The following is a 127,501-nucleotide window of genomic DNA, read 5'->3' as shown; positions in this document are numbered from 1 at the left end:
ATCTCTTCATGGGTTTTTAATGCACCACAACATAGAATGGGAAAAAAAAAACACCAGGACAGGCGAGAAGTGGTTTCAGCGGGACAGCATCTCTGGCCCAATTTGAGACACTCTTGCACTGTACTCCCTCTTTTAATGCACTTTAGACATTACACATAACACACACACACACACACACACACACACACACACACAAAAAGGGAAAAATAGGAAAAGATAGGGACTGATGAGATGTGGGGGAAGGTTATCTTATATTATATTATCTTATATTATATTATTTTATTATATCATATTATATTTTATACAGGATTGACAATGGCAATTATTGTTACATAGGAGGAAGGATGGAAATAAAAATCTACCAACACAATATGGGCAGTATGGTGGGAGTGGGATGGTGATGGTAATGACAATGGTAATAAATAATAAATGGTTACTTTGTGTACACACGCATACACATACCCACGCTCACACCCGCTCACATACACACTTCGACCAAACACTTAAATCACTCTTGCCACTGCTGGAATCATGGATTTACAAGATTGCCCACTACTGCACTATGTTGGTTTGTTTGAATGTATGTCTGACTGTTAAATAAAAAAATAAAAATAAAAAAAGAACACAAGGCTATAAAGATTCTTTTGTGAAGCTCTAATTAAATTGTGTGCACAATAAGTATAAGGAACATGTTATAACCGACTCACTTATGTTTTTGACGGTCTCGCTTGTTGACGGGGAGTAACAGGGAACACCACTGGCCATGAACGCTTCAGTGATCAGTCACAAATCACCACACCTTATAAACTTGTCATGCCATCACCTACATTATTCTTATCAGTCTGTTCATTTTAAGATTAAAGGACACATCGCAGACAGCTCTGCAAGAAGAAGTGCAGCATTTTGGTGTGCATGGTTATGAATTCGAACAGCGAGAAAGGGTAGGTAACCTATGTACCTAGCCCAAAAGCAAAAATGTAAGATAAAATAGACTGCAATCTTTAACAAGATTTTGTTTGTTTGTTTGTTTGTTCGTTATATTTGCTCTCTCTCATTAAATGTTTGCATTTAAGACTTCTTAATCTTGTGCTGGATTAAAACTAAGATATACTGTAGTATTTCTCTGTCTGGTTCAGCGCATTTAATTTATATGTAGGCTAATGTATAATTTTAAAGATTTTCAAGACATTAAATTAGTAAGCAACAGCAAATTTGCAAAACAAACAAACTGAATCTTGTTATTTTGCCATTAAGTGAAACAAAAAATGCTAAATAAGAACTTCAGTCATTTTGAATTTCATATGTATTGAGCAAATTTAGTCCTCATTTTTGGTCAGGTTTTTTTTTTTTCTTGCTCCGTGTCAATATATTTTCATATTAATCTAGTAAAAATGGAAGTCATTTAAAATCTTCCAGATTCATAAATGATGCAGTTTTTAAGATCACTATAGCCTACTGGTAGATGGGGTGGGTCGGCTACAGAAGACAAGGACATCAGTTTACAGTTTATGCATTAATTTATTGAATAATAATGATGATGATGATGATGATGATGATGATTTCCATTACACCAGAGTAGATGTTAAAACTTCACGCTGATTTGTACTCGGCTTTCGCCAAGTCAAGCACAAACAAAGACGTAGCTTTACAGTAAACTATTCTTCTCCTTATTTTGATTCATATATTTATTTATTGCTATTAAATTTTTCCGGTGACAAATTAATGTTTTTTTTTGGTCCAAATATAACTTATATCACAAAATAGTCGCCAAATATGGAAACTTGAGACCTTTCTGACCATTTGTGTTTTGTCAAGATTAGAAAAGGTTTTGATTATAGAGTAGCCTAGTTAAAAATAAAGTAAAGTAAGAAACTAGAATGGGTGGTAAACTAATACTTGAAGATTTAGTAGAAGTAAATTTGAAAAATAAAGAAAATAAGAAGTAATTTAAAGAGGGCTTACGGTTATTCCACATGGTATTTACCCATTGTAACAATAATGTTCAAAGTGAATGACAACTATTTTGAAAGACCATGCATAAACCAAACCCTGAAACAAATTTTGTGATGGAATATTAGTGTTGATATAAACATTTAACTAACTGAAAAGATCCTGCCAGTATTTCAATTTTACTGGACAAGAATAAATTAAATGATCAGTGGTTTCAGGCTCTACTAAACAAAAACACACTGATCTACTTCAAAACGAGTCTTTTATGCAAAACCTCAGCGGTAGGATACACATTATTAATAATCCTTAGCTGAATATCCTTCATTTTAGGTAGAATTGGGCATTTAAGGTATTTACAGAATTATTTAAAGTTTCATTTTTAAATTGCTTTAATTTGATGGTTTATTGAAAATAACTTGCATTTAATACATTCCCTGTTACTTTATTTCTATATTTTTTTAATGATCTTTATTAATGATCAATTTATCATTTCTAAATGAAGAATTGCATTTTTTGAACCAGTTATTTAAGAGTTTTCAGTGGTTCGTAAGATTACTTGCGTGTAAGTAAATGATTAATAAACTATTTAAATGTACATTCATACATCTTATTATTCAGGCATATAGTGATGGTTACTTAGTGTGTTAATAAATGCTTTATTAACATGCATTAATGCTGTAATTAAGGGTTAATTCGGGTAGTTGTAAAGCATTTAGTAGTGGTCAGTTGACTATGTTCGTGAGCTCATCTAAAGTGAGGACTAGTCATGCCTTGTAAAGCATTTATAAAGGCTGTTAAATATTTCTATGTTCTGTATCACTGCGTTGTGTTTGTTACGTTTTAAGCCCCGTTCACACCGCCAGCGATTTTGTCGCTGTGTGTCGCTCGGCTCTGTACTGTGATGTCGCTTGTGGCCGTTCGTAGTGCTGTCGCTCTGATGTTATTGGTAGACTGCACGTCTGGCCATATCTATACAAAAGACCATCACAAGTGATATATAATTTTAATTTGACTGGGAATAAATGACTAAAAAGAAACCATTGGGAGAGTGTTTTTATATTTCCACAGCAGTGTTCAGTGGATTAAATCATTTACTAGCTCAACGATCGATCAATGAACACATTAAACTCACTCATACAGTCACAGATTATAAAAACTTCATTCAAATTTGACAAATAATCAATTTTCGGTAACACTTTAGAATACTGTATCTTACTTACTGCATAACTAATAAGGAATTAATGAAGAACTAATAGGTAATTCTTTATTAACACTTAAGTCACTACTGTTAACTACTAAGGAAGTTGTGTTAACTAATCAGTATGTAATATAATTTTATGATTGTGTTAAGTATCAGTTAGTTAATCAATAGCTAATGAATTCTGTCATCCCTCCTGAAGAACTACCATTAATTATCTATTAATTAAGGTTCAAGAAAAATAACTATGAAGTAACTACTAATTAACAGTCAGTCATACACAGTAGTCAGTTTGTCATTCTTCAGCACTAATAAGAAAGATAAGAGCAGACATTTACCTATAGGCTATGATCTGCAAATAAGCAAAAACATATCATGTATATTACACCTTATTATTATTATAAGGTTGTAGTAAGTTTACAGTAAGGTTTACAGTAAGTTTGATTTGAGTCAGAAGTATGTGGTAATTCTTTATTAATTAGGGCCCGAGCACTAACAGTGCGAGGGACGGTTTTTGGACGATTTACACACTCAGTACTTTAACGAACTCCTCCTAGGGATTTAGTCGGATCGACTTCAAATTTCTGCTGTGCCTTCTAAAGGCATTGACGATGTAAAGTTGTGCTATCTGCACGTTTTCGTCGATGGGCGTGTCCGTGGCGTCGAAGATTCGCCATGAAACAGGAAGTTGTAGTAACTTGGCTGTAAATGCCCAGATCTGCACCAAATTGTACACATTTGACAAGAGTCCCGCCCTGAACAAATCTACATGCCGACATTCACCCTAAGTCATAGCGCCACCTGCTGACAACAGGAAATGACCTTTAACGAAGCAGCGAACCAAATTCACAGCCGCACCGGCTGAGCTGCAGAATATGCAACGCGGCCGCCTCACACCCCAACGAGCTACAGGTGCGAGGGCCCGCCCATCGCTGCTTGCAGCTTTAATTACTAATGGGTTCCCTGTATTGTCACTTTAGAATACTGTTTCAGGTTCTAAGTAATTCCTGAAGGACTATCTAATAATTATTTATTAATTACTAATAAGTTCCTTATATTTTTCCTTTAGAAGACTGTTTCAGGTTATAAGTAGCCTAATTCCTAGATAATTGTTTGATAATTATTTATTAATTACTAATGGGTTCCCTGTTTTGTCACTTTAGAATACTGTTCCAGCTTCTAAGTAATTCCTGCAGAATTATTTGATACTGATTTATTAATTACTAATAAGTTCCCTATATTTTCAGTTTCCCTCAGTCGTTGCCTCAAATACATGAATTTACTCAGTGTCATTCTATGCTGAGGAAAACAGACACACACAGTGCTGTATATAAAATATACAAATAATCTGAGGTTAGTTTTGTATGACTGTTCAGTAGTTACTTCTTAGTTATTTTTCTTTGAACCGTAATTAGTAGATAATTGGTAGTAGTTCTTCAGGAGGTGAGAGAATTCATTAGTTATTGATTAACTAACTGATACTTAACACAATCATAAAATTATATTACATACTAATTAGTTAACACATCTTCCTTAGTAGTTAACAGTAGTGAAGAAGTAGTTAATGAAGAATTACCTATTAGTTCGTCAATAATTCCTTATTAATTCTGCAGTAAGTAAGATACAGTATTCTAAAGTGTTCCCCAATTTTCTTGTCCCTAATAGTCAACGTAATGCAGCAGTGCAAACGTGCATCATAAAATTACAACACTCAAACTATAACGTTAAATGTATGAATTAAACTCACTTAGACTGTCAACAGTTTCTTTTCAATGCATCATTTTATTATCCATGTATGTGGTTACAGCCAAATCATATAAAACAGTGAAATCGTCCTCAAACTCTTTCTTTCTGTCTTGCCTGCCCTGCACTCGGTGACGTGAGCTCCACTGAAAGTCTTCTTTCCTATTCGTTGTCGCTCTCGAAAATCGCTTCTCATTAGCATAAAGTTGAAAATCCTCAACTTTTGTCGCTTGTCTCTTGCTGCTTGACACGCCCACATTCTGTCTCCAACGGTCACTGTCGCTCGTGTCGCCGGATGTCGCCAGTGTTCCATTGAAATGAATGGGATCTTGTCGCTTTGTCGCTGCGTGTCGCTGGCGGTGTGAACGGGGCTTTACTGTTTAGAAGATTGACGAGTCTTTATAAATGCTTTACAAAGCATGAATAGTCCTCAATTTAGATTAGCTCACAAAAATAGTTAACTAACCACTACTAAATGCTTTATAACTACCTGTATTTACTACATTTACTTACACTTTCTAAGTGATCTTATGAATGACTAACAACAGGGGCGCAACTACCCAGTTTCAGAGGGGTATGCAGCAAAAAAACCAACAAGCAACAACAAACTAATGGGCCGCCGATGTATGAGTTTTGTGGGCCGTTAAGACAAATAAATAAAAAAGGATGAGATGTATCGGCTGAAAAAGCACGTCGGCCCAGCGGGAATCTCCCGGTAGTCCCGATGGCAACTGAGATACATGCCTGGATGTCACATTTTAAATCCTACCTGTTGGCTTTCAGCAATGCATGCAGTTATTTAGCTGCTGTCACATCAATTGACATGCCATCTCCTTTTCTCTCTTTCTTTTTCTATTTTTAGCCCCACAGCATTTTGTTTTATCCATCTTTATCCAATGAGTCCAACAACTCATTACTCGTACCTGCTCGCTCAGCGCTCACGGCGCCCCCGCCCGCTCGCGATATTACCCGTCCCCCTTCTCCATGAGGGCGCCTACTCTAGTCTGGCTGTTAGTCCTCTAAAATTTTATATAACATTGAAGGAATGCAGAAATGCAGCTACATGTAGAAATACAATATAGCATATATATTTTGAAAAAAATTTTTTAACATCGCTTTGCCCCCCCCCCCCCATTGTGCTGCGCCGCATTTAGCACATACCCACTTTTTGCGCCACTAACTAACAACTCTTAAACAACTGGTTTGTAAATAATGCTATACTTCATTTAGAAATTATTTGGGGTGTGACGATACCTTCATGTCGCGATTCGATACATATCATGATGATGTTGAACTCACGATACGATAATATTGCAATACTCCAAGACATATGGTAAAAGTTTAACAAAAAATGTACTGTTGATTAAATGCTAAATTTGATATTACATTGTGGGTTTAAATGAATAGGCTTGGACTTGGTGCTTGTAACAATGGTGACACCAAAATAACAACTCATGATTCTGAAGCTGAAAATTCAGAATTATTTTAGATGACTGCCGTTTGAGAAATATTTTGACGCAAAAAAAAAAAAAAAAAAAAAAAACGAAACACCTTTTATCATTATTATTATAATTATTAATAATTATTATTTGTGAATTTCCCCACCACTTTTTGCCAGGGTCGATATTGTCCCCAGCACTTTTAAACATCTCGCGGCACGGATGTACCAATACAAATAAATAAAACATATCCGTATAACTAGTCTAGCAGAGCATTCATTTGTTAAATAAGAGGAGAAATAGCACGCTGAAATGTGTTGTTGTTTTTTTAAATCAAGTGATCAACGTACTCGTTGACTCAGTGGTGCTGATAAAGTGTTCTCTTGTGACTCGCGCTGCCACAAGGAACATCTTCACACGGACACGAGCTTGATCAGTTGCGGAGAAATCTCTATTCGTACCAGTGAAACCACAAAGTAAAATGCATTCAAACATTTTGTCATGTCCCTGCTTGACAACAACTTATAAACATAATCGGTTTTAATGAGAGGAAAAAAATAACTATGCGAGTGTGGATTAGAACTCAGAATCTCTTACACGTTAATCTAATGTTCTACCACTAGACCAGTGTTTCCCAACCCTGTTCCTGGCAGCACACCAACACTGCGTGTTTTCTTTGTCTCCCTTATCAAACACACCCGATTCAACTCATCAGCTCATTAACCCACCTGATTATGAGCTGATGGGTTGAATCAGGTGTGTTTGATAAGGGAGACAAAGAATACACGCAGTGTTGGTGTGCCGTCAGGAACAGGGTTGGGAAACACTGATCTAGACCATTGCACATACAGGGGAAATTTGGAAGGGGGGGGGGGGGATGCAAGGTCTGGAGGTGCATTTTTGTTGAACTTGAGACGCAAGCGCAACAGTTGCGCGAAAATCATTGGAACAGTGATGTATAAGAACAGTAGCAGAGGCTAATGGAAAAACTCGTTCTTTGTGAACAGCCCTTAATGCCAAAGAATGCTTTAATCAAGACATCTATATTTAGTTTTTTCACATGCATAAAATGAGTTAAATGAGTGTCAAATCAATTTCGAGTTATGTCACTCACTCCATGCGAGATCGAATTTTGCCTTATGATAGGCAGCCTATATTAATTTCAATACAACTATATTAATTTCTATACAACTATATTCAACAACATATAGAAATTAAATAATCGTTAGAGTTGTTTTATAAAGGTAGAAGCTGTTCTTAAAAAAAATGCCCGAAAAACAAAAAGTTATTTAAAGTCACGTCATCTTTTTTTTTCTTTGCATGATTGTGTTTATGGGGTGCAATATAACATGTATTCGTGGTTTTTCGTTTTTAAAAAGTCTTATTTTTTTTGGCTGGACGGTCTCTGGCGCTGGCCGGACGGGGCTGGACTGAACCAGCGAAGAGGAGAGCTCGGGCTCGGCTAACCCACCCTTGAGCCTCAACCCCAATCTCTTGATGTGAGCAAGGACGACATCTCGATGTCGAACCGCCTGCTGTTCTAATTGAGCTAGAATCAACCAGTTGTCTATATAATTCAGAATACGGATGCCCTGCAGCCTGAGCGGAGCTATAGCTACATCCATACACTTCGCGAATGTGCGGGGTGACAGTGCTAGGCCGAACGGAAGAACCCGATATTGGTATGCTTCGCCCCCGAAAGCAAACCTCAGGAACTTCCTGTGTTGAGGGAGGATAGATACATGGAAGTAAGCGTCCTTTAGACCTATCGCGACAAACCAGTCCTCGGATCTGATTTGTGACACGATCTGCTTTAGAGTGAGCATCTTGAACTTGAGCTTCCCTACAGTGTGATTTCAGAGACGCAGATCTAAAATAGGACGCAGCCCTCCATCTTTTTTCGGAACGATGAAGTACCGGCTGTAATACCCTAACTCCCTGCTGGGTGGAGGAACCCATTCTATAGCCCCTTTTTGTAGCAGCGTTTTTACCTCCTGTTCTAAAACCAGAGCCTGCTGGGGGCCCACCACCGTGGGCAGAACCCCTCTGAACCGAGGTGGACGCGTTCTGAACTGAATAGCATGCCCGTTCTTTATAATATTCAGGACCCACTGAGAAACATTGGGAAGCATTTCCCATTCCGCCAGGAACTCTACTAAGGGAACCAGCCTCTCGAGGCTGGCCTCTGGATGAACATCCCGAGTGACAGACACAGCACCCTGTAACATATTGGCAGGAAACAGCTGGTCTGAGCACTCCCCAACCCCCCTCGGAGGGGGCGAGCGTCCCTCGGGAAATCACTCGCCGAGTCTCTCTACACCCTGTATAGGCAGGGTTAGTAGAACAGACCCCTGAGAGTATCGAGAAAGACAGGGCACCATGTTCTTGTGCGGTGAACTCAAGTCTTTCCCGATGGGGACCACCCTCAGAGTCCTGACGTTCAGCCTGTCAGGATTTTTTCGACGCGGCCTTCTTGGCGACAATGACTGTCCTCAGATCAGTCCTGCCCCGAGACGGCCGCGCCGGAGAGCGCCTCGCCTCGTCCCTCCAGTTTCTCTGTGGGGGGGCACGAGACGCGACACTCTGCATCTGCTGCGTTCTCTTGTGAGACAAACTCGATCGCTGGGGCTGCGATCTATCAGCAGCCGCGGAGACACGCACTTTCAGCGGGATATATTTATGAAAGGCAGGTGCCTGCTTTTTCTCCTCTTGGAATTTCTCCGTGACTGAGTGTAACGCATCACCAAAGAGTCCCGCCGGCGAAAGAGGAGCGTTTAAAAAGAGAGCCTCATCTTTCTCTTTCATTGATGTTTGGCTTAACCATAAATGCCTCTCTGTAGCCACCAAAGCTGCCATAGACCGGCCGATTAATTTTGCGGTCTCCTTAGTAGCGCGGATGGCGAGATCCACGGTCTGCCTAAGCTCGCTGACAGTATCTGCAGAAATCCCCCCCCTTGCACACATCTTTCAGCATATCAGCCTGATAAGCCTGCAGAATGGCCATAGTATGCAAGCACGTAGCCGTCTGCTAAGGTTAAAGTAAGCTTTCCCCACCAGCGCAGAAGTGTTTTTCAGTGGTTTGGATGGAAGCGCCGGTGCTTTAAGTGAAGACGCCGAAGCCGGAAAGAGATAGCTCGCGAGCGTCTCCTCCACCTTCGGCCTCGTCACGTATCCAGCAGACTTTGCACCACGGATATTACCATATGCATTAGATTGATATGTGTGAATTCTGCTGGAAACCGGTCTAACCCAGGTCCTCGATACCTCAGTATGAAGATCTGGGAAGAACGGCAAGCACCGGCGAGAGGGTTGAGGTCGTGCAGACATAAATCTATCGTCTAATTTGCTTTTGACTTTAGACTCCTGTCTATCAGCTGGCCACTCGATACTGAGCTTTTCAACCTCACAAGACAAAACATCCATCAACCCTTGTTCCTTTACAGTACAGTGTGACAAACTGGTATTCGTAGTGCCCGCTGCTGGTAGAGAACGCAGTTTTCCATTCGTCCCCTTCTCGAATGCGTATGAGGTTGTAGGCGGAGCGTAGATTGAGCTTAGTGTAAACTTTAGCAGTTCTTAGTTGTTCCAAGGCTGCAGGAACCAGAGGCAGTGGATATCTGAATTTGACTGTTATATCATTTAGACCCCGATAATCAATGCAGGGACGGGGACCCCCATCCTTCTTTTCCACAAAGAAGAATCCCGCTGCCGCTGGTGAAGTGGATGGTCGAATGAAACCCTTAGACAGTTCTTCTTCAATGTATGATCTCATTGCGTTAGCCTCAGTTTCGGATAGTCGAAAGATTCTACCTCTAGGTGGTGTGGTGTCAGGTAATAGTTTAATGGCACAGTCACTAGGTCGATGTGGTGGAAGTTGTGAGGCTTTAGTTTTGCTGAACACTTCCATCAAGTCAACATACTCAGGGGGTACATATGGTGCTGTGTTGAGCTCTTGAGTAATGAAAGTAGTCTTTACTGGGATCAAGGGGGTTGGCTTCAGGCATTTGGAATAGCAGGTGGGATCCCAACGTATGATCTGTTTCTCACGCCAGGAAATTTGTGGATTGTGGTCCTGCAGCCAGGGTAAACCAAGGATGATTGGGTTATGTGGAGAGTAAATGACGAAGAGGTGTGTTGTTTCAGTATGTAGTGCTCCAACTTGTAGACACAGATCAGTGGTGGTATACTGAACATGGCCAGTCCCCAGGGGGCGCCCATCTAGTGCGGCCACTGCCAAAGGAGATTCACAACGGGTTAGGGGTATCTTATACTGTCGTACTAGGCCTTCATCAATAAAATTGCCTGCTGCCCCAGAGTCTAGTAAAGCCTGAGTGGTGATCGTTTCAGACTGACAGGTTAATGTTATTGGTAATTCCATACATCTATTGGTTGATATGGCGGAAATCAGCAAACTCACCCTGCGGTTGTGTGTCTGAGAGGGTCGAGACGGGCAATCAGCTCTCAGATGTCCTGCTTGGCCACAGTATAAGCAAAGGTGGTTTCTGAGGCGGCGTTCACGTTCCTCTGTGGAAAGATGGGTTCGCCCGACTTGCATGGGTTCAGTGGGGTCACTAGGTTGACTCATTTGGCTGGAAGAACATGTAGGTCGGTAAGATCTCCGAGACTGAATAAGGTTGTCAATGCGAATAGCCAAGTCAATGAATTGATCTAGGGTTTTGTCTTCATCACGACATGCAAGTTCTGACTGCAAGTCAGAATTTAATCCCTGGCAGAACAGCAGTTTTAATGTATCGTCTACCCACACAGTTTGGGCAGCGAGAGTGCGAAACGTCAGAGCAAATTCAGCTGCAGTATCTCTTCCCTGACGAAGTGCAAGAAGTTGTTCCCCAGCATTCCTTCCTCCTTCAGCATGTTCAAACACTTCTCGTAAACGTTGAATAAAGTTACTGTAAGTGGTGTGCTGGAATCCTTGGTTGTCCCAGACGGCTGTTGCCCAATCCAATGCTTTTCCCGTGAGCAACGAGCACACCAACGAAATCTTACTGTTATCCGTTGAGCATAACGACGGTTGTTGAGCCAGGAAGATGGAACACTGCATAAGGAAGCCTTTACATTTGTTTGGGGAACCATCAAATTTCTCTGGAAAAGCTAAACGTGGATTAGCAGATAGTGGGCTGTGAGGCATTTCAGTCGGTACCGGATCTGGGTGAGGCGCTGGGGCAGTGGGCGGAGACACAGGCTGATGGAGACTCTGTACTGCTTTCATCAACTCCTCTGTCATGATGGTGAGTCGACTTAGTTGTTGATGGTGAGCTGCCAGTTGATTCGCTTGGGCAGAAAGCTCGCTGGTAAGATGCCTGAAAACTGCTGGATCTGTAGGTGGCGAAGTTTTTTGTAACGAAGACGCAGGCTGAGTAGAATCCATGTGCAGTTTATTCAAATTTAGCAAGCTCAGTGTTCAAAACAGTCATGGGTCGGAATACCAGGGCAGACAACAGTATCAGAGACAGGGCATAAATCGTAGTCTTACTCATTTTTCTCACTCATTTTTGTTTTTAAATATATATGTAGCAAATGCAACATTTAATAATATACATAAAATGTATTTAAGGGGGCCGAAGGCCAATTTAGCTCAAAGGGAAATGATTCATTGAGTTGCAATGAATCTATGGAACCGAATCACTGAACCGAGCAAATGACTCGCTTAGAATTCATTTGAACGGGCCGTAATTATAACCAAATCTATAGTGAAACACTATGTCTTAGCAAGGTAACTTTAGATCGAACAGTACAAGACATTAAATGTGCAAACACGACACAAGAAAATGTATCTTTTCAAATATATGGAAGGCTTTATTAGCTATTCTAAACACAACTATAAGGTCTAAACATAATCACGCACACACACACACATTCATACAGTCGCGAAAGGGAAAGAGTGAGAGAAAGTTTCAACTTTCTATATGCACGTAAGACATGACTGAAAGGACCACCAAGCATTAATTTGAACCTTCATTTCTTAGAGAGGTTATTCAATTAACATTAGCACCAGTTCAGTTAGAGCCTGGAGTACTTGCGCTTTGTAGTGGCTGAGGGAATTTCCTTTGTCTGCGTTGCGTCGAAGGGGAGTTTCCCGGCCGGGTCCGTTGCTAGGTTGGTTGTCTTTGAAGTGCAGGAATGGAAGTTTCGCCGCTGGTCACGTGTGATTAGCAAGCGAATGAGAGTCTTTTCCAATTCGAAACGTGTTGCAAACTTAACTTTGAAACGAGACTTTTACGAAAAAGGAAATAAAGGAAAGAAATGAAAGTAAGACGAGTCGGATGGCTTGACTGAGCTGAATTGTAACCCTGATCTTGATGGGTTATTCGTCTGCTGGTCGAATTTGGTCTAGTCGATGTAGAAGCATGTGGACATGTTCTTTGTTTCAGAGATAAGCACGAACAGAACACTCTCTTGCTGGTTTTAGAGAGAGGCACGGACTTAACAGTTACAAACACGAACAAAAATCTAACAGGCACGGAACATTGAACGGAACAACATCTCCAAAAAAAAAAATCTCCAAAATCTAAACATGAGGTCCTTTGTTCGGATCTTTAACTTAAACTCTAGTCCAACCTCCAAGAAACTTCAGGCCAATGGGTAATGGCATGATCTCAGGAGGTGGATCTACTTCTTGATTATCATAATTTATGCATGGTCTGTGAGCTGGTCTCCAGCACTTAGCAGGGAACAAAAGAACACAGTTTAAGATTATAAATTATAATCATACAACAAAGCATTTTAGACAGATTTCAGTCAAGCCATCTTTTGAATTAGGAGAATACGGTTCGTTTAAGCGTAAACGAGGCATTCACACTTCTAATGGTTGTATAACAATTACGAGAGTTAATAGTTAACAAAAATTACACGATTATTATGTGATCTAAGCATAATAACACATGAAGTGTAGGAACAACAAGAATTATGATTGGTTGTAGGTCCAAGATTTGTTCTGTGGTGAGTTTATATGATTTTATGCGTGAGATCTCAGAGAGATCTCAACAGTGAGGTCGCTGAGAGTTCAACTCGTAGGGGACGAGGAGAGGTGTTCCGTTGAACATCTCTGTCAGGGAATCAAAGGGGTCTTTGTTGTGAGCTTCTCGTTCCACCATTTTGGAGCCGATTTGTCTTAGTAAAACATTACCATATTGACATGTTCGTCCTGTTTAGTGCCCATCTCTTGGGCCTGTGGGGCAATAAAATTCTTCTCTGAGTGGGGGAAGATTATCCCCTAAAGCAAACCAAATGTTGCAATAAACTACATTACAGATGATCTTGTAATAAAATAAAAAAAATGACAAAACTATTTCTTTTTGTTGATTTTCAGTTTTTTCAATAATAGCCATTATAAAAGGTACAAAAAGATATACAGTAAAGCTTAAATAACATCAAGAAACAATTCAGTCAGTCAAAATTTAGCGCTCAAAGATATGAAACTTCACGTAGCCTTCTGCCAAAACTATTGGCCAGGGAACGAATTATAGATTCACGAGACCAAAGATCACCTGTTAGGTCTGTACAAGACGAACTATATCTCCTGTTTAACCACTATAAAGACGTTCGAGTCAGCGGCAAACATCAGAACAACTAGCCGAGGAAAGGCTGTTCCAGCCGGGGGACACGAGCGCGAGCGTCCGGTGATCGCTTGGAATGGATCTCAGTTAAATTATCATAAATCTATAAATAAACCACAGATTTGAGCTTTAAAAAACACTTTCTCGCACGAAAAACTCTTAAAACTACATTTCGTGACACAATAACAGTAGTATTATATTTCAACTGTATGCTTCTAATGTCCTTGTAGCATGCGCGAGTGACGATACTCTGTCCACCAATCAGCGTTCTGCAGTGAGTCTAGCGCCACCTTTTAGTACCCTTTCACTGCGCTAGGAACCCTAATGGAAGGGTACCCAAAAAGTGGTACGGTACGGTTCAGCTTTTTGGTACCATTCACAACTTTTAACAATGGAAATGCAAATAATTGCGTACCAAACCGAACTGTACCGTACCGTACCACTCAGTGGAAACAAGCCATTAGTCTCTCTCAGGTGAGAATCACCTAATTAAACATGATGAGGGCTGGCCTGTTCACACCCATTCGCATATTGCCTTGGCAAACAAATATGTTTTTCACAATATAACCTAATTTACAGTTTTATGTGAAAGATTAGGCATGATTTTCAGATCATTGTGAAGAAAAAACCCTAGGCAACAACATCCATTAGTCAAAAGTCTTGTGGATACAGATTTCAAATGTGTTTTGTGGCCTTATTTCAGAAACTTTCATTTTTAGTTTTTTCAATAACCATGCATAAACATTATTCTCAAAAATACAAACATGTACATACATGTTGCTCACATATTATGGTATCCCTGTAAATATAGTGTAATTTCACCTGTGCCATTAATATGTTTATAAGCAACTGTCAGGGCATGTCAGAACATCTCAAGGATCCAAAATACACCTTGGTCCCCAGAGGGTTAATGTCTTCTTTATCTTAATCTGATTTAATCTAAGGCTGTGACTGGAAGTCAGTTGTAGTTCTTTTGTTTCTGTTTCCTTCAGTGATTCTGCTTGTTCACAGCAGATGTTTATCATTAATAATCAATCATCATCCAATTAGTCACTTAATGATCTCATTAACTTTAACACTCTGTAGAGTGGGAAAATATGTACTCTGAGCAGTGTTGATTTAACCCTGGGGATTTTGCTGTGTTGAAACAAAACCTAATTATATTTGTTTTACTTTTAGGTATGATGGCAGAAGGAAATCTGTCCTTACCATATGTAAGTAAATCTATGTTAAATAATTCAGTGAATTTAACATTAAATTTAAGGAAAATACAACCCTAACCCTAACTTAATAATACTATAATAGAAAAGGGAATATAAAAATAAGTGATATTTAAAAGAACCAAAATTCAATTGATTATAAAAAAAGAAATAAAGAACAATTAAATATGTATTTTCACAGTATATTTGTGGTGGACGTTTTACGGATGTACGACAACACTGGCGACAAACACCCCTCAAATATATTCAAATCTTGCGTCAACGTTGACAACTGATGCAGCAACTACAATTATTTATGATACCAATACAACTGTTGGTGCAACAACAACAACAACAACAACAACAACAACAACAACAACAACAAATTTGGCATCCACAGGTAACCCTCCAACCTCCTCAACTGTAGCAGAAACATTGACAACTGATGTTGGAACAACAACTATGTCTGACACAACAACAACAACTGTTGGTGAAACAACAACAACTTTGGCATCCACAAGTACCCTTCCAACATCCTCAACTGTAGCACTGACATCATCAACTGATGCAGCAACTACAACTCTATCAGACACAACAACAACTGTTGGTGAAACAAAATCAACAACTTTGGCATCCACCAGTAACCCTCGAACATCCTCAACTGTAGTACCAAAGTCAACAACTGATGCTGAAACAACAACTATTTCTGACACAACAACAAGTGTTGGTGAAACAACATCAACAACTTTGGCATCCACAAGTAACCCCCCAACATCCACAACTGTAGCACCAATGTCGAAAACTAATGTTGGAAGAACAACTATGTCTGACACAACAACAATTGTTGGTGAAACAACATCAACAAATTTGGCATCCACAAGCAACCCTCCAACATCCACAACTGTAGCACCAATGTCGAAAACTAATGTTGGAAAAACAACTATGTCTGACACAACAACAATTGTTGGTGAAACAACATCAAAAACTTTGGCATCCACAAGTAACCCCCCAACATCCACAACTGTAGCACCAATGTCGAAAACTAATGTTGGAAGAACAACTATGTCTGACACAACAACAATTGTTGGTGAAACAACATCAACAAATTTGGCATCCACAAGCAACCCTCCAACATCCACAACTGTAGCACCAATGTCGAAAACTAATGTTGGAAGAACAACTATGTCTGACACAACAACAATTGTTGGTGAAACAACATCAACAAATTTGGCATCCACAAGCAACCCTCCAACATCCACAACTGTAGCACCAATGTCGAAAACTAATGTTGGAAGAACAACTATGTCTGACACAACAACAATTGTTGGTGAAACAACATCAACAAATTTGGCATCCACAAGCAACCCTCCAACATCCACAACTGTAGCACCAATGTCGAAAACTAATGTTGGAAGAACAACTATGTCTGACACAACAACAATTGTTGGTGAAACAACATCAACAACTTTGGCATCCACAAGTAACTCTCCAACATCCACAACTGTAGCACCAATGTCGAAAACTAATGTTGGAAGAACAACTATGTCTGACACAACAACAATTGTTGGTGAAACAACATCAAAAACTTTGGCATCCACAAGTAACTCTCCAACATCCACAACTGTAGCACCAATGTCGAAAACTAATGTTGGAAGAACAACTATGTCTGACACAACAACAATTGTTGGTGAAACAACATCAACAAATTTGGCATCCACAAGCAACCCTCCAACATCCACAACTGTAGCACCAATGTCGAAAACTAATGTTGGAAGAACAACTATGTCTGACACAACAACAATTGTTGGTGAAACAACATCAACAAATTTGGCATCCACAAGCAACCCTCCAACATCCACAACTGTAGCACCAATGTCGAAAACTAATGTTGGAACAACAACTATGTCTGACACAACAACAATTGTTGGTGAAACAACATCAACAACTTTGGCATCCACAAGTAACTCTCCAACATCCACAACTGTAGCACCAATGTCGAAAACTAATGTTGGAAGAACAACTATGTCTGACACAACAACAATTGTTGGTGAAACAACATCAACAACTTTGGCATCCACAAGTAACTCTCCAACATCCACAACTGTAGCACCAATGTCGAAAACTAATGTTGGAACAACAACTATGTCTGACACAACAACAATTGTTGGTGAAACAACATCAACAAATTTGGCATCCACAAGCAACCCTCCAACATCCACAACTGTAGCACCAATGTCGAAAACTAATGTTGGAACAACAACTATGTCTGACACAACAACAATTGTTGGTGAAACAACATCAACAAATTTGGCATCCACAAGCAACCCTCCAACATCCACAACTGTAGCACCAATGTCGAAAACTAATGTTGGAAGAACAACTATGTCTGACACAACAACAATTGTTGGTGAAACAACATCAACAACTTTGGCATCCACAAGTAACTCTCCAACATCCACAACTGTAGCACCAATGTCGAAAACTAATGTTGGAAGAACAACTATGTCTGACACAACAACAATTGTTGGTGAAACAACATCAAAAACTTTGGCATCCACAAGTAACTCTCCAACATCCACAACTGTAGCACCAATGTCGAAAACTAATGTTGGAAGAACAACTATGTCTGACACAACAACAATTGTTGGTGAAACAACATCAACAAATTTGGCATCCACAAGCAACCCTCCAACATCCACAACTGTAGCACCAATGTCGAAAACTAATGTTGGAAGAACAACTATGTCTGACACAACAACAATTGTTGGTGAAACAACATCAACAAATTTGGCATCCACAAGCAACCCTCCAACATCCACAACTGTAGCACCAATGTCGAAAACTAATGTTGGAACAACAACTGTGTCTGACACAACAACAATTGTTGGTGAAACAACATCAACAACTTTGGCATCCACAAGTAACTCTCCAACATCCACAACTGTAGCACCAATGTCGAAAACTAATGTTGGAAGAACAACTATGTCTGACACAACAACAATTGTTGGTGAAACAACATCAACAACTTTGGCATCCACAAGTAACTCTCCAACATCCACAACTGTAGCACCAATGTCGAAAACTAATGTTGGAACAACAACTATGTCTGACACAACAACAATTGTTGGTGAAACAACATCAACAAATTTGGCATCCACAAGCAACCCTCCAACATCCACAACTGTAGCACCAATGTCGAAAACTAATGTTGGAAGAACAACTATGTCTGACACAACAACAATTGTTGGTGAAACAACATCAACAACTTTGGCATCCACAAGTAACTCTCCAACATCCACAACTGTAGCACCAATGTCGAAAACTAATGTTGGAAGAACAACTATGTCTGACACAACAACAATTGTTGGTGAAACAACATCAACAAATTTGGCATCCACAAGCAACCCTCCAACATCCACAACTGTAGCACCAATGTCGAAAACTAATGTTGGAAGAACAACTATGTCTGACACAACAACAATTGTTGGTGAAACAACATCAACAACTTTGGCATCCACAAGTAACTCTCCAACATCCACAACTGTAGCACCAATGTCGAAAACTAATGTTGGAAGAACAACTATGTCTGACACAACAACAATTGTTGGTGAAACAACATCAACAAATTTGGCATCCACAAGCAACCCTCCAACATCCACAACTGTAGCACCAATGTCGAAAACTAATGTTGGAAGAACAACTATGTCTGACACAACAACAATTGTTGGTGAAACAACATCAAAAACTTTGGCATCCACAAGTAACTCTCCAACATCCACAACTGTAGCACCAATGTCGAAAACTAATGTTGGAAGAACAACTATGTCTGACACAACAACAATTGTTGGTGAAACAACATCAACAAATTTGGCATCCACAAGCAACCCTCCAACATCCACAACTGTAGCACCAATGTCGAAAACTAATGTTGGAAGAACAACTATGTCTGACACAACAACAATTGTTGGTGAAACAACATCAACAAATTTGGCATCCACAAGCAACCCTCCAACATCCACAACTGTAGCACCAATGTCGAAAACTAATGTTGGAACAACAACTGTGTCTGACACAACAACAATTGTTGGTGAAACAACATCAACAACTTTGGCATCCACAAGTAACTCTCCAACATCCACAACTGTAGCACCAATGTCGAAAACTAATGTTGGAAGAACAACTATGTCTGACACAACAACAATTGTTGGTGAAACAACATCAACAACTTTGGCATCCACAAGTAACTCTCCAACATCCACAACTGTAGCACCAATGTCGAAAACTAATGTTGGAACAACAACTATGTCTGACACAACAACAATTGTTGGTGAAACAACATCAACAAATTTGGCATCCACAAGCAACCCTCCAACATCCACAACTGTAGCACCAATGTCGAAAACTAATGTTGGAACAACAACTATGTCTGACACAACAACAATTGTTGGTGAAACAACGTCAAAAACTTTGGCATCCACAAGTAACCCTCCAACATCCACAACTGTAGCACCAATGTCGAAAACTAATGTTGGAAGAACAACTATGTCTGACACAACAACAATTGTTGGTGAAACAACATCAACAACTTTGGCATCCACAAGCAACCCTCCAGCATCCACAACTGTAGCACCAATGTCGAAAACTAATGTTGGAAGAACAACAATGTCTGACACAACATCAACAACTTTGGCATCCACAAGCAACCCTCCAACATCCACAACTGTAGCACCAATGTCGAAAACTAATGTTGCAAGAACAACAATGTCTGACACAACAACAACAACTTTGGCATCCACAAGCAACCCTCCAACATCCACAACTGTAGCACCAATGTCGAAAACTAATGTTGGAAGAACAACTATGTCTGACACAACAACAATTGTTGGTGAAACAACATCAACAACTTTGGCATCCACAAGCAACCCTCCAACATCCACAACTGTAGCACCAATGTCGAAAACTAATGTTGGAACAACAACTATGTCTGACTCAACAACAATTGTTGGTGAAACAACGTCAAAAACTTTGGCATCCACAAGTAACCCTCCAACATCCACAACTGTAGCACCAATGTCGAAAACTAATGTTGGAAGAACAACTATGTCTGACACAACAACAATTGTTGGTGAAACAACATCAACAACTTTGGCATCCACAAGCAACCCTCCAACATCCACAACTGTAGCACCAATGTCGAAAACTAATGTTGGAAGAACAACAATGTCTGACACAACAACAACAACTTTGGCATCCACAAGCAACCCTCCAACATTCACAACTGTAGCACCAATGTCGAAAACTAATGTTGGAAGAACAACAATGTCTGACACAACAACAACAACTTTGGCATCCACAAGCAACCCTCCAACATCCACAACTGTAGCACCAATGTCGAAAACTAATGTTGGAAGAACAACAATGTCTGACACAACAACAACAACTTTGGCATCCACAAGCAACCCTCCAACATTCACAACTGTAGCACCAATGTCGAAAACTAATGTTGGAAGAACAACTATGTCTGACACAACAACAAATGTTGGTGAAACAATATCAACAACTTTGGCATCCACAAGCAACCCTCCAACATCCACAACTGTAGCACCAATGTCGAAAACTAATGTTGGAAGAACAACTATGTCTGACACAACAACAATTGTTGGTGAAACAACATCAACAACTTTGGCATCCACAAGCAACCCTCCAACATCCACAACTGTAGCACCAATGTCGAAAACTAATGTTGGAACAACAACTATGTCTGACACAACAACAATTGTTGGTGAAACAACGTCAAAAACTTTGGCATCCACAAGTAACCCTCCAACATCCACAACTGTAGCACCAATGTCGAAAACTACTGTTGGAAGAACAACTATGTCTGACACAACAACAATTGTTGGTGAAACAACATCAACAACTTTGGCATCCACAAGCAACCCTCCAACATCCACAACTGTAGCACCAATGTCGAAAACTAATGTTGGAAGAACAACTATGTCTGACACAACAACAATTGTTGGTGAAACAACATCAACAACTTTGGCATCCACAAGCAACCCTCCAACATCCACAACTGTAGCACCAATGTCGAAAACTAATGTTGGAACAACAACTATGTCTGACTCAACAACAATTGTTGGTGAAACAACGTCAAAAACTTTGGCATCCACAAGTAACCCTCCAACATCCACAACTGTAGCACCAATGTCGAAAACTAATGTTGGAAGAACAACAATGTCTGACACAACAACAACAACTTTGGCATCCACAAGCAACCCTCCAACATCCACAACTGTAGCACCAATGTCGAAAACTAATGTTGGAAGAACAACAATGTCTGACACAACAACAACAACTTTGGCATCCACAAGCAACCCTCCAACATCCACAACTGTAGCACCAATGTCGAAAACTAATGTTGGAAGAACAACAATGTCTGACACAACAACAATTGTTGGTGAAACAACATCAACAACTTTGGCATCCACAAGCAACCCTCCAACATCCACAACTGTAGCACCAATGTCGAAAACTAATGTTGGAACAACAACTATGTCTGACACAACAACAATTGTTGGTGAAACAACATCAACAACTTTGGCATCCACAAGCAACCCTCCAACATCCACAACTGTAGCACCAATGTCGAAAACTAATGTTGGAAGAACAACTATGTCTGACACAACAACAATTGTTGGTGAAACAACATCAACAAATTTGGCATCCACAAGCAACCCTCCAACATCCACAACTGTAGCACCAATGTCGAAAACTAATGTTGGAACAACAACTATGTCTGACACAACAACAATTGTTGGTGAAACAACATTAACAACTTTGGCATCCACAAGCAACCCTCCAACATCCACAACTGTAGCACCAATGTCGAAAACTAATGTTGGAAGAACAACAATGTCTGACACAACAACAACAACTTTGGCATCCACAAGCAACCCTCCAACATCCACAACTGTAGCACCAATGTCGAAAACTAATGTTGGAAGAACAACAATGTCTGACACAACAACAACAACTTTGGCATCCACAAGCAACCCTCCAACATCCACAACTGTAGCACCAATGTCGAAAACTAATGTTGGAAGAACAACTATGTCTGACACAACAACAATTGTTGGTGAAACAACATCAACAACTTTGGCATCCACAAGCAACCCTCCAACATCCACAACTGTAGCACCAATGTCGAAAACTAATGTTGGAAGAACAACAATGTCTGACACAACAACAATTGTTGGTGAAACAACATCAACAACTTTGGCATCCACAAGCAACCCTCCAACATCCACAACTGTAGCACCAATGTCGAAAACTAATGTTGGAACAACAACTATGTCTGACACAACAACAATTGTTGGTGAAACAACATCAACAAATTTGGCATCCACAAGCAACCCTCCAACATCCACAACTGTAGCACCAATGTCGAAAACTAATGTTGGAACAACAACTATGTCTGACACAACAACAATTGTTGGTGAAACAACATCAACAACTTTGGCATCCACAAGCAACCCTCCAACATCCACAACTGTAGCACCAATGTCGAAAACTAATGTTGGAAGAACAACTATGTCTGACACAACAACAATTGTTGGTGAAACAACATCAACAAATTTGGCATCCACAAGCAACCCTCCAACATCCACAACTGTAGCACCAATGTCGACAACTGATGCTGGAACAACAACTATGTCTGACACAACAACAATTGTTGGTGAAACAACATTAACAACTTTGGCATCCACAAGCAACCCTCCAACATCCACAACTGTAGCACCAATGTCGAAAACTAATGTTGGAAGAACAACTATGTCTGACACAACAACAATTGTTGGTGAAACAACTTTAACAACTTTGGCATCCACAAGTAACCCTCCAACATCCACAACTGTAGCACCAATGTCGAAAACTAATGTTGGAAGAACAACTATGTCTGACACAACAACAATTGTTGGTGAAACAACATTAACAACTTTGGCATCCACAAGCAACCCTCCAACATCCACAACTGTAGCACCAATGTCGAAAACTAATGTTGGAAGAACAACTATGTCTGACACAACAACAATTGTTGGTGAAACAACATTAACAACTTTGGCATCCACAAGCAACCCTCCAACATCCACAACTGTAGCACCAATGTCGAAAACTAATGTTGGAACAACAACTATGTCTGACACAACAACAATTGTTGGTGAAACAACATCAACAACTTTGGCATCCACAAGCAACCCTCCAACATCCACAACTGTAGCACCAATGTCGAAAACTAATGTTGGAAGAACAACTATGTCTGACACAACAACAATTGTTGGTGAAACAACATCAACAAATTTGGCATCCACAAGCAACCCTCCAACATCCACAACTGTAGCACCAATGTCGACAACTGATGCTGGAACAACAACTATGTCTGACACAACAACAATTGTTGGTGAAACAACATTAACAACTTTGGCATCCACAAGCAACCCTCCAACATCCACAACTGTAGCACCAATGTCGAAAACTAATGTTGGAAGAACAACTATGTCTGACACAACAACAATTGTTGGTGAAACAACATTAACAACTTTGGCATCCACAAGTAACCCTCCAACATCCACAACTGTAGCACCAATGTCGAAAACTAATGTTGGAACAACAACTATGTCTGACACAACAACAATTGTTGGTGAAACAACATCAACAAATTTGGCATCCACAAGCAACCCTCCAACATCCACAACTGTAGCACCAATGTCAAAAACTAATGTTGGAAGAACAACTATGTCTGACACAACAACAAATGTTGGTGAAACAATATCAACAACTTTGGCATCCACAAGCAACCCTCCAACATCCACAACTGTAGCACCAATGTCGAAAACTAATGTTGGAAGAACAACTATGTCTGACACAACAACAATTGTTGGTGAAACAACATCAACAAATTTGGCATCCACAAGCAACCCTCCAACATCCACAACTGTAGCACCAATGTCGAAAACTAATGTTGGAAGAACAACTATGTCTGACACAACAACAATTGTTGGTGAAACAACATCAACAAATTTGGCATCCACAAGCAACCCTCCAACATCCACAACTGTAGCACCAATGTCGAAAACTAATGTTGGAAGAACAACTATGTCTGACACAACAACAATTGTTGGTGAAACAACATCAACAAATTTGGCATCCACAAGCAACCCTCCAACATCCACAACTGTAGCACCAATGTCGAAAACTAATGTTGGAACAACAACTATGTCTGACACAACAACAATTGTTGGTGAAACAACATCAACAACTTTGGCATCCACAAGCAACCCTCCAACATCCACAACTGTAGCACCAATGTCGAAAACTAATGTTGGAAGAACAACAATGTCTGACACAACAACAACAACTTTGGCATCCACAAGCAACCCTCCAACATCCACAACTGTAGCACCAATGTCGAAAACTAATGTTGGAAGAACAACAATGTCTGACACAACAACAACAACTTTGGCATCCACAAGCAACCCTCCAACATCCACAACTGTAGCACCAATGTCGAAAACTAATGTTGGAAGAACAACAATGTCTGACACAACAACAACAACTTTGGCATCCACAAGCAACCCTCCAACATCCACAACTGTAGCACCAATGTCGAAAACTAATGTTGGAAGAACAACTATGTCTGACACAACAACAATTGTTGGTGAAACAACATCAACAACTTTGGCATCCACAAGCAACCCTCCAACATCCACAACTGTAGCACCAATGTCGAAAACTAATGTTGGAAGAACAACTATGTCTGACACAACAACAATTGTTGGTGAAACAACATCAACAAATTTGGCATCCACAAGCAACCCTCCAACATCCACAACTGTAGCACCAATGTCGAAAACTAATGTTGGAACAACAACTATGTCTGACACAACAACAATTGTTGGTGAAACAACATTAACAACTTTGGCATCCACAAGCAACCCTCCAACATCCACAACTGTAGCACCAATGTCGAAAACTAATGTTGGAAGAACAACTATGTCTGACACAACAACAATTGTTGGTGAAACAACATTAACAACTTTGGCATCCACAAGTAACCCTCCAACATCCACAACTGTAGCACCAATGTCGAAAACTAATGTTGGAAGAACAACAATGTCTGACACAACAACAACAACTTTGGCATCCACAAGCAACCCTCCAACATCCACAACTGTAGCACCAATGTCGAAAACTAATGTTGGAAGAACAACAATGTCTGACACAACAACAACAACTTTGGCATCCACAAGCAACCCTCCAACATCCACAACTGTAGCACCAATGTCGAAAACTAATGTTGGAAGAACAACTATGTCTGACACAACAACAATTGTTGGTGAAACAACATCAACAACTTTGGCATCCACAAGCAACCCTCCAACATCCACAACTGTAGCACCAATGTCGAAAACTAATGTTGGAACAACAACTATGTCTGACACAACAACAATTGTTGGTGAAACAACATCAACAACTTTGGCATCCACAAGCAACCCTCCAACATCCACAACTGTAGCACCAATGTCGAAAACTAATGTTGGAAGAACAACTATGTCTGACACAACAACAATTGTTGGTGAAACAACATCAACAAATTTGGCATCCACAAGCAACCCTCCAACATCCACAACTGTAGCACCAATGTCGAAAACTAATGTTGGAACAACAACTATGTCTGACACAACAACAATTGTTGGTGAAACAACATTAACAACTTTGGCATCCACAAGCAACCCTCCAACATCCACAACTGTAGAACCAATGTCGAAAACTAATGTTGGAAGAACAACTATGTCTGACACAACAACAATTGTTGGTGAAACAACATTAACAACTTTGGCATCCACAAGCAACCCTCCAACATCCACAACTGTAGCACCAATGTCGAAAACTAATGTTGGAAGAACAACTATGTCTGACACAACAACAATTGTTGGTGAAACAACATTAACAACTTTGGCATCCACAAGTAACCCTCCAACATCCACAACTGTAGCACCAATGTCGAAAACTAATGTTGGAAGAACAACAATGTCTGACACAACAACAACAACTTTGGCATCCACAAGCAACCCTCCAACATCCACAACTGTAGCACCAATGTCGAAAACTAATGTTGGAAGAACAACAATGTCTGACACAACAACAACAACTTTGGCATCCACAAGCAACCCTCCAACATCCACAACTGTAGCACCAATGTCGAAAACTAATGTTGGAAGAACAACAATGTCTGACACAACAACAACAACTTTGGCATCCACAAGCAACCCTCCAACATCCACAACTGTAGCACCAATGTCGAAAACTAATGTTGGAAGAACAACAATGTCTGACACAACAACAACAACTTTGGCATCCACAAGCAACCCTCCAACATCCACAACTGTAGCACCAATGTCGAAAACTAATGTTGGAAGAACAACTATGTCTGACACAACAACAATTGTTGGTGAAACAACATCAACAACTTTGGCATCCACAAGCAACCCTCCAACATCCACAACTGTAGCACCAATGTCGAAAACTAATGTTGGAACAACAACTATGTCTGACACAACAACAATTGTTGGTGAAACAACATCAACAACTTTGGCATCCACAAGCAACCCTCCAACATCCACAACTGTAGCACCAATGTCGAAAACTAATGTTGGAAGAACAACTATGTCTGACACAACAACAATTGTTGGTGAAACAACATCAACAAATTTGGCATCCACAAGCAACCCTCCAACATCCACAACTGTAGCACCAATGTCGAAAACTAATGTTGGAACAACAACTATGTCTGACACAACAACAATTGTTGGTGAAACAACATCAACAACTTTGGCATCCACAAGCAACCCTCCAACATCCACAACTGTAGCACCAATGTCGAAAACTAATGTTGGAAGAACAACTATGTCTGACACAACAACAATTGTTGGTGAAACAACATCAACAAATTTGGCATCCACAAGCAACCCTCCAACATCCACAACTGTAGCACCAATGTCGAAAACTAATGTTGGAACAACAACTATGTCTGACACAACAACAATTGTTGGTGAAACAACATTAACAACTTTGGCATCCACAAGTAACCCTCCAACATCCACAACTGTAGCACCAATGTCGAAAACTAATGTTGGAAGAACAACTATGTCTGACACAACAACAATTGTTGGTGAAACAACATTAACAACTTTGGCATCCACAAGTAACCCTCCAACATCCACAACTGTAGCACCAATGTCGAAAACTAATGTTGGAAGAACAACAATGTCTGACACAACAACAACAACTTTGGCATCCACAAGCAACCCTCCAACATCCACAACTGTAGCACCAATGTCGAAAACTAATGTTGGAAGAACAACAATGTCTGACACAACAACAACAACTTTGGCATCCACAAGCAACCCTCCAACATCCACAACTGTAGCACCAATGTCGAAAACTAATGTTGGAAGAACAACAATGTCTGACACAACAACAACAACTTTGGCATCCACAAGCAACCCTCCAACATCCACAACTGTAGCACCAATGTCGAAAACTAATGTTGGAAGAACAACAATGTCTGACACAACAACAACAACTTTGGCATCCACAAGCAACCCTCCAACATCCACAACTGTAGCACCAATGTCGAAAACTAATGTTGGAAGAACAACTATGTCTGACACAACAACAATTGTTGGTGAAACAACATCAACAACTTTGGCATCCACAAGCAACCCTCCAACATCCACAACTGTAGCACCAATGTCGAAAACTGATGTTGGAAGAACAACTATGTCTGACACAACAACAATTGTTGGTGAAACAACATCAACAACTTTGGCATCCACAAGCAACCCTCCAACATCCACAACTGTAGCACCAATGTCGAAAACTAATGTTGGAACAACAACTATGTCTGACACAACAACAATTGTTGGTGAAACAACATTAACAACTTTGGCATCCACAAGCAACCCTCCAACATCCACAACTGTAGCACCAATGTCGAAAACTAATGTTGGAAGAACAACAATGTCTGACACATCTACAACAACTTTGGCATCCACAAGCAACCCTCCAACATCCACAACTGTAGCACCAATGTCGAAAACTAATGTTGGAATAACAACTATGTCTGACACAACAACAATTGTTGGTGAAACAACATCAACAACTTTGGCATCCACAAGCAACCCTCCAACATCCACAACTGTAGCACCAATGTCGAAAACTAATGTTGGAACAACAACTATGTCTGACACAACAACAATTGTTGGTGAAACAACATCAACAACTTTGGCATCCACAAGCAACCCTCCAACATCCACAACTGTAGCACCAATGTCGAAAACTAATGTTGGAACAACAACTATGTCTGACACAACAACAATTGTTGGTGAAACAACATTAACAACTTTGGCATCCACAAGCAACCCTCCAACATCCTCAACTGTAGCACCAATGTCGAAAACTAATGTTGGAACAACAACTATGTCTGACACAACAACAATTGTTGGTGAAACAACATCAACAACTTTGGCATCCACAAGCAACCCTCCAACATCCACAACTGTAGCACCAATGTCGAAAACTAATGTTGGAAGAACAACAATGTCTGACACATCTACAACAACTTTGGCATCCACAAGCAACCCTCCAACATCCACAACTGTAGCACCAATGTCGAAAACTAATGTTGGAATAACAACTATGTCTGACACAACAACAATTGTTGGTGAAACAACATCAACAACTTTGGCATCCACAAGCAACCCTCCAACATCCACAACTGTAGCACCAATGTCGAAAACTAATGTTGGAACAACAACTATGTCTGACACAACAACAATTGTTGGTGAAACAACATCAACAACTTTGGCATCCACAAGCAACCCTCCAACATCCACAACTGTAGCACCAATGTCGAAAACTAATGTTGGAACAACAACTATGTCTGACACAACAACAATTGTTGGTGAAACAACATTAACAACTTTGGCATCCACAAGCAACCCTCCAACATCCTCAACTGTAGCACCAATGTCGAAAACTAATGTTGGAAGAACAACTATGTCTGACACAACAACAATTGTTGGTGAAACAACATTAACAACTTTGGCATCCACAAGCAACCCTCCAACATCCACAACTGTAGCACCAATGTCGAAAACTAATGTTGGAAGAACAACAATGTCTGACACAACAACAATTGTTGGTGAAACAACATTAACAACTTTGGCATCCACAAGCAACCCTCCAACATCCACAACTGTAGCACCAATGTCGAAAACTAATGTTGGAAGAACAACTATGTCTGACACAACAACAATTGTTGGTGAAACAACATTAACAACTTTGGCATCCACAAGCAACCCTCCAACATCCACAACTGTAGCACCAATGTCGAAAACTAATGTTGGAAGAACAACTATGTCTGACACAACAACAATTGTTGGTGAAACAACATCAACAACTTTGGCATCCACAAGCAACCCTCCAACATCCACAACTGTAGCACCAATGTCGAAAACTAATGTTGGAACAACAACTATGTCTGACACAACAACAATTGTTGGTGAAACAACGTCAAAAACTTTGGCATCCACAAGTAACCCTCCAACATCCACAACTGTAGCACCAATGTCGAAAACTACTGTTGGAAGAACAACTATGTCTGACACAACAACAATTGTTGGTGAAACAACATCAACAACTTTGGCATCCACAAGCAACCCTCCAACATCCACAACTGTAGCACCAATGTCGAAAACTAATGTTGGAAGAACAACTATGTCTGACACAACAACAATTGTTGGTGAAACAACATCAACAACTTTGGCATCCACAAGCAACCCTCCAACATCCACAACTGTAGCACCAATGTCGAAAACTAATGTTGGAACAACAACTATGTCTGACTCAACAACAATTGTTGGTGAAACAACGTCAAAAACTTTGGCATCCACAAGTAACCCTCCAACATCCACAACTGTAGCACCAATGTCGAAAACTAATGTTGGAAGAACAACAATGTCTGACACAACAACAACAACTTTGGCATCCACAAGCAACCCTCCAACATCCACAACTGTAGCACCAATGTCGAAAACTAATGTTGGAACAACAACTATGTCTGACACAACAACAATTGTTGGTGAAACAACGTCAAAAACTTTGGCATCCACAAGTAACCCTCCAACATCCACAACTGTAGCACCAATGTCGAAAACTACTGTTGGAAGAACAACTATGTCTGACACAACAACAATTGTTGGTGAAACAACATCAACAACTTTGGCATCCACAAGCAACCCTCCAACATCCACAACTGTAGCACCAATGTCGAAAACTAATGTTGGAAGAACAACTATGTCTGACACAACAACAATTGTTGGTGAAACAACATCAACAACTTTGGCATCCACAAGCAACCCTCCAACATCCACAACTGTAGCACCAATGTCGAAAACTAATGTTGGAACAACAACTATGTCTGACTCAACAACAATTGTTGGTGAAACAACGTCAAAAACTTTGGCATCCACAAGTAACCCTCCAACATCCACAACTGTAGCACCAATGTCGAAAACTAATGTTGGAAGAACAACAATGTCTGACACAACAACAACAACTTTGGCATCCACAAGCAACCCTCCAACATCCACAACTGTAGCACCAATGTCGAAAACTAATGTTGGAAGAACAACAATGTCTGACACAACAACAATTGTTGGTGAAACAACATCAACAACTTTGGCATCCACAAGCAACCCTCCAACATCCACAACTGTAGCACCAATGTCGAAAACTAATGTTGGAACAACAACTATGTCTGACACAACAACAATTGTTGGTGAAACAACATCAACAACTTTGGCATCCACAAGCAACCCTCCAACATCCACAACTGTAGCACCAATGTCGAAAACTAATGTTGGAACAACAACTATGTCTGACACAACAACAATTGTTGGTGAAACAACATCAACAACTTTGGCATCCACAAGCAACCCTCCAACATCCACAACTGTAGCACCAATGTCGAAAACTAATGTTGGAACAACAACTATGTCTGACACAACAACAACAACTTTGGCATCCACAAGCAACCCTCCAACATCCACAACTGTAGCACCAATGTCGAAAACTAATGTTGGAAGAACAACAATGTCTGACACAACAACAACAACTTTGGCATCCACAAGCAACCCTCCAACATCCACAACTGTAGCACCAATGTCGAAAACTAATGTTGGAAGAACAACTATGTCTGACACAACAACAATTGTTGGTGAAACAACATCAACAACTTTGGCATCCACAAGCAACCCTCCAACATCCACAACTGTAGCACCAATGTCGAAAACTAATGTTGGAAGAACAACTATGTCTGACACAACAACAATTGTTGGTGAAACAACATCAACAACTTTGGCATCCACAAGCAACCCTCCAACATCCACAACTGTAGCACCAATGTCGAAAACTAATGTTGGAATAACAACTATGTCTGACACAACAACAATTGTTGGTGAAACAACATCAACAACTTTGGCATCCACAAGCAACCCTCCAACATCCACAACTGTAGCACCAATGTCGAAAACTAATGTTGGAATAACAACTATGTCTGACACAACAACAATTGTTGGTGAAACAACATCAACAACTTTGGCATCCACAAGCAACCCTCCAACATCCACAACTGTAGCACCAATGTCGAAAACTAATGTTGGAAGAACAACTATGTCTGACACAACAACAATTGTTGGTGAAACAACTTTAACAACTTTGGCATCCACAAGTAACCCTCCAACATCCACAACTGTAGCACCAATGTCGAAAACTAATGTTGGAAGAACAACTATGTCTGACACAACAACAATTGTTGGTGAAACAACATTAACAACTTTGGCATCCACAAGCAACCCTCCAACATCCACAACTGTAGCACCAATGTCGAAAACTAATGTTGGAAGAACAACTATGTCTGACACAACAACAATTGTTGGTGAAACAACATTAACAACTTTGGCATCCACAAGCAACCCTCCAACATCCACAACTGTAGCACCAATGTCGAAAACTAATGTTGGAACAACAACTATGTCTGACACAACAACAATTGTTGGTGAAACAACATCAACAAATTTGGCATCCACAAGCAACCCTCCAACATCCACAACTGTAGCACCAATGTCGAAAACTAATGTTGGAACAACAACTATGTCTGACACAACAACAATTGTTGGTGAAACAACATCAACAACTTTGGCATCCACAAGCAACCCTCCAACATCCACAACTGTAGCACCAATGTCGAAAACTAATGTTGGAAGAACAACTATGTCTGACACAACAACAATTGTTGGTGAAACAACATCAACAAATTTGGCATCCACAAGCAACCCTCCAACATCCACAACTGTAGCACCAATGTCGACAACTGATGCTGGAACAACAACTATGTCTGACACAACAACAATTGTTGGTGAAACAACATTAACAACTTTGGCATCCACAAGCAACCCTCCAACATCCACAACTGTAGCACCAATGTCGAAAACTAATGTTGGAAGAACAACTATGTCTGACACAACAACAATTGTTGGTGAAACAACTTTAACAACTTTGGCATCCACAAGTAACCCTCCAACATCCACAACTGTAGCACCAATGTCGAAAACTAATGTTGGAAGAACAACTATGTCTGACACAACAACAATTGTTGGTGAAACAACATTAACAACTTTGGCATCCACAAGCAACCCTCCAACATCCACAACTGTAGCACCAATGTCGAAAACTAATGTTGGAAGAACAACTATGTCTGACACAACAACAATTGTTGGTGAAACAACTTTAACAACTTTGGCATCCACAAGTAACCCTCCAACATCCACAACTGTAGCACCAATGTCGAAAACTAATGTTGGAAGAACAACTATGTCTGACACAACAACAATTGTTGGTGAAACAACATTAACAACTTTGGCATCCACAAGCAACCCTCCAACATCCACAACTGTAGCACCAATGTCGAAAACTAATGTTGGAAGAACAACTATGTCTGACACAACAACAATTGTTGGTGAAACAACATTAACAACTTTGGCATCCACAAGTAACCCTCCAACATCCACAACTGTAGCACCAATGTCGAAAACTAATGTTGGAACAACAACTATGTCTGACACAACAACAATTGTTGGTGAAACAACATCAACAAATTTGGCATCCACAAGCAACCCTCCAACATCCACAACTGTAGCACCAATGTCGAAAACTAATGTTGGAAGAACAACTATGTCTGACACAACAACAATTGTTGGTGAAACAACTTTAACAACTTTGGCATCCACAAGTAACCCTCCAACATCCACAACTGTAGCACCAATGTCGAAAACTAATGTTGGAAGAACAACTATGTCTGACACAACAACAATTGTTGGTGAAACAACTTTAACAACTTTGGCATCCACAAGTAACCCTCCAACATCCACAACTGTAGCACCAATGTCGAAAACTAATGTTGGAAGAACAACTATGTCTGACACAACAACAATTGTTGGTGAAACAACATTAACAACTTTGGCATCCACAAGCAACCCTCCAACATCCACAACTGTAGCACCAATGTCGAAAACTAATGTTGGAAGAACAACTATGTCTGACACAACAACAATTGTTGGTGAAACAACATTAACAACTTTGGCATCCACAAGTAACCCTCCAACATCCACAACTGTAGCACCAATGTCGAAAACTAATGTTGGAACAACAACTATGTCTGACACAACAACAATTGTTGGTGAAACAACATCAACAAATTTGGCATCCACAAGCAACCCTCCAACATCCACAACTGTAGCACCAATGTCGAAAACTAATGTTGGAAGAACAACTATGTCTGACACAACAACAAATGTTGGTGAAACAATATCAACAACTTTGGCATCCACAAGCAACCCTCCAACATCCACAACTGTAGCACCAATGTCGAAAACTAATGTTGGAAGAACAACTATGTCTGACACAACAACAATTGTTGGTGAAACAACATCAACAAATTTGGCATCCACAAGCAACCCTCCAACATCCACAACTGTAGCACCAATGTCGAAAACTAATGTTGGAAGAACAACAATGTCTGACACAACAACAACAACTTTGGCATCCACAAGCAACCCTCCAACATCCACAACTGTAGCACCAATGTCGAAAACTAATGTTGGAAGAACAACAATGTCTGACACAACAACAACAACTTTGGCATCCACAAGCAACCCTCCAACATCCACAACTGTAGCACCAATGTCGAAAACTAATGTTGGAAGAACAACAATGTCTGACACAACAACAACAACTTTGGCATCCACAAGCAACCCTCCAACATCCACAACTGTAGCACCAATGTCGAAAACTAATGTTGGAAGAACAACTATGTCTGACACAACAACAATTGTTGGTGAAACAACATCAACAACTTTGGCATCCACAAGCAACCCTCCAACATCCACAACTGTAGCACCAATGTCGAAAACTAATGTTGGAACAACAACTATGTCTGACACAACAACAATTGTTGGTGAAACAACATCAACAACTTTGGCATCCACAAGCAACCCTCCAACATCCACAACTGTAGCACCAATGTCGAAAACTAATGTTGGAACAACAACTATGTCTGACACAACAACAATTGTTGGTGAAACAACATTAACAACTTTGGCATCCACAAGCAACCCTCCAACATCCACAACTGTAGCACCAATGTCGAAAACTAATGTTGGAAGAACAACTATGTCTGACACAACAACAATTGTTGGTGAAACAACATTAACAACTTTGGCATCCACAAGTAACCCTCCAACATCCACAACTGTAGCACCAATGTCGAAAACTAATGTTGGAAGAACAACAATGTCTGACACAACAACAACAACTTTGGCATCCACAAGCAACCCTCCAACATCCACAACTGTAGCACCAATGTCGAAAACTAATGTTGGAAGAACAACAATGTCTGACACAACAACAACAACTTTGGCATCCACAAGCAACCCTCCAACATCCACAACTGTAGCACCAATGTCGAAAAATAATGTTGGAAGAACAACTATGTCTGACACAACAACAATTGTTGGTGAAACAACATCAACAACTTTGGCATCCACAAGCAACCCTCCAACATCCACAACTGTAGCACCAATGTCGAAAACTAATGTTGGAACAACAACTATGTCTGACACAACAACAATTGTTGGTGAAACAACATCAACAACTTTGGCATCCACAAGCAACCCTCCAACATCCACAACTGTAGCACCAATGTCGAAAACTAATGTTGGAAGAACAACTATGTCTGACACAACAACAATTGTTGGTGAAACAACATCAACAAATTTGGCATCCACAAGCAACCCTCCAACATCCACAACTGTAGCACCAATGTCGAAAACTAATGTTGGAAGAACAACTATGTCTGACACAACAACAATTGTTGGTGAAACAACATCAACAACTTTGGCATCCACAAGCAACCCTCCAACATCCACAACTGTAGCACCAATGTCGAAAACTAATGTTGGAACAACAACTATGTCTGACACAACAACAATTGTTGGTGAAACAACATCAACAACTTTGGCATCCACAAGCAACCCTCCAACATCCACAACTGTAGCACCAATGTCGAAAACTAATGTTGGAAGAACAACTATGTCTGACACAACAACAATTGTTGGTGAAACAACATCAACAAATTTGGCATCCACAAGCAACCCTCCAACATCCACAACTGTAGCACCAATGTCGAAAACTAATGTTGGAACAACAACTATGTCTGACACAACAACAATTGTTGGTGAAACAACATTAACAACTTTGGCATCCACAAGCAACCCTCCAACATCCACAACTGTAGAACCAATGTCGAAAACTAATGTTGGAAGAACAACTATGTCTGACACAACAACAATTGTTGGTGAAACAACATTAACAACTTTGGCATCCACAAGCAACCCTCCAACATCCACAACTGTAGCACCAATGTCGAAAACTAATGTTGGAAGAACAACAATGTCTGACACAACATTAACAACTTTGGCATCCACAAGCAACCCTCCAACATCCACAACTGTAGCACCAATGTCGAAAACTAATGTTGGAAGAACAACTATGTCTGACACAACAACAATTGTTGGTGAAACAACATTAACAACTTTGGCATCCACAAGCAACCCCCCAACATCCACAACTGTAGCACCAATGTCGAAAACTAATGTTGGAACAACAACTATGTCTGACACAACAACAATTGTTGGTGAAACAACATTAACAACTTTGGCATCCACAAGCAACCCTCCAACATCCTCAACTGTAGCACCAATGTCGAAAACTAATGTTGGAAGAACAACTATGTCTGACACAACAACAATTGTTGGTGAAACAACATTAACAACTTTGGCATCCACAAGCAACCCTCCAACATCCACAACTGTAGCACCAATGTCGAAAACTAATGTTGGAACAACAACTATGTCTGACACAACAACAATTGTTGGTGAAACAACATTAACAACTTTGGCATCCACAAGCAACCCTCCAACATCCTCAACTGTAGCACCAATGTCGAAAACTAATGTTGGAAGAACAACTATGTCTGACACAACAACAATTGTTGGTGAAACAACATTAACAACTTTGGCATCCACAAGCAACCCTCCAACATCCACAACTGTAGCACCAATGTCGAAAACTAATGTTGGAAGAACAACTATGTCTGACACAACAACAATTGTTGGTGAAACAACATTAACAACTTTGGCATCCACAAGCAACCCTCCAACATCCACAACTGTAGCACCAATGTCGAAAACTAATGTTGGAAGAACAACAATGTCTGACACAACAACAATTGTTGGTGAAACAACATTAACAACTTTGGCATCCACAAGCAACCCTCCAACATCCACAACTGTAGCACCAATGTCGAAAACTAATGTTGGAAGAACAACTATGTCTGACACAACAACAATTGTTGGTGAAACAACATTAACAACTTTGGCATCCACAAGCAACCCTCCAACATCCACAACTGTAGCACCAATATCGAAAACTAATGTTGGAAGAACAACAATGTCTGACACAACAACAATTGTTGGTGAAACAACATTAACAACTTTGGCATCCACAAGCAACCCTCCAACATCCACAACTGTAGCACCAATGTCGAAAACTAATGTTGGAACAACAACTATGTCTGACACAACAACAATTGTTGGTGAAACAACATCAGCAAATTTGGCATCCACAAGCAACCCTCCAACATCCACAACTGTAGCACCAATGTCGAAAACTAATGTTGGAACAACAACTATGTCTGACACAACAACAATTGTTGGTGAAACAACATTAACAACTTTGGCATCCACAAGTAACCCTCCAACATCCACAACTGTAGCACCAATGTCGAAAACTAATGTTGGAAGAACAACTATGTCTGACACAACAACAATTGTTGGTGAAACAACATCAACAAATTTGGCATCCACAAGTAACCCTCCAACATCCACAACTGTAGCACCAATGTCGAAAACTAATGTTGGAACAACAACTATGTCTGACACAACAACAATTGTTGGTGAAACAACATCAACAAATTTGGCATCCACAAGCAACCCTCCAACATCCACAACTGTAGCACCAATGTCGAAAACTAATGTTGGAAGAACAACTATGTCTGACACAACAACAATTGTTGGTGAAACAACATTAACAACTTTGGCATCCACAAGTAACCCTCCAACATCCACAACTGTAGCACCAATGTCGAAAACTAATGTTGGAACAACAACTATGTCTGACACAACAACAATTGTTGGTGAAACAACATTAACAACTTTGGCATCCACAAGCAACCCTCCAACATCCACAACTGTAGCACCAATGTCGAAAACTAATGTTGGAAGAACAACTATGTCTGACACAACAACAATTGTTGGTGAAACAACATCAACAAATTTGGCATCCACAAGCAACCCTCCAACATCCACAACTGTAGCACCAATGTCGAAAACTAATGTTGGAACAACAACTATGTCTGACACAACAACAATTGTTGGTGAAACAACATTAACAACTTTGGCATCCACAAGCAACCCCCCAACATCCACAACTGTAGCACCAATGTCAAAAACTAATGTTGGAACAACAACTATGTCTGACACAACAACAATTGTTGGTGAAACAACATTAACAACTTTGGCATCCACAAGCAACCCTCCAACATCCACAACTGTACCACCAATGTCGAAAACTAATGTTGGAAGAACAACTATGTCTGACATAACAACAATTGTTGGTGAAACAACATCAACAAATTTGGCATCCACAAGCAACCCTCCAACATCCACAACTGTAGCACCAATGTCGAAAACTAATGTTGGAACAACAACTATGTCTGACACAACAACAATTGTTGGTGAAACAACATTAACAACTTTGGCATCCACAAGCAACCCTCCAACATCCACAACTGTAGCACCAATATCGAAAACTAATGTTGGAAGAACAACTATGTCTGACACAACAACAATTGTTGGTGAAACAACATCAACAAATTTGGCATCCACAAGCAACCCTCCAACATCCACAAGTGTAGCACCAATGTCGAAAACTAATGTTGGAACAACAACTATGTCTGACACAACAACAATTGTTGGTGAAACAACATTAACAACTTTGGCATCCACAAGCAACCCTCCAACATCCACAACTGTAGCACCAATGTCGAAAACTAATGTTGGAAGAACAACTATGTCTGACACAACAACAATTGTTGGTGAAACAACATCAACAACTTTGGCATCCACAAGCAACCCTCCAACATCCACAACTGTAGCACCAATGTCGAAAACTAATGTTGGAAGAACAACAATGTCTGACACAACAACAACAACTTTGGCATCCACAAGCAACTCTCCAACATCCACAACTGTAGCACCAATGTCGAAAACTAATGTTGGAAGAACAACTATGTCTGACACAACAACAATTGTTGGTGAAACAACATAAACAACTTTGGCATCCACAAGCAACCCTCCAACATCCACAACTGTAGCACCAATGTCGAAAACTAATGTTGGAACAACAACTATGTCTGACACAACAACAACAACTTTGGCATCCACAAGCAACCCTCCAACATCCACAACTGTAGCACCAATGTCGAAAACTAAAGTTGGAAGTACAACAATGTCTGACACAACAACAACAACTTTGGCATCCACAAGCAACCCTCCAACATCCACAACTGTAGCACCAATGTCGAAAACTAATGTTGGAAGAACAACTATGTCTGACACAACAACAGTTGTTGAAACAACATCAACAACTTTGGCATCCACAAGTAACCCTCCAACATCCACAACTGTAGCACCAATGTCGAAAACTAATGTTGGAAGAACAACTATGTCTGACACAACAACAATTGTTGGTGAAACAACATCAACAACTTTGGCATCCACAAGCAACCCTCCAACATCCACAACTGTAGCACCAATGTCGAAAACTAATGTTGGAACAACAACTATGTCTGACACAACAACAACAACTTTGGCATCCACAAGCAACCCTCCAACGTCCACAACTGTAGCACCAATGTCGAAAACTAATGTTGGAAGAACAACTATGTCTGACACAACAACAATTGTTGGTGAAACAACATCAACAACTTTGGCATCCACAAGTAACCCCCCAACATCCTCAACTTTAAAACCAAAGTCGACAACTGATGCTGGAAAAACAACTATTTTTGACACAACAACTTTGGCATCCACAAGTAACCCTCCAACATCCTCATTTGTAGCACCAACATCGATAACTGAGGCAGGAACAACAACGTCTGACACAACAACAGCAACTTTGGCATCCACAAGTAACCCCCCAACATCCTCAACAGTAGCACCAGAGTCGACAACTGATGCTGGAACAACAACTATGTCTGACACAAAACCAACTGTTGGTGAAACAACATCTACAACTTTGGCATCTACAAGTAACCCTCCAACATCGTCAACTGCAGCACCAAAGTCGACAACTGATGCTGGAACAAAAACTATGTCTGACACAACAACAACTGTTGGTGAAACAACATCAACAACTTTTGCATCTACAAGTAACCATCCAACATCCAAAGCCATAACAACAACGTCGACAACTGATGCTGGAACAACAACAATGTCTGACACAACATCAACAACTTTGGCATCCTCAAGTAACCCTCCAACATCCACAACTGTAGCACCAAAGTCGACAACTGATGCTGGAACAACAACTATGTCTGACACAACAAAAACTGTTGGTAAAACAACAACAACTCTGGCATCCACAAGTAACCCCCCAACATCCTCAACTGTAGCACCAAAGTCGACAACTGATGCTGGAACAACAACTATGTCTGACACAAAAACAACTGTTGGTGAAACAACATCAACAACTTTGGCATCCACAAGTAACCCTCCAACATCCAAAGCCGTAACAACAACGTCGACAACTGATGCTGGAACAACAACAATGTCTGACACAACATCAACAACTTTGGCATCCACAAGCAACCCTCCAACATCCACAACTGTAGCACCAATGTCGAAAACTAATGTTGGAAGAACAACTATGTCTGACACAACAACAATTGTTGGTGAAACAACATTAACAACTTTGGCATCCACAAGCAACCCTCCAACATCCACAACTGTAGCACCAATGTCGAAAACTAATGTTGGAAGAACAACTATGTCTGACACAACAACAATTGTTGGTGAAACAACATTAACAACTTTGGCATCCACAAGCAACCCTCCAACATCCACAACTGTAGCACCAATGTCGAAAACTAATGTTGGAAGAACAACTATGTCTGACACAACAACAATTGTTGGTGAAACAACATTAACAACTTTGGCATCCACAAGCAACCCTCCAACATCCACAACTGTAGCACCAATGTCGAAAACTAATGTTGGAAGAACAACTATGTCTGACACAACAACAATTGTTGGTGAAACAACATTAACAACTTTGGCATCCACAAGCAACCCCCCAACATCCACAACTGTAGCATCAATGTCGAAAACTAATGTTGGAACAACAACTATGTCTGACATAACAACAATTGTTGGTGAAACAACATTAACAACTTTGGCATCCACAAGCAACCCTCCAACATCCACAACTGTAGCACCAATGTCGAAAACTAATGTTGGAAGAACAACTATGTCTGACACAACAACAATTGTTGGTGAAACAACATCAACAAATTTGGCATCCACAAGCAACCCTCCAACATCCACAACTGTAGCACCAATGTCGAAAACTAATGTTGGAAGAACAACTATGTCTGACACAACAACAATTGTTGGTGAAACAACATCAACAAATTTGGCATCCACAAGTAACCCTCCAACATCCACAACTGTAGCACCAATGTCGAAAACTAATGTTGGAAGAACAACTATGTCTGACACAACAACAATTGTTGGTGAAACAACATCAACAAATTTGGCATCCACAAGTAACCCTCCAACATCCACAACTGTAGCACCAATGTCGAAAACTAATGTTGGAACAACAACTATGTCTGACACAACAACAATTGTTGGTGAAACAACATTAACAACTTTGGCATCCACAAGCAACCCTCCAACATCCACAACTGTAGCACCAATGTCGAAAACTAATGTTGGAACAACAACTGTGTCTGACACAACAACAATTGTTGGTGAAACAACATCAAAAACTTTGGCATCCACAAGCAACCCTCCAACATCCACAACTGTAGCACCAATGTCGAAAACTAATGTTGGAAGAACAACTATGTCTGACACAACAACAATTGTTGGTGAAACAACATTAACAACTTTGGCATCCACAAGCAACCCTCCAACATCCACAACTGTAGCACCAATGTCGAAAACTAATGTTGGAAGAACAACTATGTCTGACACAACAACAATTGTTGGTGAAACAACATCAACAACTTTGGCATCCACAAGCAACCCTCCAACATCCACAACTGTAGCACCAATGTCGAAAACTAATGTTGGAACAACAACTATGTCTGACACAACAACAATTGTTGGTAAAACAACAACAACAACTTTGGCATCCACAAGCAACCCTCCAACATCCACAACTGTAGCACCAATGTCGAAAACTAAAGTTGGAAGTACAACAATGTCTGACACAACAACAACAACTTTGGCATCCACAAGCAACCCTCCAACATCCACAACTGTAGCACCAATGTCGAAAACTAATGTTGGAAGAACAACTATGTCTGACACAACAACAGTTGTTGAAACAACATCAACAACTTTGGCATCCACAAGTAACCCCCCAACATCCACAACTGTAGCACCAATGTCGAAAACTAATGTTGGAAGAACAACTATGTCTGACACAACAACAATTGTTGGTGAAACAACATCAACAACTTTGGCATCCACAAGCAACCCTCCAACATCCACAACTGTAGCACCAAAGTCGACAACTGATGCTGGAACAACAACTATGTCTGACACAACAACAACAACTTTGGCATCCACAAGCAACCCTCCAACATCCACAACTGTAGCACCAATGTCGAAAACTAATGTTGGAACAACAACTATGTCTGACACAACAACAACAACTTTGGCATCCACAAGCAACCCTCCAACATCCACAACTGTAGCACCAATGTCGAAAACTAATGTTGGAAGAACAACTATGTCTGACACAACAACAATTGTTGGTGAAACAACATCAACAACTTTGGCATCCACAAGTAACCCCCCAACATCCTCAACTGCAGCACTAAAGTCGACAACTGATGCTGGAACAACAACTATGTCTGAAACAACAACAACAACTTTGGCATCCACAAGTAACCCCCCAACAACCTCAACTGCAGCACCAGAGTTGACAACTGATGCTGGAACAACAACTATGTCTGACACAACAACAACTGTTGGTGAAACAACATCAACAACTTTGGCATCTACAAGTAACCATCCAACATCCAAAGCCGTAACAACAACGTCGACAACTGATGCTGGAACAACAACTATGTCTGACACAACAACAACTGTTGGTGAAACAACATCAACAACTTTGGCATCCACAAGTAACCATCCAACAACAAAAGCCGTAACAACAAAGTCGACAACTGATGCTGGAACAACAACTGTGTCTGACACAACAACATCTGTTGGTGAAACAACATCAACAACTTTGGCATCCTCAAGTAACCCCCCAACATCCTCAACTTTAGCACCAAAGTCGACAACGGATGCTGGAACAACAACTATGTCTGACACAACAACAACTGTTGGTGAAACAACATCAACAACTTTGGCATCCACAAGTAACCCTCCAACATCCTCATCTGTAGCACCAACATCAACAACTGATGCTGGAACAACAACTATGTCTGACACAACAACAAATGTTGGTGGAACAACAACAACAACAACTTTGGCATCCACAAGTAACCCCCCAACAACCTCAACTTTAGCACCAGAGTCAACAACTGATGCTGGAACAACAACCATGTCTGACACAACAACAACTGTTGGTGAAACAACATCAACAACTTTGGCATCCACAAGTAACCCTCCAACATCCTCAACTGTAGCACCAACTTTGACAACTGATGCTGGAACAACAACTATGTCTGACACAACAACAACTGTTGGTGAAACAACATCTACAACTTTGGCATCTACAAGTAACCCTCCAACATCCACAACTGTAGTACCAAAGTCGAAAACTGATGCTGGAACAACAACTATGTCTGACACAATAACAAGTGTTGGTGAAACAACATCAACAACTTTGGCATCTACAAGTAACCCTCCAACATCCAAAGCCGTAACAACAATGTCGACAACTGATGCTGGAACAACAACTATGTCTGACACAATAACAACTGTTGGTGAAACAACATCAACAACTTTGGCATCCACAAGTAACCCTCCAACATCCTCATCTGTAGAACCAACATCGACAACTGATGCTGGAACAACAACTATGTCTGACACAACAACAACTGTTGGTGAAACAACAACAACAACAACAACGACAACTTTGGCATTCACAAGTAATCCCCCAACAACCTCAACTGTAGCACCAGAGTCAACAACTGATGCTGGAACAACAACAATGTCTGACACAACAACAACTTTGGCATCCACAAGTAACCCTCCAACATCCTCAACTGTAGCACCAACTTTGACAACTGATGCTGGAACAACAACTATGTCTGACACAACAACAACTGTTGGTGAAACAACATCAACAACTTTGGCATCTACAAGTAATCCTCCAACATCCAAAGCCGTAGCACCAAAGTCGACAACTGATGCTGGAACAACAACTATGTCTGACACAACAACAACTGTTGGTGAAACAACATCAACAACTTTGGCATCTACAAGTAACCCTCCAACATCCAAAGCCGTAACAACAACGTCGACAACAGATGCTGGAACAACAACAATTTATGACACAACAACTTTGGCATCCACAAGTAACCCCCCAACATCCTCAACTGTAGCACCAAAGTCGACAACTGATGCTGGAACAACAACTATGTCTGACACAACAACAACTGTTGGTGAAACAACATCTACAACTTTGGCATCTACAAGTAACCCTCCAACATCCAAAGCCGTAACAACAACGTCGACAACTGATGCTGGAACAACAACTATGTCTGACACAACAACAACTGTTGGTGAAACAATATCAACAACTTTGGCATCTACAAGTAACCCTCCAACATCCAAAGCTGTAACAACAACGTCGACAACTGATGCTGGAACAACAACTATGTCTGACACAACAACAACTGTTGGTGAAACAAGAACAACAACTTTGGCATCCACAAGTAACCCCCCAACATCCTCAACTGTAGCACCAACATCGACAACTGATGCTGGAAAAACAACTATGTCTGAAACAACAACAACTGTTGGTGAAACAACAACAACAACAACTTTGGCATCCACAAGTAACCCCCCAACATCCTCAACTGCAGCACCAAAGTCGACAACTGATGCTGGAACAAAAACAAATGTTGGTGAAACAACATCTACAACTTTGGCATCACAAAGTAACCCTCCAACATCCAAAGCCGTAACAACAACGTCGACAACTGATGCTGGAACAACAACAATTTATGACACAACAACAACTTTGGCATCCACAAGTAACCCCCCAACATCCTCAACTGTAGCACCAAAGTCGACAACTGATGCTGGAACAACAACTATGTCTGACACAACAACAACTGTTGTTGAAACAACATCAACAACTTTGGCATCAACAAGTAACCCCCCAACATCCTCAACTTTAGCACCAAAGTCGACAACTGATGCTGGAACAACAACAACTATGTCTGAAACAACAACAACTGTTGGTGAAACAACATCAACAACTTTGGCATCTACAAGTAACCATCCAACATCCAAAGCCGTAACAACAACGTCGACAACTGATGATGGAACAACAACAATTTTTGACACAACAACTTTGGCATCCTCAAGTAACCCCCCAACATCCTCAACTGTAGCACCAAAGTCGACAACTGATGCTGGAACACCAACTATGTCTGACACAACAACAACTGTTGGTGAAACAACATCAACAACTTTGGCATCCACAAGTAACCCTCCAACATCCAAAGCCATAACAACAACGTCGACAACTGATGCTGGAACAACAACAATTTTTGACACAACAACAACTTTGGCATCCTCAAGTAACCCTCCAACATCCTCAACTTTAGCACCAAAGTCGACAACTGATGCTGGAACAACAACTATGTCTGACACAACAACAACTATTCGTGAAACAACATCAACAACTTTGGCATCCACAAGTAACCCCCCAACATCCTCAACTTTAGCACCAAAGTCGACAACTGATGCTGGAACAACAACTATGTCTGACACAACAACAACTATTCGTGAAACAACTTCAACAACTTTGGCATCAACAAGTAACCCTCCAACATCCAAAGCCGTAACAACAACGTCGACAACTGATGCTGGAACAACAACAATTTTTGACACAACAACAACTTTGGCATCCTCAAGTAACCCCCCAACATCCTCAACTTTAGCACCAAAGTCGACAACTGATGCTGGAACAACAACTATGTCTGACACAACAACAACTATTCGTGCAACAACTTCAACAACTTTGGCATCCACAAGTAACCCTCCAACATCCAAAGCCGTAACAACAACGTCGACAACTGATGCTGGAACAACTATGTCTGACACAACAACAACTGTTGGTGAAACAACATCAACAACTTTGGCATCCACAAGTAACCCCCCAACATCCTCAACTTTAGCACCAAAGTCGACAACTGATGCTGGAACAACAACTATGTCTGACACAACAACAACTGTTGGTGAAACAACATCAACAAATTTGGCATCCACAAGTAACCCCCCAACATCCTCAACTTTAGCACCAAAGTCGACAACTGATGCTGGAACAACAACTATGTCTGACACAACAACAACTGTTGGTGAAACAACATCTACAACTTTGGCATCTACAAGTAACCCTCCAACATCCAAAGCCGTAACAACAACGTCGACAACTGATGCTGGAACAACAACTATGTCTGACACAACAACAACTGTTGGTGAAACAACATCAACAACTTTGGCATCCACAAGTAACCCTCCAACATCCTCAACTGTAGCACCAAAGTCGACAACTGATGCTGGAACAACAACTATGTCTGACACAACAACAACTATTCGTGAAACAACTTCAACAACTTTGGCATCAACAAGTAACCCTCCAACATCCAAAGCCGTAACAACAACGTCGACAACTGATGCTGGAACAACAACAATTTTTGACACAACAACAACTTTGGCATCCTCAAGTAACCCCCCAACATCCTCAACTTTAGCACCAAAGTCGACAACTGATGCTGGAACAACAACTATGTCTGACACAACAACAACTATTCGTGAAACAACTTCAACAACTTTGGCATCCAATAGTAACCCTCCAACATCCAAAGCCGTAACAACAACGTCGACAACTGATGCTGGAACAACAACTATGTCTGACACAACAACAACTGTTGGTGAAACAACAACAACAACTTTGGCATCCTCAAGTAACCCCCCAACATCCACAACTGTAGCACCAACTTTGACAACTGATGCTGGAACAACTATGTCTGACACAACAACAACTGTTGGTGAAACAACATCAACAACTTTGGCATCCACAAGTAACCCCCCAACATCCTCAACTGTAGCACCAAAGTCGACAACTGATGCTGGAACAACAACTATGTCTGACACAACAACAACTGTTGGTGAAACAACATCAACAACTTTGGCATCAACAAGTAACCCTCCAACATCCAAAGCCGTAACAACAACGTCGACAACTGATGCTGGAACAACAACAATTTTTGACACAACAACAACTTTGGCATCCTCAAGTAACCCCCCAACATCCTCAACTTTAGCACCAAAGTCGACAACTGATGCTGGAACAACAACTATGTCTGACACAACAACAACTATTCGTGAAACAACTTCAACAACTTTGGCATCCAATAGTAACCCTCCAACATCCAAAGCCGTAACAACAACGTCGACAACTGATGCTGGAACAACAACTATGTCTGACACAACAACAACTGTTGGTGAAACAACAACAACAACTTTGGCATCCTCAAGTAACCCCCCAACATCCACAACTGTAGCACCAAAGTCGACAACTGATGCTGGAACAACAACTATGTCTGACACAACAACAACTGTTGGTGAAACAACATCAAAAACTTTGGCATCCACAAGTAACCCTCCAACATCCACAACTGTATCGCCAAAGTCGACAACTGATGCTGGAACAACAACTATGTCTGACACAACAACAACTGTTGGTGAAACAACATCAACAACATTGGCATCCACAAGTAACCCCCCAACATCCTCAACTGTAGCAACAAAGTCGACAACTGATGCTGGAACAACAACTATGTCTGACACAACAACAACTGTTGGTGAAACAACATCAACAACTTTGGCATCCACAAGTAACCCTCCAACATCCACAACTGTATCGCCAAAGTCGACAACTGATGCTGGAACAACAACTATGTCTGACACAACAACAACTGTTGGTGAAACAACAACAACAACAACAACAACTTTGGCATCCACAAGTAACCCCCCAACATTCTCAACTGTAGCACCAAAGTCGACAACTGATGCTGGAACAACAACTATGTCTGACACAACAACAACTGTTGGTGAAACAACAACAACAACAACAACAACTTTGGCATCCACAAGTAACCCTCCAACATCCACAACTGTAGCACCAAAGTCGACAACTGATGCTGGAACAACAACTATGTCTGACACAACAACAACTATTCGTGAAACAACTTCAACAACTTTGGCATCCACAAGTAACCCTCCAACATCCAAAGCCGTAACAACAACGTCGACAACTGATGCTGGAACAACAACTATGTCTGACACAACAACAACTGTTGGTGAAACAACAACAACAACTTTGGCATCCACAAGTAACCCCCCAACATCCTCAACTTTAGCACCAAAGTCGACAACTGATGCTGGAACAACAACTATGTCTGACACAACAACAACTGTTGGTGAAACAACATTAACAACTTTGGCATCCACAAGTAACCCTCCAACATCCACAACTGTATCGCCAAAGTCGACAACTGATGCTGGAACAACAACTATGTCTGACACAACAACAACTGTTGGTGAAACAACAACAATAACAACAACAACAACAACTTTGGCATCCTCAAGTAACCCCCCAACATCCTCAACTGTAGCAACAAAGTCGACAACTGATGCTGGAACAACAACTATGTCTGACACAACAACAACTATTCGTGAAACAACTTCAACAACTTTGGCATCAACAAGTAACCCTCCAACATCCAAAGCCGTAACAACAACGTCGACAACTGATGCTGGAACAACAACAATTTTTGACACAACAACTTTGGCATCCACAAGTAACCCCCCAACATCCTCAACTTTAGCACCAAAGTCGACAACTGATGCTGGAACAACAACTATGTCTGACACAACAACAACTATTCGTGAAACAACTTCAACAACTTTGGCATCAACAAGTAACCCTCCAACATCCAAAGCCGTAACAACAACGTCGACAACTGATGCTGGAACAACAACAATTTTTGACACAACAACAACTTTGGCATCCTCAAGTAACCCCCCAACATCCTCAACTTTAGCACCAAAGTCGACAACTGATGCTGGAACAACTATGTCTGACACAACAACAACTGTTGGTGAAACAACAACAACAACAACAACAACAACTTTGGCATCCACAAGTAACCCCCCAACATCCTCAACTTTAGCACCAAAGTCGACAACTGATGCTGGAACAACAACTATGTCTGACACAACAACAACTGTTGGTGAAACAACAACAACAACAACAACAACTTTGGCATCCACAAGTAACCCCCCAACATTCTCAACTCTAGCACCAAAGTCGACAACTGATGCTGGAACAACAACTATGTCTGACACAACAACAACTATTCGTGAAACAACTTCAACAACTTTGGCATCCAATAGTAACCCTCCAACATCCAAAGCCGTAACAACAACGTCGACAACTGATGCTGGAACAACAACTATGTCTGACACAACAACAACTGTTGGTGAAACAACAACAACAACTTTGGCATCCTCAAGTAACCCCCCAACATCCACAACTGTAGCACCAACTTTGACAACTGATGCTGGAACAACTATGTCTGACACAACAACAACTGTTGGTGAAACAACATCAACAACTTTGGCATCCACAAGTAACCCTCCAACATCCACAACTGTATCGCCAAAGTCGACAACTGATGCTGGAACAACAACTATGTCTGACACAACAACAACTGTTGGTGAAACAACAACAATAACAACAACAACAACAACTTTGGCATCCTCAAGTAACCCCCCAACATCCTCAACTGTAGCACCAAAGTCGACAACTGATGCTGGAACAACAACTATGTCTGACACAACAACAACTATGTCTGAAACAACAACAACAACTTTGGCATCCACAAGTAACCCCCCAACATCCTCAACTTTAGCACCAAAGTCGACAACTGATGCTGGAACAACAACTATGTCTGACACAACAACAACTGTTGGTGAAACAACATCAACAACTTTGGCATCCACAAGTAACCCTCCAACATCCACAACTGTATCGCCAAAGTCGACAACTGATGCTGGAACAACAACTATGTCTGACACAACAACAACTGTTGGTGAAACAACAACAACATTGGCATCCACAAGTAACCCCCCAACATCCTCAACTGTAGCAACAAAGTCGACAACTGAAGCTGGAACAACAATAATTTCTGACACAACAACAACTTTGGCATCCACAAGTAACCCTCCAACATCATCAACTGTAGCACCAAAGTCGACAACTGATGCTGGAACAACAACTATGTCTGACACAACAACAAGTGTTGGTGAAACAACATCAACAACTTTGGTATCCACAAGTAACCCTCCAACATCCTCAACTTTTGCACCAAAGTCGACAACTGATGCTGGAACAACAACAATTATGTCTGACACAACAACAACTGTTGGTGAAACAACATCAACAACTTTGGCATCTACAAGTAACCATCCAACATCCACAGCCGTAACAACAACGTCGACAACTGATGCTGAAACAACAACAATTTTTGACACAACAACTTTGGCATCCTCAAGTAACCCCCCAACATCCTCAACTGTAGCACCAAAGTCGACAACTGATGCTGGAACAACAACTATGTCTGACACAACAACAACTGTTGGTGAAACAACATCAACAACTTTGGCATCTACAAGTAACCCTCCAACATCCAAAGCCGTAACAACAACGTCAACAACTGATGCTGGAATAACAACACTTTCTGACACAACAACAACTTTGGCATCCACAAGTAACCCCCCAACATTCTCAACTCTAGCACCAAAGTCGACAACTGATGCTGGAACAACAACTATGTCTGACACAGCAACAACTGTTGGTGAAACAACATCAACAACTTTGGCATCCACAAATAACCCCCCAACATCCAAAGCCGTAACAACAACGTCGACAACTGATGCTGGAACAACAACTATGTCTGACACAACAACAACTGTTGGTGAAACAACATCAACAACTTTGGCATCCACAAGTAACCCTCCAACATCCTCATCTGTAGCACCAAAGTCGACAACTGATGCTGGAACAACAACTATGTCTGACACAACAACAACTGTTGGTGAAACAACATCAACAACTTTGGCATCCACAAGTAACCCTCCAACATCCTCATCTGTAGCACCAAAGTCGACAACTGATGCTGGAACAACAACTATGTCTGACACAACAACAACTATTGGTGAAACAACATCAACAACTTTGGCATCTACAAGTAACCCTCCAACATCCAAAGCCGTAACAACAACGTCGACAACTGATGCTGGAACAACAACTATGTCTGACACAACAACAACTGTTGGTGAAACAACAACAACAACAACAACTTTGGCATCCACAAGTAACCCCCCAACAACCTCAACTGTAGCACCAGAGTCGACAACTGATGCTGGAAGAACAACTATGTCTGACACAACAACAACTGTTGGTGAAACAACATCAACAACTTTGGCATCCACAAGTAACCCCCCAACATCCCCAACTTTAGCACCAAAGTCGACAACTGATGCTGGAACAACAACTATGTCTGACACAACAACAACTGTTGGTGAAACAACATCAACAACTTTGGCATCTACAAGTAACCATCCAACATCCAAAGCCGTAACAACAACGTCGACAACTGATGCTGGAACAACAACAATTTTTGACACAACAACTTTGGCATCCACAAGTAACCCCCCAACATCCTCAACTTTAGCACCAAAGTTTACAACTGATGCTGGAACAACAACTATGTCTGACACAACAACAACTGTTGGTGAAACAACATCAACAACTTTGGCATCCACAAGTAACCCCCCAACATCCTCAACTGTAGCACCAAAGTCGACAACTGATGCTGGAACAACAACTATGTCTGACACAACAACAACTGTTGGTGAAACAACATCAACAACTTTGGCATCCACAAGTAACCATTCAACATCCAAAGCCGTAACAACAACGTCGACAACTGATGCTGGAACAACAACTATGTCTGACACAACAACAACTGTTGGTGAAACAACATCAACAACTTTGGCATCCACAAGTAACCCCCCAACATCCTCAACTTTAGCACCAAAGTCGACAACTGATGCTGGAACAACAACAATTTCTGACACAACGACAACTTTGGCATCCACAAGTAACCCTCCAACATCCACAACTGTAGCACCAACTTTGAAAACTGATGCTGGAACAACAACTATGTCTGACACAACAACAACTGTTGGTGAAACAACATCAACAACTTTGACATCCACAAGTAACCCTCCAACATCCTCATCTGTAGAACCAACATCGACAACTGATGCTGGAACAACAACTATGTCTGACACAACAACAACTGTTGGTGAAACAACAACAACAACAACAACAACTTTGGCATCCACAAGTAACCCCCCAACATCCACAACTGTAGCACCAAAGTCGACAACTGATGCTGGAACAACAACTATGTCTGACACAACAACAACTGTTGGTGAAACAACATCAACAACTTTGGCATCCACAAGTAACCCCCCAACATCCTCAACTTTAGCACCAAAGTCGACAACTGATGCTGGAACAACAACTATGTCTGACACAACAACAACTATTGGTGAAACAACATCAACAACTTTGGCATCTACAAGTAACCATCCAACATCCAAAGCCGTAACAACAACGTCGACAACTGATGCTGGAACAACAACAATTTCTGACACAACATCTTTGGCATCCACAAGTAACCCTCCAACATCCACAACTGTATCGCCAAAGTCGACAACTGATGCTGGAACAACAACTATGTCTGACAAAACAACAACTATTGGTGAAACAACATCAACAACTTTGTCATCTACAAGTAACCATCCAACATCCAAAGCCGTAACAACAACGTCGACAACTGATGCTGAAACAACAACAATTTTTGACACAACAACTTTGGCATCCTCAAGTAACCCCCCAACATCCTCAACTCTAGCACCAAAGTCGACAACTGATGCTGGAACAAAAACTAGGTCTGACACAACAACAACTGTTGGTGAAACAACATCAACAACTTTGGCATCTACAAGTAACCATCCAACATCCAAAGCCGTAACAACAACGTCGACAACTGATGCTGGAACAATAACTATGTCTGACACAACAACAACTATTGGTGAAACAACATCAACAACTTTGGCATCCACAAGTAACCCCCCAACATCCTCAACTGTAGCACCAAAGTCGACAACTGATGCTGGAACAACAACTATGTCTGACACAACAACAACTGTTGGTGAAACAACATCAACAACTTTGGCATCTACTAGTAACCCTCCAACATCCAAAGCCGTAACAACAACGTCGACAACTGATGCTGGAACAACAACAATTTCTGACACAACATCAACAACTTTGGCATCCACAAGTAACCCTCCAACATCCACAACTGTAGCACCAAAGTCGACAACTGATGCTGGAACAACAACTATGTCTGACACAACAACAACTGTTGGTGAAACAACATCAACAACTTTGGCATCCACAAGTGACCCTCCAACATCCAAAGCCGTAACAACAACGTCAACAACTGATGCTGGAACAACAACAATTTCTGACACAACAACAACAACTTTGGCATCTACAAGTAACCCTCCAACATCCTCAACTGTAGCACCAAAGTCGACAACTGATGCTGGAACAACTATGTCTGACACAACAACAACTGTTGGTGAAACAACAACAACAACAACAACAACAACTTTGGCATCCACAAGTAACCCCCCATCAACCTCAACTGTAGCACCAGAGTCGACAACTGATGCTGGAAAAACAACTATGTCTGACACAACAACAACTGGTGGTGAAACAACATCAACAACTTTGGCATCTACAAGTAACCCTACAACATCCAAAGCCGTAACAACAACGTCGACAACTGATGCTGGAACAACAACTATGTCTGACACAACAACAACTGTTGGTGAAACAACATCAACAACTTTGGCATCCACAAGTAACCCTCCAACATCCTCAACTTTAGCACCAAAGTCGACAACTGATGCTGGAACAACAATAATTTCTGACACAACAACAACTTTGGCATCCACAAGTAACCCTCCAACATCCACAACTGTAGCACCAAAGTCGACAACTGATGCTGGAACAACAACTATGTCTGACAAAACAACAACTATTGGTGAAACAACATCAACAACTTTGGCATCCACAAGTAACCCTCCAACATCCTCAACTTTAGCACCAAAGTCGACAACTGATGCTGGAACAACAACTATGTCTGACACAACAACAACTATTGGTGAAACAACATCAACAACTTTGGCATCTACAAGTAACCATCCAACATCCAAAGCCGTAACAACAACGTCGACAACTGATGCTGGAACAACAACTATGTCTGACACAACAACAACTGTTGGTGAAACAACATCAACAACTTTGACATCCACAAGTAACCCTCCAACATCCTCATCTGTAGAACCAACATCGACAACTGATGCTGGAACAACAACTATGTCTGACACAACAACAACTGTTGGTGAAACAACAACAACAACAACAACAACTTTGGCATCCACAAGTAACCCCCCAACAACCTCAACTGTAGCACCAGAGTCGACAACTGATGCTGGAACAACAACTATGTCTGACACAACAACAACTGTTGGTGAAACAACATCAACAACTTTGACATCCACAAGTAACCCTCCAACATCCTCATCTGTAGAACCAACATCGACAACTGATGCTGGAACAACAACTATGTCTGACACAACAAAAACTGTTGGTGAAACAACAACAACAACAACAACAACTTTGGCATCCACAAGTAACCCCCCAACATCCTCAACTGTAGCACCAAAGTCGAAAACTGATGCTGGAACAACAACTATGTCTGAAACAACAACTTTGGCATCCACAAGTAACCCCCCAACATCCTCATCTGTAGCAGCAACATTGACAACTGATGCAGGAACAACAACTATGTCTGACACAACAACAAATGTTGGTGAAACAACAACAACAACAACTTTGGCATCCACAAGTAACCCCACAACATCCTCAACTGTAGCACCAAAGTCGACAACTGATGCTGGAACAACAACTATGTCTGAGACAACAACAACTGTTGGTGAAACAACATCTACAACTTTGTCATCACAAAGTAACCCTCCAACATCCAAAGCCGTAACAACAACGTCGACAACTGATGCTGGAACAACAACAATTTATGACACAACAACAACTTTGGCATCCACAAGTAACCCTCCAACATCCTCAACTGTAGCACCAAAGTCGACAACTGATGCTGGAACAACAACTATGTCTGACACAACAACAACTGTTGGTGAAACAACATCAACAACTTTGGCATCCACAAGTAACCATCCAACATCCACAACTGTAGCACCAAAGTCGACAACTGATGCTGGAACAACAACTATGTCTGACACAACAACAACTGTTGGTGAAACAACATCAACAACTTTGGCATCCACAAGTAACCATCCAACATCCACAACTGTAGCACCAAAGTCGACAACTGATGCTGGAACAACAACTATGTCTGACACAACAACAACTGTTGGTGAAACAACATCAACAACTTTGGCATCCACAAGTAACCCTCCAACATCCTCAACTGTGGCACCAAAGTCGACAACTGATGCTGGAACAACAACTATGTCTGACACAACAACAACTATTGGTGAAACAACATCTACAACTTTGGCATCTACAAGTAACCATCCAACATCCAAAGCCGTAACAACAACGTCGACAACTGATGCTGGAACAACAACAATTTTTGACACAACAACTTTGGCATCCTCAAGTAACCCCCCAACATCCTCAACTGTAGCACCAAAGACGACAACTGATGCTGGAACAACAACAATTTTTGACACAACAACTTTGGCATCCTCAAGTAACCCTCCAACATCCAAAGCCGTAACAACAACGTCGACAACTGATGCTGGAACAACAACAATTTCTGACACAACATCAACAACTTTGGCATCCACAAGTAACCCTCCAACATCCACAACTGTATCGCCAAAGTCGACAACTGATGCTGGAACAACAACTATGTCTGACACAACAACAACTGTTGGTGAAACAACATCAACAACTTTGGCATCCACAAGTAACCCCCCAACATCCTCAACTGTAGCGCCAAAGTCGACAACTGATGCTGGAACAACAACTATGTCTGACACAACAACAACTGTTGGTGAAACAACATCAACAACTTTGGCATCCACAAGTAACCCCCCAACATCCTCAACTTTAGCACCAAAGTCGACAACTGATGCTGGAACAACAACTATGTCTGACACAACAACAACTGTTGGTGAAACAACATCAACAACTTTGGCATCTACAAGTAACCATCCAACATCCTCAACTGTAGCGCCAAAGTCGACAACTGATGCTGGAACAACATATATGTCTGACACAACAACAACTGTTGGTGAAACAACATCAACAACATTGGCATCCACAAGTAACCCCCCAACATCCTCAACTGTAGCGCCAAAGTCGACAACTGATGCTGGAACAACAACTATGTCTGACACAACAACAACTGTTGGTGAAACAACATCAACAACTTTGGCATCCACAAGTAACCCCCCAACATCCTCAACTTTAGCACCAAAGTCGACAACTGATGCTGGAACAACAACTATGTCTGACACAACAACAACTGTTGGTGAAACAACATCAACAACTTTGGCATCTACAAGTAACCATCCAACATCCACAGCCGTAACAACAACGTCGACAACTGATGCTGGAACAACAACTATGTCTGACACAACAACAACTGTTGGTGAAACAACATCAACAACTTTGGCATCCACAAGTAACCCCCCAACATCCTCAACTTTAGCACCAAAGTCGACAACTGATGCTGGAACAACAACAATTTCTGACACAACGACAACTTTGGCATCCACAAGTAACCCTCCAACATCCACAACTGTAGCACCAACTTTGAAAACTGATGCTGGAACAACAACTATGTCTGACACAACAACAACTGTTGGTGAAACAACATCAACAACTTTGACATCCACAAGTAACCCTCCAACATCCTCAACTTTAGCACCAAAGTCGACAACTGATGCTGGAACAACAACTATGTCTGACACAACAACAACTGTTGGTGAAACAACAACAACAACAACAACAACTTTGGCATCCACAAGTAACCCCCCAACAACCTCAACTGTAGCACCAGAGTCAACAACTGATGCTGGAACAACAACTATGTCTGACACAACAACAACTGTTGGTGAAACAACATCAACAACTTTGGCATCCACAAGTAACCCCCCAACATCCTCAACTTTAGCACCAAAGTCGACAACTGATGCTGGAACAACAACTACGTCTGAAACAACAACTTTGGCATCCACAAGTAACCCTCCAACATCCTCATCTGTAGCAGCAACATTGACAACTGATGCAGGAACAACAACTATGTCTGACACAACAACAAATGTTGGTGAAACAACAACAACAACAACTTTGGCATTCACAAGTAACCCTCCAACATCCTCAACTGTAGCACCAAAGTTGACAACTGATGCTGGAACAACAACTATGTCTGACACAACAACAACTGTTGGTGAAACAACATCTACAACTTTGGCATCACAAAGTAACCCTCCAACATCCAAAGCCGTAACAACAACGTCGACAACTGATGCTGGAACAACAACAATTTATGATACAACAACAACTTTGGCATCCACAAGTAACCCTCCAACATCCTCAACTGTAGCACCAAAGTCCACAACTGATGCTGGAACAACAACTATGTCTGACACAACAACAACTATTGGTGAAACAACATCAACAACTTTGGCATCTACAAGTAACCATCCAACATCCAAAGCCGTAACAACAACGTCGACAACTGATGCTGGAACAACAACAATTTTTGACACAACAACTTTGGCATCCTCAAGTAACCCCCCAACATCCTCAACTGTAGCACCAAAGTCGACAACTGATGCTGGAACAACAACTATGTCTGACACAAAAACAACTGTTGGTGAAACAACATCAACAACTTTGGCATCTACAAGTAACCCTCCAACATCCAAAGCCGTAACAACAACGTCGACAACTGATGCTGGAACAACAACAATTTCTGACACAACAACAACTTTGGCATCCACAAGTAACCCTCCAACATCCACAACTGTAGCACCAAAGTCGACAACTGATGCTGGAACAACAACTATGTCTGACACAACAACTGTTGGTGAATTAACATCAACAACTTTGGCATCTACAAGTAACCATCCAACATCCAAAGCCGTAACAACAACGTCGACAAATGATGCTGGAACAACAACAATTTCTGACACAACAACAACTTTGGCAACCACAAGTAACCCTCCAACATCCACAACTGTATCGCCAAAGTCGACAACTGATGCTGGAACAACAACTATGTCTGACAAAACAACAACTATTGGTGAAACAACATCAACAACTTTGGCATCCACAAGTAACCCTCCAACATCCTCAACTTTAGCACCAAAGTCGACAACTGATGCTGGAACAACAACTATGTCTGACACAACAACAACTGTTGGTGAAACAACATCAACAACTTTGGCATCTACAAGTAACCATCCAACATCCACAGCCGTAACAACAACGTCGACAACTGATGCTGGAACAACAACTATGTCTGACACAACAACAACTGTTCGTGAAACAAGATCAACAACTTTGGCATCCACAAGTAACCCCCCAACATCCTCAACTGTAGCACCAAAGTCGACAACTGATGCTGGAACAACAACTATGTCTGACACAACAACAACTATTGGTGAAACAACATCAACAACTTTGGCATCTACAAGTAACCATCCAACATCCAAAGCCGTAACAACAACGTCGACAACTGATGCTGGAACAACAACTATGTCTGACACAACAACAACTGTTGGTGAAACAACATCAACAACTTTGGCATCCACAAGTAACCCCCCAAAATCCTCATCTGTAGAACCAACATCGACAACTGATGCTGGAACAACAACTATGTCTGACACAACAACAACTGTTGGTGAAACAACATCAACAACTTTGGCATCCACAAGTAACCCCCCAACATCCTCAACTTTAGCACCAAAGTCGACAACTGATGCTGGAACAACAACTATGTCTGAAACAACAACTTTGGCATCCACAAGTAACCCCCCAACATCCTCATCTGTAGCAGCAACATTGACAACTGATGCAGGAACAACAACTATGTCTGACACAACAACAAATGTTGGTGAAACAACAACAACAACAACTTTGGCATCCACAAGTAACCCCCCAACATCCTCAACTGTAGCACCAACTTTGAAAACTGATGCTGGAACAACAACAATGTCTGACACAACAACAACTTTGGCATCCACAAGTAACCCTCCAACATCCACAACTGTAGCACCAACTTTGAAAACTGATGCTGGAACAACAACTATGTCTGACACAACAACAACTGTTGGTGAAACAACATCAACAACTTTGACATCCACAAGTAACCCTCCAACATCCTCATCTGTAGAACCAACATCGACAACTGATGCTGGAACAACAACTATGTCTGACACAACAACAACTGTTGGTGAAACAACATCAACAACTTTGGCATCCACAAGTAACCCCCCAACATCCTCAACTTTAGCACCAAAGTCGACAACCGATGCTGGAACAACAACTATGTCTGAAACAACAACTTTGGCATCCACAAGTAACCCCCCAACATCCTCATCTGTAGCAGCAACATTGACAACTGATGCAGGAACAACAACTATGTCTGACACAACAACAAATGTTGGTGAAACAACATCAACAACTTTGGCATCTCCAAGTAACCCCCCAACATCCTCAACTTTAGCACCAAAGTCGACAACTGATGCTGGAACAACAACTATGTCTGACAGAACAACAACTGTTGGTGAAACAACATCAACAACTTTGGCATCTACAAGTAACCCCCCAACATCCTCAACTTTAGCACCAAAGTCGAAAACTGATGCTGGAACAACAACTATGTCTGACACAACAACAACTGTTGGTGAAACAACATCAACAACTTTGGCATCTACAAGTAACCCCCCAACATCCTCAACTTTAGCACCAAAGTCGACAACTGATGCTGGAACAACAACTATGTCTGACAGAACAACAACTGTTGGTGAAACAACATCTAAAACTTTGGCATCTACAAGTAACCATCCAACATCCAAAGCCGTGACAACAACGTCGACAACTGATGCTGGAACAACAACAATTTTTGACACAACAACTTTGGCATCCTCAAGTAACCCCCCAACATCCTCAACTGTAGCACCAAAGTCGACAACTGATGCTGGAACAACTATGTCTGACACAACAACAACTGTTGGTGAAACAACATCAACAACTTTGGCATCTACAAGTAACCCTCCAACATCCAAAGCCGTAACAACAACGTCGACAACTGATTCTGGAAGAACAACAATTTCTGACACAACAACAACTTTGGCATCCACAAGTAACCCTCCAACATCCTCAACTTTAGCACCAAAGTCGACAACTGATGCTGGAACAACAACTATGTCTGACACAACAACAACTGTTGGTGAAACAGCATCAACAACTTTGGCATCCACAAGTAACCCTCCAACATCCTCATCTGTAGCACCAACATCGACAACTGATGCTGAAACAACAACTATGTCTGACACAACAACAACTGTTGGTGAAACAACATCAACAACTTTGGCATCCACAAATAACCCCCCAACATCCACAGCCGTAACAACAACGTCGACAACTGATGCTGGAACAACAACTATGTCTGACACAACAACAACTGTTGGTGAAACAACATCAACAACTTTGGAATCCACAAGTAACCCTCCAACATCCAAAGCCGTAACAACAACGTCGACAACTGATGCTGGAACAACAACAATTTCTGACACAACAACAACTTTGGCATCCACAAGTAACCCCCCAACATTCTCAACTCTAGCACCAAAGTCGACAACTGATGCTGGAACAACAACTATGTCTGACACAACAACAACTGTTGGTGAAACAGCATCAACAACTTTGGCATCCACAAGTAACCCTCCAACATCCTCATCTGTAGCACCAACATCGACAACTGATGCTGAAACAACAACTATGTCTGACACAACAACAACTGTTGGTGAAACAACATCAACAACTTTGGCATCCACAAATAACCCCCCAACATCCACAGCCGTAACAACAACGTCGACAACTGATGCTGGAACAACAACTATGTCTGACACAACAACAACTGTTGGTGAAACAACATCAACAACTTTGGAATCCACAAGTAACCCTCCAACATCCAAAGCCGTAACAACAACGTCGACAACTGATGCTGGAACAACAACAATTTCTGACACAACAACAACTTTGGCATCCACAAGTAACCCCCCAACATTCTCAACTCTAGCACCAAAGTCGACAACTGATGCTGGAACAACAACTATGTCTGACACAACAACAACTGTTGGTGAAACAGCATCAACAACTTTGGCATCCACAAGTAACCCTCCAACATCCTCATCTGTAGCACCAACGTCGACAACTGATGCTGAAACAACAACTATGTCTGACGCAACAACAACTGTTGGTGAAACAACATCAACAACTTTGGCATCTACAAGTAACCCTCCAACATCCAAAGCCGTAACAACGATGTCGACAACTGATGCTGGAACAACAACAATTTCTGACACAACATCAACAACTTTGGCATCCACAAGTAACCCTCCAACATCCTCAACTGTATCGCCAAAGTCGACAACTGATGCTGGAACAACAACTATGTCTGACACATCAACAACTGTTGGTGAAACAACATCAACAACTTTGGCATCCACAAGTAACCCCCCAACATCATCAACTTTAGCACCAAAGTCGACAACTGATGCTGGAACAAGAACTATGTCTGACACAACAACAACTATTGGTGAAACAACATCAACAACTTTGGCATCTACAAGTAACCATCCAACATCCAAAGCCGTAACAACAACGTCGACAACTGATGCTGGAACAACAACTATGTCTGACACAACAACAACTGTTGGTGAAACAACATCAACAACTTTGGCATCCACAAGTAACCCCCCAACATCCTCAACTTTAGCACCAAAGTCGACAACTGATGCTGGAACAACAACAATTTCTGACACAACGACAACTTTGGCATCCACAAGTAACCCTCCAACATCCACAACTGTAGCACCAACTTTGAAAACTGATGCTGGAACAACAACTATGTCTGACACAACAACAACTGTTGGTGAAACAACATCAACAACTTTGACATCCACAAGTAACCCTCCAACATCCTCATCTGTAGAACCAACATCGACAACTGATGCTGGAACAACAACTATGTCTGACACAACAACAACTGTTGGTGAAACAACAACAACAACAACAACAACTTTGGCATCCACAAGTAACCCCCCAACAACCTCAACTGTAGCACCAGAGTCGACAACTGATGCTGGAACAACAACTATGTCTGACACAACAACAACTGTTGGTGAAACAACATCAACAACTTTGGCATCCACAAGTAACCCCCCAACATCCAAAGCCGTAACAACAACGTCGACAACTGATGCTGGAACAACAACTATGTCTGAAACAACAACTTTGGCATCCACAAGTAACCCCCCAACATCCTCATCTGTAGCAGCAACATTGACAACTGATGCAGGAACAACAACTATGTCTGACACAACAACAAATGTTGGTGAAACAACAACAACAACAACTTTGGCATCCACAAGTAACCCCCCAACATCCTCAACTGTAGCACCAAAGTCGACAACTGATGCTGGAACAACAACTATGTCTGACACAACAACAACTGTTGGTGAAACAACATCTACAACTTTGGCATCACAAAGTAACACTCCAACATCCAAAGCCATAACAACAACGTCGACAACTGATGCTGGAACAACAACAATTTATGACACAACAACAACTTTGGCATCCACAAGTAACCCTCCAACATCCTCAACTCTAGCACCAAAGTCGACAACTGATGCTGGAACAACAACTATGTCTGACACAACAACAACTGTTGGTGAAACAACATCAACAACTTTGGCATCCACAAGTAACCCCCCAACATCCTCAACTTTAGCACCAAAGTCGACAACTGATGCTGGAAAAACAACTATGTCTGACACAACAACAACTGTTGGTGAAACAACATCAACAACTTTGGCATCCACAAGTAACCCCCCAACATCCTCAACTTTAGCACCAAAGTCGACAACTGATGCTGGAACAACAACAATTTCTGACACAACGACAACTTTGGCATCCACAAGTAACCCTCCAACATCCACAACTGTAGCACCAACTTTGAAAACTGATGCTGGAACAACAACTATGTCTGACACAACAACAACTGTTGGTGAAACAACATCAACAACTTTGACATCCACAAGTAACCCTCCAACATCCTCATCTGTAGAACCAACATCGACAACTGATGCTGGAACAACAACTATGTCTGACACAACAACAACTGTTGGTGAAACAACAACAACAACAACAACAACTTTGGCATCCACAAGTAACCCCCCAACAACCTCAACTGTAGCACCAGAGTCGACAACTGATGCTGGAACAACAACTATGTCTGACACAACAACAACTGTTGGTGAAACAACATCAACAACTTTGGCATCCACAAGTAACCCCCCAACATCCTCAACTTTAGCACCAAAGTCGACAACTGATGCTGGAACAACAACTATGTCTGAAACAACAACTTTGGCATCCACAAGTAACCCCCCAACATCCTCATCTGTAGCAGCAACATTGACAACTGATGCAGGAACAACAACTATGTCTGACACAACAACAAATGTTGGTGAAACAACAACAACAACAACTTTGGCATCCACAAGTAACCCCCCAACATCCTCAACTGTAGCACCAAAGTCGACAACTGATGCTGGAACAACAACTATGTCTGACACAACAACAACTGTTGGTGAAACAACATCTACAACTTTGGCATCACAAAGTAACACTCCAACATCCAAAGCCATAACAACAACGTCGACAACTGATGCTGGAACAACAACAATTTATGACACAACAACAACTTTGGCATCCACAAGTAACCCTCCAACATCCTCAACTCTAGCACCAAAGTCGACAACTGATGCTGGAACAACAACTATGTCTGACACAACAACAACTGTTGGTGAAACAACATCAACAACGTTGGCATCCACAAGTAACCCCCCAACATCCTCAACTTTAGCACCAAAGTCGACAACTGATGCTGGAAAAACAACTATGTCTGACACAACAACAACTGTTGGTGAAACAACATCAACAACTTTGGCATCCACAAGTAACCCTCCAACATCCTCAACTGTAGCACCAAAGTCGACAACTGATGCTGGAACAACAACTATGTCTGACACAACAACAACTATTGGTGAAACAACATCTACAACTTTGGCATCTACAAGTAACCATCCAACATCCAAAGCCGTAACAACAACGTCGACAACTGATGCTGGAACAACAACAATTTTTGACACAACAACTTTGGCATCCTCAAGTAACCCCCCAACACCCTCAACTGTAGCACCAAAGACGACAACTGATGCTGGAACAACAACAATTTTTGACACAACAACTTTGGCATCCTCAAGTAACCCCCCAACATCCTCAACTTTAGCACCAAAGTCGACAACTGATGCTGGAACAACTATGTCTGACACAACAACAACTGTTGGTGAAACAACATCAACAACTTTGGCATCTACAAGTAACCCTCCAACATCCAAAGCCGTAACAACAACGTCGACAACTGATGCTGGAACAACAACAATTTCTGACACAACATCAACAACTTTGGCATCCACAAGTAACCCTCCAACATCCACAACTGTATCGCCAAAGTCGACAACTGATGCTGGAACAACAACTATGTCTGACACAACAACAACTGTTGGTGAAACAACATCAACAACATTGGCATCCACAAGTAACCCCCCAACATCCTCAACTGTAGCGCCAAAGTCGACAACTGATGCTGGAACAACAACTATGTCTGACACAACAACAACTGTTGGTGAAACAACATCAACAACTTTGGCATCTACAAGTAACCCTCCAACATCCAAAGCCGTAACAACAACGTCGACAACTGATGCTGGAACAACAACAATTTCTGACACAACATCAACAACTTTGGCATCCACAAGTAACCCTCCAACATCCACAACTGTATCGCCAAAGTCGACAACTGATGCTGGAACAACAACTATGTCTGACACAACAACAACTGTTGGTGAAACAACATCAACAACTTTGGCATCCACAAGTAACCCCCCAACATCCTCAACTTTAGCACCAAAGTCGACAACTGATGCTGGAACAACAACTATGTCTGACACAACAACAACTGTTGGTGAAACAACATCAACAACTTTGGCATCTACAAGTAACCATCCAACATCCACAGCCGTAACAACAACGTCGACAACTGATGCTGGAACAACAACTATGTCTGACACAACAACAACTGTTGGTGAAACAAGAACAACAACTTTGGCATCCACATGTAACCCCCCAACATCCTCAACTGTAGCACCAAAGTCGACAACTGATGCTGGAACAACATATATGTCTGACACAACAACAACTGTTGGTGAAACAACATCAACAACTTTGGCATCCACAAGTAACCCTCCAACATCCACAACTGTATCGCCAAAGTTGACAACTGATGCTGGAACAACAACTATGTCTGACACAACAACAACTGTTGGTGAAACAACATCAACAACTTTGGCATCCACAAGTAACCCCCCAACATCCTCAACTGTAGCGCCAAAGTCGACAACTGATGCTGGAACAACAACTATGTCTGACACAACAACAACTGTTGGTGAAACAACATCAACAACTTTGGCATCCACAAGTAACCCCCCAACATCCTCAACTTTAGCACCAAAGTCGACAACTGATGCTGGAACAACAACTATGTCTGACACAACAACAACTGTTGGTGAAACAACATCAACAACTTTGGCATCTACAAGTAACCATCCAACATCCACAGCCGTAACAACAACGTCGACAACTGATGCTGGAACAACAACTATGTCTGACACAACAACAACTGTTGGTGAAACAAGAACAACAACTTTGGCATCCACATGTAACCCCCCAACATCCTCAACTGTAGCACCAAAGTCGACAACTGATGCTGGAACAACATATATGTCTGACACAACAACAACTGTTGGTGAAACAACATCAACAACTTTGGCATCCACAAGTAACCCTCCAACATCCACAACTGTATCGCCAAAGTTGACAACTGATGCTGGAACAACAACTATGTCTGACACAACAACAACTGTTGGTGAAACAACATCAACAACTTTGGCATCCACAAGTAACCCCCCAACATCCTCAACTGTAGCACCAAAGTCGACAACTGATGCTGGAACAACAACTATGTCTGACACAACAACAACTGTTGGTGAAACAACATCAACAACTTTGGCATCTACAAGTAACCATCCAACATCCAAAGCCGTAACAACAACGTCGACAACTGATGCTGGAACAACAACTATGTCTGACACAACAACAACTGTTGGTGAAACAACATCAACAACTTTGGCATCCACAAGTAACCCCCCAACATCCTCAACTTTAGCACCAAAGTCGACAACTGATGCTGGAACAACAACAATTTCTGACACAACGACAACTTTGGCATCCACAAGTAACCCTCCAACATCCACAACTGTAGCACCAACTTTGAAAACTGATGCTGGAACAACAACTATGTCTGACACAACAACAACTGTTGGTGAAACAACATCAACAACTTTGACATCCACAAGTAACCCTCCAACATCCTCAACTTTAGCACCAAAGTCGACAACTGATGCTGGAACAACAACTATGTCTGACACAACAACAACTGTTGGTGAAACAACAACAACAACAACAACAACTTTGGCATCCACAAGTAACCCCCCAACATCCTCAACTTTAGCACCAAAGTCGACAACTGATGCTGGAACAACAACTACGTCTGAAACAACAACTTTGGCATCCACAAGTAACCCTCCAACATCCTCATCTGTAGCAGCAACATTGACAACTGATGCAGGAACAACAACTATGTCTGACACAACAACAAATGTTGGTGAAACAACAACAACAACAACTTTGGCATCCACAAGTAACCCCCCAACATCCTCAACTGTAGCACCAAAGTCGACAACTGATGCTGGAACAACAACTATGTCTGACACAACAACAACTGTTGGTGAAACAACATCTACAACTTTGGCATCACAAAGTAACCCTCCAACATCCAAAGCCGTAACAACAACGTCGACAACTGATGCTGGAACAACAACAATTTATGACACAACAACAACTTTGGCATCCACAAGTAACCCTCCAACATCCTCAACTGTAGCACCAAAGTCGACAACTGATGCTGGAACAACAACAATTTTTGACACAACAACTTTGGCATCCTCAAGTAACCCCCCAACATCCTCAACTGTAGCACCAAAGTCGACAACTGATGCTGGAACAACTATGTCTGACACAAAAACAACTGTTGGTGAAACAACATCAACAACTTTGGCATCTACAAGTAACCCTCCAACATCCAAAGCCATAACAACAACGTCGACAACTGATGCTGGAACAACAACAATTTTTGACACAACAACTTTGGCATCCACAAGTAACCCCCCAACATCCTCAACTGTAGCACCAAAGTCGACAACTGATGCTGGAACAACAAATATGTCTGACACAACAACAACTGTTGGTGAATTAACATCAACAACTTTGGCATCTACAAGTAACCATCCAACATCCACAGCCGTAACAACAACGTCGACAACTGATGCTGGAACAACAACTATGTCTGACACAACAACAACTGTTGGTGAAACAACATCAACAACTTTGACATCCACAAGTAACCCTCCAACATCCTCAACTTTAGCACCAAAGTCGACAACTGATGCTGGAACAACAACTATGTCTGACACAACAACAACTGTTGGTGAAACAACAACAACAATAACAACAACTTTGGCATCCACAAGTAACCCTCCAACATCCACAACTGTAGCACCAACTTTGAAAACTGATGCTGGAACAACAACTATGTCTGACACCACAAGAACTGTTGGTGAAACAACATCAACAACTTTGGCATCCACAAGTAACCCCCCAACATCCTCAACTTTAGCACCAAAGTCGACAACTGATGCTGGAACAACAACTACGTCTGAAACAACAACTTTGGCATCCACAAGTAACCCTCCAACATCCTCATCTGTAGCAGCAACATTGACAACTGATGCAGGAACAACAACTATGTCTGACACAACAACAAATGTTGGTGAAACAACAACAACAACAACTTTGGCATCCACAAGTAACCCCCCAACATCCTCAACTGTAGCACCAAAGTCGACAACTGATGCTGGAACAACAACTATGTCTGACACAACAACAACTGTTTGTGAAACAACATTTACAACTTTGGCATCACAAAGTAACCCTCCAACATCCAAAGCCGTAACAACAACGTCGACAACTGATGCTGGAACAACAACAATTTATGACACAACAACAACTTTGGCATCCACAAGTAACCCTCCAACATCCTCAACTGTAGCACCAAAGTCGACAACTGATGCTGGAACAACAACAATTTCTGACACAACAACAACTGTTGGTGAAACAACATCAACAACTTTGGCATCCACAAGTAACCCCCCAACATCCTCAACTTTAGCACCAAAGTCCACAACTGATGCTGGAACAACAACTATGTCTGACACAACAACAACTATTGGTGAAACAACATCAACAACTTTGGCATCTACAAGTAACCATCCAACATCCAAAGCCGTAACAACGTCGACAACTGATGCTGAAACAACAACAATTTTTGACACAACAACTTTGGCATCCTCAAGTAACCCCCCAACATCCTCAACTGTAGCACCAAAGTCGACAACTGATGCTGGAACAACAACTATGTCTGACACAACAACTGTTGGTGAATTAACATCAACAACTTTGGCATCTACAAGTAACCATCCAACATCCAAAGCCGTAACAACAACGTCGACAAATGATGCTGGAACAACAACAATTTCTGACACAACAACAACTTTGGCAACCACAAGTAACCCTCCAACATCCACAACTGTATCGCCAAAGTCGACAACTGATCCTGGAACAACAACTATGTCTGACAAAACAACAACTATTGGTGAAACAACATCAACAACTTTGGCATCCACAAGTAACCCTCCAACATCCTCAACTTTAGCACCAAAGTCGACAACTGATGCTGGAACAACAACTATGTCTGACACAACAACAACTGTTGGTGAAACAACATCAACAACTTTGGCATCTACAAGTAACCATCCAACATCCACAGCCGTAACAACAACGTCGACAACTGATGCTGGAACAACAACTATGTCTGACACAACAACAACTGTTCGTGAAACAAGAACAACAACTTTGGCATCCACAAGTAACCCCCCAACATCCTCAACTGCAGCACCAAAGTCGACAACTGATGCTGGAACAACAACTATGTCTGACACAACAACAACTATTGGTGAAACAACATCAACAACTTTGGCATCTACAAGTAACCATCCAACATCCAAAGCCGTAACAACAACGTCGACAACTGATGCTGGAACAACAACTATGTCTGACACAACAACAACTGTTGGTGAAACAACATCAACAACTTTGGCATCCACAAGTAACCCCCCAACATCCTCAACTTTAGCACCAAAGTCGACAACTGATGCTGGAACAACAACAATGTCTGACACAACAACAACTTTGGCATCCACAAGTAACCCTCCAACATCCACAACTGTAGCACCAACTTTGAAAACTGATGCTGGAACAACAACTATGTCTGACACAACAACAACTGTTGGTGAAACAACATCAACAACTTTGACATCCACAAGTAACCCTCCAACATCCTCATCTGTAGAACCAACATCGACAACTGATGCTGGAACAACAACTATGTCTGACACAACAACAACTGTTGGTGAAACAACATCAACAACTTTGGCATCCACAAGTAACCCCCCAACATCCTCAACTTTAGCACCAAAGTCGACAACTGATGCTGGAACAACAACTATGTCTGAAACAACAACTTTGACATCCACAAGTAACCCTCCAACATCCTCATCTGTAGAACCAACATCGACAACTGATGCTGGAACAACAACTATGTCTGACACAACAACAACTGTTGGTGAAACAACATCAACAACTTTGGCATCCACAAGTAACCCCCCAACATCCTCAACTTTAGCACCAAAGTCGACAACTGATGCTGGAACAACAACTATGTCTGAAACAACAACTTTGGCATCCACAAGTAACCCCCCAACATCCTCATCTGTAGCAGCAACATTGACAACTGATGCAGGAACAACAACTATGTCTGACACAACAACAAATGTTGGTGAAACAACAACAACAACAACTTTGGCATCCACAAGTAACCCCCCAACATCCTCAACTTTAGCACCAAAGTCGACAACTGATGCTGGAACAACAACTATGTCTGACAGAACAACAACTATTGGTGAAACAACATCTAAAACTTTGTCATCTACAAGTAACCATCCAACATCCAAAGCCGTAACAACAACGTCGACAACTGATGCTGGAACAACAACAATTTTTGACACAACAACTTTGGCATCCTCAAGTAACCCCCCAACATCCTCAACTGTAGCACCAAAGTCGACAACTGATGCTGGAACAACTATGTCTGACACAACAACAACTGTTGGTGAAACAACATCAACAACTTTGGCATCTACAAGTAACCCTCCAACATCCAAAGCCGTAACAACAACGTCGACAACTGATGCTGGAAGAACAACAATTTCTGACACAACAACAACTTTGGCATCCACAAGTAACCCTCCAACATCCTCAACTTTAGCACCAAAGTCGACAACTGATGCTGGAACAACAACAATTTCTGACACAACAACAACTTTGGCATCCACAAGTAACCCCCCAACATTCTCAACTCTAGCACCAAAGTCGACAACTGATGCTGGAACAACAACTATGTCTGACACAACAACAACTGTTGGTGAAACAGCATCAACAACTTTGGCATCCACAAGTAACCCTCCAACATCCTCATCTGTAGCACCAACATCGACAACTGATGCTGAAACAACAACTATGTCTGACACAACAACAACTGTTGGTGAAACAACATCAACAACTTTGGCATCCACAAATAACCCCCCAACATCCACAGCCGTAACAACAACGTCGACAACTGATGCTGGAACAACAACTATGTCTGACACAACAACAACTGTTGGTGAAACAACATCAACAACTTTGGCATCTACAAGTAACCCTCCAACATCCAAAGCCGTAACAACGATGTCGACAACTGATGCTGGAACAACAACAATTTCTGACACAACATCAACAACTTTGGCATCCACAAGTAACCCTCCAACATCCTCAACTGTATCGCCAAAGTCGACAACTGATGCTGGAACAACAACTATGTCTGACACAACAACTGTTGGTGAAACAACATCAACAACTTTGGCATCCACAAGTAACCCTCCAACATCCACAACTGTATCGCCAAAGTCGACAACTGATGCTGGAACAACAACTATGTCTGACACATCAACAACTGTTGGTGAAACAACATCAACAACTTTGGCATCCACAAGTAACCCCCCAACATCATCAACTTTAGCACCAAAGTCGACAACTGATGCTGGAACAACAACTATGTCTCACACAACAACAACTGTTGGTGAAACAACATCAACAACTTTGGCATCTACAAGTAACCATCCAACATCCACAGCCGTAACAACAACGTCGACAACTGATGCTGGAACAACAACTATGTCTGACACAACAACAACTGTTGGTGAAACAAGAACAACAACTTTGGCATCCACAAGTAACCCCCCAACATCCTCAACTGTAGCACCAAAGTCGACAACTGATGCTGGAACAACAACTATGTCTGACACAACAACAACTGTTGGTGAAACAACATCAACAACTTTGGCATCCACAAGTAACCCCCCAACATCCTCAACTTTAGCACCAAAGTCGACAACTGATGCTGGAACAACAACAATTTCTGACACAACGACAACTTTGGCATCCACAAGTAACCCTCCAACATCCACAACTGTAGCACCAACTTTGAAAACTGATGCTGGAACAACAACTATGTCTGACACAACAACAACTGTTGGTGAAACAACATCAACAACTTTGACATCCACAAGTAACCCTCCAACATCCTCATCTGTAGAACCAACATCGACAACTGATGCTGGAACAACAACTATGTCTGACACAACAACAACTGTTGGTGAAACAACATCAACAACTTTGACATCCACAAGTAACCCCCCAACAACCTCAACTGTAGCACCAGAGTCGACAACTGATGCTGGAACAACAACTATGTCTGACACAACAACATCTGTTGGTGAAACAACATCAACAACTTTGGCATCCACAAGTAACCCCACAACATCCTCAACTTTAGCACCAAAGTCGACAACTGATGCTGGAACAACAACTATGTCTGAAACAACAACTTTGGCATCCACAAGTAACCCCCCAACATCCTCATCTGTAGCAGCAACATTGACAACTGATGCAGGAACAACAACTATGTCTGACACAACAACAAATGTTGGTGAAACAACAACAACAACAACTTTGGCATCCACAAGTAACCCCCCAACATCCTCAACTGTAGCACCAAAGTCGACAACTGATGCTGGAACAACAACTATGTCTGACACAACAACAAATGTTGGTGAAACAACAACAACAACAACTTTGGCATCCTCAAGTAACCCCCCAACATCCTCAACTGTAGCACCAAAGTCCACAACTGATGCTGGAACAACAACTATGTCTGACACAACAACAACTGTTGGTGAAACAACATCTACAACTTTGGCATCACAAAGTAACCCCCCAACATCCTCAACTTTAGCACCAAAGTCGACAACTGATGCTGGAAAAACAACAATTTATGACACAACAACAACTTTGGCATCCACAAGTAACCCTCCAACATCCTCATCTGTAGCAGCAACATTGACAACTGATGCAGGAACAACAACTATGTCTGACACAACAACAAATGTTGGTGAAACAACAACAACAACAACTTTGGCATCCACAAGTAACCCCCCAACATCCTCAACTGTAGCACCAAAGTCGACAACTGATGCTGGAACAACAACTATGTCTGACACAACAACAAATGTTGGTGAAACAACAACAACAACAACTTTGGCATCCTCAAGTAACCCCCCAACATCCTCAACTGTAGCACCAAAGTCGACAACTGATGCTGGAACAACAACTATGTCTGACACAACAACAACTGTTGGTGAAACAACATCAACAACTTTGGCATCCACAAGTAACCCCCCAACATCCTCAACTTTAGCACCAAAGTCGACAACTGATGCTGGAAAAACAACTATGTCTGACACAACAACAACTGTTGGTGAAACAACATCAACAACTTTGGCATCCACAAGTAACCCTACAACATCCAAAGCCGTAACAACAACGTCGACAACTGATGCTGGAACAACAACTATGTCTGACACAACAACAACTGTTGGTGAAACAACATCAACAACTTTGGCATTCACAAGTAACCCCCCAACATCCTCAACTTTAGCACCAAAGTCGACAACTGATGCTGGAACAACAACAATTTCTGACACAACAACAACTTTGGCATCCACAAGTAACCCTCCAACATCCACAACTGTAGCACCAGAGTCGACAACTGATGCTGGAACAACAACTATGTCTGACACAACAACTGTTGGTGAATTAACATCAACAACTTTGGCATCTACAAGTAACCCTACAACATCCAAAGCCGTAACAACAACGTCGACAACTGATGCTGGAACAACAACTATGTCTGACACAACAACAACTGTTGGTGAAACAACATCAACAACTTTGGCATCTACAAGTAACCATCCAACATCCAAAGCCTTAACAACAACGTCGACAACTGATGCTGGAACAATAACTATGTCTGACACAACAACAACTGTTGGTGAAACAACATCAACAACTTTGGCATCCACAAGTAACCCTCCAACATCCTCAACTTTAGCACCAAAGTCGACAACTGATGCTGGAACAACAACTATGTCTGACACAATAACAAGTGTTGGTGAAACAACATCAACAACTTTGGCATCCACAAGTAACCCCCCAACATCCTCAACTTTAGCACCAAAGTTGACAACTGATGCTGGAACAACAACTATGTCTGACACAACAACAACTATTGGTGAAACAACATCAACAACTTTGGCATCTACAAGTAACCATCCAACATCCAAAGCCGTAACAACAACGTCGACAACTGATGCTGGAACAACAACATTTTTTGACACAACAACTTTGGCATCCTCAAGAAACCCCCCAACATCCTCAACTGTAGCACCAAAGTCGACAACTGATGCTGGAACAACTATGTCTGACACAACAACAACTGTTGGTGAAACAACATCAACAACTTTGGCATCTACAAGTAACCCTCCAACATCCAAAGCCGTAACAACAACGTCGACAACTGATGCTGGAACAACAACAATTTCTGACACAACAACAACTTTGGCATCCACAAGTAACCCTCCAACATCCACAACTGTATCGCCAAAGTCGACAACTGATGCTGGAACAACAACTATGTCTGACAAAACAACAACTATTGGTGAAACAACATCAACAACTTTGTCATCTACAAGTAACCATCCAACATCCAAAGCCGTAACAACAACGTCGACAACTGATGCTGAAACAACAACAATTTTTGACACAACAACTTTGGCATCCTCAAGTAACCCCCCAACATCCTCAACTCTAGCACCAAAGTCGACAACTGATGCTGGAACAAAAACTAGGTCTGACACAACAACAACTGTTGGTGAAACAACATCAACAACTTTGGCATCCACAAGTAACCCCCCAACATCCTCAACTTTAGCACCAAAGTCGACAACTGATGCTGGAACAACAACTATGTCTGACACAACAACAACTGTTGCTGAAACAACATCAACAACTTTGGCATCTACAAGTAACCCTCCAACATCCAAAGCCGTAACAACAACGTCGAAAACTGATGCTGGAACAACAACAATTTCTGACACAACATCAACAACTTTGGCATCCACAAGTAACCCTCCAACATCCACAACTGTAGCACCAAAGTCGACAACTGATGCTGGAACAACAACTATGTCTGACACAACAACAACTGTTGGTAAAACAACATCAACAACTTTGGCATCCACAAGTGACCCTCCAACATCCAAAGCCGTAACAACAACGTCAACAACTGATGCTGGAACAAAAACAATTTCTGACACAACAACAACTTTGGCATCTACAAGTAACCCTCCAAAATCCTCAACTGTAGCACCAAAGTCGACAACTGATGCTGGAACAACAACTATGTCTGAAACAACAACAACTGTTGGTGAAACAACATCAACAACTTTGGCATCCACAAGTAACCCCCCAACATCCTCAACTTTAGCACCAAAGTCGACAACTGATGCTGGAACAACAATTTCTGACACAACAACAACTTTGGCATCCACAAGCAACCCTCCAACATCCACAACTGTAGCACCAAAGTCAACAACTGATTCTGGAACAACAACTATGTCTGACACAACAACTGTTGGTGAATTAACATCAACAACTTTGGCATCTACAAGTAACCCTACAACATCCAAAGCCGTAACAACAACGTCGACAACTGATGCTGGAACAACAACTATGTCTGACACAACAACAACTGTTGGTGAAACAACATCAACAACTTTGGCATCTACAAGTAACCCTACAACATCCAAAGCCGTAACAACAACGTCGACAACTGATGCTGGAACAACAACTATGTCTGACACAACAACAACTGTTGGTGAAACAACATCAACAACTTTGGCATCCACAAGTAACCCTCCAACATCCTCAACTTTAGCACCAATGTCGACAACTGATGCTGGAACAACAACTATGTCTGAAACCACAACAACTGTTGGTGAAACAACATCAACAACTTTGGCATCCACAAGTAACCCCCCAACATCCTCAACTGTAGCACCAAAGTCGACAACTGATGCTGGAACAACAACTATGTCTGACACAACAACAACTGTTGGTGAAAAAACAACAACAACTTTGGCATCCACAAGTAACCCCCAAACATCCTCAACTGTAGCACCAAAGTCGACAACTGATGCTGGAACAACAACAATTTATGACACAACAACAACTTTGGCATCCACAAGTAACCTTCCAACATCCTCAACTGTAGCACCAAAGTCGACAACTGATGCTGGAACAACAACTATGTCTGACACAACAACAACTGTTGGTGAAACAACATCAACAACTTTGGCATCCACAAGTAACCCTACAACATCCTCATCTGTAGCACCAACATTGACGACTGATGCTGGAACAACAACTATGTCTGACACAACAACAACTGTTGGTGAAACAACATCAACAACTTTGGCATCCACAAGTAACCCCCCAACATCCTCAACTTTAGCACCAAAGTCGACAACTGATGCTGGAACAACAACTATGTCTGAAACAACAACAACTATTTGTGAAACAACATCAACAACTTTGGCATCTACAAGTAACCATCCAACATCCAAAGCCGTAACAACAACGTCGACAACTGATGCTGGAAAAACAACAATTTTTGACACAACAACTTTGGCATCCTCAAGTAACCCCCCAACATCCTCATCTTTAGCACCAAAGTCGACAACTGATGCTGGAACAACAACTATGTCTGACACAACAACAACTGTTGGTGAAACAACATCAACAACTTTGGCATCTACAAGTAACCATCCAACATCCAAAGCCGTAACAACAACGTCGACAACTGATGCTGGAACAACAACAATTTTTGACACAACAACTTTGGCATCCTCAAGTAACCCATCAAAATCCTCAACTGTAGCACCAAAGTCGACAACTGATGCTGGAACACCAACTATGTCTGACACAACAACAACTGTTGGTGAAACAACTTCAACAACTTTGGCATCCACAAGTAACCCTCCAACATCCAAAGCCGTAACAACAACGTCGACAACTGATGCTGGAACAACAACAATTTCTGACACAACAACAACTTTGGCATCCACAAGTAACCCTCCAACATCCACAACTGTATCGCCAAAGTCGACAACTGATGCTGGAACAACAACTATGTCTGACACAACAACAACTGTTGGTGAAACAACATCAACAACTTTGGCATCTACAAGTAACCCTCCAACATCCAAAGCCATAACAACAACGTCGACAACTGATGCTGGAACAACAACTATGTCTGACACAACAACAACTGTTGGTGAAACAACATCAACAACTTTGGCATCCACAAGTAACCCCCCAACATCCTCAACTTTAGCACCAAAGTCGACAACTGATGCTGGAACAACAACAATTTCTGACACAACGACAACTTTGGCATCCACAAGTAACGCTCCAACATCCACAACTGTAGCACCAAAGTCGACAACTGATGCTGGAACAACTATGTCTGACACAACAACTGTTGGTGAAACAACATCAACAACTTTGGCATCTACAAGTAACCCTCCAACATCCAAAGCCGGAACAACAACGTCGACAACTGATGCTGGAACAAAAACAATTTCTGACACAACAACAACTTTGGCATCCACAAGTAACCCCCCAACATCCTCAACTGTAGCACCAAAGTCGACAACTGATGCTGGAACAACAACTATGTCTGACACAACAACAACTGTTGGTGAAACAACATCAACAACTTTGGCATCTACAAGTAACCATCCAACATCCAAAGCCGGAACAACAACGTCGACAACTGATGCTGGAACAAAAACAATTTCTGACACAACAACAACTTTGGCATCCACAAGTAACCCCCCAACATCCAAAGCCGTAACAACAACGTCGACAACTGATGCTGGAACAACAACTATGTCTGACACAACAACAATTGTTGGTGAAACAAGAACAACAACTTTGGCATCCACAAGTAACCCCCCAACATCCTCAACTGTAGCACCAAAGTCGACAACTGATGCTGGAACAACAATAATTTCTGACACAACAACAACTTTGGCATCCACAAGTAACCGTCGAACATCCTCACCTGTAGCACCAACATCGACAACTGATGCTGGAACAACAACTATGTCTGAAACAACAACAACTGTTGGTGAAACAACAACAACAACTTTGGCATCCACAAGTAACCCCCCAACATCCTCAACTGCAGCAACAAAGTCGACAACTGATGCTGGAACAACAACTATGTCTGAAACAACAACAACTGTTGGTGAAACAACAGCTACAACTTTGGCATCACAAAGTAACCCTCCAACATCCAAAGCCGTAACAACAGTGTCGACAACTGATGCTGGAACAACAACAATTTATGACACAACAACAACTTTGGCATCCACAAGTAACCCTCCAACATCCACAACTGTAGCACCAAAGTCGACAACTGATGCTGGAACAACAACTATGTCTGAAACAACAACAACTGTTGGTGAAACAACATCAACAACTTTGGCATCTACAAGTAACCATCCAACATCCAAAGCCGTAACAACAACGTCGACAACTGATGCTGGAACAACAACTATGTCTGACACAACAACAACTGTTGGTGAAACAACAACAACATCAACAACTTTGGCATCCACAAGTAACCCCCCAACATCCTCAACTGTAGCACCAAAGTCGACAACTGATGCTGGAACAACAATAATTTCTGACACAACAACAACTTTGGCATCCACAAGTAACCCCCCAACATCCTCAACTGCAGCAACAAAGTCGACAACTGATGCTGGAACAACAACTATGTCTGAAACAACAACAACTGTTGGTGAAACAACATCTACAACTTTGGCATCACAAAGTAACCCTCCAACATCCAAAGCCGTAACAACAGTGTCGACAACTGATGCTGGAACAACAACAATTTCTGACACAACAACAACTTTGGCATCCACAAGTAACCCCCCAACACCCTCAACTCTAGCACCAAAGTCGACAACTGATGCTGGAACAACAACTATGTCTGACACAACAACAACTGTTGGTGAAACAACATCAACAACTTTGGCATCCACAAGTCACCCTCCAACATCCTCATCTGTAGCACCAACATTGACGACTGATGCTGGAACAACAACTATGTCTGACACAACAACAACTGTTGGTGAAACAACATCAACATCTTTGGCATCTACAAGTAACCCCCCAACATCCTCAACTTTAGCACCAAAGTCGACAACTGATGCTGGAACAACAACTATGTCTGACACAACAACAACTGTTGGTGAAACAACATCAACAACTTTGGCATCCACAAGTAACCGTCCAGCATCCTCATCTGCAGAACCAACATCGACAACTGATGCTGGAACAACAACTATGTCTGACACAACAACAACTGTTGGTGAAACAACAACAACAACAACAACTTTGGCATCCACAATTAACCCCCCAACAACCTCAACTGTAGCACCAGAGTCGACAACTGATGCTGGAACAACAACTATGTCTGACATAACAACAACTGTTGGTGAAACAACATCAACAACTTTGGCATCTACAAGTAACCCCCCAACATCCTCAACTGTAGTACCAACATCGACAACTGATGCTGAAACAACAACTATGTCTGACACAACAACAACTGTTGGTGAAACAACATCAACAACTTTGGCATCCACAAATAACCCCCCAACATCCACAGCCGTAACAACAACGTCGACAACTGATGCTGGAACAACAACTATGTCTGACACAACAACAACTGTTGGTGAAACAACATCAACAACTTTGGCATCTACAAGTAACCCTCCAACATCCAAAGCCGTAACAACGATGTCGACAACTGATGCTGGAACAACAACAATTTCTGACACAACATCAACAACTTTGGCATCCACAAGTAACCCTCCAACATCCTCAACTGTATCGCCAAAGTCGACAACTGATGCTGGAACAACAACTATGTCTGACACAACAACTGTTGGTGAAACAACATCAACAACTTTGGCATCCACAAGTAACCCTCCAACATCCACAACTGTATCGCCAAAGTCGACAACTGATGCTGGAACAACAACTATGTCTGACACATCAACAACTGTTGGTGAAACAACATCAACAACTTTGGCATCCACAAGTAACCCCCCAACATCATCAACTTTAGCACCAAAGTCGACAACTGATGCTGGAACAACAACTATGTCTCACACAACAACAACTGTTGGTGAAACAACATCAACAACTTTGGCATCTACAAGTAACCATCCAACATCCACAGCCGTAACAACAACGTCGACAACTGATGCTGGAACAACAACTATGTCTGACACAACAACAACTGTTGGTGAAACAAGAACAACAACTTTGGCATCCACAAGTAACCCCCCAACATCCTCAACTGTAGCACCAAAGTCGACAACTGATGCTGGAACAACAACTATGTCTGACACAACAACAACTATTGGTGAAACAACATCAACAACTTTGGCATCTACAAGTAACCATCCAACATCCAAAGCCGTAACAACAACGTCGACAACTGATGCTGGAACAACAACTATGTCTGACACAACAACAACTGTTGGTGAAACAACATCAACAACTTTGGCATCCACAAGTAACCCCCCAACATCCTCAACTTTAGCACCAAAGTCGACAACTGATGCTGGAACAACAACAATTTCTGACACAACGACAACTTTGGCATCCACAAGTAACCCTCCAACATCCACAACTGTAGCACCAACTTTGAAAACTGATGCTGGAACAACAACTATGTCTGACACAACAACAACTGTTGGTGAAACAACATCAACAACTTTGACATCCACAAGTAACCCTCCAACATCCTCATCTGTAGAACCAACATCGACAACTGATGCTGGAACAACAACTATGTCTGACACAACAACAACTGTTGGTGAAACAACATCAACAACTTTGACATCCACAAGTAACCCCCCAACAACCTCAACTGTAGCACCAGAGTCGACAACTGATGCTGGAACAACAACTATGTCTGACACAACAACATCTGTTGGTGAAACAACATCAACAACTTTGGCATCCACAAGTAACCCCACAACATCCTCAACTTTAGCACCAAAGTCGACAACTGATGCTGGAACAACAACTATGTCTGAAACAACAACTTTGGCATCCACAAGTAACCCCCCAACATCCTCATCTGTAGCAGCAACATTGACAACTGATGCAGGAACAACAACTATGTCTGACACAACAACAAATGTTGGTGAAACAACAACAACAACAACTTTGGCATCCACAAGTAACCCCCCAACATCCTCAACTGTAGCACCAAAGTCGACAACTGATGCTGGAACAACAACTATGTCTGACACAACAACAAATGTTGGTGAAACAACAACAACAACAACTTTGGCATCCTCAAGTAACCCCCCAACATCCTCAACTGTAGCACCAAAGTCCACAACTGATGCTGGAACAACAACTATGTCTGACACAACAACAACTGTTGGTGAAACAACATCTACAACTTTGGCATCACAAAGTAACCCCCCAACATCCTCAACTTTAGCACCAAAGTCGACAACTGATGCTGGAAAAACAACAATTTATGACACAACAACAACTTTGGCATCCACAAGTAACCCTCCAACATCCTCATCTGTAGCAGCAACATTGACAACTGATGCAGGAACAACAACTATGTCTGACACAACAACAAATGTTGGTGAAACAACAACAACAACAACTTTGGCATCCACAAGTAACCCCCCAACATCCTCAACTGTAGCACCAAAGTCGACAACTGATGCTGGAACAACAACTATGTCTGACACAACAACAAATGTTGGTGAAACAACAACAACAACAACTTTGGCATCCTCAAGTAACCCCCCAACATCCTCAACTGTAGCACCAAAGTCGACAACTGATGCTGGAACAACAACTATGTCTGACACAACAACAACTGTTGGTGAAACAACATCAACAACTTTGGCATCCACAAGTAACCCCCCAACATCCTCAACTTTAGCACCAAAGTCGACAACTGATGCTGGAAAAACAACTATGTCTGACACAACAACAACTGTTGGTGAAACAACATCAACAACTTTGGCATCCACAAGTAACCCTACAACATCCAAAGCCGTAACAACAACGTCGACAACTGATGCTGGAACAACAACTATGTCTGACACAACAACAACTGTTGGTGAAACAACATCAACAACTTTGGCATTCACAAGTAACCCCCCAACATCCTCAACTTTAGCACCAAAGTCGACAACTGATGCTGGAACAACAACAATTTCTGACACAACAACAACTTTGGCATCCACAAGTAACCCTCCAACATCCACAACTGTAGCACCAGAGTCGACAACTGATGCTGGAACAACAACTATGTCTGACACAACAACTGTTGGTGAATTAACATCAACAACTTTGGCATCTACAAGTAACCCTACAACATCCAAAGCCGTAACAACAACGTCGACAACTGATGCTGGAACAACAACTATGTCTGACACAACAACAACTGTTGGTGAAACAACATCAACAACTTTGGCATCTACAAGTAACCATCCAACATCCAAAGCCTTAACAACAACGTCGACAACTGATGCTGGAACAATAACTATGTCTGACACAACAACAACTGTTGGTGAAACAACATCAACAACTTTGGCATCCACAAGTAACCCTCCAACATCCTCAACTTTAGCACCAAAGTCGACAACTGATGCTGGAACAACAACTATGTCTGACACAATAACAAGTGTTGGTGAAACAACATCAACAACTTTGGCATCCACAAGTAACCCCCCAACATCCTCAACTTTAGCACCAAAGTTGACAACTGATGCTGGAACAACAACTATGTCTGACACAACAACAACTGTTGGTGAAACAACATCAACAACTTTGGCATCTACAAGTAACCCTCCAACATCCAAAGCCGTAACAACAACGTCGACAACTGATGCTGGAACAACAACATTTTTTGACACAACAACTTTGGCATCCTCAAGAAACCCCCCAACATCCTCAACTGTAGCACCAAAGTCGACAACTGATGCTGGAACAACAACTATGTCTGACACAACAACAACTGTTGGTGAAACAACATCAACAACTTTGGCATCTACAAGTAACCCTCCAACATCCAAAGCCGTAACAACAACGTCGACAACTGATGCTGGAACAACAACAATTTCTGACACAACAACAACTTTGGCATCCACAAGTAACCCTCCAACATCCACAACTGTATCGCCAAAGTCGACAACTGATGCTGGAACAACAACTATGTCTGACAAAACAACAACTATTGGTGAAACAACATCAACAACTTTGTCATCTACAAGTAACCATCCAACATCCAAAGCCGTAACAACAACGTCGACAACTGATGCTGAAACAACAACAATTTTTGACACAACAACTTTGGCATCCTCAAGTAACCCCCCAACATCCTCAACTCTAGCACCAAAGTCGACAACTGATGCTGGAACAAAAACTAGGTCTGACACAACAACAACTGTTGGTGAAACAACATCAACAACTTTGGCATCCACAAGTAACCCCCCAACATCCTCAACTTTAGCACCAAAGTCGACAACTGATGCTGGAACAACAACTATGTCTGACACAACAACAACTGTTGCTGAAACAACATCAACAACTTTGGCATCTACAAGTAACCCTCCAACATCCAAAGCCGTAACAACAACGTCGAAAACTGATGCTGGAACAACAACAATTTCTGACACAACATCAACAACTTTGGCATCCACAAGTAACCCTCCAACATCCACAACTGTAGCACCAAAGTCGACAACTGATGCTGGAACAACAACTATGTCTGACACAACAACAACTGTTGGTAAAACAACATCAACAACTTTGGCATCCACAAGTGACCCTCCAACATCCAAAGCCGTAACAACAACGTCAACAACTGATGCTGGAACAAAAACAATTTCTGACACAACAACAACTTTGGCATCCACAAGTAACCCTCCAACATCCACAACTTTAGCACCAAAGTCGACAACTGATGCTGGAACAACAACTATGTCTGAAACAACAACAACTGTTGGTGAAACAACATCAACAACTTTGGCATCCACAAGTAACCCTCCAACATCCACAACTTTAGCACCAAAGTCGACAACTGATGCTGGAACAACAACTATGTCTGAAACAACAACAACTGTTGGTGAAACAACATTAACAACTTTGGCATCCACAAGTAACCCTCCAAAATCCTCAACTGTAGCACCAAAGTCGACAACTGATGCTGGAACAACAACTATGTCTGAAACAACAACAACTGTTGGTGAAACAACATCAACAACTTTGGCATCCACAAGTAACCCCCCAACATCCTCAACTTTAGCACCAAAGTCGACAACTGATGCTGGAACAACAATTTCTGACACAACAACAACTTTGGCATCCACAAGTAACCCTCCAACATCCACAACTGTAGCACCAAAGTCAACAACTGATTCTGGAACAACAACTATGTCTGACACAACAACTGTTGGTGAATTAACATCAACAACTTTGGCATCTACAAGTAACCCTACAACATCCAAAGCCGTAACAACAACGTCGACAACTGATGCTGGAACAACAACTATGTCTGACACAACAACAACTGTTGGTGAAACAACATCAACAACTTTGGCATCTACAAGTAACCCTACAACATCCAAAGCCGTAACAACAACGTCGACAACTGATGCTGGAACAACAACTATGTCTGACACAACAACAACTGTTGGTGAAACAACATCAACAACTTTGGCATCCACAAGTAACCCTCCAACATCCTCAACTGTAGCACCAATGTCGACAACTGATGCTGGAACAACAACTATGTCTGAAACCACAACAACTGTTGGTGAAACAACATCAACAACTTTGGCATCCACAAGTAACCCCCCAACATCCTCAACTGTAGCACCAAAGTCGACAACTGATGCTGGAACAACAACTATGTCTGACACAACAACAACTGTTGGTGAAAAAACAACAACAACTTTGGCATCCACAAGTAACCCCCAAACATCCTCAACTGTAGCACCAAAGTCGACAACTGATGCTGGAACAACAACAATTTATGACACAACAACAACTTTGGCATCCACAAGTAACCTTCCAACATCCTCAACTGTAGCACCAAAGTCGACAACTGATGCTGGAACAACAACTATGTCTGACACAACAACAACTGTTGGTGAAACAACATCAACAACTTTGGCATCCACAAGTAACCCTACAACATCCTCATCTGTAGCACCAACATTGACGACTGATGCTGGAACAACAACTATGTCTGACACAACAACAACTGTTGGTGAAACAACATCAACAACTTTGGCATCCACAAGTAACCCCCCAACATCCTCAACTTTAGCACCAAAGTCGACAACTGATGCTGGAACAACAACTATGTCTGAAACAACAACAACTATTTGTGAAACAACATCAACAACTTTGGCATCTACAAGTAACCATCCAACATCCAAAGCCGTAACAACAACGTCGACAACTGATGCTGGAAAAACAACAATTTTTGACACAACAACTTTGGCATCCTCAAGTAACCCCCCAACATCCTCATCTTTAGCACCAAAGTCGACAACTGATGCTGGAACAACAACTATGTCTGACACAACAACAACTGTTGGTGAAACAACATCTACAACTTTGGCATCACAAAGTAACCCCCCAACATCCTCAACTTTAGCACCAAAGTCGACAACTGATGCTGGAAAAACAACAATTTATGACACAACAACAACTTTGGCATCCACAAGTAACCCTCCAACATCCTCATCTGTAGCAGCAACATTGACAACTGATGCAGGAACAACAACTATGTCTGACACAACAACAAATGTTGGTGAAACAACAACAACAACAACTTTGGCATCCACAAGTAACCCCCCAACATCCTCAACTGTAGCACCAAAGTCGACAACTGATGCTGGAACAACAACTATGTCTGACACAACAACAAATGTTGGTGAAACAACAACAACAACAACTTTGGCATCCTCAAGTAACCCCCCAACATCCTCAACTGTAGCACCAAAGTCGACAACTGATGCTGGAACAACAACTATGTCTGACACAACAACAACTGTTGGTGAAACAACATCAACAACTTTGGCATCCACAAGTAACCCCCCAACATCCTCAACTTTAGCACCAAAGTCGACAACTGATGCTGGAAAAACAACTATGTCTGACACAACAACAACTGTTGGTGAAACAACATCAACAACTTTGGCATCCACAAGTAACCCTACAACATCCAAAGCCGTAACAACAACGTCGACAACTGATGCTGGAACAACAACTATGTCTGACACAACAACAACTGTTGGTGAAACAACATCAACAACTTTGGCATTCACAAGTAACCCCCCAACATCCTCAACTTTAGCACCAAAGTCGACAACTGATGCTGGAACAACAACAATTTCTGACACAACAACAACTTTGGCATCCACAAGTAACCCTCCAACATCCACAACTGTAGCACCAGAGTCGACAACTGATGCTGGAACAACAACTATGTCTGACACAACAACTGTTGGTGAATTAACATCAACAACTTTGGCATCTACAAGTAACCCTACAACATCCAAAGCCGTAACAACAACGTCGACAACTGATGCTGGAACAACAACTATGTCTGACACAACAACAACTGTTGGTGAAACAACATCAACAACTTTGGCATCTACAAGTAACCATCCAACATCCAAAGCCTTAACAACAACGTCGACAACTGATGCTGGAACAATAACTATGTCTGACACAACAACAACTGTTGGTGAAACAACATCAACAACTTTGGCATCCACAAGTAACCCTCCAACATCCTCAACTTTAGCACCAAAGTCGACAACTGATGCTGGAACAACAACTATGTCTGACACAATAACAAGTGTTGGTGAAACAACATCAACAACTTTGGCATCCACAAGTAACCCCCCAACATCCTCAACTTTAGCACCAAAGTTGACAACTGATGCTGGAACAACAACTATGTCTGACACAACAACAACTATTGGTGAAACAACATCAACAACTTTGGCATCTACAAGTAACCATCCAACATCCAAAGCCGTAACAACAACGTCGACAACTGATGCTGGAACAACAACATTTTTTGACACAACAACTTTGGCATCCTCAAGAAACCCCCCAACATCCTCAACTGTAGCACCAAAGTCGACAACTGATGCTGGAACAACAACTATGTCTGACACAACAACAACTGTTGGTGAAACAACATCAACAACTTTGGCATCTACAAGTAACCCTCCAACATCCAAAGCCGTAACAACAACGTCGACAACTGATGCTGGAACAACAACAATTTCTGACACAACAACAACTTTGGCATCCACAAGTAACCCTCCAACATCCACAACTGTATCGCCAAAGTCGACAACTGATGCTGGAACAACAACTATGTCTGACAAAACAACAACTATTGGTGAAACAACATCAACAACTTTGTCATCTACAAGTAACCATCCAACATCCAAAGCCGTAACAACAACGTCGACAACTGATGCTGAAACAACAACAATTTTTGACACAACAACTTTGGCATCCTCAAGTAACCCCCCAACATCCTCAACTCTAGCACCAAAGTCGACAACTGATGCTGGAACAAAAACTAGGTCTGACACAACAACAACTGTTGGTGAAACAACATCAACAACTTTGGCATCCACAAGTAACCCCCCAACATCCTCAACTTTAGCACCAAAGTCGACAACTGATGCTGGAACAACAACTATGTCTGACACAACAACAACTGTTGCTGAAACAACATCAACAACTTTGGCATCTACAAGTAACCCTCCAACATCCAAAGCCGTAACAACAACGTCGAAAACTGATGCTGGAACAACAACAATTTCTGACACAACATCAACAACTTTGGCATCCACAAGTAACCCTCCAACATCCACAACTGTAGCACCAAAGTCGACAACTGATGCTGGAACAACAACTATGTCTGACACAACAACAACTGTTGGTAAAACAACATCAACAACTTTGGCATCCACAAGTGACCCTCCAACATCCAAAGCCGTAACAACAACGTCAACAACTGATGCTGGAACAAAAACAATTTCTGACACAACAACAACTTTGGCATCTACAAGTAACCCTCCAAAATCCTCAACTGTAGCACCAAAGTCGACAACTGATGCTGGAACAACAACTATGTCTGAAACAACAACAACTGTTGGTGAAACAACATCAACAACTTTGGCATCCACAAGTAACCCCCCAACATCCTCAACTTTAGCACCAAAGTCGACAACTGATGCTGGAACAACAATTTCTGACACAACAACAACTTTGGCATCCACAAGTAACCCTCCAACATCCACAACTGTAGCACCAAAGTCAACAACTGATTCTGGAACAACAACTATGTCTGACACAACAACTGTTGGTGAATTAACATCAACAACTTTGGCATCTACAAGTAACCCTACAACATCCAAAGCCGTAACAACAACGTCGACAACTGATGCTGGAACAACAACTATGTCTGACACAACAACAACTGTTGGTGAAACAACATCAACAACTTTGGCATCTACAAGTAACCCTACAACATCCAAAGCCGTAACAACAACGTCGACAACTGATGCTGGAACAACAACTATGTCTGACACAACAACAACTGTTGGTGAAACAACATCAACAACTTTGGCATCCACAAGTAACCCTCCAACGTCCTCAACTTTAGCACCAAAGTCGACAACTGATGCTGGAACAACAACTATGTCTGACACAACAACAACTGTTGGTGAAACAACATCAACAACTTTGGCATCCACAAGTAACCCTCCAACATCCTCAACTGTAGCACCAATGTCGACAACTGATGCTGGAACAACAACTATGTCTGAAACCACAACAACTGTTGGTGAAACAACATCAACAACTTTGGCATCCACAAGTAACCCCCCAACATCCTCAACTGTAGCACCAAAGTCGACAACTGATGCTGGAACAACAACTATGTCTGACACAACAACAACTGTTGGTGAAAAAACAACAACAACTTTGGCATCCACAAGTAACCCCCAAACATCCTCAACTGTAGCACCAAAGTCGACAACTGATGCTGGAACAACAACAATTTATGACACAACAACAACTTTGGCATCCACAAGTAACCTTCCAACATCCTCAACTGTAGCACCAAAGTCGACAACTGATGCTGGAACAACAACTATGTCTGACACAACAACAACTGTTGGTGAAACAACATCAACAACTTTGGCATCCACAAGTAACCCTACAACATCCTCATCTGTAGCACCAACATTGACGACTGATGCTGGAACAACAACTATGTCTGACACAACAACAACTGTTGGTGAAACAACATCAACAACTTTGGCATCCACAAGTAACCCCCCAACATCCTCAACTTTAGCACCAAAGTCGACAACTGATGCTGGAACAACAACTATGTCTGAAACAACAACAACTATTTGTGAAACAACATCAACAACTTTGGCATCTACAAGTAACCATCCAACATCCAAAGCCGTAACAACAACGTCGACAACTGATGCTGGAAAAACAACAATTTTTGACACAACAACTTTGGCATCCTCAAGTAACCCCCCAACATCCTCATCTTTAGCACCAAAGTCGACAACTGATGCTGGAACAACAACTATGTCTGACACAACAACAACTGTTGGTGAAACAACATCAACAACTTTGGCATCTACAAGTAACCATCCAACATCCAAAGCCGTAACAACAACGTCGACAACTGATGCTGGAACAACAACAATTTTTGACACAACAACTTTGGCATCCTCAAGTAACCCATCAAAATCCTCAACTGTAGCACCAAAGTCGACAACTGATGCTGGAACACCAACTATGTCTGACACAACAACAACTGTTGGTGAAACAACTTCAACAACTTTGGCATCCACAAGTAACCCTCCAACATCCAAAGCCGTAACAACAACGTCGACAACTGATGCTGGAACAACAACAATTTCTGACACAACAACAACTTTGGCATCCACAAGTAACCCTCCAACATCCACAACTGTATCGCCAAAGTCGACAACTGATGCTGGAACAACAACTATGTCTGACACAACAACAACTGTTGGTGAAACAACATCAACAACTTTGGCATCTACAAGTAACCCTCCAACATCCAAAGCCATAACAACAACGTCGACAACTGATGCTGGAACAACAACTATGTCTGACACAACAACAACTGTTGGTGAAACAACATCAACAACTTTGGCATCCACAAGTAACCCCCCAACATCCTCAACTTTAGCACCAAAGTCGACAACTGATGCTGGAACAACAACAATTTCTGACACAACGACAACTTTGGCATCCACAAGTAACCCCCCAACATCCTCAACTTTAGCACCAAAGTCGACAACTGATGCTGGAACAACAACAATTTCTGACACAACGACAACTTTGGCATCCACAAGTAACGCTCCAACATCCACAACTGTAGCACCAAAGTCGACAACTGATGCTGGAACAACTATGTCTGACACAACAACTGTTGGTGAAACAACATCAACAACTTTGGCATCCTCAAGTAACCCCCCAACATCCTCAACTGTAGCACCAAAGTCGACAACTGATGCTGGAACAACAACTATGTCTGACACAACAACAACTGTTGGTGAAAAAACAACAACAACTTTGGCATCCACAAGTAACCCCCAAACATCCTCAACTGTAGCACCAAAGTCGACAACTGATGCTGGAACAACAACAATTTATGACACAACAACAACTTTGGCATCCACAAGTAACCTTCCAACATCCTCAACTGTAGCACCAAAGTCCACAACTGATGCTGGAACAACAACTATGTCTGACACAACAACAACTGTTGGTGAAACAACATCAACAACTTTGGCATCCACAAGTAACCCTCCAACATCCTCATCTGTAGCACCAACATTGACGACTGATGCTGGAACAACAACTATGTCTGACACAACAACAACTGTTGGTGAAACAACATCAACAACTTTGGCATCCACAAGTAACCCCCCAACATCCTCAACTTTAGCACCAAAGTCGACAACTGATGCTGGAACAACAACTATGTCTGAAACAACAACAACTATTTGTGAAACAACATCAACAACTTTGGCATCTACAAGTAACCATCCAACATCCAAAGCCGTAACAACAACGTCGACAACTGATGCTGGAAAAACAACAATTTTTGACACAACAACTTTGGCATCCTCAAGTAACCCCCCAACATCCTCATCTTTAGCACCAAAGTCGACAACTGATGCTGGAACAACAACTATGTCTGACACAACAACAACTGTTGGTGAAACAACATCAACAACTTTGGCATCTACAAGTAACCATCCAACATCCAAAGCCGTAACAACAACGTCGACAACTGATGCTGGAACAACAACAATTTTTGACACAACAACTTTGGCATCCTCAAGTAACCCATCAAAATCCTCAACTGTAGCACCAAAGTCGACAACTGATGCTGGAACACCAACTATGTCTGACACAACAACAACTGTTGGTGAAACAACTTCAACAACTTTGGCATCCACAAGTAACCCTCCAACATCCACAACTGTATCGCCAAAGTCGACAACTGATGCTGGAACAACAACTATGTCTGACACAACAACAACTGTTGGTGAAACAACATCAACAACTTTGGCATCTACAAGTAACCCTCCAACATCCAAAGCCATAACAACAACGTCGACAACTGATGCTGGAACAACAACTATGTCTGACACAACAACAACTGTTGGTGAAACAACATCAACAACTTTGGCATCCACAAGTAACCCCCCAACATCCTCAACTTTAGCACCAAAGTCGACAACTGATGCTGGAACAACAACAATTTCTGACACAACGACAACTTTGGCATCCACAAGTAACGCTCCAACATCCACAACTGTAGCACCAAAGTCGACAACTGATGCTGGAACAACTATGTCTGACACAACAACTGTTGGTGAAACAACATCAACAACTTTGGCATCTACAAGTAACCCTCCAACATCCAAAGCCGGAACAACAACGTCGACAACTGATGCTGGAACAAAAACAATTTCTGACACAACAACAACTTTGGCATCCACAAGTAACCCCCCAACATCCTCAACTGTAGCACCAAAGTCGACAACTGATGCTGGAACAACAACTATGTCTGACACAACAACAACTGTTGGTGAAACAACATCAACAACTTTGGCATCTACAAGTAACCATCCAACATCCAAAGCCGGAACAACAACGTCGACAACTGATGCTGGAACAAAAACAATTTCTGACACAACAACAACTTTGGCATCCACAAGTAACCCCCCAACATCCAAAGCCGTAACAACAACGTCGACAACTGATGCTGGAACAACAACTATGTCTGACACAACAACAATTGTTGGTGAAACAAGAACAACAACTTTGGCATCCACAAGTAACCGTCGAACATCCTCACCTGTAGCACCAACATCGACAACTGATGCTGGAACAACAACTATGTCTGAAACAACAACAACTGTTGGTGAAACAACAACAACAACTTTGGCATCCACAAGTAACCCCCCAACATCCTCAACTGCAGCAACAAAGTCGACAACTGATGCTGGAACAACAACTATGTCTGAAACAACAACAACTGTTGGTGAAACAACAGCTACAACTTTGGCATCACAAAGTAACCCTCCAACATCCAAAGCCGTAACAACAGTGTCGACAACTGATGCTGGAACAACAACAATTTATGACACAACAACAACTTTGGCATCCACAAGTAACCCTCCAACATCCACAACTGTAGCACCAAAGTCGACAACTGATGCTGGAACAACAACAATTTCTGACAAAACAGCAACAACTTTGGCATCCACAAGTAACCCTCCAACATCCTCAACTGTAGCACCAAAGTCGACAACTGATGCTGGAACAACAACTATGTCTGAAACAACAACAACTGTTGGTGAAACAACATCAACAACTTTGGCATCTACAAGTAACCATCCAACATCCAAAGCCGTAACAACAACGTCGACAACTGATGCTGGAACAACAACTATGTCTGACACAACAACAACTGTTGGTGAAACAACAACAACATCAACAACTTTGGCATCCACAAGTAACCCCCCAACATCCTCAACTGTAGCACCAAAGTCGACAACTGATGCTGGAACAACAATAATTTCTGACACAACAACAACTTTGGCATCCACAAGTAACCCCCCAACATCCTCAACTGCAGCAACAAAGTCGACAACTGATGCTGGAACAACAACTATGTCTGAAACAACAACAACTGTTGGTGAAACAACATCTACAACTTTGGCATCACAAAGTAACCCTCCAACATCCAAAGCCGTAACAACAGTGTCGACAACTGATGCTGGAACAACAACAATTTCTGACACAACAACAACTTTGGCATCCACAAGTAACCCCCCAACACCCTCAACTCTAGCACCAAAGTCGACAACTGATGCTGGAACAACAACTATGTCTGACACAACAACAACTGTTGGTGAAACAACATCAACAACTTTGGCATCCACAAGTAACCCTCCAACATCCTCAACTTTAGCAACAAAGTCGACAACTGATGCTGGAACAACAACTATGTCTGAAACAACAACAACTATTGGTGAAACAACATCAACAACTTTGGCATCTACAAGTAACCATCCAACATCCAAAGCCGTAACAACAGTGTCGACAACTGATGCTGGAACAACAACAATTTCTGACACAACAACAACTTTGGCATCCACAAGTAACCCCCCAACACCCTCAACTCTAGCACCAAAGTCGACAACTGATGCTGGAACAACAACTATGTCTGACACAACAACAACTGTTGGTGAAACAACATCAACAACTTTGGCATCCACAAGTCACCCTCCAACATCCTCATCTGTAGCACCAACATTGACGACTGATGCTGGAACAACAACTATGTCTGACACAACAACAACTGTTGGTGAAACAACATCAACATCTTTGGCATCTACAAGTAACCCCCCAACATCCTCAACTTTAGCACCAAAGTCGACAACTGATGCTGGAACAACAACTATGTCTGACACAACAACAACTGTTGGTGAAACAACATCAACAACTTTGGCATCCACAAGTAACCGTCCAGCATCCTCATCTGCAGAACCAACATCGACAACTGATGCTGGAACAACAACTATGTCTGACACAACAACAACTGTTGGTGAAACAACAACAACAACAACAACTTTGGCATCCACAATTAACCCCCCAACAACCTCAACTGTAGCACCAGAGTCGACAACTGATGCTGGAACAACAACTATGTCTGACATAACAACAACTGTTGGTGAAACAACATCAACAACTTTGGCATCCACAAGTAACCCCCCAACATCCTCAACTGTAGCACCAAAGTCGACAACTGATGCTGGAACAACAACTATGTCTGACACCACAACAACTGTTGGTGAAACAACATCAACAACTTTGGCATCTACAAGTAACCCCCCAACATCCTCAACTGTAGTACCAAAGTCGACAACTGATGCTGGAACAACAACTATGTCTGACATAACAACAACTGTTGGTGAAACAACATCAACAACTTTGGCATCCACAAGTAACCCCCCAACATCCTCAACTGTAGCACCAAAGTCGACAACTGATGCTGGAACAACAACTATGTCTGACATAACAACAACTGTTGGTGAAACAACATCAACAACTTTGGCATCCACAAGTAACCCTCCAACATCCTCAACTGTAGTACCAAAGTCGACAACTGAAGCTGGAACAACAATAATTTCTGACACAACAACAACTTTGGCATCCACAAGTAACCCCCCAACATCCTCAACTGTAGTACCAAAGTCGACAACTGATGCTGGAACAACAATAATTTCTGACACAACAACAAGTTTGGCATCCACAAGAAACCCTCTAACATCCTCAACTGTAGCACCAACTTTGACAACTGATGCTGGAACAACAACTATGTCTGACACAACAACAAGTGTTGGTGAAACAACATCAACAACTTTGGCATCTACAAGTAACCCTCCAACATCCTCAACTTTTGCACCAAAGTCGACAACTGATGCTGGAACAACAACTATGTCTGACACAACAACAACTATTGGTGAAACAACATCAACAACTTTGGCATCTACAAGTAACCATCCAACATCCAAAGCCGTAACAACAACGTCGACAACTGATGCTGGAACAACAACAATTTTTGACACAACAACTTTGGCATCCTCAAGTAACCCCCCAACATCCTCAACTGTAGCACCAAAGTCGACAACTGATGCTGGAACAACAACTATGTCTGACACAACAACAACTATTGGTGAAACAACATCAACAACTTTGGCATCCACAAGTAACCATCCAACATCCAAAGCCATAACAACAACGTCGACAAATGATGCTGGAACAACAACAATTTCTGACACAACAACAACTTTGGCATCCACAAGTAACCCTCCAACATCCACAACTGTATCGCCAAAGTCGACAACTGATGCTGGAACAACAACTATGTCTGACAAAACAACAACTATGGGTGAAACAACATCAACAACTTTGTCATCTACAAGTAACCATCCAACATCCAAAGCCGTAACAACAACGTCGACAACTGATGCTGAAACAACAACAATTTTTGACACAACAACTTTGGCATCCTCAAGTAACCCCCCAACATCCTCAACTGTATCACCAAAGTCGACAACTGATGCTGGAACAACAACTATGTCTGACACAACAACAACTATTGGTGAAACAACATCAACAACTTTGGCATCTACAAGTAACCCTCCAACATCCAAAGCCGTAACAACAACGTCAACAACTGATGCTGGAACAACAACTATGTCTGACACAACAACAACAACTATTGGTGAAACAACATCAACAACTTTGGCATCCACAAGTAACCCCCCAACATCCTCAACTTTAGCACCAAAGTCGACAACTGATGCTGGAACAACAACTATGTCTGACACAACAACAACTATTGGTGAAACAACATCAACAACTTTGGCATCTACAAGTAACCATCCAACATCCAAAGCCTTAACAACAACGTCGACAACTGATGCTGGAACAACAACAATTTTTGACACAACAACTTTGGCATCCACAAGTAACCCTCCAACATCCTCAACTTTAGCACCAAAGTCGACAACTGATGCTGGAACAACAACTATGTCTGACACAACAACAACTGTTGGTGAAACAACATCAACAACTTTGGCATCTACAAGTAACCCTCCAACATCCAAAGCCGTAACAACAACGTCGACAACTGATGCTGGAACAACAACAATTTCTGACACAACATCAACAACTTTGGCATCCACAAGTAACCCTCCAACATCCAAAGCCGGAACAACAACGTCGACAACTGATGCTGGAACAAAAACAATTTCTGACACAACAACAACTGTTGGTGAAACAACATCAACAACTTTGGCATCCACAAGTAACCCTCCAACATCCTCAACTTTAGCACCAAAGTCGACAACTGATGCTGGAACAACAACAATTTCTGACACAACGACAACTTTGGCATCCACAAGTAACCCTCCAACATCCACAACTGTAGCACCAACTTTGACAACTGATGCTGGAACAACAACTATGTCTGACACAACAACAACTGTTGGTGAAACAACATCAACAACTTTGACTTCCACAAGTAACCCTCCAACATCCTCATCTGTAGAACCAACATCGACAACTGATGCTGGAACAACAACTATGTCTGACACAACAACAACTGTTGGTGAAACAACAACAACAACTTTGGCATCCACAAGTAACCCTCCAACATCCACAACTGTAGCACCAAAGTCTACAACTGATGCTGGAACAACAACTATGTCTGACACAACAACTGTTGGTGAAACAACATCAACAACTTTGGCATCCACAAGTAACCCTCCAACATCCTCATCTGTAGCACCAACATCGACAACTGATGCTGGAACAACAACTATGTCTGAAACAACAACAACAACTTTGGCATCCACAAGTAACCCTCCAACATCCACAACTGTAGCACCAAAGTCTACAACTGATGCTGGAACAACAACTATGTCTGACACAACAACTGTTGGTGAAACAACATCAACAACTTTGGCATCCACAAGTAACCGTCCAACATCCTCATCTGTAGCACCAACATCGACAACTGATGCTGGAACAACAACTATGTCTGAAACAACATCAACAACTTTGGCATCCACAAGTAACCCTCCAACATCCTCATCTGTAGCACCAACATCGACAACTGATGCTGGAACAACAACTATGTCTGACACAACAACTGTTGGTGAAACAACATCAACAACTTTGGCATCTACAAGTAACCCCCCAACATCCAAAGCTGTAACAACAACGTCGACAACTGATGCTGGAACAACAACAATGTCTGACACAACAACAACTTTGGCATCCACAAGTAACACTCTAACATCCTCATCTGTAGCACCAACATTGACAACTAATGCTCGAACAACAACAATTTCTGACACAACAACAATTTTGGAATCCACAAGTAACCCCCGAACATCCTCAACTGTAGCACCAACTTTGACAACTGATGCTGGAACAACAACTATGTCTGACACCACAACAACTGTTGGTGAAACAACATCAACAACTTTGGCATCTACAAGTAACCCTCCAACATCCAAAGCCGTAACAACAACGTCGACAACTGATGCTGGAACAACAACAATTTTTGACACAACAACTTTGGCATCCACAAGTAACCCCCCAACATCCTCAATTGTAGCACCAAAGTCGACAACTGATGCTGGAACAACAACTATGTCTGACACAACAACAACTGTTCGTGAAACAACATCAACAACTTTGGCATCCACAAATAACCCTCCAACATCCTCATCTGTAGCAGCAACATTGACAACTGATGCAGGAACAACAACTATGTCTGACACAACAACAACTGTTGGTGAAACAACAACAACATCAACAACTTTGGCATCCACAAGTAACCCTCTAACATCCTCAACTGTAGCACCAACTTTGACAACTGATGCTGGAACAACAACTATGTCTGACACAACAACAAGTGTTGGTGAAACAACATCAACAACTTTGGCATCCACAAGTAACCCTCCAACATCCAAAGCCGTAACAACAACGTCGACAACTGATGCTGGAACAACAACAATTTCTGACACAACATCAACAACTTTGGCATCCACAAGTAACCCTCCAACATCCTCAACTGTAGCACCAAAGTCGACAACTGATGCTGGAACAAAAACTATGTCTGACACAACATCAACTATTGGTGAAACAACATCAACAACTTTGGCATCTACAAGTAACCCTCCAACATCCAAAGCCGTAACAACAACGTCGACAACTGATGCTGGAACAACAACAATTTTTGACACAACAACTTTGGCATCCTCAAGTAACCCCCCAACATCCTCAACTGTAGCACCAAAGTCGACAACTGATGCTGGAACAACAACTATGTCTGACACAACAACAACTGTTAGTGAAACAACATCAACAACTTTGGCATCTACAAGTAACCCTCCAACATCCAAAGCCGTAACAACAACGTCGACAACTGATGCTGGAACAACAACAATTTCTGACACAACATCAACAACTTTGGCATCTACAAGTAACCCTCCAACATCCAAAGCCGTAACAACAACGTCGACAACTGATGCTGGAACAACAACAATTTCTGACACAACAACAACAACTTTGGCATCCTCAAGTAACCCCCCAACATCCTCAACTGTAGCACCAAAGTCGACAACTGATGCTGGAACAACAACTATGTCTGACACAACAACAACTGTTAGTGAAACAACATCAACAACTTTGGCATCTACAAGTAACCCTCCAACATCCAAAGCCGTAACAACAACGTCGACAACTGATGCTGGAACAACAACAATTTCTGACACAACATCAACAACTTTGGCATCTACAAGTAACCCTCCAACATCCAAAGCCGTAACAACAACGTCGACAACTGATGCTGGAACAACAACAATTTCTGACACAACAACAACAACTTTGGCATCCTCAAGTAACCCCCCAACATCCTCAACTGTAGCACCAAAGTCGACAACTGATGCTGGAACAACAACTATGTCTGAAACAACAACAACTGTTGGTGAAACAACATCTACAACTTTGGCATCTACAAGCAACCCTCCTACATTCAAAGCCGTAACAACAACGTCGACAACTGATGCTGGAACAACAACAATTTCTGACACAACAACAACTTTGGCATCCACAAGTACCCCTCCAACATCCTTCACTGTAGAACCAACATCGACAACTGATGTAGGAACCTCAACTATGCCTGAAATCACAACTAATATGGGAGAGATAACAACAACCTCAGCTTCCATAAGCACAATGGCTTCCACAACCACAACAAACCCTAAAACATTTTCAACTAAAGAAACAAGCACTAAAACTCATCTAAAAACAACAACAATGTATGAAGGTAAAAGCACAACTACAGGTCCCACAGCTACCACTACAAAATTTGTGACGGTCTCAACAACAGAACCAAACACTACAATTCATCCAACAACCTCAACTATGGCTGAAACAAAACAAATAACAACTAAAACCATGTCTACGTCACCAGCAACTGCCAATGTTACATCAATAAAGCCACACACTCAAACCTCCATATCAGGAACTATACCATCAAATGTCACTCAGGCAGCAATAACCCGATTCACTACAACTTCAACCCTAACAGTGACTGACAAGATATCTCTGAAACCTGAACAAACACCAAATGTGTAAGGGCAATGAATACATTTGTGTGTGTGTGTGTGTGTGTGTGTGTGTGTGTGTGTGTGTGTGTGTGTGTGTGTGTGTGTGTGTGTGTGTGTGTGTGTTTGTGTGCAAAAGGTGCAAAACCTATCTGATTCATTCTCTTACTTACCCACCATTGTTCTCATTTATCTTCTTTTCCAGGATTGGGAGGGTGACTATTTACATTCGACTCATATTTATCACTCTGGGCCCTATACCAAGTGAGGGTAAAATAATAAAGTTAGCTAACTCTCTTCTGGATTCACGTCTCAGAATCAAACAAGATCTAAGTACCCCTGTGAGCTTTGTGAATGTTACTTATACAAGTGAGTTTTCTTCATTAGCCAGTAAACAAATTTCCGTATTACAGTAAAAAGTTGTGTGCTTATAGTATTAGCTAATTTGTATTATATGATTTTTCTTTTTAAGAAATTTCTAATACCTCATATGCCCTGAATTTTGGATTTCAAATCAACAATGTTTCCATGTCAGAGAAACTTGAACTCAGGAATAGCACATATCAGTTAATCCAGGACTCTATAAATAAACTGGTGAGTTTGATTTTTATTTAAAATATGCTTATTTTTATTCAGCTTTGATTTCAACATCCACCATCAACTTTAACTATTACCGCACCAATTAATTTGTTTATCTTGCTGACCTGTTTAGCTGAACCAGATCCTAACAGAGCCCACAGCCTCTCCATTTCTGTTCAATGGCACCAGTTTCACGTAAGATTTAGACTAAGAAATCTGCTTTGAAATTGGTTTGATTGGATGTAAAATTAGAAGCACTATGTGATCTTTTTAAAGTGTTTATGCAACGGAGGCCAGCTAGTAGTTGCTGTGCAAGTAAACCTCACTCCTCTGATCTCAATGGGTGCTCTAGCGACAGACGCTAGGGGCTGCAGTCTTTACCCTTCTTGTTAGAGCACCAGACTCTCATGCCGGAGACCCGGGTTAGAGGCCCGCTGGGAGCGGAGCGAGTAGGACCCGGGTGGAGGGGTTACATTGGTGCCGTGACCCGGATGAGAGTGAGGTTTAGGAGGGCGAGTGTAACGGAGGCCAGCTAGTAGTTGCTGTGCAAGTAAACCTCACTCCTCTGATCTCAATAGGTGCTCTAGCGACAGACGCTAGGGACTGCAGTCTTTAGCCTCCTTGTTAGAGCGCCAGACTCTCATGCCGGAGACCCGGGTTTGAGGCTCGCTGGGAGCGGGGCGAGTAGGACCCGGGTGGAGGGGTTACATTTACTTATGTCAATGTACATTTTAATTTCTCCCCAGGGGAAATTCCACCACTATTGAGGCTAGTGTACAGTATGTTTTCTCAGAAAGTGATATCACGAAACCCAGTGCCTTTCTCAATGCACTTCTTGGGGTTAATATGGGTATGTGCTTCTGCATAAAAATGTTAATATTCATATTTTCATAATTCTTTGAGCTGGATGGGTTTGTCTTATTTTAATTATTTTACACATTCTCATCTACAGAGACTATTACCACAACTACACCTGCTGCAAAAACAACCACTTTGTTCCCCACAGTGCTGAGCACTTCAATCATAAACAACAGCACTAGTGTAGAATGGATTGTAGCCATAATCGTCCCTTGTTCTATTACCATCATACTTGTACCGTGCTGGATTTTCCTTTGTGTAAGTATTTATATAGGTTTAATACTAATTTACCTGAAACCTATAAAAGTTTCTATAAGTTCAATTCTAGTCTAACAAAGCTCTCTCTCTCTGTCTTTAGTGTTTGCTCTGTGGATGCTTCACAGGATTAAGACGACGTTGGCACAGAAGACAGTCATACAATGTACAATACACCACTCGAAACAGCCTTTTCTAGAGAACTAGAGACTTGTTTCAATAAGAGAAATACATCAGGAAATATTACTAGCACGAATTAGTTATATTACTAATCCAAATTGTGACAATGGAATACTTTAAATTCAGATTTATCTTTCTATAATAAATATATCTTAGAGATGTTATAATCACAACATACTATTTATTCTTTTCTTGCGCCTGTATTGCTGGACAGACAGGATCTCAAATTGTGATGAATGTAATGTAATTTATTTTCAGAATTTTATATATATATATATATATATATATATATATATGAGGGACAATAATGGATAACAATATGTTAAACCTATTAATTTTTTATGCACTGTATCTTTGTGTAACTCAAATAAAAAAAAATCATACGCATTGTTCAGCAAGAAAAGCAATGAAAGTGTACTTCATTAAACTTACTTCTGTTTTAATCTGACAAAATGATTTGTATTTCAGTAAAGCATCGCACAAACTCTAAAGACACAAACAGCATATTTAACCTGTTAAAGGGATAGTTCACTTTGAAATTAATTTTTCATATGTTTTAGCTTACCTCAAGGGCATCCAAGATGTATGTGTCTGTTTTCACAGTATTTTAAATTTTGACATTTTTCGGTCAAACCATTGTTGTCTGTCAGTCATATAACCCTTTCACGCGTACGATCTCACCGGTGTGATCAGTCTTGGCTGGTCCCTGGAGCGTACGATCACACCGGTGTGATTAGAACGTTCGGTGCATCACGTCAGCAACTGCTAAATTCAAACTTGCTCTCGCGCATTGGCTGGCACTCAGCCAGAGATAGACGCACTCAGTGCTGTCATATATCACAACTATTGAGTGTTTTCAACCACAAAATTTTTATTTTAGGTTTCAGACATTTAAATACACATATGTACTAGCAAAACAATGATTTTGAGTTAGTAAAATACACACAGATGTCTATGGAAGCAGCAATAATAATCCTTTCAATTATAATAAGACGACACGTTTTATTCATATCAGATACACATTGTGTAAGTAGCTTATCATTTGACCCTATTCTTCTCCCAGTTCACCAGCCACTTACTATCATGTATTTTGTGAGAAGTGAAGGAATTGACGTTATAAATCGTCATATAAATCATCATTATAAAAGTGCATACAGCTCAAATAACGCGATCGTTATAAAGATGTCTAAACAAAACCCATCCACTTGCACATATTTGAAAATCGGAATATCAGTGTTTCATGATATAGCTAATACATTTTTGAATATTTTTAATAAAAAAAGAATGACATAAAAGCAGATTATCATTCATTCCGCGCTATGTTGTACTTGTGCTGTGTCGCGTGACAAGCAATGACACGTCACCGTGGAAACATTAAAGTGGCAAGTTCTAAATAACGGTCGCCTTGAAAAACTCACGCTGGGGGGTCAGTTAGAATATTTCAAACTTACGTGTGAAAGGGATAATGCAGGTATGGGGGTCCACATCAAAGAGCATGCACAGAGAAGTCAAAATTAAACATGATTTAATGACTCGTAAATGTAAGTACACATTGATGGCCTAAGACACGAAACGAGCGGTTTGTATTATAAGCATAGGGTTTATAAAAATCAGGGCTATTTTAAGCAGGGTTCACCAATGTAGGGTTATAAATACTAGGGTTATCCTTCCCAGGGCTCTAGATGTTAGGGTTAGAGCGAGGGCAGCGGGGTCACTTATCAAGGGTGAGGGTTAGGGATAAAGGAAGTCCAGAGCCTGGACCGAGGCCACTTCTGACACCTGGCCACTACCCATAGACCACTACGCCACCCAACAACCGCAACTCGCATGTCCCCACCCCTGTCCTAAACATTTATGTGTGTGCATATAACGAAATATTATGTCCAACTTCATTTTTTGTTGGACAGTTAGAAAGGTTTGGAAACTTAATACAGTGGAAATCAATAACAAAATTATCAGTTATTCGCTAAAAAAACAAAACAAATTACATGTATGGACTGATCATATGCTTTTATCTAAACTGATTCACAAATGTGGAACTTCACAAGCAATAAACAAATGGAACTGGCAAATCATCAATATATATATATTGCTTTTCTCAAATTTATTAAGAAGTAAGTATTAAAGGTGCCCTCTGGCATCAAAAATCAAATCATACACCATATTCCATACCAGATGGGGGCAGTATACCTCCGCGGCCGTGCACACTCTCATGTCTTCAAACAACACGAAGCGAGCGCTGTTTTGCTCTCTCTCCCTTGCGCATATTAATCAAATCATTTGACACGATAGTAAAAGGTTGGAAGACCGCAGTTTCATGTGGAGCATTTGCAGATTTTTAGAGATTAGAGACTCAATGAACAACATCTCAATACTAAATTACAAAGGCCGTCTCATAGACAAGCCGGTGCATTTCGACAATATGGGAAAATTAAAGCCCGGGCTATTATTTCTAGTTTTATGGTATTCGTTTTGTTCATATTACATTTTTATCATTAGTTTGAATTAATTTTACAGACAGCATTCCCTGATGTGGACCAAGCTAGCGCCTTTTAGAGCTGAACTCTCACGAATACACCGTGAGACACACAATTGACACTTTTCACACACTCTCACGCCACACATCAATTTTGTCATGCACAGAAAAGGACACGGAGACCGACAGACTAAACAGAGCAGGGTTAGTTATGATATAAAAAAATCTCAGCTCTCAGATTCTGTCAATTTTATAACGCAATTAAAACAATAAATACACTTTTTTGGCGCTTGTAAATGTTACACCACAGATCCCTAGCACACGTAAACCGATCATCTCTAGTAGCTAATGGTAAAAGAACATTAACTCTGTTGAAAGATACAGTAGGCTACAACTTACCAAAATGTATTCCTCATGCATGATATCGACCAATCATTTTTTTTAACTCTTCCCTGAACTGAAATGTAGTAGTGGGCTGTATTTTCCACACTACTGACATCAGGTTTAAATACATCTATGTACATACATTTAAATACATTTGGATATTTTAACCTCAATTTTTACAGAGGGCACCTTTAAGAAAGTTCCCCCCTACCTTTCATATAAATCCTGGCCGAGAAAGCATATGACAGAGAAAGCACAAGGCAGAAAAAGAACAGGCTTGTTTGAGATGAGCAAAATCTGCACAGAACCGATCACCGGTGATCAGCGCGAGATGCATGCCGGTTAGAAATGTGTCCGAGAGCCGTCCGCCTTATTCTGATGTCATGGTGACGTATGTCAAAAAACTCTCGCGAGCGCAAGGCGGACCTGTCGGATTCTGCAGTTGCGCGCAGTTCATCTCCACCGACTGCGCTGATCAAAAGCACGATGGGAAACGACTTGCTGACAACACAGCTTAATGCTCATTGGTTTAAACAACCGTGATGTGTTTTTTTCTTTTAACATGTTATCAAAACTCTGATATCATGTTTACATATGTTATGGGTGAATAAACTCATCTCTGACAGTGCGCTATGGTTTATTATGTTATTATGTGTCATTTTTACAATGTATAAAACCACGTCTGAATTAAAAAAAATTATTGATAAAACACATATTTGGAATGTAATCAAACAACAAGTACTTTACGTGTCTTGTTCATTATATTTATTTTCATATAAAAGCAACAGAACATTAAATCACATCCAGTTTATTAGCAACATGAGCGAGAATCCCTTGAATCCCGCAATATCAGACTTTGATCTCACAGGTGTCTGATCCACTGCGAGAACCGAGATCTGTCCGGCTTGACTGCGCTTTCTCAGAGACAGAGAAAGCACATGACAGAGAAAGCACATAAAGCATTGTATAATTAATTGTATAATTAAAGCATTAATTGTGTAATTTTAAGGTATCTCTGCAATAATTTCCAGTTTATATGCTGATTTTATCATTTGTTTAACGTTCTACAGACATTTTTTAATGAGATTTTCTTTTCATTCTACAGCAGTAGAACTGAATTTTTTGTCTTTTTACGTAGAATTTAATGTAAAATTTAACAGTCAATTAAAAAGAATAATCCTGTAAAAAAAATTCTCTTTATATGAATTTACAGATTATTACTTTTATTTTATGGTTAATGTTTTTAATAAAAGTTTTTTTCTGTGTTTTAATGACATCTACACGTAATGTTAAAAAACAGAAAATATCTGTAAAATAATACAGTATATTTCTGTGAACTTTTTTTTTACAGTGCATATCACTTAAAACTACAATTCCCAGAATTCCTCCTGCTCAACACCTGCACTTACTCAGCCATCATCCTCACCTGCACCTGATCAACACACTCATCTCCACAGTATTTAAGCTCACCTCAGTCAAACACTATGACTGGTCTAAGACTGCATTACTTGCCTGAGTTATTGATCCTCTGAGATTTCTTCAAGATCCTGTCTCCTAAATCACTCGTCTGTTCTCTACCTCCAACGTTACCACAATCCTTGTAAGGCAAAGACATTGTTTATTCATTTACTCTCATGGCAACCAAAATGTGTGTGTGTGTGTGTGTGTGTGTGTGTGTGTGTGTGTGTGTGTGTGTGTGTGTGTGGAAATACTTAATACCCTTTATCTTCACCTTCAAACTCAAGAATTGAAGTATTATGCTTGGATTGCTCATTGTTTGATGTCTATACTTGCCTGTTTTGGACACTGTGTAAAAGTATAGAACCGGGTGTGTATTGATCTGGTGTGACTTTAACTGTTTAAATGCTGTGCTTTTTTTTTTTTAGTTTGAAGTGCTGGACTGTCCTATTTGAATGAGCCTATTTTGAATTTGAATGCCTTAAATGAGCATTAGCACTGATGATGAATGTCAGCCTGTCCTCTCTGAGCAGTGTGTGTGTACGTGTGAATGCAGTCTGAGCAAGGATGCAGATCAGGCCTTGAGGGTTTCTTTTTCTTTTTTTTTTTTTTGTGCACCCGTCTACTTTTAATGTCTTGTTAACCCACACTTTGTATCTCACCCCTCGCTGTTTTACAGCTCTCTGATGTCCCAAAACTGTGTTGGTCAGTCCCAAGACGAGCCAAGTATGACGATTGGATAAAATTGAGACCTGGATTTGATCAAAGAACAAAGTGACCCCACGTCCCTCTACCAACTTCACCAAACCTTGGAAGGGTTTGAGAGCAGGTACGCTTGCCACTTATCTATACTCGCTACATTAGTGCCTTATTTTATTTATGCTTTATGAAGCTGTACAAGTAATTTGCTTTGTACAACACCATTGCTGCTGTTGTATTTATACCTTCAATTCACCTCATGTGTCCAATTAAGACTTGAAGAGTTCGGCTGCAAAAGCCTCTAAGTGCCATTTGAAATTTTCTTCTAGAATGATCATTTTTATCAAGCTTGTATATTTAAGTTCAGTGATTTCACTTAAATGGCAATGATAATTACCTAGTATTTGTTATTTAAGTGAAATTACTGAACTTAAATATACAAGTTTGATAAAAATCATCATTAAAGAAGAAAATTTCAAATGGCATTTAGAGGCTTTTGCATCTGAACTCTTCACTTGTCTGTCTATTGTTACAATGGCCATTTTGTTTTTGTGCATTTTCCCATCTTTGTATTTTTTTCTAAGCTTATTTTTTGTTTATGATTTAATGTCTTCCATCCATCTTTCATTAATGCTCCTTGCATTATTAGCCATTATGCTGTTCTATGTCCCTGTCCAATTGACTATTACTATAATCGCCCATTCCTATTTTTCTAAAACTTTTTATTTATTCAACTCAAGTTTATTTGTATAGTGCATTTCACAATAGCAATAGGTCTAGCTTTTAACTCGCAATTATCTTTTAACAATTACTAAATTACATATATTCTATCAATGTATATACTAGATTTCCCCACATTCTCCCCTACAAAACAGAATGTAGTCCCAACATTCTCAAAATACATTACTGGTTATCCACCCTTAAATTATTTCTTTGGTAGGAGTCAGTGATGCAACAGTTTTTATACTTGCGCTATACTGTCACACGACACACAACATGAATCTCCTTTTCCATGAAGTGTGTTTGTAGCAGACATCATTGTGCACCATGATCTTCTACCACCATCACTGTACATTAACAGGAATCTGTACTTTCATTGAAGGAATCTAACCTTACACCATGGAAACAATTTACTTTGTATTTTTTTTATGAATGTTACGGTAACCATTTTCTCTTTAAAACTAAAAAAAATGTATATATAAACCTAGTCTTAATTGAACTCCTTAACATTTTAGCTAGAACTTATTACTGTAATTTAATTCAACAGTTTACCCATCTACAATACTAGGCTGACCTAAAGTGTGGTAAGTAAACATTTTCTTTTGTTTTCGGTTTCTCAAAGGATATACTCTTTTGCAGACAGGTTGTGAAGGAGGCTCCCCGTCACTTTCTTCGGCATCATCAGTTTCTTCAGCCTCTTCTCTTGAGGAGGACACATCATCATCTCCCTGTCCTGCTCCATGTTTATGTTCCACCCTCGACTCTTCATCATTCAGCATCACCATGTCTTCTGAATCAAGTTCTGGGGGTTTTGACTGTTGACCATTTCTGGTGCTCCGACTCTCCCTGTTGACTGGCACTCCAACCAGGCATTTCCAATCATCCTCACCATCTGAACTGTCACAGAATGTTTGATTTCGCTGTGTCAATGGTTTTTTCTGTTTTGCCTCTTTTCTTGTTTTCTTTTTCAGGTCTTCCCGGTAAGTATTCTCTCTCTACAGGTAAGTAGTCACACGGCAACAGTAGGTTCCTGTGTAGTATTCTTGTTTTTCCTTTCCCCTGCTCAGGACGAACTTCATATACTGGGCTATCCTGGTACTTCTTCTTGGTGACAACATAAACTTGTTCTTCCCAAAATGATCGAAGCTTCCCCGGTCCACCCTTTTCCTTGAAGTTCCGAACCAATACTCTGTTCCCAGGGATCAGTTCAGCTCCGTGTACTTTCCTATCATACAAAGTTTTACCTCTTTCTTTCTCTTTGTGTGACACGCTTGAGGCTAACTTGTACGCTTCTGTCATTCTCTTCCTCCAGTTCTCGGCATAGTCCTGGTAAGAGGAGCTTTGGTCCTTTGCTGGTACAACGAACATGATGTCAATGGGCAGTCTGGGTGTCCGGCCGAACAAGAGATAATAGGGAGCAAACCCCGTCGCCTCACTTTTCGTACAGTTGTATGCATTCACCACTTTTGCAAGTGATGTCTTCCAGTCGGCCTTGGCGGTTTCTTGTAAGGTCCTCAGCATTGCTAGCAGAGTCCGATTAAACCGCTCAACTTGACCGTTTCCCTGCGGGTGATGCGGTGTCGTATGGGAGCCTTGCACACCACTGTACTCTTGCAGCTTTGAAAACCGCTTGTTATCAAACTCCCTGCCTTGGTCGTAATGCAGTTTTGTCGGGAACTCAAACTTCAAAACAAAGTCCCCAAACACCTTCTCAGCCGCTGTCTTGGCACTCTTGTTTCTGCATGCATACGCCTGCGCGAAGCGCGTAAAGTGGTCCATCACAACTAAAATGTATTCATAACCTCCCTTACACTTTTCTAGATGCAGAAAATCAATAGAGACCAGCTCAAATTGGTAAGTGGTGGTGATGTTCATCAGAGGAGCTCGGGTCACTTTATTTGGACGTTTGCTTCTCAAGCAACTACAAACACGTGTGACAGTGTTCCAATTCCTTTTGCATATGGGGCCAATAGAACTGATCTCTGATTAAATTCAGCACCCTTTCTGCTCCCAGGTGGCCCATGTCTTGATGCAACTCCTTATAGGCAAGCTCATGGTATCTCTTCGGCAATACCAACTGATGACGAGTCACTGTTTTCCGAAACAAGAGACCATGTTCATCCAGGTATAATTTTGCCCGCTCCCTCATCAGTCCCCGAACCTCTATACCCTTACTTCTGTTCATTGGCTGGAGTTTTAATTTGAGGTATGCTAAAGCTTCTCCAATTTCAGGGTCTTCCTCTTGGGCTTTTCTCAGTACATTCTTGGGGCTCTCTGCCACTGAAGTGAACAGCTCCTCCTCCTGTTCTCCCAACAACGCAGTTTCAATTGTAAGTGGACACAACCACGGCCCTCTCTCCTGATTCTGTACTACTGCTGACTGAGATAAGCTGACCATGACTTCAGGGTTCACTTCTTCTGAACAGGATTTCATGTACTGTTCCATTTGCAGCGGCATACGTGACAAGCCATCTGCGTCCCCATTTGACTTTCCTGGGCGGTATTTGATGGTAAATCGAAAGTCAGCAAGTTCCGCAACCCATCTGTACGTTGTGGCATTTAACTTGGCTGTTGACATCACATATGTGAGAGGGTTATTGTCTGTGTACACAATGAATGATGGTGCATGATAGACAGTCTCTGAACCGCTCACATATAGCCCACTTCATGGCCAAGAACTCCAACTTTCCTGAGTGAAGATAGTAATTTTTCTCAGGAGGGGTTAGGGTCCTTGATCCGTATGCTATAACCACTAACTTGCCTCTTTGCCTTTGATAAAGCACCGCACCAAGGCCTTCCTGTGAAGCATCGCAATGGAGTGCAAAAGGTTCATCCAGATCTGGATATCCCAGCACTGGTGGGTTAGATAAATAATCAATTAGCTCACAGATGGCCTTTTGATGTTCATCTGTCGCACACATCCCGTACAAAAAGAGCATCTTGATCAGATAACAAAGGGCCCATTTTAATGCAACATTTGACAGTCCTAGCCTGTTGGGCAGGAATTTTTGTTACTGACCTTCCTACTTTCACTACTCCATCACTGAACCCTTCGTCTTGGCTTCTCACTAGGTTCAGCAAAACCTCTGCTTTCTTGCAGTCACAGGACAGTGAAGTACTCATGGCTTTGGTCTTTACATTAGTAGGTCACTCTACACCACTGTTCAACAGGTACTCAATGACATTGTAACCAATGATTGGCTCCTCTGCCACTTCGTCATCACCAAATACCAATACCGGCACCTCCAGTTCCAACGGTGTGGTTTTGTCTGTTCCCAGCTTGAATGTCACTTCGACCCAGCTCTCAAACGGGATCACTGTTTGATTCACTGCTCGACCGGTGAGGGTTCCAGGGCCTAGGATCTCTTCAAGGCCACGTGGTGTGTGTGTGTGTGGGAGATGTTCTTTTCGCCACTTTTCATTCATGAGACAGACTTGTGAGCCAGTATCCCACAGCGCTTTTGTTGCTACACCATCAAAGAAACAGTTCACCATACATTTTTCTCCGATCAAATTCAATAACTGTGCATTATGTTTGGTGGACAGCTGATTAGCAGTTATGGACCTGATATGCCGCAGATGGCTCTCCTTCCGCTTTGCTGCTTCCTAAGCTTCCAGCTGCTAAATGCTCTCACACAGGAGTTCATGTTGATGTTCTGGCAACAGTGATGATGTTGTGCGAGTTGTTACCACCATAGTGTTAGCTGAGCGTCCTCTTTCCGTTCTTCCTGCAGGTGGTCCCCGGCACCCTCTGGAGAGATGTCCACTTTGCCCACATTTAAAACAATGATCACATTGGTCACCTCTGCCCTCATCTTGACATCCACGGCATCCTCGTTTTCTTTCTCTGGGCTGTGTGGAACGGTAAGTACTCATTGCTTTCCTCATTTCTCCGATCTCCTCTTTCAGCTGTTTAACAACCTCATAAAGCTCAGAGTCTTTCTTGTCCATGACTTGTGGAGTTTTTAAAGCTTTTAATTGTGTGCATGTAGACTGTTCTTTACCTCCAACAGCATAACCCATCCTCTCTTGACTCTGACGTAGTTCTGCTGGAACTTCACTGACTTTAGTTTCTTTGATGTTGGCATTCTTCTTGAACTTTTGCTGTCATTCGCACTCAAGACTTGCAGCTTCGTTCATAGATGTGATGAGAATCTCATCTGTGATTGTAGGATCATCAAGGCAGGTTTTTAGTTGATACTTGATGTGATCGTTTGATAACCTTGTTCCTAGTGCGCGCAGAAATCTTCTCTGTATGAGATCAGGGCTGTACGGTTCTTCTCCATCTGGTTCTCGAGCAGCAGCTAAAAGTCTTTCCTTCAACTCAATGGCACGGAATAGGAAGTTTCGTGGTGACTCACGACTCCCTTGAGTGATGTTTATCAGTCGATGATGCAGGTCTGTTGAGCTTTCTTCCTTATAATGGCCTTTCAGAATCGTGCGCAGCTGAGAAAGGGTTAAATCAGTCTTGATCTCCAGCATATCATGCAGGCTCATACCTGGACTCACTGCTCTTATCACCGCATCAATTATTTCAGACTCTCTGTGTCCCTTGTTCACTCGAGCATCAATTTGGTGCATCAAGTTGTTGTATGAAAGCTTATCTTTCTGACCCTGTTCTCCAATTTGGCCATTAATCTTAATATCACGCCGGATAGTGACTTCAGGGACTGCAGGATGATGATGGGAGAACACAGGGGGACTTGACACATCAGGAACTTTCAAACTCAGACGTTGGATTTTGTTTTTCAGCACATTTGTTGACAACTCAAACTGATGCTGCAATTCTGTGTACGGTCTCTTTAAAAACGCGAGCTCCGCCGAATTTCTGTCTGCGTCACCACCGCCCTCTTGTACCGCGCGGTCACCGATTGGCGTTATCCTGCGTGAAAACTCTAACAAATTGTTCACATATTGACGGGCTACATCATCATCTTCCGTCTCTATAACGCTCTTTACTGCTTCACTTATTAATCTGATTCACTTATTAATCTGATCAGCGAGTGCCGTTTGGCTTCTCCCTCCACTGATAGTTTTGCATGCACACACCTCGTGCAGCTGATCGAGCCGCAGCCGGAGCAACGCCGCGCTCAGCTGATCTTGCAGTTGCTCAAGGTCCATGCTCAGCGTTTTCGTAGACTCACTCACTCAAACGGCACCGCCGATCCCATCCTCGTCGCCAGTATTTTGTAGCACACTTGCAGAGGTGGAAGTAATGAATTACAACTACTCAGGTTACTGTAATTAAGTCGTTTTTTCGTGTACTTGTACTTTTATAATTACATTTTTTAGTCTGTAATTTTCCTTGTACTTGAGTACAAATTAAGTTAAGTAATGTACTTCACTACTTTAAAAATCCCATTAATTACAAAGTACTTGTACAATTTGAATTCAACAATTATTCAAATCTTTGACCAGCATTTGGGTATCCAATGGAAATAACTGATCGTGGGCGGGCCAATAAAAACCCTTGTATTTAGAGCGGGGAAAAAAGCCCGGTTTCTGGAGAGCTATATTCGTCCTCACACGTCCTTCAGTTTGTATTTTAGTGTTATCAAAGAACTTTGCCGTAATGGACATGGACATTCGAGACACTGAATTCATTGAAAATTCAGAAGAAATACCAGATGACGAGTGCCCATGACCCCATGGAGGAGTTGTTCTTATACAGAGGAAGGAAAGGAGACGTTTTATAGAAACTTTGTTTCTGCAGTGATATGTGATAGTTCAGTTGTTTTTGTTTTTAAAGTTGGGTAGACCTCACGATAATTTGACTAAAAACATCACTTGAAACATGAGCTTCAGCATTACTCAGGTGACAAGCATATATAGCCTACCATAATAAAGATTTAACATTGTAAACTTAGATTAAAAAGTTATATCATATGTCATTGTCAACACATTGTTTTATTAGGGCCCGAGCACTAACAGTGCGAGGACCCTATTGAAACTGTTAGGATTATTTTTAGGGCCCGAGCACTAACAGTGCGAGGACCCTATTGAAACTGTTAGGATTATTTTTTTTTTTTTTAGGGCCCGAGCACTAACAGTGCGAGGACCCTATTGAAACTGTTAGGATTATTAGGGCCCGAGCACTAACAGTGCGAGGACCCTATTGAAACTGTTAGGATTATTATTATTTTTTTTATTTTTTTTTTCTTTTTTCTGCAAAGTAAGTGCCATTTTCGGGGCCGCAACATGCTCAAAAACTCACCAAATTTGGCACGCATGTCAGGACTGGTGAAAAATTTCGTATTTTGTGGGTTTCGCAGATGGGCGGGGCAAAATGGCACGCTAGCGCCACCTAGAAAATTGGAAAAAATTAGCCCCTCGTCCACGTTCAACCTACATGCACGAAATTTGGTGGGGACGTGTATCATATCAAGACGCACAAAAAAGCCTCAAGAACCCATACCCTAAACTCGACAGGAGGTCCGCCATTTTGAATTTGGCGCCCATTTTTGGACGATTTACAGACTCCGTACTTTAACGAACTCCTCCTAGGGATTTAGTCGGATCGACTTAAAATTTCTGCTGTGCCTTCTAAAGGCATTGACGATGTAAAGTTGTGCTATCTGCGCGTTTTCGTCGATAGGCGTGTCCGTGGCGTCGAAGATTCGCCATGAAACAGGAAGTTGTAGTAACTTGGCTGTAAATGCCCAGATCTGCACGAAATTTTACACATTTGACAAGAGTCACGCCCTGAACAACTCTACATGCCGACATTCACCCACAGTCATAGCGCCACCTGCTGGCAACAGGAAGTGACCTTTAACGAAGCAGCCCCCGCCGCTTGTTTGACCGACATGTACGAAATTTCTGTGCTACATCTACCATGACCAGACGCACAAAAAAGGCTCAAGAACCCATACCCTAAACTCGACAGGAAGTCCGCCATTTTGAATTCGGCGACCGATTTGGGACGATTTACACACTCCGTACTTTAACGAACTCCTCCTAGGGATTTAGTCGGATCAACTTCAAATTTCTGCTGTACCTTCTAAAGGCATTGACGATGTAAAGTTGTGCTATCTGCGCGTTTTCGTCGATGGGCGTGTCCGTGGCGTCGATGATTCGCCATGAAACAGGAAGTTGTAGTAACTTGGCTGTAAATGCATAGATCTACACGAAATTTTACACATTTGACAAGAGTCCCGCCCTGAACAAATCTACATGCCGACATTCACCCACATTCATAGCGCCACCTAGTGGCAAGAGGAAGTGACATTTAACGAAGCAGCCCCCGTCGCATGTTTGACCGACATGTACGAAATTTCTGTGGTACATCTACCATGTCCAGACGCACAGAAAAGTCTCTTGGAGCGATGCCCTAAACTTAACAGTAAGTCAGCCATTTCTAATTTTACCGCCATTTTTGGATGATTTACTCATTACGTACTTTAACTAACTCCTCCTAGGGCTTTAGTCGGATCGACATCACATTTCTGCTGTGCCTTCTAAAGGCATTGACGATGTAAAGTTGTGCTATCTGTGTGTTTTCGTCCATGGGCGTGTCCGTGGCGTCGACGATTCGCCATGAAACAGGAAGTTGTAGTAACTTGGCTGTAAATGCCCAGATCCGCACGAAATTTAACACGTTTGACAAGAGTCCCGCCCTGAACAAATCTACATGCCGACATTCACCCTAAGTCATAGCGCCACCTCCTGGCAACAGGAAGTGACCTTTAACGAAGCAGCGTAGCAAATGCACATCCGCACTGGCTGAGCTGCAGAAAATGCAACACGGCTGCCTCAGATCCCGACGTGCTACAGGTGCGAGGGCCCGCCCATTGCTGCTTGCAGCTTTAATTTTTTATTTTTTTTTATTTTTTCTGCAAAGTAAGCGCCATTTTCGGGGCCGCAACATGCTCAAAAACTCACCAAATTTGGCACGCATGTCATGACTGGTGAAAAATTTAGTATTTTGTGGGTTTCGCGGATGGGCGTCGCAAAATGGCTCCCTAGCGCCACCTAGAAAATTGCAAAAAATTAGCCCCTCGTCCACGTTCAACCTACAAGCACGAAATTTAGTGGGGTTGTGTATCATATCAAGACGCACAAAAAAGCCTCAAGAACCCATACCCTAAACTCAACAGGAAGTCGGCCATTTTGAATTTGGCGCCCGTTTTGGGACGATTTACACACTCAATACTTTAACGAACTCCTACTAGGGATTTAGTACGATCGACTTCAAATTTCTGCTGTGCCTTCTAAAGGCATTGACGATGTAAAGTTGTGCTATCTGCGCGTTTTCGTCGATGGTCCTTGGCGTGGATGATTCGCCATGAAACAGGAAGTTGTAGTAACTTGGCTGTAAATGCCCAGATCTGCACGAAATTTTACACATTTGACAAGAGTCCCGCCCTGAACAAATCTACATGCCGATATTCACCCACAGTCATAGCGCCACCTAGTGGCAACAGGAAGTGACCTTTAACGAAGCAGCCCCCGCCGCACTTTTGACCGACATGTACGCAATTTCTGTGGTACATCTACCATGTCCAGACGCACAGAAAAGTCTCTTGGAGCGATGCCCTAAACTCAACAGGAAGTCAGCCGTTTCTATTTTTACCACCATTTTTGGATGATTTACTCATTACGTACTTTAACTAACTCCTCCTAGGGCTTTAGTCAGATCGACATCACATTTCTGCTGTGCCTTCTAAAGGCATTGACGATATAAAGTTGTGCTATCTGTGCGTTTTCGTCCATGGGCGTGTCCGTGGCGTCGATGATTCGCCATGAAACAGGAAGTTGTAGTAACTTGGCTGTAAATGCCCAGATCTGCACGAAATTTTACATATTTGACAAGAGTCCCGTCCTGAACAAATCTACATGCCGACATTCACCCACAGTCATAGCGCCACCTAGTGGCAACAGGAAGTGACCTTTAACGAAGCAGCCCCCGCCGCATGTTTGACCGACATGTACGACATTTTTGTGGTACAACTAACATATCCAGACGCACAGAAAAGTCTCTTGGAGCGATGCCCTAAACTCAACAGCAAATCGGCCATTTCTAATTTTACCGCCATTTTTGGATGATTTACTCATTACGTACTTTAACTAACTACTCCTAGGGATTTAGTCGGATCGACTTCAAATTTCTGCTGTGCCTTCTAAAGGCATTGACGATGAAAAGTTGTGCAATCTGCGCGTTTTCCTCAATGGGCGTGTCCGTGGCGTCGATGATTCGCCATGAAACAGGAAATTGTAGTTACTTGGCTGTAAATGCCCAGATCTGCACCAAATTGTACACATTTGACAAGAGTCCCGCCCTGAACAAATCTACATGCCGACATTCACCCACAGTCATAGCGCCACCTGCTGGCAACAGGAAGTGACCTTTAATGAAGCAGCATAGCAAATTTACAGCCACAACAGCTGAGCTGCAAAATATGCAATGCGGCCACCTCACACCACGACGCGCTACAGGTGCGAGGGCCCGCCCATCGCTGCTTGCAGCTTTAATTAATATTGAATCCGTGTTTTAAGCTTAGAATGAAGAGTTTAGTAATGACTCTTTCATAAAAACAGTATCTTGCCGGCCATGACCCACTGGCATAACAGTGTAACTGCACTGATTGACAGTCTGTCTAGATGGTACATTTGTGTCAGTGCTAAATGCTGATAACTTTTGAAACTTTTGAAATATTAGTAGGGTACTTTTGGAAGTCTTTATTGTAAAAAAAAAAGAGAAAAAAAGAAGTTTATACATAAAATAACCCAATAAGCTTATTTATTTTGCATTATAATTCATTAATAATAATAATAATAATCATATTAGACCATTTTTACAATTTGGTTTCCATAAAAGTAAAAAAATATCACAGGCTAAAAGTAATTAGTAATTGGTACTTGAGTAGTTTTTGAGAGGGGTACTTTGTACTTTTACTTAAGTATATTTTTAACACCAGTACTTTTGCTTGTAATCGAGTATTATTTTAGGAACTACTTGTACTTGAGTACAAATTTTCAGTACTCTTTCCACCTCTGCACACTTGAGAAATGAACAAGCGTGTGAATGGTTGGGTTCTTTTTATTCAGCCAGCGTCATTCGCAACAGCTCCGTGCAACACAGTACAAAACTCTACGCTTCAAATCTCGCCATAACCTCGTGTGAACATCACTCTACACTTATAATCTCGTCTAGGTTTTTCCTCTGGCTTACCGCCACCCACTGGACACACCTCACATCGCTGTATACCATGAATATAAGTGCATATACTGACTAATTAAATAACCACCATTAAATAACTAACCCTAAAAAAAGAAAAGAAATTTCTAATCCTTAATCATATCCACGCACACGTTATTTAGCTGGAGCTTAACTGTTCAATTACTGGCCAGAATTGAACAGTTAAAGCCCCACGTTGGGCGCCATGTTTTACGGTGTGTGCCTTAATCTTAACACATTTAACCTTATTTATTATCCTCAGGTTAGGTCGAGTAAGTCAAATCTGCCCTAAATCATAAGCATTCGAATGGTACTTACAATTAGTTCAGATAACTTCTCTGTGGTCAGTTCTTGCTTAAGGTTTATTAACAACACTGTTAGACAAGTACTTGTAATTAGCATTAGTTATTTATTATTGTAAATATTCCAGAAATCAAAGTTAGGCTCAAACTTAAATTCTGTATGCTCAAACTCTGGAATAGCCTTCCCGATATGGTTTGAAGCTCTGACTCGCTGTCACAGTTTAAAACTAGACTAAAGACACATCTCTTTAGCCAATCATTCACATACTGCTTACCTTTTATTCTTCTGTTGAATCAAGATTGAATGCGTTTAATACTATAAAACTTGAGTCTGTAGGTTACTTGTATAGGTTGCATAGTATTTACAGTCATTACTTTCCTGTGTGTATTGTGTGAATGGTGGGTGGTTGGGCAGAGATTGTGTTTTTTTGCGGTAGGTGGTATGCCATACGGAACTGTTGCCAATGAAACGCATTACCACGACAGTGGGGCTCGACAGCCTTAGTCAAACAGGTTGGCGCTTATGGTTGGGTTGCGGAGAGTTTGTGAGATTGTGGTTTTTAACATCTACTCCTGTGTAATGGAAGTCATTATGAACATCAGCTATGCTAATTATTTCCCATCTGTTTTCTGCTGTTATCTCGGGATGCTTGTCCCGAGAAACATGGCGTTGATCAACTCCAGTTTGTCGGAGCTGTCGTGCTGCACATGGGAGTGAACGACATCAGGCTGCGGCAGACGGAGGTTTTGAAGGACTACACTGGAGCCTGATCGAGACAGTATGCAGCACATCGCCTGAAGTAATGATCAGTGTCTCTTGACCGCTTCCCACGTACCGACAAGGACAGGAAAGGTTCAGTAGACTATCTGCAATAAATGATTGGTTAATGTCATTGTGCAATGGACAGAAACTGCTCTTTGTAAATAATTGCAATCTGTTCTGGGAGAGACCTAGGCTGTATTGTGATGGACTTCACCCCAGCAGAAATGGAGCGGCTGTTCTGTCGGACAACATCTCCAAGATGTTACACACCTAATGACTAGTAAGTCAGTCCAAATCACAGTCTTTGTTGTTCAAGCTTAATTGATATGCTTAGTGTGGAACATTGTATTGAAACCGTGTCTATTCCTTGTTTAGTGACTCCTGTGGAGAGACGACTCGACGCCTGTGGGCTGTGAGCTGCTGGATCGGCGGTCGGCGCTTGAAACATCACGCGCCGATTCTCACAAGTCGGTGGTTAGTTACTCTTTTCTCTGCGTTTCTCTGCCCAGGAGGACGCGATCATCTCTGGCTTCATTCACTCCGGCACCGACAACACCATGGATCACACAGCGGAAGACTCGAGCTAGAACCTCTCCGCCGCCCCTACCGGTCTTCAAGATCTCCACCTGGAAGCGCTTCTCCCTCTTCGCTTGTCGGAACGCGACGACGCCGTGATCATCGGCACGTCCTTGGTCCGTCATTCCGTGCTACCTCAGGTAAGGGTAGGGTGCGCACTCACTGCTTTCCTGGTGCTCATGTTCTTGATGTTGCTGCACAGGTTCCTGAGATCCTGAACAGTGATGAGCGAGTCAGAGCTGTTGTGCTGCACGCGGGAGCGAACGACATTAGGCTGTTTCTGAAGGACTACAGTAGCCTGATCAAGATGGTACGCAACACATCGCCTGAAGCAATGATCATCGTGTCAGGAAAGGAAAGGTTCAGTAGATTATTTGCACTAAATGAATGGTTAATGTCATTGTGTAATGAACAGAAACTGTTCTTTGTAAAAAATTGGAATCTGTTCTGGGAGAGACCTAGGCTGTATCGTGCTGATTGACTTCACCCCAGCAGAATCGGAGCGGCTGTTCTGTTGGACAACTTCTCCAAGATGTTACACACCTAATGACTAGTAAGTCAGAGTCCAAATCACAGTCTTTGTTGTTCAAACTTAAGTGATATGCTTAGTGTGGAACATTATATTGAAACTGTGTCTATTCCTCGTTTAGTGACGCCTGGGGAGAGACAACTCGACGCCTGGGGGCTGTGAGCTGCTGGGACTTTTTTTTTTTTCTGGATTTTTGCTGCCATAGTTTAGCCTCTTAGGTATATAGACTTATTAGTCTTTCCTTCACTCTTTAACTTATTTCTTATGTGCACATCTAACCCTTTCTGGGTCTTCTTTAAATAGTCTTTTCTAGATTATTTTTCTTTTCGACTAAGTTTCACTAGTCGTCTTCTATTTGATTTCTTTTTCTTTTAAAAAAAGAAAAAAAAAGAAAATACATTTCTAATCCTTAAGCATATCCATGAACACGCTATTTAGCAGGCGTTTAACTGTTCAATTACTGGCCAGAATTGAACAGTTAAAGCCCCACGTTGGGCGCCATGACAGGAAAGGTTCAGCAGACTATCTGCACTAAATGAAGGGTTAATGTCATTGTGTAATGGACAAACTGCTCTTTGTAAAAAATTGGACTCTGTTCTGGGAGAGACCTAGGCTGTATCGTGCTGATGGACTTAACCCCAGCAGAATCAGAGCAGCTGTTCTGTCGGTCAGTAAGTCAAAGTCCAATTCACAGTCTTTGTTGTTCAAACTTAATTGATATGCTTAGTGTGGAACATTTATATTGAAACTGTGTCTATTCCTCGTTTAGTGAGGCGTGTGGAGAGACAGAAAGACGCCTGTGGAGAGACGACTCGACGCCTGTGGGCTGTGAGCTGCTGGATCCGTGGTCAGCGATTGAAACATCACGTGCCGATGTTAACAAGTCAGTGGATAGTTACTCTTGGACTCCAACTTTGTTTACTCCATGCGTTTCTCTGCCCAGAAGGATGCGATTATCTCTGGCTTCATTCACTCCGGCACCAACACAACACCATGGATCACACAGCGGAAGACACGAGCCAGGACCAGAGCTAGAACCTCTCTGCCGCCGCTCCAGGTCTTCGAGATCTCTACCAGGCACCGCTTCTCCCCTCTTCGCGAGTCAGAATGCGGCGACGACGCCGTGATCATCGGCAGGTCCATGGTCCGTCATTTCCGTGCTACCTCAGGTAAGGGTAAGGTACACACTCACTGCTTTCCTGGTGCTCATGTTCTTGATGTTGCTGCACAGGTTCCTGAACGGTGACGAGCACGTCAGAGCTGTTGTGTTATATGAGGGAGCGAACGACAACAGGCTGCGGCAGACGGAGGTTCTGAAGGAGGATTACACAAGCCTGATCGAGACGGTATGCTACACATCGCCTGAAGCAATGGCCTTTACCCCAGCAGAATCGGAGCGGCTGTTCTGTCGGTCAACATCTCCAAGACGTTATACACCAGATCACTAGTGACCGATGTCTCTGCCTGTAAGGCTATCTTTTGCCATCCTACTACATGAGAATATCCCCATGTATTTTTTTTGCTGCCATAGCTTAGCCTCTTTGGTATAGACTTAGTCTTTTCTTCAGTCTCTAATTTATTTCTTACGTGCACATCTAACCCTTTCTGGGTCTACTTTAAATAATCTTTTCTAGATTATTTTTTTTTCGACTAAGTTTCATTAGTTGTCTTCTATTTGATTTATCTTTTTTTTTTTTTAAAAGAAGAAAAAAAGTTTCTAATCCTTAAGCATATCCATGAACACGCTATTTAGCAGGCGTTTAACTGTTCAATTACTGGCCAGAATTGAACAGTTAAAGCCCCACGTTGGGCGCCATGACAGGAAAGGTTCAGCAGACTATCTGCACTAAATGAATGGTTAATGTCATTGTGTAATGGAAAAACTGCTCTTTGTAAAAAATTGGACTCTGTTCTGGGAGAGACCTAGGCTGTATCGTGCTGATGGACTTAACCCCAGCAGAATCGGAGCAGCTGTTCTGTCGGTCAGTAAGTCAAAGTCCAAATCACAGTCTTTGTTGTTCAAACTTAATTGATATGCTTAGTGTGGAACATTTATATTGAAACTGTGTCTATTCCTCGTTTAGTGAGGACTGTGGAGAGACTAAAAGACGCCTGTGGAGAGACAGAAAGACGCCTGTGCAGAGACGACTCGACGCCTGTGGGCTGTGAGCTGCTGGATCGGTGGTCAGTGATTGAAACATCACGTGCCGATGTTAACAAGTCAGTGGTTAGTTACTCTTGGACTCCAACTTTGTTTACTCCATGCGTTTCTCTGCCCAGAAGGATGCGATTATCTCTGGCTTCATTCACTCTGGCACCAACACAACACCATGGATCACACAGCGGAAGACACGAGCCAGGACCAGAGCTAAAACCTCTCTGCCGCCGCTCCAGGTCTTCGAGATCTCTACCAGGCACCGCTTCTCCCCTCTTCGCGAGTCAGAACGTTGCGACGACGCCATGATCATCGGCAGGTCCATGGTCCGTCATGTCCGTGCTACCTCAGGTAAGGGTAAGGTGCACACTCACTGCTTTCCTGGTGCTCATGTTCTTGATGTTGCTGCACAGGTTCCTGAATGGTGACGAGCACGTCAGAGCTGTTGTGCTGCATGAGGAAGCGAACGACATCAGGCTGCGGCAGACGGAGGTTCTGAAGGAGGATTACACAAGCCTGATCGAGACGGTATGCTACACATCGCCTGAAGCAACGATCATCGTGTCTGGACCGCTTCCCACGTACAGACAAGGACTGGAAAGGTTTAGTAGATTATTTGCATTAAATGAATGGTTAATGTCATTGTGTAATGAACAAACTGCTCTTTTTAAAAAATTGGAATCTGTTCTGGGAGAGATCTAGGCTGTATCGTGCTGATGGCCTTCACCCCAGCAGAATCGAAGCGGCTGTTCTGTCGGACCTCTCCAAGACGTTACACACCAGATGACTAGTAAGTCAAAGTCCAATTCACAGTCTTTGTTGTTCAAACTTAATTGATATGCTTAGTGTGGAACATGTATATTGAAACTGTGTCTATTCCTCGTTTAGAGACTGCTGTGGAGAGACGACTTGACACCTGTGGGCTGTGAGCTGCTGGATTGGCGGTCAGTGCTTGAAACTTCACGCGTCGATGCTCACAAGTCAGTGGTTAGAAACTCTTTGACTCCAACTTCGTTTACTCAATGCGTTTCTCTGCCCAGGAGGACGCGATCATCTCTGGCTTCATTCACTCTGGCACAGACACAACACCGTGGACCATGGAACACTCAGCGGAAGACATGAGCTAGAACCTCTCCGCCCCCTCTCCCGGTCTTCGAGATCTCGACCGGGAACCGCTTCTCCCTCTTCGCTTGTCGGAACGCGACGACGCCGTGATCATCGGCACGTCCATGGTGCGTCATGTCTGTGGTACCTCAGGTAAGGGTAAGGTGCGCACTCATTGCTTTCCTGGTGCTTGTGTTCTTGATGTCGCTGCACAGGTTCCCGAGATCCTGAACGGTGATGAGCGCGTGGGAACTGTTGTGGTGCACGCGGTAGCGAATGGTGTTAGGCTGAGGTTCTGAAGGGCAACAGGAGCCTGATTGTTGCTTCAGGCGATGTGTTGCGTACCGTCTCGATCATCGTGTCTGGACCGTTTCTCATGTACAGACAAGGACCGGAAAGGTTCCGTAGACTATTTGCACTAAATGAATGGTTAATGTCATTGTGTAATGAACAGAAACTGCTCTTTGTAAATAATTGGAATCTGTTTTAGGAGAGATCTAGGCTGTATCGTGCTGATGGCCTTCACCCCAGCAGAATCGGAGCGGCTGTTCTGTCGGACAACATCTCCAAGACGTTACACACCTAATGACTGGTAAGTCAAAGTCCAAATCACAGTCTTTGTTGTCCAAACTTAATTGATATGCTTAGTGTGGAAGATTATATTGAAACTGTGTCTGTTTAGTGATGCCTGTGGAGAGATGATTCTGCCTGTGAGCTGGATCGGCGTTGAGCGCTTGAAACATCACAGGCCGATGCTCACAAGTCAGTGGTTAGTTACTCCTTGATTCTGACTTCGTCTAATCCATGCGTTTCGCTGCCCAGGAGGACGCGATCATCTCTGGCTTCATTCACTCCGACACCGACGCAACACAATGGACCATGGATCACACAGCGGAAGACACGAGCCAGGACCAGAGCTAGAACCTCTCCACCGCCCCTGCCGGTCTTCGAGCTCTTGACCCAGATCCGCTTCTCCCCTCTTCTCGGCGAGTCGGAACGCGACGACGCCGTGATCAATGGCACGCCCATGGTCGGTCATGTCCGTGCTACATCAGGTAAGGTGCGCACTCACTGCTTTCCTGGTGCTCATGTTCTTAATATCGCTACACAGGTTCCCGAGATCCTGAACGGTGATGAGCGTGTCGGAGCTGTTGTGTTAAACGTGGGAGCGAACGACATCAGACTGAGTTTCTGAAGGACAACAGGAGCCTGATCGAGACGGTACGCAACACATCGCCTGAAGCATCGATCATCGTGTCTGGGCCGCTTCCCACGTACAGACAAGGACAGGAAAGGTTCAGTAGATTATTTGCACTAAATGAATGGTTAATGTCATTGTGTAATGAACAAACTGCTCTTTTTAAAAAATTGGAATCTGTTCTAGGAGAGACCTATCCTGTATTGTGCTGATGGTCGTCACCCCAGCAGATTCGGAGCAGCTGTTCTGTCGGACATCTCCAAGAAGTTGCATACCAGATGACTAGTAAGTCAAAGTTGCTCCTTTGAAAGGAGTGTTTCTTGGACTGTCTCTGCCTGTAAGGCAATCTTTTGCCATCCTAATACATGAGAATCACCCCATGTATATACTTGCATAAAAGTGTTGCTTGATTTTTTTTTTTTTTTTTTTTTCTTCTAGGCTTTTGCTGCCATAGCTTAGCCTCTTTTGTATAGAGTTATTAGTCTTTCCTTTACTCTTTAACTTATTTGTTATGTGCATATCTAACTCTTTCTAGGTCTTCTTTAAATAATCTTTTCTAGATTTTTTTTCCGACTATGTTTCACTAGTCATCTTCTAATTGATTTATCTTTTTTCTTTTTTTAAAAAAAAGAAAATGCATTTCTAATCCTTAAGCATATCCACGCACACACTATTTAGCAGGTGCTTAACTGTTCAATTACTGGCCAGAATTTAACAGTTAAAGCCCCACGTTGGGCGCCATGTTTTATGGTGTGTGCTTTAATCTTAACACCTTTTAACCATATTATTTATTATCCTCAGGTAAGGTAGAGTGAGTCAAATCATAAGCATTTGAATGGTACTTGCAGTTGTTCAGATGACTTCTCTGTGGTCAGTTCTTGCTTAAGGTTTATTAACACTGCTAGGCAATTACTTGTAATTAGCATTAGTTATTTATTAATGTAAATATTCCAGAAATAAAAGTTAGGCTCAAATTCTTTGTTATAACTCTGGAGTCTACTCCTGTGTAAGGGAAATCATTATGGACATCAGCTATGCTAATTATTTCCCATCTGTTTTCTGCTGTTCTCTCGGGACGCTTGTCCGGAGAAATGGCGTTCGTCAACTCCAGTTTGTCTGAGCTGTTGTGCTGCACGCGGGAGCGAACGACATCAGGCTGCGGCAGACGGAGGTTTTGAAGGACTACAGGAGCCTGATGAAGACGGTACGCAGCACATCGCCTGAAGCAACGATCTTCGTGTCTCGACCGCTTCCCACGTGCTGAAAAGGACAGGAAAGGTTCAGTAGACCATCTGCACTAAATGAATGGTTAATGTTATTGTGTAATGGACAAACTGCTCTTTGTAAATAATTGGAATCTGTTTTGGGAGAGACCTAGGCTGTATCGTGCGGATGGCCTTCACCCCAGCAGAATTGAAGCGGCAGTTCTGTCGGACAACATCTCCAAGATGTTACACACCTAATGACTAGTAAGTCAAAGTCCAAATCACAGTCTTTGTTGTCCAAACTTAATTTATATGCTTAGTGTGGAAAATTATATTGAAACTGTCTATTCTTTGTTTAGTAAGGCCTGTGGAGAGACGACTCAACGCCTGTGGGCTGTAAGCTGTTGGATCGGCAGTCAGCGCTTAACATCACACGCCGATGCACACAAGTCAGTGGTTGGTTACTCTTTGACTCTGACTTCATCTACTCAATGCATTTCTCTGCCCAGGAGGACGCGATCATCTCTGGCTTCATTCACTCCGGCACCGACACAACACCATGGATCACACAGCGGAAGACACGAGCCAGTACCAGAGCTAGAACCTCTCCACCGCCCCTCCCGGTCTTGGAGATCTCGATCCGGAAACGCTTCTCCCCTCTTGGTGAGTCGGAACGCGACGCCACCGTGATCATGGGCACGTCCATGGTCCGTCTTGTCTGCGCACTTTATCCTTACCTGAGGTAGCACACTCACTGCTTTCCTGGTGCTCATGTTCTTGATATTGCTGCACAGGTTCCTGAGATCCTGAACGGTGATGAGCGCGTCGGAGCTGTTGTGCTGAACGTGGGAGCGAACAACATCAGGCTGAGGTTCTGAAGGACTACAGGAGCCTGATCGAGACGGTACGCAACACATCGCCTGAAGCAACGAGCCTTGCACATCTAACCCTTTCTGTGTCTTCTTTAAATAATCTTTTCTAGATTTTTTTTTCCGACTAAGTTTCACTAGTCGTCTTCTAATTGATTCATCTTTAAAAAAGAAAATAAGTTTCTAATCCTTAAGCATATTCACGCACACGCTATTTAGTAGGCGTTGAACTGTTCAATCACTGGCCAGAATTGAACAGTTAAAGCCCCACGCTGGGCACCATGTTTTACGGTGTGCGCTTTAAACTTAACACCTTTTTAACCTTATTTATTATCCTCAGGTTAGGTCG

At 41.8% G+C, this 127,501-nt stretch overlaps 4 protein-coding genes across 4 annotated transcripts; all 4 read left to right on the top strand.

The window, feature by feature from the left end:
• Window positions 1-11,596: 11,596 nt before the first annotated feature.
• On the top strand, window positions 11,597-28,167 carry LOC148973431 (uncharacterized). The gene is made up of 9 exons (XM_089120210.1): window positions 11,597-11,639; window positions 15,504-16,320; window positions 17,167-17,400; window positions 21,571-22,047; window positions 22,129-23,811; window positions 24,871-25,188; window positions 25,387-26,211; window positions 26,581-27,039; window positions 28,149-28,167. Exons 1-9 carry the CDS (start codon window positions 11,597-11,599, stop codon window positions 28,165-28,167), a joined length of 4,875 nt encoding a protein of 1,624 aa, XP_088976336.1.
• Window positions 28,168-28,183: 16 nt separating this feature from the next.
• Window positions 28,184-72,948, top strand: LOC148973430 (uncharacterized). Its single transcript, XM_089120209.1, has 2 exons — window positions 28,184-29,793; window positions 72,930-72,948. The coding sequence occupies exons 1-2, from the start codon at window positions 28,184-28,186 to the stop codon at window positions 72,946-72,948; spliced, it is 1,629 nt and encodes a 542-aa protein (XP_088976335.1).
• Window positions 72,949-80,974: 8,026 nt separating this feature from the next.
• On the top strand, window positions 80,975-85,278 carry LOC148973429 (uncharacterized). The gene is made up of 3 exons (XM_089120208.1): window positions 80,975-81,152; window positions 81,294-81,912; window positions 85,260-85,278. The coding sequence occupies exons 1-3, from the start codon at window positions 80,975-80,977 to the stop codon at window positions 85,276-85,278; spliced, it is 816 nt and encodes a 271-aa protein (XP_088976334.1).
• Window positions 85,279-85,531: 253 nt separating this feature from the next.
• LOC148973428 (uncharacterized) lies at window positions 85,532-102,718 on the top strand. The gene is made up of 27 exons (XM_089119969.1): window positions 85,532-85,686; window positions 85,900-86,262; window positions 86,698-87,057; window positions 87,517-87,870; window positions 89,287-89,892; window positions 89,983-90,333; window positions 90,430-90,533; window positions 90,858-91,131; window positions 91,654-91,857; window positions 92,410-92,643; window positions 93,727-93,979; window positions 94,337-94,518; window positions 94,621-95,566; window positions 95,639-96,012; window positions 96,994-97,232; window positions 97,476-98,022; window positions 98,131-98,250; window positions 98,443-98,526; window positions 98,623-98,985; window positions 99,937-100,170; window positions 100,564-100,692; window positions 100,871-101,034; window positions 101,138-101,259; window positions 101,378-101,439; window positions 101,991-102,094; window positions 102,197-102,360; window positions 102,461-102,718. Exons 1-27 carry the CDS (start codon window positions 85,532-85,534, stop codon window positions 102,554-102,556), a joined length of 7,188 nt encoding a protein of 2,395 aa, XP_088976095.1. The 3' UTR covers window positions 102,557-102,718.
• Window positions 102,719-127,501: the final 24,783 nt, after the last annotated feature.

Source organism: Pimephales promelas, chromosome 15 (genome assembly GCF_988280905.1).
Source record: "Pimephales promelas chromosome 15, fPimPro1.hap1.1, whole genome shotgun sequence".
Classification (NCBI taxonomy): Eukaryota; Metazoa; Chordata; class Actinopteri; order Cypriniformes; family Leuciscidae; genus Pimephales; species Pimephales promelas.
The sequence above is the reverse complement of the archived record's forward strand: the minus strand, read 5'-3'. Positions and strand labels throughout refer to the sequence as shown.

Excerpts from the sequence above, each read along its gene's own strand:
- LOC148973428 (XM_089119969.1), top strand. The coding sequence starts at position 85,532 with ATGTCTGACACAACAACAACTGTTGGTGAAACAACATCAACAACTTTG. Across the intron at positions 87,871-89,286 it reads ACAACTATTGGTGAAACAAC|TTTGGCATCTACAAGTAACC; the intron begins ATCAACAACTTT and ends AACATCAACAAC. Across the intron at positions 98,527-98,622 it reads ACAACTGTTGGTGAAACAAC|AACAACTTTGGCATCCACAA; the intron begins ATCAACAACTTT and ends AATTTTTGACAC.
- LOC148973430 (XM_089120209.1), top strand. The coding sequence starts at position 28,184 with ATGTCTGACACATCTACAACAACTTTGGCATCCACAAGCAACCCTCCA.
- LOC148973429 (XM_089120208.1), top strand. The coding sequence starts at position 80,975 with ATGTCTCACACAACAACAACTGTTGGTGAAACAACATCAACAACTTTG. Across the intron at positions 81,153-81,293 it reads AACAACTTTGGCATCCACAA|CCGTAACAACAACGTCGACA; the intron begins GTAACCCCCCAA and ends CAACATCCAAAG.
- LOC148973431 (XM_089120210.1), top strand. The coding sequence starts at position 11,597 with ATGGTGAGCTGCCAGTTGATTCGCTTGGGCAGAAAGCTCGCTG. Across the intron at positions 16,321-17,166 it reads ACAATTGTTGGTGAAACAAC|AACTTTGGCATCCACAAGTA; the intron begins ATCAACAAATTT and ends AACAACATCAAC. Across the intron at positions 23,812-24,870 it reads ACAATTGTTGGTGAAACAAC|AACTGTAGCACCAATGTCGA; the intron begins ATCAACAAATTT and ends TCCAACATCCAC.